This window comes from Pinus tabuliformis, chromosome 6 (assembly GCF_031772625.1).
Source record: "Pinus tabuliformis cultivar Carrire ecotype Pingquan chromosome 6, CPIR1, whole genome shotgun sequence".
Lineage (NCBI taxonomy): Eukaryota > Viridiplantae > Streptophyta > Pinopsida > Pinales > Pinaceae > Pinus > Pinus tabuliformis.
The window spans coordinates 1838012699-1838156877 of record NC_142292.1 but is presented as its reverse complement, the minus strand read 5'-3'; the positions used below and the strand labels follow the sequence as shown (position 1 = coordinate 1838156877).

Genomic DNA, 144179 nt, shown 5'->3' with positions numbered 1-144179 from the left:
AAAAACAATATTAAATAATAATAATTTAATATTAATATTATTTTTCTTTTAAATAAAATATCTATAAATATTAGTATTAATAATTATAAGTTTTAATTAGAGTGAAGTATTATGATAATAGTGTTAAAAATTCATATTATTAATTAGATATGTCGTATTGGTGGTTACAATTTTTTTGTGGAGTTTGATCAATAATATTTTAATGAAAATATGTATTTTATCAAAAATATATATTTTATATTAAAAAAAAATTAGTCTTAATTTAAGTTTTATAGGCCTTGGAAGTGCATTTCCTTTTACACTGAAATAACAACAAAATTATGTAAAAAAACAAATAAATATTAAAAGAAAACTAGAAATGGTGTCCTTGAAGGGCTTTAATTTTCAAGTCGACTTGTCCCGTGTTGCATGCTTGCATTTCCACTTCAAAGTCAATTATATGGATGATTCACCTATATTATCCACCAACTCTCATTTGGGAGAAACCATGATGCCCATATCCTCTTTAATTGCATAAAAAATGTTGTAGAGAGAGGAGTCCTTGAACGTTGTAGAAGTTAGAGGAAGACCAAATGAAATAGCCTCTTGGGGAAGGTTAAAGTGGGTCAATATCCTAGCAACCAAATATTAAAGAGAATTAATTTTTTATTCTAGCTTGAGGTATTTTTAGTGGCAAACTTACATGAGTGTAGTCTCTTCTTTCTCCAATTTTTTAAGCTTTAGAAATTGACTTGGGACCTTGTTCTTTGCCTTGAAGTTTCTATCACATTTCCAATTCTTTGAGCTCTAGAAGTCGAGTTCACCTTGTTCCTTGCCTTGAATTTCCCATCTCATTCTTCTTGGAAGTGATTTGAATAAATGGTGGAATCTATCATAATGCATTGAGCTTCAACAACCTCATGCTTGAAATGTTTAAACCCCTATTGATCCTTCTTTATCGCACACAACATGCAACACTTAATTTTGCAATGATGATGGGCCATTTTTACAATGGACTTAAGCAGAGTGCAAACAACATTTTCCCTAACTAGAGCACCTAAAATTTTCTCTTTGGATTTGTGCAAAGACCTACCAAGTCAAACTCAAACCCAAACCATAGCATCCTAATCCAATTCCAAACTCATGTACTATTAGGGGCCAAGAGTAGAGATGGTGATAATGGAATTGAGAAGAACCATGAAACCACACACAAACATCAATTTATTAATCATATTGCCCATAAATACACATGTTAGAAGGTGCAAAATAAGGTAAAATGAATGGTAGGGGAACCTTTATTCCCCATCCCTTCATGCCTATATTATGAGACGCCTATTGTAATATGACATAATCATCATGATGAGTGGCCATTTGAGGGGATGGGCATGAAATATATAGGTCTTCCATTTGCCTTGTATAATCCTTCATTCATCTTAGTTCCAAGGTTGTCCTAAGTGTGAACCTCCTCATTTTGATTTCTCAAAATTGTTGGAAGATGTAAATTTTGCAATGTTTTGAGCTAATGTAATGATCTTGTGGTTTATTCTAAAGGGTTTATAGTTTTAGAGAAGAGTTTGGTAGAATAAGGACACTAATCATTCTTCTTTTCCACCATTTTCCACCTGTTTGAAATGCCTTGTAACCAGAAATTTTGAAAGCAACAAAAGTTCAATTTTGTGGCTTCACTTCCTCTTCGTTTCACGGTGTCCTGGTCTTTTGATTGAATAACAGTTTCCTTTACCATTTTTATTCACATTTATTCTTGTATATATTTGCAGTTCGTTCTAATAACAATCGTTTCCTCTAGTCTTGAGGGTTACTTTAATTGGTCAAGTACTAAAACTAGCGATGATCCATTCAAGAATCTACCCGGAACCATTTCCGTAAACGTAGCAATCACCAATCTCTGAAATTGGTAGATCACATTTTAAAAAGAACTAACTATACCGATCCATTGGTAGATCTACCCAAATATTTATATAAACATAGCAATAACCAATCTCCAAAATTCGTAAATCACATTATTTAATAATCACTGATCTCAAGAATCAGTAAATCACATTATTAAAAACAGACAAAAACAAAAAATATTTCTTTTCGCACATGTCTCTCTTTTATTATTTTGTACCGTTTTAATCTTCCACTTATGTAAGCTAGCCATGAGGTTTCTCGACCTCCGTCAAAGTCTTTACTCGTTTTCTTTCATGTATTTAAATTACATTAAGAAAAAATAATAACTAGGTTAAAAAAATTGATCAGATAAATTTTATGAGAGTTGATGAAGTTAATTAACATTAATTAATGTTTTGCATATATAATTATAAATAAGTTATATTAATAACGTTTTGACAGTTTTTTATAAATTGGATCAACACTGTATATCATTGTCACTTGTACACACTAGAGGATTGACTAGATGATGTCATTACTCTAAAATCACAATTTAATTTTATTGTATGCTCTCCCATATACATGGAAAGGAATGTGATAGTTGATCATCTTTCCAAAGAAGCCGCACCCTTGAACAAGGGACAAATGATATAGGAAGTCAGAGATAGTGCTTTTATCCGATTTTTCCATTGTCCATTCATCAAATTGGATGGAAATGATCATTCCATGCTTGTTTGCTTTTTGTTTTTACATAGTTTTTGGACTCATTATGGATTTGTGTTAATATGGCTATTTACTTTTTATGTAAATATTATGTTGATATCTGTAAATATTGAACGATGACTGTTTTGACCACAAGTAACTGCATCTTATACATATTGAAGATACAACTTGTAATTTTCTTAATTTATTAATGAAAATTGTGTTTTTTTCCCAAGGAAAAAAAAAATGTTTTGATGTTTATTACTAACGATTTACTTTATATAGCTAATAAAATTTTAATAGCTTATATTGATTAAATTATATATATTATTATAAAATTGATTTATTGTTTATTATTATTTGAATTGGTTTATTATTATTTGATTTATGTCTTTTTGTTTTTTAATTGATATGGCTAAGGAAATTTTAAATAATTTTTATGGGTTAGATTATGTGTGCTATTATAGAATTGACTTATGGTTTGTTATTATTGGGTTTAGGTTTGTTTTCGTTTTTTTTAATTGTATATTTATGAAAAAATAAATATACATTTTCCACATTCAAATTTATAAATTTAAAAATTTAAATGATTTTTTATAATATCTGAATAAAGTTTTAGTATTAGTTTAATACAGAAAATTATTATAATGAGTATAGATTTATTTTAATTTCGAATTTATTAAAGATTTAGAAGGATCAAATATGTTAAAATGTTAAAAAAAAATTAAGGTAAAATTTGAGAAAATGTTTATACCTTTTGAGATTTGATTGGTATATTCGAAGTTAAGATGAATCGATGTTGGTTCTTAAAAATATTATTTATGTTTATGTAAATTTCACCTCTTTGTATACAAAAATACTATCATTTTTAATTTTATTAAAATTCTGTTAATACATATAGTTATATATATGTGCACCATTTTTCTTTGACATGTTTTATAATTTTTATAATTTATTTTTTTAATATGATATGCATAGCATTGATGATATACATAGATAGATGGATATATAATTTAAAAAATAATAAAAGATCAACTTTAATTCTTCTCCCTTATATTCAAATGTTGGTTTCATTTCATAGATAACATCTTTATAATTTGGCCTCATGGTCACCTTTCTAGACTCTTTCCTTACCCATCTTAACAACCAATGCCCTTACATCCAATTTACCATGAAAAACCAAGAGAAAAATTCCCCTCCCTTCCTCGATGACCTTATTTCGTGTCATGACATCCTTACTCATCAAATTTATAGAAAGAAGGTTGATATCCTTACTCATCACATTTATAGAAAGAAGACTCATAAAAATAAATATCTTCATGTTCATTCCCATCATCACCCTACACGGAAAGTTGTTGTCCTCAAAATGTTGGTTATTTGAGCCTCTAGTGCCACAATTCTATGCTCAAGGAAAGCCCACCTTAATAAATCCTTTAAATCTAAATGGTATTCATTAACCCAAATCCAGAAAGTTTTTTGCACCCATAATAACCTTATTTATGTTCCTTCTAGCCCTTGTCCTCCTCTAGTAAAGGTCCTAGTGTATACCATATTTCTTGCTCCTATGGTAAATCTTACATTGGCAAACAAGTCATTCCTTCAAAGCCCATCTCAAAGAACACGTTGTTGACACTCATCGTAACCATAAATCCAAATTAGTTATTGTTGATCGCTCTCATAATTTTAAACACCTGATTTTCCTTGACTGGGGAAAAATTTTGGCCCCTAATGCTTGTTACCATTCTTGTAAATTATGGGAAGCTATTGAAATTGAAAAGCACCCAAAAAACTTTAATAAGGAAAACGGTTACAAGTTAAGCCAATTGTCGAAACTTGTCATTCATATATTCCATTCTTAGGTTTTTCTTCTCGATCCCTCCCCTCTCCTTGTCCTTCTCCTCATCCTTTTCATCCTCCTCTTTTGTTCCCTCCTCATTTCCCCTATTTAACACCTTCCCCCAGTGTCCTCCTCCCTCATGTGATTATTTTCCTCCTTTCAAATCAATCTCTATAATTTCCCTCCTCCTTTCTTGTCTATTCTTTCCCTCTTTAATTTATTTGTCTTCCTTTATCTCTCTTTTTATCTTTCCCTTTGGCTATCTCTATGTCATTCCTTAATTTTTCATTTTACCCCACCCTTCCCTTTTCTAACCTGGTGATACTTCCCCTCTCCTTCATAAATCTTCCCACTCCTTTCTCTCTTCTTTTTTAAATTTCTCTATTTATTCCCCTTTCCAACTCCCCTTCTTTATAAATTTCACTTTCTTTCTTTAGGTTATTTTCTCTCTCTCTTTTTAAATCCTAAGTCTTTTTGTACTTTTAAACTTCCTTTAATCTTTGTTAATATTCATTGTCTAGTATATTCTAATTTATTTATTTTTCCATTTAAATCAATTTAATCATTTAATTTTCTTTTAATTTAAACAAAATTTATTAATTTAATTGTTATTATTTACCATTTCGCTCTTTTCCCTTCTTTATATTGTTTATATTAAGTTGTTATCATCACACACACACATATATATTATTTCTATTTTTTAATACTAATTTCAAATTTTGGTCGTCAATTCCAACTAGCACAATTGGTTGAGGATGGGCCTCCTTAACAAAGCAAACCTCACAAAGGTTGTTGCCTTTGTGCTAGGGAAAGAAACACTCTAAAATCTAGTAGTAGTGCCTTTTTTTCTTTTCATTTAACCCAATTGATTGATTTTATTTTTGTTATTTACTTTTTATCCCTTTATACCTATAAAAAAAAAAATTAAAAATCTTAATACTTAATTAACAACTAATTTTTAACCAAAATGTATTATTATTATTACCTTTACATGCCATTAATTTTCGCGTTAATTCAAGAATTTCTTTTTTCCCCTTAATCTTGTCTCTTCTTTATATACTTGCCTCAACACTTTGACATTATTATTCAAATAACTTCTTTTGTCCTCGAGGTAAAAAAAAATGTAAATGATATGGTGTTTGGTGTTGTTGATATTGTATTGTTATGTGATGTAGAGATTGTTGATATGAGGAAGTTTGTTGTGTGGAAAATAGGTGGTATCAGATGGACAAACTCCCTTTGTAAGTTGATGCACAGCAGTCCAAGGATGGTAGACGCTTTCGCAGAGAATGTAGTCTCGAGAGCTAGTGTCAAGTTAAGGTTTTCCATAACGAGAAAGTAAGAATGGAGATTTTTTGCTGAGATGGAGTAATGTGCGTTCAGTCGCTATATTTTCATCGCCCTCGTCTGAATATCTCACATAACTACAAGCTGCGCATTTGCTTCTCTCTCTATGCATTAACGCAGTTTGTTGAGATGGGCTTTAAATGGCATGTAATATTTAGATCTTAGCTGCTAATAAGTTCTTAACCAGAGCATGTGAAGTGGATTGTAGATTCTTTGGAGACTTGAGTGGGTGTTATTGGTCATGCCATTGGACGGCCAGGAGGAGAGTATTCAGCAAAGGCCACTATTATCTCATGTCAAGGGATCGATCGCGGACGGTTTGAATTTTCAAGGCTGTTCCGGGAGAGAGATGTACCATTAAAAGTGTTGTGAATTTTTGATAATTCCAGAACAAAAACGAACAGAGAATAATGCTCTGTTTGTTTAACACAGAGAAAACTAAAAATGTTTTTGGGATGACAGAGTTTCACACACACAAAAAAAACTTGTATTCATTAACAAAACCAACTGTTACAAAAATCTTCCTCTAACAGAGGGATTACAGCAAGACTGCTTCAGAGGCAGTTCCAAAAAAAAACTTCACTCTGTCTCTCCTGAAAATTAACACTGTTGTGTGTAATTTTTTTCTTCTTACTTTTGCGTTGTTGCGTATTACATTGCATCTACCAAAAAAAACATAACATTACATTTTACTTGTACCATAGAAACCGACTCCCGTGAATTAAAAACAATAAAAATAAAAATCTTCACCTACATTCAACAACCATAATAAATTTTCATTAATTACTTCACTGGTAAAGCTGGTCATCAATGAAAATGCCAATTCACATCAAGTAATAAATAGCTCCATGGTGCAGGCCTTGAAAAGTGAATCCATATTCATTTACTAGTACGGACAGCCCATAGGAGTGTACCAAAACTGTTTTTTTTCAAACACAGCCCTCACGTTTATCAGTCCCGCTGAACTTAAACTTCTCTGTTATTGATGAATACAGTTATTTGGCGGCTGTACATGGAGCCTTGGCATTAATCGAATGGTTGTCGACAAAATTGCACGGCCTCTTTTACGAAACTTTACGTGCCGGGGAAAGGTTGTATTGACAAACCACTTAGGGTACGTGTCGGCTGATGAGTGTGTTCGCTGCCCCCCGGAGAATTGCCACCATTCCGTAAAAGTGGTGCGGGGAATCCCATGACGGTTTTGGCGCTGTAGTTGAAATTAATATTTCAACACTCCCCTTTAATTTCAACTGCTGGGTTATCGGTCATACCCAGACATTTCCTCAAAAACTCAAAACTTTTCTGCCCCAATGGTTTGGTCAGAATATCTGCAACCTGCTCCTGAGTTCTGCAGTGTTCTAAAATAATCTCTGCATTGTTTACCAATTCCCTGATGTAATGAAACTTTGTGTCAATGTGTTTCGTTCTCTTATGAAACACAGAATTCTTGGATAATGTAATAACTGAGCTATTGTCACAAAAAATCACAGTTCCTTTGCTTGCTCTTGGCATAAACTCCTTAACATCCTTCTCATCCAAATTGCTTGACACGCTGCTGTTGTAGCTGCCACATATTCTGCCTCTACTGTAGACAATGCTACAATAGGTTGTTTTTTAGAAGCCCATGAAATGGCTCTTGAACCCATGTGGAAAACATAACCGGATGTGCTTTTCCGATCATCTACACTTCCAACCCAATCACTATCAATGTATCCAATTAAATCTGAACATTCTGAAGCAGTATATAAAATACCAAACCTTTTAGTACCTTTAACATACCTCAAAATCCTTTTTGCTGCCTGCCAATGTGCTTCTTTTGGCCTCTCCATGAATCTGGAAATCAAACTAACAGCATGCATTATATCCGACCTAGTTGCGGTCAAATACATGAGGCTACCAACTATGATCTTGTACAAACTAGGATCAAAATCCTTGCTGTTGTCCTCTTTGCTGAGTTTTAATCCCATAACTGTGGGAGTGATTGTTGCTTTACTCTCCTGCATATTAAATCTTTCCAACACTTCATTAACATATTTCGCTTGTGAGATAAAAATCCCATTTCCATTTTGTTCTACTTCTATTCCTAATAAGTATCTCAGCAAACCCATGTCAGTCATTTCAAATTCTTCTTTCATGACTGTTTTGAAATTTTCAATAAGGTTATCATCATTACCTGTGAAAATAACATCATCAACATATACCACAACAATTAGTGTTTTACCATCCTTTTCTTTGATGTAGAAGGTGGGTTCTCCCTCACACTTTTCAAATCCATTTTCCAGTAGATAGGAATCTATCCTACTGTACCACGCTCTTGGTGCTTGCTTCAGCCCATAAAGAGCTTTCTTCAATCTGCACACTTTGTGCTCTTGGCCTTTCTTTTCATAGCCTAGAGGTTGTTCAATGTAAACCTCTTCCATTAACACTCCATTTAGGAATGTTGACTTCACGTCCATTTGGTAAACTTTCCACTTGTTTTGTGCTGCTATGGACAGCACTGCTCTCACGGTTTCCATTCTAGCAACCGGTGCAAAAGTTTCCTCATAGTCTCTCCCATGTTGCTGCTTATATCCTTTGACAACAAGTCTTGCCTTGTGTCTTTCTATTTTGCCTTCAACATTACTCTTGGTCTTGTAGACCCATTTAACTCCAATGACTTCTTTTCCTTTTGGTAGTTCAACTAAATCCCATGTCTTGTTTCTTTCTATGGAATTGATCTCCTCATCCATGGCTTCTATCCATTTCCTATCCTTAATTGCTTCTTCGAAATAAACAGGGTCATCAACATGACAATATAAAGCAAAAAAAGAGTTCATACCTTCATTTGTTGCCTCTTGTTCATAAATTTCACTTAAATTTCTGAACTTCTTACCTCTTTCATTTGGTGTACAAGTGCTTGAAGAAGCACTTGAATTTCCTCCTTGTGGTGTGCTTGGAGAAGCACTTTCATTTCTCCTCAAGGGTGTCTCTTGCTGCCCTTGTGTTGGTGCTGCTGTTTGGGGATGTATTTCAGCCATCTCCTCATCATCTTCATCATGAGACAAAGAGTTTTTAACATTCACTATTTTCTCTATGCTTCCATCCCAAGCTTCCTCCTCAATGAACTAAACATCTCTACTCACAATAAGCTTCTTGGTGGATGGGTTATACAACCTATAAGCTTTGGATTCCTCACTATATCCAATGAAAATACATTTCTCCCCTTTGCTGTCCAACTTCTTCCTTAGTTGATCTGGAATGTGTGCATAAGCCACACATCCAAAAACTTTCATGTGGGTGACTCCTTGCTTTGTCCCACTCCATGCTTCTTCCAGCACTCTGTTCATGACTGCTTTTGTAGGGCATCTATTCAAAATGTACGCTACACAGTGTACAGCTTCAGCCCAAAAATCATTTGGAAAATGCTTTGCCTTTAACATACTCATTGCCATATCCATGCTTGTCCTATTCTTCCTTTCGGCAACTCCATTTTGCTATGGAGTGTACCTAGTGGTAAACTACTTATGAATTCCATTTTCTCTACAAAAACGTAGAAATTCCCTTGAGATATGCTCACCTCATCTATCAGTTCTTAGAACTTTGATATGCAACCCACTTTGGTTTTCTACAAGTGCCTTGAAATCGCAAAATCTTTCAAACACTTCACTTTTGTTCTTCAGGAAATAAACCCAAGTTTTTCTAGTAAAATCATCAATAAATGTTAGCATATAGTGGCTGCTTGCAAGTGATGGAGTTTGCATCGGTCCACATAAATCTGAGTGGACAATCTCTAAGGGTGCTTTTGCCCTTATGCTTTTCTTAGATGGAAAATTTTCTCTGTTTTGTTTCCCCAAGATACAACCTTCACAAAGGCTGTCTAGTTTCTCTATCAATGGTAATCCTCTTACCATTCCTTTTCTATTCAACAAGTTAAGACCTCCAAAGTTTAGATGTCCAAATCTCAAGTGCCACAACCAATTTTCATCTTTTGGTTCGCTTTGGAAAGCCTCTTGTGTCACTGCTGATATTTCTTCTCCATTTTTTAAATCTGCTTTCATTTTGAGAGGGAACATCCTGTTCCTTGTCATCTTCACTTCAGCAATACATTGTTTGCTGGATGTTTTATCCATGATGGTGCATACATCATCCACAAAGAAAGCATTGTACCCCTTTTGAATAAATTGTCCAATACTTATGAGATTACATTTCATTCCAGGAACATAATAAACATCTGTTATGGTTTTCTTTTCACCTCTCCTTGTTAATACATTTACTTCTCCTTTTCCCATAACAGAAACTTTACTATTAGTCCCTAGTGTGACTTGTGACTTCACACTCTGATCTAACATAGAAAACAGGGCTATGTTTCCTGTCATATGGTTACAGCAACCGGAGTCTAGAAACCATACATCTTCACTCTTTGCTTCAGTCATATTATAGGCTAAAAACAAATTATCTTGGCTGATATTTTCTCTAGTGAAATTTGCACTAGTTCTATTACTCATATCATGCTGCTTCTACCTACATTCATTTGCATAATGCCCATATTTTTTACAATAGTGACATTGGACATTGGATTTATCATACCTTTGTCCTTGAGCATGATGTTGTCCACTTTGTTGGCTGCTGCCTTGGCCTTGGTTCTGGTTTGGATTGCTGCCTCTTCCTTGAGCATTTGCTGGACTGTTTCTTCCACCTCTGTTTTGGCTTCTGCCTCTTCCTCTCTTGTTTCCTCTGCCTTGACCTCTTCCTCTTCCAAAGAACATCTAGGTCTTAAAGGCATGCTCTAGAGATGAGTTTTCATTTCTACTCAATCTTTGCTCATGTGTCATCAGTGATGCATGTAGTTCATCAACTAAGAAGTTTGTGAGATCCTTTGTCTCTTCTATGGTGGTGACAATCACATCGAACCTTGAGGGTAGGATCCTCAATAGTTTCTCCACAATCCTCCTTTCTTCAAGAATCTCTCCATGAGACCTTATCTGTGTGACTAGACCAATCACATGTGTGAAGAATGAGTCAATATTATCTGACTCCTTCATGCAGAGAGTCTCAAAATCTCTCCTCAGCAGCTGTAGTTTTTTTGTCTTCACTTTCTCCATGCCTTGATAGGTTATCTTGAGAGTTTTCCATGCTTCTTTGGATCTCTTGGCTGCTGCTATCCTTGGAAACACACTCTCATGCACTGCTTGATACAAAAAGTAGAGGGCTTTAGAATCCTTCTTCTTATTGCTCTTCAACAGTTCTTTCTCTGCCTGAGTTAAATTATTAAACTCATCTTCATCTGCTGGTTCTTCAAAACCATCCTCAACAAATTCCCATAAGTCTTGGGAAGCAAGCAAAGCTCTCATAGTTATTGCCCAATAGTCATAGTTTTTCCCATTAAATTGTGGGAGCTGAGTATTACAGATACCCATGCTAGTGCTGGCTTCAGCCATTCTTGCACTCTTAACTATGCTTCAAAATACTTGACTGTGTATTTAAAATAACTGACTGTCCTCAACCGTGACACAAAAAACTAACTTGAGAAATACCTTGGATTCTTTCTTGACTGAGTATTCACTATGCTGGAGAAGCTGCTGCAACAAGAAATCCTTCCTTCAGCTTCTTTGACACCTTCAAAGAGCCTGGACACGCTCTGATACCATGTTGGGAATTTCTGATAATTCTATAACAAAAACGAACAGAGAATAATGCTCTATTTGTTTAACACAGAGAAAACTAAAAATGTTTTTGGGATGACAGAGTTTCACATACACACAAAAAAACTTGTATTCATTAACAAAACCAACTGTTACAAAAATCTTCCTCTAACAGAGGGATTACAACAAGACTGCTTCAGAGGCAGTTCCAAAAAAAAACTTCACTCTATCTCTCCTGAAAACTAACACTATTGTGTGTAATTTTTTTCTTCTTACTTTTGCGCTGCTGCATATTACATTGCATCTACCAGAAAAAACATAACATTACATTGTACTTGTACTGTAGAAACCGAATCCAGTGAATTAAAAACAATAAAAATAAAAATCTTCACCTACATTCAACAACCGTAATAAATTTTCATTAATTACTTCACTGATAAAGCTGGTCATCAATGAAAATGCCAATTCACATCAAGTAATAAATAGCTCCATGGTGCAGGCCTTGCAAAGTGAATCCATATTCATTTACTAGTACGGACAGCCCAGAGGAGTGTACCAAAACTGCTTTTTTTCAAACACAGCCCTCACATTTATCGGTCTCGCTGGAACTTCAACTTCTCTGTTATTGATGAATACAGTTATTTGGCAGCTGTACATCGAGCCTTGGCATTAATCGGATGGTTGCCAGCAAAATCGCATGGCCTCTTTTACGGAACTTTACGCGTCGGGGAAAGGTTGTATTGACAAACCGCTCAGGGTACGTGTTGGCCGATGAGTGTGTTCGCTGCCCCCTGGAGAATTGCCACCATTCCGTAAAAGTGGTGCGAGGAATCCCATGACGGTTTTGGCGCTGCATTTGAAAGTAATATTTCAACAAAAATCTATTTAGATCGGATTACTGGGGATCTGACAAATCGGTACGTGATATTCTCCCGCAGCTCTCGCCTTTAACATGCCTGTCCCTTCATTTTTCCTTCCTACTGACTAGCGGTGGGTGGGGATCCTTATCCTCTCTCTCCTATCCTAGCAGCCAACGTGGAAGCATTATTCAGGAGCTGGGACCAATTATAGGCATCTATTCACGGGTGGGGGGGTTGCCTCAATTACATTTGGGGTTGCTCCGGGGTGCCATGAGGCGGGCACTGGGGGACCACATATTATTGTGTTGTCGTTGGATTTTCACATGTCAGATGACAGGCATGCAGGAGGAAGGGTCTCCATCCCCCGAGGAGTTGATAGGTGCCACTATCAATGTTGAATAGGCGACAATGTCTGGCCTTTTCCAATACCATCTGAGCAGGGTCTAGGGAATGTGCATGGTAGACTGAGGAAGGGAAAGGGAAATTTTGGAACAAGAAAAGTCTCGAAGCCGAAAAATCATCCTTTAAAGGCGGTGAAGGGGAAGTTGCCATTAATATTAGGAGTAGGGGAATACTGGGAAAGTATTGAACAATTGAGGCATAATGCATTGGTGGGGAGGTGGCATCACCTTCATATGACAGGGGATCAGATGAAAAAGTGGGTGGAAGTTCGCTGGCTACCGGTCTTAAAATGTAGACCAGAGATGAGAATTATTTTCAATGGTTGGGTTGCGTTTCACTTCTTGAATTCAGAGGATGCCGAGCACATTTTGAAGGAGTCGTGGGTGAAGGGTAGGGTTTTTCTGATAATGCAAAGATGGAAGGAGGGTTTTGACCCATTTGTTAAGGCACTTTGCAAGCATTTCATCTAGGCTAAGTTTTCAATGCTTCCTTTAGAGCTTTGGAATGAGGGAGAAATTAGGGAAATTGCAAACAAAATTGGTAGATATTACTAATGGGATGACGGTTATTTCGGGTAGCTGGATAAGAGGATTGCATGGGTGCTTATTGAGGTGGATATGGGAAGAGGTTTGATTGCGGAGCTTGAGATCCGATGGAGTAGCTTTTCCTTCACCTTGGCCATCGATTATTGGGGTGTGTCTTTCCATTGTCTGCACTACCATCAGATTGGTCACCTCATCACTACTTTCCCGGGGTTGACAAGAAGGGGATAAGGCATGGGTTAGCTCAATCTTGGCATTCAGGTCAAAGGGGTGTGGCATTAGCTGCTCAAGGACCAAAATTGGGCAATGTCCAGGAGTCAAAGGCAGCTCAAGCTTTCAATGATGATGTTGGCCCAGGTAATTCTTCCCTTCGAAATGACTGTGTTGTTAAAATATATGATGTTTCTGCACATCAGGTAGCATCCCAAACTTCTTCGTATCAAGTAGATGTTTCCCCTTCAGCGGGGACTGGGATGGATAATATTCGCGCTAAATTGATGACTTCCTCAGACATTATAGACATGGATGATGCCCCTGGGGTCATACCAAAAACTAAGAACATATCATTTCCCTGCTATCCTATTCTTTCTCCTCGAGGTGGGGAGGAGAGGGGAGCGGTGGACAACCTCTCCTTTCGGACCCAAATGATGGGAAATCCCTGACGAATTCATTGTTGCCTGACCAAGAGCTAGAAGCTCTCATAATTTTTAATGATTCCTGGTTCCCCTCACCACCAAGTGGTCTTTTTTCCAAAACCAAGAGCCTATTAATGAAGGGCCTAGTCATCGAAATGTTACCCTCAGGAAAAAGCGAGCTCCCCGTTTCAAGAAAATTATTGAGTGCAATCATATTGAGTTGTCCCTTTCTTCTGATTTGTAATCGGGAGGGGTCCCTTTTGGAATTGATACATCATATACTGTCGGGCGTATCACAATCTCTTATGCCTATGGTTCTCGGGTCCTTAGAGATGGAATGCCTGACACAGGGTTTCCTCCATGACCATTATTTCCTTAAATATCAGGGGGGTTGGAGCGCCCCATAAAATCTACTCTCTCAAGGGACTAGTTCAATCTCATAACCCTTCCTTGATTCCTGCAAGAAACCATGTCTAAGCGGCTTAAATCGGTGGAAGCCATGCTTGTTGTTTGTCCTCATTGGTATGCATGTGCAACTGATGCCAATGGGCATTCAAGGTGGTTGGGGGTGATGTGGAATCCCAACATATTTGATCTAGTGCCATACAATTCATGTGCAGGTATCGTTATATCCAGGTATAAGAAGGGGACGAACAGGCGACTAAGGATCACAAATTCATAGGCACTTTACTCTAGACATAAATAATATTGGGACCGGGTGACAAAATCAAGCATTTTTGGGTTGAGCTCGATTATTATAGCTGGAGATCTGAACTTCTCAATGGGGCCAACAGATATTTGGGGGAACAAGGTGAGAGAGGATGGACTGTTATCTTATTTTGAGGACTGGATGTGGGTTCATGCTCTGGTAGATGTTGTACCAGATCCATTAGGTCCTACATGGAGGAATGGGCATATTAGAGGAGAGGGTATTGCAAAAAGGATAGACAGATTCTTAGCATGTCATTCATTGTTCCTCCACCTTTCTAAACTGGAATCTTCGATTCTTACAGCCAGCATATCGAATCACAAACCAATTATATTGGCCTGGAGAGGGGATTTTGATATAAGAGCTTACCCTTTCAAATCTAATCCAAGGTGGCTGCATATGAAGGATTTTGAACAACTTGTTTATTCGATGTGGAAGTGGCTATTAAATTCGGGGCCCATGGACTGCTTCGCAGCAATTTCTAACAAGCTCTCACGGTTGAAACGGGAAGCCCAAGCGTGGATTGCAAGGAAGAAATGTGAAGAGGATAAGACTCTTAGGGACATTGATATATCCATCCGGTTGTTGAATGATCCCACTAACCCCATTTACTTCTATAAATCATACATGGACAAGGTTATTGAGATGGATGGTATTAAACACTCGGTGCTGTTGAAATGGGAGGAGGACATTCAAATGAAGAGTAAGGCGACTTGGGTTCAAGCGGGAGATAAGAACTCGAAATTTTTCCATGGACAGTTTTACTATAGGAAGAGTATTAATTTCATCAAAAGCAATTGGAATGAGGAAGGAAATATTATTTCCTCGCAAGCTTCGATGGAGTTGGAGGCAATGCACCATTTCCAGAATCAATATAAGGACCAGGATCTAGACTTCTAGGATCAGACATAATTTATCTCTCATATGTCGGATTTGTTCTCAGGTGAGGATAACGATATATTGAGCAAGCTGGTCTCTAAGGAGGAACTGGTTGAGACTATGAAGGAATCTGCATGGGAGAAAAGCCCTGGATCAAATGGTTGGAGAGTGGAAGTGTTTATCCATCTTGCTGATTTGATGATTCTCGATCTGCTCGTACTGATTGAGGGGTCTCGAATAAATGGATTCATTCTTGGGGCTATCAATGCCACATTTATCTCTCTTATACCTAAGAGGAAAATCCCCTAATCATTTGCGAATTTCAGACCAATATCACTTTGCAATACTATGTACAAACTAATATCTAAAGTCATTGCTAGAAGATTGAAGTTGATTATGTCTAAACTTATTACTAAGGAGTAGTTTAGGTTCATTGAGGGAGGATAGATACATGATGCTATTGGTATTTCTCAGGAGGTTATGCATTCCATCAAATCCAGGAACCTGAAGTCTTGTCTTATTAAGGTAGATTTGACCAAATCGTATGACTCTATAGACTAGGAATTCCTCAAAATGATTATGATCAAAGCAGGTTTGTCCAATCCAATCATTGGGTGGATTATGGCATGCATTAAGACTACTAATTTTTCTATTATTATAAATGGAATGCCATCCAAATTCTTCTCGGCACACAGGGGCTTGAGGCAGGGATGTGCCCTCTCGCCTATGTTGTTCCTCATGGTCATCAACAGTCTTAGCAGAAAGTGTGGGATGAAAAAGCGCTGGGGGAAATCTCAGGTATTAGAGTATCAAAAAGGATTGACATTACTCACTTGATGTTCGTCGACGATGTCCTATTCGGAAGTCGAGCTACCATGACCAAATGGACTATTATCCATTGCATCATTTCTTCCTTTGGAAGGGCTTCGGGAGTGTGCCTGAATGGCCCGAAATCACTTCTCATCCATAATGGTAATGCAGTTTCAGCAATGAAAGACATCAAATTTCTCTTAGAAGTCGGGATGCAGCATTTGGATGAAGGATGCACATATCTAGGGTTTAACCTAAAGCCCAACAATTACCACAACAAGGACTAGGATTGGTTAGTAGATAGGTTCGAAAGAAGCTTGATGGATGGACTTATAGATGGCTGTCTATGGGAGGAAGGATGATATTGTTAAAATTTGTTCTTCAAAACCTTGCAGTATACTAGATGCCTCTTTTTCTATTTCCAAAGAAGATAATTAAAAAGATCCAATCTATTATGGGGCATTTCATTTGGGCTAAGAAATTAACTCAAGGAAAGTATCATATTGTTAAATGGTCGCACATTACAAGACCCATTGAGGAAGGGGGATGGGGTATAATTGATCCATCAGCCTTCAACAATGCACTGATCATAAAGAACATATGGAGGGAAGTTACGGGCTCAAGCATTTGGTCAAAGGTCATCACTAAAAAGTACATATGTGGACAGTCTTTCACTGCTTGGATTTTGGGAGGGGCTAAGATGAAGTCTAATTCATCATATATTTGGAAGAGTATGATGAAAACCATTCAGTGGATGATGGGATTGGTGCGGTGGGAGGTAGGGGATGGGTCAATCATCAAGATTGGATTGGATGCAATTAAAGGTATGTGGGGAAACCACTCATTATCATTTGGAATTCTTCATTTCCTGCATAACAAAGAGATAATCTTTCTAAATCATATTTTCATGCGTGATGATTTATGCATTGATCGCCAATCTTGGAAAAGTGCCAGGGATATTCAACTAATTGGGGGGGATATCTGTGAATGGGAAGCATATGTTACCAATCTGAGAAACGTGTTCATCTCTCTTAATGGTCAGCAATATCATATGTCATGGGGGGGAAGCATTAAAAAGGGGCACCCTTTAGTAAAAGAAATATACAACGGAATCCCTAGGGAGGAGATGGTAAATCACGGTAATTCCTGGATACAGAAAATATGGAAAGGGAATATCCCCAACAAGATCAAGTGTTTTTGTTGGTTGGCTATAATAGACAGATTATTGACATGGAATAATTTACTTAACAGAGGTCACATAGGTCTGGGGATATGTTTCCTTTGCAAGAGAAGTTATGAGGATAATGTTCATTTATTTCTGCATTGCCCATACGCGCAAGCTATTTGGGAGGGGGTTTTAGACACTTTTGGTATCATGCCAATTAAGCTTTTTTCATCATTAAGAAGCTACTTATGGAAATGGTTCAAAAATCAAGATAGATTTACATTTCTCCCACTATATCTCATTTGGACCATATGGAGGAGTAGGAATGCACTCATTTTTTAGAATAGAAATCCAATAGTAAGGGAGGACGTAATAAAAACAGTCACATACTTCTTGGACCTCATTCCAGCGAAAATTGAAATCAAGCACAGAAGTATCATTTGGAAATACATATGGCACAAAGTCCTTGTGGGGTTCTTCGATGGAGTGAGTTGTAGAAGGAAATGTGGATATGGGGCATACATTGTCACTGAGCCGGGAAAATGCTATCACTTTTGATGGGAAGGGGGGCAGGGCGCAAACAGTAAGGTAGAGATAGTTTCACTATGGGGAATGTTGATAGCAGCGAAATGGTTGGGATTTGAGAGCCTACAGGGCTTTGGGGATGCAAAATGAATTATCGATTGGACTAAAGGACAGAATAAATTCAATCCTCCAATTTTAAAAAACTGGATGAACCACATCAAGGCGATGGTATGTACATTCCAACACATCAATATTGATCACATTTACAGGGAACATAACTAGACAGCTAATATACTATCTAAAAGAGGCTTTGGAAAGGCACTTGGTAAGTTTTATTTCTCAGTATTTGAACAAGGGGTCAAGAAAAATGTGGGAAGCATTAACTTCTTGAAGAGTTAGGAGACAGTGTTGGGTAATACTGAAACGCATGGGGCATATTATTTTGTAAGAATATGTATGCATTTCTGTTTTTCTTTCTATATTTTTGTGTGATATATGGTCTATAAAGGACTGAGAGTGACCTACAGAACTCAAGTATCTAGAACTAGAAAATATGGTTATTGGAAAATGAGACAAGCAACTCTTTTTGGATGTGTTTTATGCTGCAGAAACAGACTTAAACCCAAAATCCATGATAGATGTACTATATGTTTTTATATTAATACATAAGCGTTTTTTTCCCAAAAAAAAATTGTAAATATTGAAAATTTGTATTCTTAAAGAAACATTATTATGCCCTTTGCGATCAGCCAAACTGATCTGGTATTTTCATCTATAGACATTTGTAATTTGATACGTTTGTGAATTCTTGATAGTTGAGCGAGCTTCAATGTTGGATAAGGCTAACTTTATGTTTTCTTGCACTATTTGCAACATATCAGTTCCAGCAAAATCTCTCGAGCAGCAGCCCACAGGTCAATTCATTATTTTTTATCAGGGAATGATGAATCTTTACAATGTGCGGATGTTAAGTTTATCCGAACAAAAAATTTAATACACTGACAGCAAATTTCGTTATTTTCATGGCAGGCATAAGCCAATATTAGGCTGGTTGACTCTATAAGCTCGAGCAAGACAAGAACACCTCATATTAATATCAGCAAGATCAAACAGATATTCAAATCGCTACCTTCCAAATTGGGCCTCTGGTGATTGTTGAATTGCTTCCTTTCACTTTCTTTGATGACGCATCTGAAGGGAACCCTCGAAGATGCGGCACAGGGGAATGCATCTTCTTAAAATCATTTCATTTTATTAATCTGGTCGGGTCCTGACTATATAGGAAGAATTATCAAACCTCACGGCCGTCCATCGAATAACAATTGAAAAGGAAGTTGCAAGACTCCACGTTTATGAAAACTCAAATATTACTGGAACCAGCTTAATGGGAAATATTTACTCATATTTTCCATGAGCATAATGTTGGAGTGCCGATTGCCGTTATACTAAAAATTTTAAGCACATGCCAAGCAACACACCAGTAGTGTTGGATCATCTTTCCACACCACCATTAACACGGATGTATTTAGAACTTGAAGACTTTGGTTCTGATACCACTTGTTGGAGAGCCTATGTTACACCAAAACCCACAGGTGTTAGTAAACAGACACATCACTAGTTTTAAGCAAAGCAGCATAGCACGCGGCACTGTAACAACAGCACTGTAGCACAAATCAATAGCCCACTAACATTAAAATCAATGGCCCACTATCACAAAGGTGGCATGGGAGAGGAGTTGAATTGAATATATTTATTATTTTTAATTAAATGGACATTAGGTTTTATTATTATTTTTTTTAGACAAAGGTCGGGTGCTATGCATTAATCTGAAAAAAGGAGGAGGCTAAAGCCTTACATAAGATGCTTCAGGAGCATTTTGAGGCCAAGGAATTACAAAAAGGAATTTTTCCTTGGTCCTTACTTTAGCTGGACTGTTCCTATTGCTACTTATACTACTATAGATTTTAACATACTGTTGTCCCCAAAATTTACATTTACAAAACATGGCTAGTCAATCTCGATGTGGCTCATCTTTCTTGCAGTTGATCCCTCTGGACCCTGGTTAGCTTCGATTGGCTTGGCGCTGGAGGAGGATGTAGCGTCTTTGTTGTCCATCATTTGCTTGAGAATTTCAATCCGCTCTTCAGCGTGGCAGCATCTGTTGTGTAGAGTACTGAATTGTTCATGAAGGGAGTGGACCCTGTGCAGAAAGAGATTCATCTCTGCTCTATAATTATCGTGAAGGATTTTGACTTGCTCTTCCAGCCGATTCTCCAAGCTACGGACTTGGTCCTCCATCCGATTCTCCATGCTGCGGACTAGGTCCTCCAAGGCTCTCTGTTGAGCTCGGACTTCATTAAACTCCATGTTCAGGTCCCGGCAGTGGAAACATTCCTCTGGGCGTTCCATTGACTCCTTTGTCTGAATAGTGGCGCTGTTCCTTTGCTTTTGTCCTTGATGCTGTCGGCTCGCTTTGCTGTTAAAGGGGGTAGTTCTACTCAGGCTCTCGGAAATATTACGAGCACTTAAGAGAATGCTATTAGATTGCCTGAAGCCGTCGCTTATACCGCTTGGGGAGACTCGATTAAGCTTGGCAGCGCTCCCACTTTTTGATAGAGTGAGAACGAATCCTCTAACACACTCTACAGCATTCCTTCTTTCTGGCTTACAGAGATAGGCTGCAAAATAGGCTTCTCTCCCAAGTTTACCGCAGAGAATTTCGACTGTGGGTTGTAGCTTTTGCGCTAAAGGGGTATTTAGAGAGTTTCTGCGAATACGAAGGCGGGAGAGGGATCTGCTCTTCCCGATGCTCCACTGACTGTTTCTGATCATATCTTGACTGAATTCAATTTTTTTGTGGCAAGGACGATTTTCTGGTCTATGGATCGTGATTCCCCTGCCTTGAAGTGAGCTTCTGAGCCGACTGCTGATACAATTTCTTTCAATCTGGTCTGTTCTGACCTCTGATCTAGTGATTTGGTTGCTGTGGCAGATTCTATTGGGTAGGGTGCCCCGTGTGCTGATTAGATGTGCGTCCTTCATGGCAGCGATTGGATAGTTAAGTGATCATTGCAGCTGAGTTGGCCTTTGGGTCTATCACAGGCCTTGTTGGCATGGTGGTCAGCCTTTTTGTTAAGTCCCCTTAGGATGTGAAAGTAATGGGCTTCCTCCAGCGTGCTATGCAGGACTTGGTTTCTGCTATTGATTTGTTGCAGCAGTATGTTTGGCGAAGTCCGCTTTTGCTCCATGAGCCGGATAATAATTGCAGAGTCACCAAAAACGTTCACTTTCTTGATGCCCAGTTTGATCACTTGATTGAGTCCTTGAAATAAGGCCAGACCTTCGGCCCGATTATTGGAAAGATTACCCAATCCCCATTCAAAATGCAAGATAGGCTCACCATTTGCGTTGCATATGAGGCCTCCTGCGCCTGCAAGACCAGGATTAGATTTTGAGGCACCATCGAAGAAGAGGCAGTATTTGTTGCAGTTGCTCAACCAAAGAGCAAAATCTTCTTCCTTAGGCCTCAGCTTCCAAGCTGTAGTTGACTCCTTTAGGCTCAAATTATCCTTTTCTTGATCTTGTGCGCTGATGATGCTACCATAATTAATCAAATTTCTTTCTTCTGCACTGTAGCTGCTGAGATTGACTTTACTGTGGGTACGAATTGTCACAGCCTCTACAGCTAAGCTGATGGTTTTATGACACATAAATCTGGAGTTGTGTCCTTTGTCTTGGAATACTTTCTTGTTTCTAGCTAACCATATGCTCCAAAGAAGAGTTAATGGTAAAGTATTCCATATCCTCTGTGATAATTTACTATTCTTGCTCTTCCATGGGCAAAGTTTCTTCCAATTTTGGACTGTCTCTGCTATGGAGGACTTAGGATTCCATTCTACTCCCCCTACAGATGCGATATCTTTCCAACAATTTGCAGCTACTTGGCATTCCATAAACAAATGCTGTATTGTTTCTTCCTCTTGAAGACAATTTGGGCACCTGGAAGGGCCTAGGATACCCCTTTTTTTGAGGTTCTCAGCTGTTAAAATCTTACCTTTCAGGAGGAGCCAACAGAAGAATTTTACTTTAGGGGGGGCTTCCGCTTTCCAAACCAATCTCCAATGACTCCATGTGTCCTGTGGGAAGGCACTAGCACATAAATGGTGGTACCCTGCTTTGGTTGTGTACACGGTTCCTGTGGGGTCCCAACGAAAACTATCTTTGCCTCCTTTATGAGTCGGAGCCTTACTGTGCAGTTGGTCTTTTAGAGCGTTGAAGCTTGTTTCCAGATCCCTTGGGTAGTCCGGCAAGGTCTAGCCAATCCAAGCTTGGGAGGAGCTTCCCCACTTAGTGATTTGGGCTAAGCTCCATATTCCTCTGTTGTTTAACCAATTTATGGCTGGAATTGCTTCTGCATTGGATCCTATAGGGCTTTGGCCTAGGATTCTGTCTTTAGAAATGCTGATGCTACTTCCCTCTCCTGGAACTTTGGAGATGTGCTGAGCCATGAGTGGGATAATTTTCTTGCATAATTTCCAGATGTTGGAGCTGTCTCTGTTGGGTATATTAGTTTCCAGAAGCTTGTGCCTAGAACCGCTGAGATACTTGGCTTCTAAGATTGATTTCCACCAAGCTGTATTCCCAGTGATTAGTCTCCAAACAATTTTAGCCCCGAGAGCTAAATTCAAAAGATTTGGGGACCTTATTCCAAGGCCTCCTTTTTCTTGGGGCTGGATGACATTTTTCCAACCAACCAAGTTGAACTTTCTCTTCTCCGTATTCCCTCCTTGCCAAAGGAAAAAACGAAGGGCCTTTTCCAATTTATGATGGAAATTCATTGGAGCTTGTAGCAATGAAAAGCGGTAGATAGGGAGAGAAATCAAACCTGATTTGAGAAGAACAAGACGTCCTGCTGGGTTCAGCCACATGGCTCCCCATTGTTGGATTTTCCTTTTGATTTTGTCGAGGATTTCGTTCCAAGTTTCAGTCTTCAGGGGACCCTTACTCACCGGCATCCCTAGATAGGTGAAATGACTCCAATCGAGCTTGTAAGAGACCTCTAAAATATTTGCAATACTTTGAATGGTGTGAGCTGTTGCATTCCATCCATAAATGCAGCTTTTGACTTGGTTGATTCTTCCTCCAGAGCAGTCCATGAATTGGTCCATGATCTTTTTGAAGCGCCTTGCAATGGTGTTCGAAGCTCCACCCATCAGGAGGGTATCATCAGCGAATTGGGAATGATTAATATTCTTTGTGCCCTGCGCAAATTGGATACCTGTGATTAGGCCTATTCTTCGGTTGTAATCCAAGGCTTTGCTAAGGGATTCAGCCATGAGGATGAATAGGTAAGGGGATAGGGGGCAGCCTTGCCTAAGGCCTCGGGAGGATTGAAAGGCTGCACAAGGTCTTCCATTCACCAGAGGAGAAATCCAGGGACTAGAGATGCAAGCTTTGACCATATTTATAAAGGAGGTATTGAATCCCAGTTTGTTCAAAACAGCAAGAAGGAAGGAGTGTCTGACTCTATCGAAGGCGTTGGCAAGATCAAGTTTAAGGATGAATCCTTTTTCCTTTCGACTAAGGCTAGAATGGATGGCTTCTTGAACCAAAAGAATGGAGTCAGAGATGTGCCTGTTGGCTAAAAAACCTCCCTGATTTTCCGAAATTAAGGAAGAAAGAAGAGGCTTGAGTCTTGAGGATAATATTTTTGTGATTATTTTATAAGCAGAGTTGCAAAGGGATATGGGCCGGAATCTAGAGAAGGTGGTCGGTCTATTCTCTTTTGGGATGAGAGCTAAATACGTTGAGTTGGTATAGCCCCCTAGTTTGCCTTTCCTAAGGACCCAACGAATCATCTTGAGAAGGTCCTTTTTAATCATTGGCCAATATTCTCTGAAGAAGCTGATTGGGAACCCGTCAGGACCCGGGGCTTTGTCCGGATGGAGGCTCCAGACAGCCTTTTTGACTTCATCCTCCTCGACTTCTTGGGTGAGGCTGTTATTCATTTCTTGAGTAACTTCTCTGGTCATATGTTGGAGGAAGTTTGAGTAATCCTCCTCATTTTTGTCCTCTGTTAGGAGAGATTTGAAATGGGAGGTTGCAGCAGCTTTTATGGAGTCTTGGGTTTCATGATTGATCCCTTCACTATCTCTGATTGCGTTAACTGTGTTTCTTGCCTTCCTGATTGTGGCTTGTTTATGGAAATAAGAGGTGTTTTTGTCACCTTCACGCAACCAGGTCTGCCTAGATTTTAGCCTCCATTTGATCTCCTCATCTCTAGTTGTTTGGCGCAGCTCTGCATACAATCTGATCTCTTCTTGTCTTGCTTGCTGAGTGAGTCCTTCCGCTTCAATACTTTGCTGAATTTTTTCGAGGTTTTGTTTGATATCCTTTTTTAATACCTCGGGTTCCTTGTAGTAGATCTTTGCCCAAGTCTTGAGTGCCTACCTAGTTTGCTTCAACTTTGTTTCCCAAATGAAAGTTGGGGAGCCCTCCACGTGCTGAGACCAAGCTTGCTTAACTATATCGCGGGCTACTAGAATTTGGTTCCAAAGGGTGGAGTATTTGAAAGGGAGGGGGCCGAGGTGACTTTGGCTTTGCAAGGTAAGAGTAATGGGGTAGTGGTCCGAGGCGGAAGTATTGAGGATGTCTGACTGCCCGTTGGAGAAGGAGGACAGAAAAGCGATGTTAAAAAAGAAGCGGTCAAGTCTTTCCATAATGTTACCTGCTCCCAACCTCCTATTGCTCCAAGTATATTTGCGATTCTTGGGCTTTAAATCGACCAAGTCCTTTTCTTGCATGATGTGTTCCAGCCGGTTTCGGAAATGATCAACGCCGAAGTTCCCTCCTCTTTTTTCATTTGAGTGCATGACCAGATTTAGGTCCCCTGCTAGGATGAGGTTGTTACCATGGTCTTCTTCTAAATCTTCCTCTAAGGTAGTCCAACAAACTTCTTTTTCCCTGTAGTGGTTAGGAGAGTAGATGTTGTAGATTTTTACTTCAGTGCCATTGTCCTTGCTTTCCAATTTAACACTTATCCAATGCTGTTGTGTTTTGACGAGGCTACAGCTCCATTTGCTTATATTCCACATTGTTAAAATACCTCCTGAAGCTCCTCTTGCTTCACTGGTGCAGCCACCATACTGTTTTTGTTGGCCAATGAATCTGCTGATTTCGGACTGTTCTAGTTTTGTCTCTTGGATGAGTAAGATATCAGGCTTTTCACTTTGAATTAACTCCTTGAGGGCAGCTTTTTTGGAGGGGTGCCCTAATCCCCTGCTGTTCCAAGACAGCACTTTCATCATGATTTACCAGTGGTGTGCAGAGGTGCTCGCCTCTCTTTGCCTTTGATATTGGTTTCCTTGTCCGAGATTCCTAGAATGTAGGTTTCAATCGGTGTCTGTGATCCCATTGCTATATCCTTCTGCGCACTTTCTTCTCTTTGATGTTTTGCCGACTTCCTTCCTGGCCCATTTTTTTTGGAATCTCACTAGATGCTCCTAGATCCTTTGATAAGCTTCTTGTGATTCTTGTTGAAGTAGTGTCCGGGGAGGGCGGAGAGGGATGAGGGGATGAGGGGATATGCTGATCTGATAAAGGGTCCTGAGTAGGTTCTTCTTCAGAAAGGGATGCGAAAGGGTTTGAAGAAGGAGGGATGGAGGGATCAGAAGAACGAGGAGGAGAGGTGGGGAAAGGAGGAGGGGCTTGCTGTGAGGATGAGGGTGGGCGCTGATTAGATGAGGGAGGATGGGATGGTCCCGGTTGTTCAGATTCAGATTGTTTGAAGGATGAGGCGGATTTTTTTCTTTTCACTGTTTCCCATTGGTCCTCCTGTTCTGATGATTCAACATTTATAAGTTTTGGGCATCTGTTAGCAAAGTGTCCGTATTCATGACATACCTTGCATTTGAAGGGTATCTGTTCGTAGTCCAGCTGTTGGATATGACACCAGTCGTCCACCTTCAATTTGATTGCTTCCGGTAGGCCGCGCCCCAGATCGACTTCGACACAAATTCGCGCACAGGCTTGCATGTTGTCCTTGGGCTCACTGCGATCTATATATTTTCCTACCGCGTTTCCTATTGCCTTGACCGAATCATCTCCCCAGCAATGAAGGGGGAGGTGAGGAAGCCTGACCCAGACAGGGACAGCGCTTGGAATATCTAGTTCTGGGTCGAAGTCCGGGGTCCATTTGTTGAGATAGAGGCCCCGGGAGTCCATGAAGTAAGGCCCATTTCTAAATATCAAGTCCTTGTCCTCCTTGGTTTCAAAGTGGAAGGTGAAATAACCTCTGCCACAGAACCTTATTGAGATTTTCCCCTGAATCTTGTCTGCCCAGTTTCTCTCCACCCACCGCTGAACAGTTTTGGGTGAGGGCCATAAACCTGTAAACTGGCCGATTAATCCTTTCTCTGCAAGAGATATTGCTGCCATGCGAGGGATGGTCGGGGGCAGAAGAACTTCTTGAAGCACATCGAGTTTTTTAACGAACTTGGTAGCCGTCGGCCTTGGCCTTTGCTGAGGCAGAGATTTGATCAGGTTCGAGAAGGCTTGCTGCAAAGCTGGATCCCCCCCTGGTGGATCCGGGGGATCCATGGGGATCTAGAGCCGGCGGGATCGCTGGTGCGAGGCAGTTCTGATCGATGGAGGCTCAGGCGCTCAGACGCGCGCGCATTTCAAAATTGAGGGAAATAATTCTTGTTCGTTTTATTATTATTATTATTATTATTATTATTTGATTTCATGCTTCATTTTATGGACACTATAACATCTCTCCCATATTGAGCTGACATCTCCCCCATATTGTGTTGTAGAGTGCCCCTCAACACAAAAAGTAATAATAAATATTTTTCCAACTTAATTCTAAATAATAATAATAACTTAATTTTAAGGTTAAATGGATATATCATATTAGGGTATGAGACCATCTCCATACAATGATTTAACTATGGATTTGACTCCTAAAGTTTACAAAGGTGTACACACTCTACACCCCTTTGGATTTAAAATTTTGAGCTATTAGAATAAGATACAAGTTCTTAAATATTAGGTCCACTCCATGGATAAAAAGTGAAGTCATCATTGCGCTTCAAAGCCTTTTAGCTTGTCATAGAAGTGTAGAAAAATATTTTCCATGCAAATGAAAATCAATATTAAAAATTACTTATCACTATTGACATAAAAATTATATTGTATTTTTTCATTTGAAGGGTGAAGAAAATTTCTATAAATGTTGTACTTGTCATTACTTTTATGTGCTTTTTTTTTCAAATTATAATCATTTTCCCTTTATAATAAAAACGAATGTTCAATTTAAATCATCCTTGGATTTACCAACCAGTTGTTAGGTGTGACACCAAATCAAATTCAATGTTGCCATCACCTATTATATTCCTAACCCATGGTATTGTAATGAAATCTATTTTTATAGGGGTGTGAGTGAAAAGTATGTGGGTGAAAAAGAAAGAGGAAGCCATTGAAATGAAATATTTTTTTCATTGTTGTTGTAATAAAATCTATTAAACCCTTTCCCCATGGTTTTTCCCCAAATGGGGTTTTCTACATAAATCTTGTGTGCATTTTATGAGTTAAATTTTTCAGTTAAATCTTGTGTCAAGTGAGTTAAACATTTTTATTTTTCAGTTTAAAATTGAAGCAAAATCAAAAGGTGCAGTATCACAAAGGAAATTACATCATCATCAAACCAAAAGTCTAGATCAGAACATGATTCTAAATCATATAACATAAAAAAAAAAAAAAAAAAAAAAAAAAAAGGAATTTGAAGAGTTAAAAGGTGTTGGTTCTCTTGCATTAGAACCCAGAGGGGTTGAAAAATCCATGCATGAAATGTGTCACTCAATCTTGGAAAGTTGGTTGTCCATATGCTCCATATAAAATCTCATGTTTCACAACTCCCTCTTTACATCTGCCAAGTTGGCAAATATATTGTATTGATCATCTTGCCACTCCATCAGAATTTGCACTAGTAGTGACTTCATTTTCCAATACAAGAAGAGGGTTTGGATATATTGTTTTATTTTTCCCTTGGTGTGGCCAAGGTCAAAAACCAATTGACCAAATTCTTCCACTAGCTCAAAATCTGACAAGGAATGTATGTCACTAGTTGTCATCTCCTTCAAGTGGTGCATCTCATTAGGTACATGAGAAAAAGTTGTGGTGGGTGTTAAGATTGACTATATAAATGACTCAACACTTACTGTCAAACTGAGGCTCGTAAGCTTTGAGACACAACACTAGAAATGCCAAGAGACTCTAAAAACCCTACAAAATATTACTTCTTCCTCCAAACCAACAATATCAATCCTCTAAGTTCTAGAAACAAGATATAAAATCCCTATCTCAGCTCCTTCAGTAATACTATGGCAGCTTTATTAATAGAAATAAACAATGATTAACTTAGACTCTCGCTACTCCACTCATCAAATCATCAATCAAGCCGAGTCTACAAGCTAGACAAATAATCAAGAAAGTGCTTAAAAATCCACACGAGTCTTCAAGATATTCCTGCACTACTCTATTTCTTCACTCTCTTTGTGCTTTTAAAAGTAAAGTTTGGTACTACTATTGTATCAATCAAATATATGAGCTTACATAAAAATAAAGGCATGCTTTGTTTCCTTGCACTAGATAACACCCCAAACCCTAGATTAGAAGTTGTGTTTTAAATAGAAAAAAAGTATTGTAAATAGAAAGAGATAGCACCAATTCTCAAAATGGAAAACTAATTTTAAATAACCAGTGATAAAATAATAAACCTATCTCAAGCAAAACTTTTCTATACTAACCCACTTGAAACACCATGAATACATGTTCCATGCATATACCAGGCAAGCAAATCAAACACATAAATCCAAAAGAGTGTAATCAACCACACATGTTGACCAGTCAGTACTCACTATATAAAGAACTCGTTGTAAATCAACAATCTCTAGGAACTAGGTTATACCAACATGCACATCAATATGACTTTGTCACTTGAATCAAGAAACCAAGGTTGTGACAATGAATAAGCATCGGGAAAACATAAAAGAATCAAGATCAAGCCTCCTATAGACCAACTAGATCATGATTCACTTAAGCATATGTTGTAGCTATTATACAAGACTTCAATCATTGCCATAAGACTTAGGGTTTTAGTGGCTTCAATACTCTTTCAATCATATCCTAAAACAAAGAAACCCTTTGAAAAAGAACAAGATACCCTCAATATTTGAATCTAGGATAATTCAAAGGTTTCAAAGAGGGTTTTATTAACTATGATATTGGATCTTTGTATCATTCAAAGTTTTCAAGTTGAAGCTGCCAATACCCAGAAAACAATTGCAAATATAAATATTATTGTCACCAAGTCATATGAGGAAGAACAACCATTCCAACGGTAACATCTTGTACAACCCAATTCATATAACAATGGAACAAGAGTTTTAGGAAAAAAAAGTCTGATCATATATTAATATCATATCATTTAACCTTCACAACTTTTAAACTTGAGGCTACCAATACCCAAAAATATAACTCTGAGTTAAAATGTTACTATAACAAAATCATGTAAAGGGAAACGATGATTCCAGGGATTAATCTTCACACTACTCTACTCAAATAACAGTGAAACGGGGGGATATCATATGTATGCAACAATAGCTTTCAAGATCTAAGCAATAAATGTTTTTAGTTCATAAAACAAGACATCCTTCTTGAGAAAAAAGAACAGAGTATGAGAAAACATTTTATCGAATCACACAAATGTAAATCTGAAACAATGAATGTTCACTGCATAATAATCCACTCTTTAAATCCCAAAACACAAAATACTATTTGCTAGAGGTGTAACGAGTTGGATTATTTGGGCCCAAAACAACTAGCTCATACCCTCTTTTAAAAAAATATTAGATTATGGATCAGATGAAATTATTATCAAAATGTAACAACAATAAAAAGAGAACCTAGAATTTTCCTTTTTATTGATAAAACTTAGTATTTAGTACATTGTGAGTTCAGTGGTCCAATCTTAATTGACCCTAGACGATACAAATTCTTCAAACTAATAGTACATTGGAACTAGAGTATGGCTAACCTATTTCCTATCATAGCTCAAACTATATAAATGTTACAGTATAGATCTGGTTATAATGAACCTTTCTTTGTAGGCTCAAGTAGCCTTTTTGATGCATAAGATATGGAGGGCTTATGCGCCCCAATCATTCTATTTTCGTTTGTGGGGGGAACCCCCTTTGAAAGCTTCTTTCATTGAATTCAAAGATCGATGGCTTCAGCTGCGGCTAAGCGAACTACCTATTCTATATATTCTATAGAAGTGAATATGAAAGAAAAAGCTCTTCTTTCACATAGTGGGAGGCTGGCCTTCTCTCTTCCCAATTCTCCCAATGAGACCTCTTTCACTCACTTAGTGGACGACCCAGAGGACTTTAATAAAGCCCCCTTTTGCCTCATCCTGATCTCCCTGAAAAGAGGGTGAAGTAGCGGCTCCCTCCTAAACCTATTACTGGGGTGGAGTCGAAGCTATGGCACCAGAAAGTAAAAGAGATTCCTTCCCGAACCACTCGTGTAGTCTTCTTCCTGCCTCCCAGTTAGGCCCTATCTCGCTTTCCAAGTCTCATTTGGATGAGAATAAGTTACAACAGTCTTCCAACAATAGACTCCAAGTAAGACTACCAACTGATCTCAAAATTCTTCTCCTTATAATATTAACTTCTTTAGAAAGTGGTTATTCTTTTGTGAGTTTGTTGTTGAATGTTGGGAATCACGATTTCCATTAGACCAAAACCCGTAAGTGTTAGTCAACGATCGCATTGCCAAAGATAAAGATCCACGAGAGGCAGTTAGTCCATGTCGCGAAACACACGGGGAGCATTGGCTTATCCAATGTCCAACAATCTCCCCCACAACGCGAGCAAGGTGTGTATCAAACTTATGACCTACGCTCTGATACCACTTGTTGGGAATCACGATTTCCATTAGACCAAAACCCATAGGTGTTAGTCAACGATCATATCACCAGAGATAAAGATCCATGAGAGGCGGTTAGTCCATGTCGTGAAACACACGGGGAACGTTGGTTTATCCAATGTTCAACATTGAATACTAGGAGAGGATAGGCACACTTGTCCTTTAATCACGATCCAAAAATATATTTGATGATCATTTGACTTGTCAGTTGGCCATAGCCAACCCTTTTAACCATCAATCTATGCCTTTAACTTTAGTGCAGGAATCCCGAAATATATGTAGATCCCTCTTGTCAAGTACAACACTACACTTCACATTGATTAATGAGTTATAAAAAATAAATATCTTAGAATAAATGGGAGAATTTTGACCATTTAAAGCTTAACCTACTAACCTTTTAATAATAAGTAATTATACAATTATGTTCTCAAGATTATAACAAAAGAAGTATGGGAATGTTTAAATAAAGGCCTATATGCTTGTCGTTATTGTGTTTTCTTCTCGAATGTGTACGAAAAGAAACCACTTTAGGCTGTGGATGACAAACAACCCTAACAATGAAAATGGTTGTTAAACATTGTAGACCTACAACAAATGATAGAAACAAAACCTGCCAAAGCCCTGATCTATGTCACAATCATAGTTAAACAGCAAAATGAAATAGTAAAATAAGCGCAAGTAACTCCAATAATCCAATGGAAACCAGATATATAAAGAATATATTTTATTAAACAACATCTATGAAGGGAACAAATAATGTTACTAATCCCCCTTTATGGGATGGGTTCTTGGCTATCCTCAAATGTCTTCAGCTTTTGTAGAGTCTTCCTCCTCTATAATGTGTAAAACCCAGCGAATAAAATGTTTGAGCTCCGTGAGAACTCAAATGGAAAAGAAAAATGATGTGCGACAGTGATAATAATCAGAGTTACAACAGTAAGTGCAACAATGAAAATAATCGAAAGTGAAGAATGAACGGAAAACCCTTGTATTTATAACAAAATATTAGGTTATTCTCGAATAATGAGAAATAATAAAATATTATTAACCCCATTCTAGAATTAACCATTTGGAATATTTTATTATATTTGATTTGGAGGGAAAAAGTATTTAAACTTTTATTTAGAAATAATAAATAAATAAATGATTTATTTATCATCTCAAGAAATATGGTTAAAGAATAATAAACAAATAATGATTTATTTAATTATTCCTAAGGGATTTAGTCAAACTTGACAAGGAAAAATAACTAATTAGTGATTAATTAATTATTCCTAGAGAAAAATAAGATAATTAATAATTTATCTATTTATTTCTCATAATTGGGTCAAAAGCGACAAGGAATATTAATTAAACAATGGTTTAATTAATTACTCCTAGAAGATAATTAAATAAATAGTGACTTATTTAATTATTCTTCATGGGTTTAATTATAAATTGCTTAACAAATTTGGTTCATTAAGTAATTTCTCACTGTGAAAGAAATTTTACTATGGTAAAATTGGCCTTACATGGTGTACTTTGATTCATCTAGTAAATTAAGGCTAGATAATCATTTTTTTTTATAACACTTGTAAAATAGAGGGTCATAAGAGGGTTATATAGGAAAATATTAATACATTTTCGAAGCTTGACATCCCCCCAACCCGACTTCTTTGTGTGTCCTCACACAACTAGGGATACCATCCTCTGCAAAAAACAAAAACTTGAGATCCCTCTCCATCATTTATGGATTTGGATGTTGATCTCTAAGCCTGTACCCTAAGCCTTTTTCAATTGCCTTTTAAATCTTCTAGCTTTAGTTTTCATATAGGCTGCATGTGTTCTCCATTTTCTAACTTCCTCTTTCAATTTTGTTGCTTCTCTCACCAATTCCTCATTCCTCAATTTCAGTGATGCATTCTAAGATTTTAAGTATTGATCCAAAATATACATCTCTTTGATCTTATGTCTGAGGGATCGGATTTCCTTTTCTTTCTTGGTTCTTCTTATTAGAAATGCAAGTGGGACTGAATCCTCTTACTTCCCCAAGGTTTCATATTCCAAACTATTAACATAATTGTCCAAAGTAGTTGCCACATCCACCAGAATATAATTTTTTTCTTTCTCAACTACAGGTCTTTTACCTAGGACTAATGTCCTATCACTGGTTGTACACTTGTACACACAAACATCTTGTGGAGGATTCTCACCTTTAGAGTTTGTGATTTTGGCGAGACACAAAATTTCTCATATGCGTGTAACCCTTGCTCCACATCATTCTCATCATTAGATAGATAAATCGAAGGGTTTTCACTTGTTAAGAGTAATTTTTCAGAACAAGAAGCATGCATACTTTTTAGCATCCCTCGTGTTAACCTCTAGGTTGGTACTAGAACCATTGGCTTAAATGGCACGTCCTCCTTCACTCCTTTTTTCTTCTTAGAACCCTCCTACCCTCCTTTAGCAACAATTTCCTTATTCTAAGCAGACCCAGAAACAGATTTAGAATTTTTAACCTTCACTTTAAACCCTTCCTTTGATTTTGCTTGAATATTAATGATTTGTCGCGGGTTCGCTAACTAGTGTGTTGCAAGGAAAGCATTCATGTAGAGCATTTATTCTTCAACTCTTCAACAACCCAAATATTGATCAAACTATAGTGACAAAATTTATAGCCCACTTGAGCCTCGGGACTCTTTTGGACTCCTTTAGACATCTTGGTCAAGCTTTTCAACAAAATGTAAGGAAAATTGATATGTTGTCTAAACTCAAAATGTAACAGAAATCGTATATGGTATAGAAAGGTTATTGAATACCGCCCTTCACATGTGAGTAATATCTGGAGCACAAAAAGAAGGTTCTTCCATTTTTAAATTATGTGATTCCAAGGAATTCTTGTTTTCCAATCAACCTTGTAGTTTGACTTCATAAGAAATCATCGTCAAGCCCCGTGTTCGACTTCAGCTTTCTTAAACCATTGTTCCCCAACACAGGGAAACTTTTCAGCTTGGGAGATTGACTATTTCGACACCTCAAACAACAGCATATGAATAGTGGCGATCTTGCCATCAAACCCTTCTACAAAGTCCCTAGTAATGGATGAATCAAAACCATCGAATTTATACAAAAAGGGAAGCCATCCCGCCTCTTATAGAATTGGGAGGCTAGACTCGTACTCAAGATTTCCCTTAATCTCTTCAATTGACCATGGTTCCATTCTCACAGGCTCCATGGTGTTTCTTATGCTACCACCACAACTGGACACACACTACCAACCACAACCCTACAATTAAAATTCTTCCATTCACAACCCTTTCCCTTTGTTGTTTAGAAATTAATGAGTGCAAGAGTGACCCTTCTACTATAAACGCACAGTGCATGCAACTAGAATAGTGCACAACACATTAATTGCCACTAAACAAAATCCATGCCACCCAAAGTTTTGAGATTTCCAATCATCAATGACAATGGATACAAGTCCAAGGCAAGAGTACACTGAACGGTTATGGATAATAAAGTGGGGTGGGAGTTTCAAAAATAATAAGGGAGCAATGAGTATGGTTCATGCAACAATTATTTCGGCAGAGAACAAGGATTATAAACAAATCAAAATACGGTGCCTCAAATTTTGGGACAATACGAGAGATATTTTTATAATTGTGATGGAAAGGTGTATAAGGAACGGTTATTATCATTACATCCCAACCCTAATACGTGAGACAAAGTAATTTCTTTGTTAAAAATAGAAAGTTGCATAGTTTATAATCATGTTATCCATTTATGTACCCTAAAAGTATATATTAAAGATAGTCATAGTTACCAAAGATGAAGGCAAGTAGTCTTTACCTTCTTCTTTTTTACTTTGAGAAATAAAACCACCATATAAATCAATTATCATAAAACTTAGATCACATATGATTATATTCTCAAACCAATCAATCTACAAAAGAGATACACGTGCAAGCAAAAGATCGAAAAATCTTTACAAATTCTTGCACTGATAAGGGATTCTTGTATTGAGAAGAAATTTATGCACTCCTGCTTTGAAAAATAATAATAATAATAATAATAAATAAAAATAAATAAATAAAAAAATCTTTCATACTTAAACTACTTCAGAAAATTATAATGGTTGATCATTTGTCCGAAAAAAAATAAAAAATAAAAATTATACAGGATCATAACTAATATAAGACTGAGTTTTTCTGTGATATAAAAACTTTAATGCGAGTGGTTTCCATCTTGTGATATGAACTCCTAAGTCATAGGGAGTTTTCAAAATAATGACAAATCTTAAGAGTAGGGGGAATGAAGAATAAGGAACGGGGGTGCATTTTTTTTTTAGAGATGGGAGGGAATAGAAAAATAGGGATAACAGAGGGGAGAAAAAAAAATTGAGATAGGTAAGATTTAAAGAATGGGAAGGAATAATATCTAAGGCAAATATAGATGGGAAGATAGAAATAGAAGCAAGGTAGATTTTAAAGAATGGGAAAGAAAGAGAGAAAAAGAGCGGAAAATATCAAATGGGACAATAGAAGAGGGACAGGGATTAAGATTGCAGGGGAGAAAAGGAAAGAAAGAAGTGGTAAGGGCAAGTTTCTTCTAATTTCTTTATGTTTCAACTAGAAACACTTGTAGAGACCTTCTTCTTCTAAGGGACAAATTACACGTATAATTATTCAATCAACGTTCCCTTTTTATTAAAAAGAAGAGGGTTTGTCCACTAGTGACCTGGTTTTCAGGAAGATCCCTACACAACTGCGCCGGTAAGATGGTTTTCACAGTTGTGCATTATTATTATTATTATTATTATTATTCTATTTTTGTTTCTTTTTCCTTATTTTTTTTCTTTAAAATTTTTCTTAAGGAAAAGAGACAACTCAAGGAATACTCACAATAGGCAGGAAATTTGTTTTGCCTACCATTTTCAATTCTGTTTGCTACTCAATCTGCCTAATAAACTCTTCCTTGGTAATGGGTTGTTGATACAATCTAAGTTTGTTCCCATTTACCAGAAAGTAGTCACATTCTCCTTAATAGTTTTAATCTCAATAGCTCCATTCTCAAATGTTCTAACCACTTCATACGGTTTGAGCCAACGTTTGTGGAACTACCCTTTCAAATTTTTAAATTTGGAATCGTAGAGAAGTATCACCTTGTTGAAATTGCTTCTTCTTATTCAGTTTGTCGTTCCATTTGTTGCGTTGTTGCTAGATCAAGATAGTCTGTTGAATGGCATCTCTCCTCATCTCATCTAATTCACTTAGCTACAAGAGACATTGTTGTTGTGCCTCTAAAATATCTAAGCCCAGCTGAATCATTGTCCTATATATCTTGATCTAGAATTTAATTGGTAGGAGGACCTACTTTCCATAAACCAATTCATATGGTGTATGACTGGTGTTGTTTCTCCACGTAGTCCTATATTCCCATAAAGCTTCTGGAAATCTTCTCACCCAGTCCTTTATATGCATGCTTATTTTCTTGGAGAGGATGGTTTCTATTACTTTGTTTGTGGACTCCACCTAGCCTTTGGTCATCGTATAGTTATAGTTGCAGGTGGATAGAGCATGGACTATCATATTACAGTAGATGGATTGGTAAGGTTTTGAGATAGGATATATGTACCAGATAACAGTGAGCTCAAGAAGGTGATCTTGAGGGAATTTCATGTGAAACCATATTCAGGTCACCCAGGTTATCAAAAGACACTAACAACGATGAAGAGGTATTACTATTGGCCGAATTTGAAGGGGGATGTAGCAAATTTCATGGCTAGATGCTTTGATTATCCGCGAATGAAGGCAAAGTGTAAATATTCAGGTGGAATGTTACAGCCGATTGCAATTCCATAGTGGAAATGGGAGGTTACTTCCATGGATTTCATCACAGAGTTGTCGAGGATAGTGAAGCAGCATGATTCCATCATGGTCATTATGGACAGATTAACAAAGGTTGCACACTTCATTCCGGTGAAGTCTACGTTCTCAGCTAGTGATGTGGCACATGCATTCATCAAAGTTGTGGTTAGACTACATGGCATTCCAAATAAGATTGTGTTAGATAGGGATGAGAAGTTCACTTCAAAGTTTTGGAAGGATTTATTTGCAGGTTTGGGCACAGAGTTGGCCTTCAGCACATCTTATCATCCATAGACATATGGACAGACAGAGAGGGTCAACAAGATATTAGAGGACATGTTGAGAATGTATGTCATGCATAAGCAGAGGAAGTGGGAAGAGTATCTCCCTTTGGTAGAGTTCGCATATGACAACGGTTATCAGGAGTCATTGAGGATGAGTCCTTTCGAGGCATTGTATGGGCAGATTTGTAACACTCCTATCAGTTGGAGTGATCCGGTTAGCAGGGTATTGATTGGTCCAGACATGTTGGTAGATATGGAATAGGAGATGCAGGTGATCAAGAAGAATCTAAAAGCAGCACATGATAGGAAAAAGAGTTATGCAGATAGGAACAGGTTGTTCAAGGAGTTCCAGGTTGGGGAACATGTGTACTTGTGCATCAAATCGAAGAAGAGCTCCTTGCGGATTGGATCATGTGCCAAGCTAGAACCACGGTTTTGTGGACCCTTCAACATCATTGAGAGGATTGGGCCAATAACCTATCGACTTGCAATGCCTCTAATAGTGAAAGTCTGTGATGTTTTCCATGTATCTTTGCTTAAAAAGTATGTTAAGGATGTTGATCATGTGATTGACTGGTCTGTATTGCAGGTGGAACCATATGGAGAATTCCAGCGAAGCCTCAGTGTTTATTGCAGAAAAAGGTGCTCATGCTTCGGAACCGAGCAATCGAGCAAGTCAAAGTGAAATGGAAGCATTTTGGGCCTAAGAAGCTACATGGGAGATGGCAGATCAGATGTTGGCCATGTATCCTTCCTTGTTTGTCGGTTGAGGCAAAGCAGCTTGACATGGTGGTTTGGTATTTTCTTATGGTGGCTTAGTATTTGGTTAGGGTGGTTTGGTATTTGCTTAAGTTGGTTTTATATATGCTATATGATGTTTTGATATAGGTTTAGATATGGCGTTTAGTATATATTTTGATATATTCTTTGGTATATGACGTGGCATATGTTTTGGTATATACATTTTGATGATGTTGCTATATGTACACCTATGTATGGATATAAATACTATAACGAGCTATGTTATAAAGCTCCACTATGAGGTATGGCTGTCATGTTATTATGATATAATCTGGTTATGTTATCATGATGTTATGATATGAGATGGCACTGAACAGGATGATAATTGTAAATACCGTAATGAGTTGTGCTATAAAGCTCCACTATGTTGTATGTTGTCATGATGTTTTTCTCTTGAGCGGATCTTTCATTGTAAATACTGCATCGAACTGTGTTATAAATTTCCATAAGTAGTATGTCTTCTTTCAACATGTTTCTAAGGTATATAAGTGATTGAATACCGTGGATGGTGTCCCCCAAGGGGGAGGTCTTTGTAACAAACCTGGTGAAAATTTCATGTAATAAAAGTAAAAAACAATAACCACGGATGAATGGGACACTTATTCAAAGTTGAATGTTGGGCAAGACATCCTAGGGGGTGTTCATTTGGTTGTTTATGGCTAAGGAAATTGGCAAAGGAAATGACTAAGGCTTTGGAAAGGCAAAATGGCATTTTTTTGCACAACTATTTATGAAAATTATGGAAATTAGTAGAAAATGGAGGTGAAAGGTCACAAGTTGCATGTGAGGAGGAAAATAATGGAAAATGAAGAAAATAGAGGCCTTATTCATAAAAAGGCTTCTGAGGTTCAGTTAGTAACCTTTTTCAGTCCAGTTTTGAAGCACTCTCATTATTCTCTTTCTCTCTCATACTCTTGGATAATTAGAGTTTTTTTCTTCGAGCACTTTGGCATTGGAGCAAGAAAGGTAAAGAAGACAAGAGGAAGCAAGGATCAAGAAAGGAAAGGCATGATCAAATAGCTACAGAGGGTTTCATTGCAGGTATCAACTTGCATGTGTATTTTCCTTGCTAGATTTGGCATGCATGGCATTGCATGTAGTTCTTTTCTGTCATGACATGGAGTTTGCCACATGTAACATTGTTTTTCAGCCTAGCCTTGTCATTTCCAGATAGCCATGGTGTGATGGGGTTCTCATCTTTAGTTGAGTTGGATTGCCGTATGGATTCAAAGTTGAGTGAGGTCGATCTCTGAAATGATAGAACACATGGCCTAGTAACCCCTGGACCGAAATGTGGGTTGTGGTAAAGTTGTGTTTTGTGTTGCCTCGAATGGCTTAGGAATCCTTACCGGTGAATGGCAGGATATACGATAAAGCCTAGAGTTGGTTTTCTCTTTGTTGGGATTAGTAATCCCAGGTTTGGGATATGCGGTAAAGCCTGGAGGGTGGGTCTCGGTTTAGGGCCTAGTGATTTGGGTTTGGATTACAGTAAATCCTGGAGGGTGGGTCTCGGTTTAGGGCCTAGTGATTCAAGTTTGGATTGCGATAAAGCCTAGAGGGTGGGTCTCGGTTTAGGGCCTAGTGATCCCGGTTTGGATTGCGGTAAAGCTTGAGAAACTAGGGGATAAGAAAATTTCTCACTTGGTAGGTGGAGAAATCTGGTGGCATCCATGCTTGTTTGGCATAGAGATCAGGTGGAGATCACAGTAAACCCTGTTATGATGTGTTCATTGTGTTGGCCTGGTGATCCGAGATGGATTTCAGTAAAGCGTGATTTCTATTGATAAGGGTGAGGTGGTTTAGCCTCGGTATGCCCTGATTGAATTCTTTTGGCTTGTGTCCCACATTCATGCTTGGAATATGGCACAGGGATGAATGGCTGAAGAGAGATTTAGCTGAGCCATTCTATGGTCGGGTGGAACGTGGTAGTCCCATCTCTGGTTGGTTCATTGTATTAATTAATGAGAAATCCATTCCCTTGGTTTTCATGTGTAAATGTATTGGTGTATACAGGGAATTTAATGGTTGATATGTTTATGGTATCTTTGTTCATATTATGCTTGTTATATGTATATTTTGTGACAACAACTATGTATGGATCCCAACATGTTTTTACTTGTACATGAATGGATAATGTGTCTATGACCTAGTATATGATAATGCGGCCAATGACATGAGGAAATAATGGTTAATAACGATTCTCAAATAAGTATGAGATCCTTACATTTAATTATGTTGTTTACACTTGTAGGTTACATGTTGACAATATGTTTCATGAAATGTCATGGCCAGTAGGGGTCTAGTTAAAGTCTTGTTGAGCTTATTGATTTTGCTACATTGTTTCCATGTACTTTCCTTGATTTCAAGCTATCGTTCCATTATGGGCAGTGGCCTGGGCTCTAGACCTGAAAAAGTGGCTTAAATCTTGGGGTTGCTGGCACAGAACTGGTAATTATGGTCCATAGTCGCTGGTAGGCAAGCCTATGAGAGCGATTTCGGGATCCTGGTCGCTCCCTTGCCCATACCATGGGAGCGACTATGGCCTAAGAGGTCCAAAACAATAGTGGGACCCAGGGATAGGTTGTCTAAGTAGTTGACTTGTCTCATGAGGGTTTTGTTGATGATGTTGGATGATTGTGTGTGGTTTTCCATTGATTCCACTTCCTTAATGTTACCTAGGAGGTCGAATTTGACCATAGTAGCCTCTTGTCTCATGTTTACCCCGGTTGGAATGGTTACTTGGGTGGATGTGGGAGGAGGGTGTTACAGTCAAAATCACTGATCGTGGCCAACCATCTAGCATGTCAAGAATTCAGATTATGTTTGTCAAACAATTACCTCAACCTAATGTGATCGCTCATCAGTACAAACCTCCTGCCAAAAAGATAGTGCCTCCAAATCTTCAATGCATGGATGATCGCTGCTAACTCAAGATCATGTGTCAGGTAGTTCTCCTCATGCTCATTTAGTTTTTGTGACTCATAGCATACCACATGTCCATCCTGCATAAGGACTCCACCAAGTCCTCTCTTGTAGACATCTGTAACTACTACAAACTCCTTATCCAGATCTGCAATCTATAACACTGGTGCATGTGTCAACAACTGCTTAAGCTACTCAAAACTGGACTCGCACTCCTTTGTCCATTCAAACTTCTTATCTTTCCTCTGCAATGATGTAATAAGATAAGCAATTCGTGAGAAGTTTTTGATGAACCTCCTGTAATAACCTGCCAACCCCATGAAAGATCTCATCTTATCCACATTCTTAGGAGCCACCCACTCCATGATCGCCTTTATCTTTTCTGGATCCATTGTTATGCCCTCCTTGGAAAAAGTAGTGTACCTCATTCTGAAAGAAACAACGTTTGATGAGCTTAGCATACAACTGATGCTCTCTCAACAATCTCAACACTGATGCCAAATGTTTGACATGCTCTTCCTCATTTTTAGAATATACCAATATGTCATCAATGAACATAATAACAAACTTATCCAAATACGAATGCAACTCACTATTCATCAAGCACATAAATGTAGTTGGAGCATTAATTAAACCGAATGGAACTACAACAAACTCATAATGCCCATACCTGGTCCGAAAAGATGTTTTGTAAATGTCCTCCTCTTTGATGCGCACCTGGTGGTATCATGATCTTAATTCAATCTTCGAGAACATTGTTTCTCCCTTCAACTGATTGAACAAGTCATCAATCCTCGACAATGGATACCTGTTCTTGATTGTCACTTTTTTCAACTACTTGTAGTCAATGTATAATCTCTGAGTACCATCTTTCTTTTTCGCAAACAATACCGGTGCACCCCATGGTAATACACTTGGCCTAATGTATCCCTTGTCCAACATTTCCTTCAACTGCAGCTTCAACTCTACCAACTCAGGTGTGTTCATCTTATAAGGTGCTTTTGATGTTGGAGCTGCCCCTCACACTAACTCAATAGAAAAGTCTACTTCCCTGTGAGGTGGAAACTCTTAAATCTTCCCAGGAAATACATCCTGAAACTGCTGTAGAACTGGGTACCTGCTCAAAACATATGCATCCTCAACTTTCTTACCTTTGTCACTAGAAATGTCCACTGTGAATAACACACACCCTTTTCTATGACTACGCTTTGCCTGCATAGTTGTCACCATTCTAACTGACGTGGCTTTCTTCTTTCCCTGTAAGACTCTTGGTTCCCCATTTTCATCCAAGCACTCAATGGATTTGTCATAAAAATCCACCTTAGTTCTATGAAGGTACAACCAATCCATGCCCAACAACATATTGTATGATCCCAATGGTAATACATTCAAATGTGTTGTGGTAGGCATACCATTAAAATCAAATGCACAAGCTCTTACCCAATGATGAACTCACTTCTTTGTACCTGTAGCCAGCTACACTAACCAAGATTTTGCATGCAATTCTTTACTCAAACCACACTTGTCCACCAAGTCAGGACTAACATAGTTATAATTAGATCCAGGGTCGATCAAAATATAAATAACTTGATCACTAAGCTTATGTCCATCTCAATTATAGATGATTGATGGTCTACTTGTCTATTATCTAGTGCCGCATAGATACGAGGAACACTCTGACCAACATCCCCAACAGTTTGCACCTCATGTGCACTATATATCTGAGGCCAACCACCCTAATTGTGTGGAAAATCTCTCTTAAAGTGTTCCTTACTACATGTCCAACACTCCAACTGTCCAGTACCATCACCTTTGGGTTGCTGTTGTGACCCATGTGCCTGTCTAGCTGCATTAAACCTCTTTTGTGGTGCCACATTTTCTTTCTCGTTTTCATTTTGGGACCTTTCTCTTTTCGGTTTCCATTTACCTTTACCTTTTTCTTTTCCTTTCCATCCTTACTGAGATTCATTCTTATGCTTTGACTGTTCCTAGCAATGCTTCAATTTCCCAATAACTTCCTCAAGTGATCTAGGCTCATCATACTCAATCCGATCTCTAAATGCTAATGGCAATCCACTGATATATCGTTGAACTTTAGCCTTCTCATCTTTAAGATACTATACATACCTCAATAGCTTCAGGAACTTAGTCATGTACTCTTCATATGTCATTGATCTCATCTTTAGTTCATAGAATTCTTTGGCCTTATCATTGTAGTACCTTTATGACAAGTACTTCTTCTTGAAAAGCCTCTTGAACTCGTGCCAATTCAAATCATCTATGCTGATGTCTCTGACCTGCTTCACATCTTCCCACCAAATGTCTGCTTTACCTCTCAGGCTGAAGATAACTATTATGGCCTTCATTTTATCAGTTTTCTCATGCAACTCAAAGAATTTGTTCATCCTAAGTATCCAAGCCTCTGCATCTCCCAACTCCTTCGCATCTCCATCAAACATAGGTGGCTTTGCTTTCTTAAACTCATCTGACAAGTATCCCTTATCACTCATTCTATAAGGATGATAATGATGACGATCATGGTGCCTATTAGAACCAGAACTAGAATAATACCTATATCCAACACCTCTCCTATTCAGAGTATCTAAATCTCTGCCATCTCTAACCGTATCATCTTTATCCAACCTGTGACCACCATGAGACCTATTGCCATATGCCCCATTAGTTTTGTCCTCCTGTCCATGGTTGATCTGAAGTAGCCCTTGTTGTTGCAATTCTGACAAACCTTGAAGGAGTATAGCATTAACTTCTTCTTGTTTCTCTTGTGCCCACATGATTTTGTCATTGTCTACCTTACAACTCCTTATTTCTTCCTTCAAGCTTCTCAATGTGTCTGCCAAATCATAAGAGTGCCCAACACCACGTTGCTCATCTAATTCATAGGGAGAGTCTTTGTAGTCTACCATCTTGCTAGTCATTTTGATCTCTTTCCTACAAGGCATACTATGTCAGCTAAACCAAATCACAAAAAACTGACGTACCTTAGCGTAATTCAGGGAGGATATCTCATCTGAAAGAACAACGAATCAACGTACTACATGTATAACATAATCATGACAACATATATACATATAATACATACGCACATAACCATGTAACCATCAACTTAGTTAGAGTCCACTCATCAATGCATGACCATATCAACTACACGTACCATGACCTCATGCATGACAACACAACCATTACAATGTATACTGACAATATGCAAGCATAAACAACATGTAACCAATCATACACTCATGACGACATAGTTCATAACAACATCCTCTTTCACATGGCGACATCACTACAACCATGACTGACACCATGCATATGAAACAAGCACATAGACCACAAGGATGATTAACACACATGCAAATGACATGAATGCATGACCAACACATCGCCCATCTAGTTCGAGGGGTGAACCATGCTTTGATACCACTCTATAACACCCTCCTCCCACATCTACCCATGTAACTGGGCAACTGGGGTAGAGATGTGATGAGAGCCTACTATGATTGGATTCAACCTCCTATGTGACCTTAAGGAAGTGGAATCGACAAAAAAACAATATACAAACCTTCTACATCAGCTACAGGACTCCTAGGAACCATCCCAACCACTCAGGTAGCTATCCCCTGGATCCAACTGAGGTTTTAGACCACTTGACCCCTGGGCGGTCCCATTATATGGACCTAACAGCGTCTGGAAGGCTCCCATGACAAGGCATGCCAACATCCAAGGGCTATTTTTCTTAGTGTTGTGCCAGTGTCCCCGAGATTTGAGCCACTTTTCAGGCCCAGAGCCCAGGTCACTCCCATAATTGAATGAAACCTTTAGAACAAAAAGATAACAAGGAAACAATTATGAAAATGCAAATACTTGAACAAGCCCTTAACCGAACCCCCATTAGCCCTGATAGGCATTTCATCAAACATATCACAAATATGTAATCTACAGGTGTATACAATAGATTTAAGCATAGGGGTCTCATACTTATTTGAGAATCGTTGTGAAGCATTGTTCCCTTATATCATTGTTGCATTATCATCTATTAGGTCATAGACACATTGTTCATTCATTTACAAGTAAAAACATGATAAGAGCCATACATAGCTACTTTCATAAAACATATACATAACTGACATAATAACAATAGAAATGCTAAGGAAATCACAGGCATATGATCCACATATAAACCAGTATAATACTCATAGAATTACAAGGAGAAATAACCTCATATTGATGATGCAAAATCCAAACTCGAGATGGGACTACCATGTTCCACCCAACCATAGAATGGCTAAGCCAAATATCTCTTCATCCACCCACCCCCGTGCCATATTCTAAGCATGAATATTGGACTCAAACTAAAAGAACCAACTAGGGCATCTCAAGGCTAAACCACCTCACCCTCATCAACAGAAACCAGGTTTTACTGTAATCCATCCCTAGCCACTAGGCCAACACAATAAACATGTAATAACAATCTTTATCATGATCTCCACCAGATCACTAGGCCAAACAAGCATGGATGCCATCGATTTCTCCACCTACACCGTGAGGAATTTTCTTATCTCCTAGTCTCTCAAGCTTTACCGCAATCCACAACAGATCACTAGGCCCTAAACAGAGACACACTATCCAGGCTTTACTGCATATCCCACCCCAGGATTACTAGGCCCAACAGAGAGAAATCCACCTCTTGGTTTTACCGTATATCTTGCCATTCATCGTCAAGGATTCCTAGGCGCACTAAGGCACACAATCCTGGCTTTACCACCACTGACAGTCTGGCTCAGGGGTTACTAGGCCAGTGGATTTACTGTGATCCACAATCCGGTTTGGGGACCACTAGTTCATGTGTTCTATCATTCGGAGATCCACCTCACTTAGCTTATAATCCACCGACAATCCAGCTCAACCAAAACATGAGAACCCCATCACACCATGGCTCTCCGGAAATGGTAAGGCTAGGCTGAAAACACTGTCACACCTGAAAAAACCCATGCCATTACAACAAAACAACCACATGAAATACCATGCATGCCAAATCTAGCAAGGAAAATACACATGCAAATCGATACCTGCAAAGAATATTGTTGTAGCTGCTTAATCCTACTTTTTCTTGTTTTCTCCTTCCTTCCTCTTTCCTTCTTTGTCTTTCTTGATCCAATGCCAAATTTCTCCAAGAAATATCTAAGTGTCCAAGAGTGAGAGAGATAGAGAGAGAAGAATGAGAGAGCTCCAAAACTGAACTAAAAAAATGTTACAAACTGATCCTCAAGCCTTTTTATCAATTAGGCCTCTATTTTCTTCATTTTCCAATATTTTCCTCCTCACATGCAACCTATGACCTTTCACCTTCCTTTTCTCCTAATTTCCATTATTTTCATAAATAAATGTGCCAAAAATGCCATTTTGCCTTTCCAAAGCCTTAGCCATTGCCTTTGTCAATTTCCTTAGCCATAATAAACTGAATGAACACCCACATTAGGATGTCTTGCACAACATTAAGCTTGGAATAAGTGTCCCATCAACTGTGGTTATTATTTTTGCATTTATTAACTTTTTATTACACAAAATTGTCATGAGGGTTGTTACATGTATATAAAGAATAGGTGTCCATCTCATGCTATAAAAAAAAAGACTCCCTATGAAATGTGGTATGGCCACATTCCTTCGGTGAGGCTTTGATTCCGCATGTTATGCCTCGATACATAAGGAACAAAGAAACAAACTTGGTGCAAGGAGTCGAAAATGTATCTTCTTCGTGTACTCAGATACCTGCAAAGCATACTGTCTCTATGATGAAGTCAATAAGAAGTTTATAATATCTAGATATGTGATCTTTCTTGAATTTTCCTGGACTTACAATGTTGTTGAGCAACAACTTGATTACTTGGATAGATTCAGACATGCAAAGTCTTTTCAAGGGTTTGATAATGAGATTCCACATCTTGACGGGGAGGATCCCTATATTGGATCAATATATGGAATCCCCTTCTAAAGCACTCTCTCCCCCTCATGAAGCTCCGACCACTGATCAAGATGACACTTTGAGTGATGTGATTGACAGAATTGGGAGGCTAAATCTTGATTCAACCCCATCTCAGTCTCCCTCTCCTTGTATATATCCATGTTCTCTCTTAATGCAAAAATATAATTGATTCATGGAGTTACTCCTGTCTTGACAGAGAGGAAGGCGAAAATCCTCAAGTGAACTTGAACAACATTATGAGTCTAAAAGACCACTTGGAATATGAAATCAAGGATCATAAAATTGTACTTATATGTGTATCATTTGAATAACACGTATCGCATGCTTTATCTAATATACTCTCCATTTTTCTTGCGTTCCAACAACAACGATCATTGGTTGCTATTTGTGAATTTATGTTGACTCGTTATTATTATTCAAGGGAAACCATGATACCCAAAATGAACTACTAGTAGTCTGTAAGGGGCCATACTTTCATTTTGCCAAATACCTTTGGATCTTGGATTGTTAACTTATTTCCTTACATTTGAAAATGACAAACTCTTAATTAATTAAACACAATTTTAAATCTCATTACAAAACTAAATATAAAATAAACCCTCATCAACCTAGAATTAATTATTTATTAAATCTCATGATTGGAAAGCAACACACATCCATCACCAAATAAGGGTGAATTAGACCCATTTTAGAAATATCTTTGAACACCTCATCTGATCTTTATGTGAAAGAATTGTTAAGTGCAAAGAAGAGGTTGGAGGTTTTAGAAGCTAAAGAGCGGGAAATAGATCATAAAATTCATGTAATAACAGCTTAAAACCAGATTTTAGTGGAAAATAATAAAGTTTTGAAAGAGCAAGTGGCATTGCTACACGAAGCTCTCCTTATTGGGAAGACATAATGGCAACACATGAAGGCGGATGTGCAAAACTTGAGGAAATTTGTAATGGAAAGTATAGAGGTGGTGAATGCGAAACCATCCCACGATAAAGGGAAAGCGATTTCCCAAATAGACAACCATGAAGAGAAATCAAGAGAAGAAAGGAAAGGAGGTTACACAAAAGTTTCCAAAACTTGGGTTTAAGTTATTAGCAATTTTGCTAATAGGGAAGGAGAAGCATACATTCGGGTTGACAACATGCAAGATAGAGAAAGCAAGGAAAAGCAAGATAGAGCAACAAACATAATTATTAAAGGGTTGAAAGACCATTGGAAAAATAAATGTACTCTTGACCTTGCGATGGACTTCCTGAAAGACAAACTGATATGGCAAGGACAAATATGCCAAACATGGAGGGTGGGCAAGTTTAACGGTGAGAGAGCCAGGCCCATAAAAGTCATCATGCTTGGCTTGTGTGATAAATATATCATTTTAAGCAAGAGCAGCTCTTGAGGGGTTCTCACTTTTTTCTATAAGAAGATTTAACTGTAAGACAACAAGAGGAAAGAAGGGAGGAAATGTCAAAGGTTAGGGCAAGGGACGAGGACAAGAGAGCATGGATTTATAAAGATAAAGTTGTGAGAGTGTGATTTGGACCTCCTTCCAAATCAGATCAATAAGATGGTAATAAAGAAGAGGCAACAAACTCTTTAGCAAGAAACCAAGAAGCAAGGTCAGTATGAACAAGTAGGATCAAAGACTCAACTATGAGTATTGCATGTCAAAACAAATAACAATCAAGTCATACCCCTGTTTCCTTAAGATTCGTTTGTTGGAACTACAAAGGTTACCCATGGAGACAAGGACCTGGGTTAGGGCCTATTGCAGAAGATAGAGACATAATCTGCCTCATAGAAACAAAAGAGCATGAAAGGTGCAAGACACATTTGTTTGAAGGGTACTGAAAGATGGCAGTGTGGAACAAGGCAACAATGAATGGCAAAGGACACGAGGGTATTATGGTATTAGTGAGGGAAAAAGAAGATCGTTTCATTTAATTAGTAAAAGAAGTCTCAAATAAACAATTCATTTGGTTTAACATATCAGAAAATGGAAATCACATTAGAATTGCATCATGTTATTTTGCGCCGCAAGTTTAAAAAATCTACAAAAGTAGAGGGCCTGACCACAAAGATTCCTTTGCAACCTTAAACACAAATATCGCAACATATTCTCAGCTAGGTGAAGTCCTTATAGTGGGTGATTTCAATGCTAGGATTGCAAGTGGACAAGCTAACATTCTTTGCTGTAAAGCATTTCAGAGGACGAGGACAAGAGAGCATGGATTTATAAAGATAAAGTTGTGAGAGTGTGATTTGGACCTCCTTCCAAATCAGATCAATAAGATGGTAATAAAGAAGAGGCAACAAACTCTTTAGCAAGAAACCAAGAAGCAAGGTCAGTATGAACAAGTAGGATCAAAGACTCAACTATGAGTATTGCATGTCAAAACAAATAACAATCAAGTCATACGCCTGTTTCCTTAAGATTCGTTTGTTGGAACTACAAAGGTTACCCATGGAGACAAGGACCTGGGTTAGGGCCTATTGCAGAAGATAGAGACATAATCTGCCTCATAGAAACAAAAGAGCATGAAAGGTGCAAGACACATTTGTTTGAAGGGTACTGAAAGATGGCAGTGTGGAACAAGGCAACAATGAATGGCAAAGGACACGAGGGTATTATGGTATTAGTGAGGGAAAAAGAAGGTCGTTTCATTTAATTAGTAAAAGAAGTCTCAAATAAACAATTCATTTGGTTTAACATATCAGAAAATGGAAATCACATTAGAATTGCATCATGTTATTTTGCGCCGCAAGTTTAAAAAATCTACAAAAGTAGAGGGCCTGACCACAAAGATTCCTTTGCAACCTTAAACACAAATATCGCAACATATTCTCAGCTAGGTGAAGTCCTTATAGTGGGTGATTTCAATGCTAGGATTGCAAGTGGACAAGCTAACATTCTTTGCTGTAAAGCATTTCAGAGGACAAGGGCTGCAATCTCTTTGGTGAACAATTGCTTAATTATGTGGGTCATTCAATTTAGTCATTTGTAATGGTTTGAATAGATGGGCAAAGTACAATAATTTTACTTGCAATACTTACAATGGAGCAAGTGTAGTAGATTATGTAATTTGCTCGCATGGTTTGTGTAAGAAAATGGAGGAAGTTTTGATTGGAGACCAACTTTGGGACTTAAAATTAGATCGCAAGGCAATTTATATAAGCTTCTCTTGGATTGGAAAGAAGCAATTAGGGTAAAAAATTCAGTGTGTTCAACAAAACCTCCTAAAGGGTAGAATTCTTTTGACTCCAAAAAATTATAATACCTTCAAAATAATGTTAGAGAGGCTCTTCGAGAAGGAGAAAATCCCATTTCATGGTCTTCACAGTCATGAATTAACACATTTAATTCAAAGCATACTTGCAGAGTGCAAAAGAGCAAAAATTAAGAAATATGAAACAAATTGCTTTTTGGTTAACGCTTGGTTTGATGAGGAATGCAAAAAAGCAAGGAGATTGTGGAAAGAATCAAACAAGGATAACATAAAGCTCAAAGCTTACAAGCAGATATTAAGAAAGAAAAAGACTGTTTTCATAGTTTCAAGGAGCGAAGAACTAATTTTCCTTGGGAAAAATAACCCCAAATTGTTTTGGAAGGAGCTCCAACCGAGAAAGAGGCAAACTGAAAATAATATTACAACTTCTAAATGGTTCAACTACGCAAGACAACTTTATGAGCAGGATCCCAAGGTTGATCTTCCTCCCTTGGTCAACACTGATATTGAACTCTTCACAGTGCAAGAGGTAGAGATGAGTATCAAGAAGTTGGGTGTTGGAAAAGCAAAAGACTTAGCTGAACTCCAAGTAGAGTATCTAAAGTGGGGCTTAAAATTCTTGCACCTCACATTACAAAAAAATTCAACAACATCATATAATAGGGGTTCCCCACAGATTGAATGACAAGTTTGGCAATACCTCTTTTCAAGAGTGATGGCATCAATAATCCCTCCAATTATAGGACCATAATGATAAACCCCTTGTTTGCAAAGTTATTTGGAAGCATGCTAGAAAACAAAATCAACAAGTGGGTAGAAGAAAGAGATAAATGTGCTAAAGGGCAAAATAGATTTAGACCTAAACATTCCACACTTGATCATGGTATAACTTTAAGGCACAACATTGAAAAAGCTCGGGAGAAAAGGAAGAAGTCGTTTGTTGCTCTTATGATTTCAGAAAAGCCTTTGACATAGTTCCTAGGGATAAGCTTTGGCACAAAATGGAGGAACTTGGGGTTCCTAGGCATTTGAGAGCGGCTGTATAAAGAGGTGAAAGCCAAAATTAGAACTTCAACAGGGATTTCTGAAAGTTTTAGAAGTGATATCAGGGTCAAGCAAGGTTTCCCATTGTCTCCTACCCTTTTTGGTTTATATATCGACAAGCTTGAAGAGTGGCTAAATTCGTAAGGGAGCGATGATATCCATTTGGGCAAGTTTGTTATAAGGCTTCTTTTGTATGCAGATGCCCTTATTCTGATTGCTAAATATGCTCTTGGTTTGTGTTAGCCTCCTGCTGCAGCAGGTATTCATCTTTCATGATCGACATTTTTACATGCCAAATATGTCATACTTTGCATGCTGCAATGTTCCATATTTGCTACAGAAGCCAATGAAGTGTCCATGAGAGTGTGCTAGTCTAAGTGCCACTGTTGTGTTCCATTTTTGATGAGTTTTTTAGTTAAGGGAGGTCCAAATAGCTTAATCTTGGTCTCCCTAGGTTTCAATTTCCTGTTGTAGAATATAGAGAATAATTATCTGTCCAAACAGCTTAATCTTGGCAGATTTATAGATAGGTAGAGAAACAAGGGTGCTCAACAGCGTAATCTGAGCCCCTGGATGAAATAAGTATAGATGTAGATAGGAGGACAGCAAGAAGAAAATAATGAAAAGCTGGATATGCTAGTTTAAGTGCACCCAAACCAAAAAGAAGAAAAAATGTTAGGCAAGTAGGCCGGGTAGGTAGTTTTGGTGGTTGCAGAATCATGGCTTGTGACCCATTTCATCTTTTCAAGTGTCATATCTATTCAGATCACAAGTGCAAGGCAATTTTCCCTTGGAGGACTTCAAGCGAGGCATGACTAACTCCCCCTTCTTCTTATTCCCCAAATCATTCACTAACCTCCCCAAAGAGGTCAAGATCTGCTTGATATCTCTTAAAGTTTCATCATTTGCCATATCATTGCCTAAGTAAAGATCTGCTTTGCTTAAAGATGCTTATATTTCTTATACAAGTCATTTTCCCCCTTAAATAGCCTAAGATTTACATACTTAGCGCTCTCTCATCACACTTTCATGTTAACTACTAACTCTATTATGTAAATCCCCATCTGTGTCCCCTTCCCCCTACTAAAACTATGTTAATAACTCCCCTAAATACATATCCCCTCCCCTTGGTTGAAAAATAACCATAAGTACACTTGGGAATTGCTTAGTTTGCCTAAAACTCAGCAAGAACCCTCATTGCCACCCTCAAACCATCTTCTCATGCTTTTGGACTCCTTCCCAAAGCATAGATTCCCTTCATCTGTATGAAAACCATCCCATTTGACTTGTTTTCACCTTCTCAAGGCATAAACCCCTTGTTTGGCCTTAAAATTCCTTCTCAAAATGCATAAAATTCCTCTTAAGTGTCTTTGGACTCCTTCCAAGGCATGAAATCCATCCTTCCAGTCTTTCGGACCCCTTCCGATGCCTTAAAAACCTTTTAAAACACCCAAAAATCATTCTAAGACCATAAAGACCCTTTGCCGAATCATAAAAGCCCTCCTTTCCATGAAGAAAAACCCCTCCGACTTCACAAGACTTACCATTTTTATGCAAAAACCTTGCTCCGATTCAAAATTTTCCTTTGGGACCCCCTCCGATGTGATATCGCAGTCGGGAGGGGGCAGCGATCAATATTGGCTCTGTTTACATGTGCCCCGATCATATTCCGCCGATGCGATATCGCTATCGCACCCGAAAGCGATATCGCTATCGAATACATTGTTGCCGCAACCCCCACTTATTCATAAAAACTCTGCTTTTTATCGTTATATGGCTTTATCGCGAAAATCAATGTTTTTTGTTAAAGCCGCACTTTATCGCAAAACCCACTTTTTTCATCCATCGCAAGCCTTATCACAAATATTTCTGATGGTAAAGCGCCGATGTAATCATGGCCGTCCATCGTTCCGCCCAGATCAATGGTCCAGATCATTTCGGTGATCGACCATTTCAGCGATCGCACATATGTGTATGCCCATGTCCCCGCAGACCGCCGAAATAGCGCCAGCTGTTGGATCGGCTCGCGCCGGATCTAACGGCCCAGATTTAATCCAATGAACAGTGACCGCTCCCGCTAGGATTTTTACGATTTTTGCGTGTAAATGGGCTTTTTGTCTGTTTTAAAGAAAATGGCCATTTTTTACAGGGTTTCTTCCAGCACCCGCTCCCGATGAGGGAATTCATGCATTTCAAACCATTTTGTCATCACCAAAAGGGCGCAGAGGGCGCAAATTGCAGCAAAGGATGCCCGGAATAAGAAACTGAGGTAGTTTTCGATGCGTGATTAGGGAAATAGGCCAAAATGGAAGCCCCCTCATGGCTCGGCTACCAGCAGGCCCGAAATTCGCAAAATTCACATGAATTTCTTCGCAGAGATTCAGAAAAGGGGCAAAGACAGTTCTAAAGGCAACAGAGGGCCGAACAACAGCCATAAAAGGTCGATGGGACAGTTTAAAGCATTCAGAAGACATTAAAGAGCCCAGGTTCAGTGAAAGTGTATCAGAGGAAGCGACAAAGAGTATCAGTTAAATGTTTTTAATGGAAATCCGTATTTCCAAAGCAGGAGAACATTGAAGGCCTCAAGCAAAGTCAAAGAAAGCGGTGGAGCTATTTCAAAACTCTCAAATCACAGTTAATGCACCTCAGAACCACTCAAGAGCAGGGATCAAAACCCAAAGCACAGTTATGGCTAAGTGATCAGCACAGAGCCATAAAGACAACACATTAACTCTTTTTGATACGGCCGCCCCCGGCGCAGCTCGAAGATATTTTATTGCATTTATTTCAGGCATATGTTAGGTTAAAGACACTTATTTCCTCAGATCTTTTATGATCTGTTTTGTAGATATTTTACTTATAAAACCACCCTAATTTACTGTTTAGAGGGTTGGTTGGTTGATTTACTCCAAGAGAGACTCGCTCTGTATACTTGATGTTTTCATTAATCAAAGACTGCTGAAAAGTTTGGAGGATGGACTGTCTACTGTGCTATTAATGTTTTGAAGAATGAATATGGAATTCTTGTGCTGCAACATGACTCAATAAGTGTTTCTTATCTCTGTTTTAAATTCATATATGTTTTTATCATACATATATCACCATCTAAGTTACAGAAAGAAAGATTAGTTTAGAATTTGCGTGGCTGCACTCTATGCTCAGTTTCTGTGACTTCTATATGTTTTCTTTTGATTCAGGCATAAATATGAATTCCTCATGGCTCGTATTTGCTCTGTTTCATTCATGTTTGACAGTTGTCTAGGGATTCTTTACTGCTCCTAGATAGAGCTCATTCATCTTCCCTCTGTTAAGCTAAAAGAGAGATTCTTAATTGCCTCTCATTCCTTAGCCTCCAATCCATCTCCATTTAGCTTGAAATTTGTTTCATGTGTAACTGTCTTGCTCCATATTCCTCTTGTGACCAAGAAAACGCACCAGCAGTCCTAATCCTTGACTCCATGCCCAATGGTTTGAAACTCTCATACTATACCGACCTCTCTACTTGAAAGCATCATCCTTCCCACCGAAACTCAAACAAAACCCCTTGAATTCAATAACTAGCCTAAAATCATCATCAACAAAGCTAAATCCTAAAGAGAGAGCCCTCTCTGCCTGCTGGTAGGCTAGGACCTGCAGTCCAAAGATTGGTTTGTGGTTACCTCGGCTGTATCCTTTAAGGAGCTTTAAGGACAACCTGAGTGATAACAGTTTGCAAGAGCACTTACTCTCCCTTTAACATTGTTTATAGAAAGGTGGGGATGCAAGTCAATATTAGCAAAACAAAAATAGTGGTTTTCTCTAACAAAAGAAAACATAACCAACATAAGTTCTATTTTGAAGGCAACACTTTCAAAGAAGTTTCAAATTACAAGTACCTTGAAATTGACTTCAACATAAATCTAACCTTGGATGACTGTAGAAAGAAAAGAATTTTGGGGGGTTGGAAAACATTTTATGCTTTTCAAAATGGGTGTAGAGAGGTAGAGTTATGGGACCGGAAAACCACTCAAACTCTTTTTGGGCTTTTAGTGATTCTGGTGATTCATTATGGTTTTGAGCCATGGGCCAACAATACATCCGACATATAGTGAAAACAAATTAAGAAATTTCAGAAGCATTTGATTATAAACAAATTGAAAATTAAAAATGTAGTTCCTTATGATATCTTGTTAAATGAAATAAGGGCTGCTCCTATTGAAGCAATTGCTATGGTGCGAGTCATAAGGTATTTAAAGAAAACTGAGCAAATGGAAGATGACAAATGGCCTAAGGTTGTATTTAATGACATTTTGTGCGAAAGAAAGAAGACTTGGATACGACAAAATAACAAATGGCTTAGTAAATGAGGTATTTGCTTGAACATGTGTCCCATAAATAGTAAAGAGATAAAATCTTTTGTTATGGATAAGTTTCACAAGCGTACTAGGGAGAAAGAAAAAGTACTATATTGAAGAGTTTAATCCCACTCATAATCATCAACAAAAAAACGTACATAGGGGCCAATATTTCTTGGAGAACTAAAATTCTTATTGCACAGTTAAGGACTAATTCTCATCAACTGTGTTGTGAAGGACGACGCTGGAAAAGGCGAAAAGAAGTGTGGGGGAAAAGTGGAAACAAAAAACCATTTCATTTTAGAATGAGAGGCCTTCAAAGACATAGGAGAAAGTTATGCATATATTCTTATAACTAGCTATTGAGATAATTTATTCAGCGAAAATTTTGTTGAGAAATTAGAAGTGTTTATTGTGAGGCTTCAGAAGTAAAACACTAAATACAAGAATTAGATGGAGAAACAATTTGTCCCATAAGCTATTTTAACCTCGTGGAGATTAATACAATGACTTTGTACCACCATCTAAAACATATAACATGCCAACTCTTCTCTCAACATGCTAGTGGGCTTATTAACACTTGATGCGAGGACTCTAAACTCCCTGACCATGTCCCCGACTCACTGGAACCAATTTAAAACCTAAACCCACCTATCATATGCCCATGCTCATATGCACTTAAACATGAATACCTACGTTTCTTTGGAGCGTTTCCTGTCTCTGCTTTAAACTGGTTTGCTTTAACCTGGTTTCAATGTCTGAGAAGAACGGAATGGGGAGCCGAAAGAGGAGGAAAACATGCACAGGGCGCCTAGATATGGGCAATGCAGAAGCTGCGGATGAAATGGATGACCTTGACACGGAAGGGCCAGTGGCCATTCTGTGGGACATAGAAAACTGCCCTATACCGGCGGGAGTCCCTCCAATGGATGTCTCAGGAAACGTTAGAAACTCACTGATGGTTCATGGCGGAGTGAAGGGAGGCATCACTACCTTCTCTGCATACGGAGATTACAGCCGTCTGTCCAAGGAGATCAGACGGGGCTGCCAGAATACCGGCATCAATCTCATTGATGTCCCCAGTGGGTATAAAGATGCGGCCGACAAGGCCATACTGATTGACATGTTTTTGTTTGCTCTGGACAATAGGCCTCCTGCTCTGATTCTTTTGATTTCTGGCGATGTGGACTTTGCTCCCGCTTTGCATAAGTTGCGACAGCGGGGTTACACTATCGCGGTTGCGCTGCCTAGGGTAAAAGTGCATTCTGCGCTCTCAAACGCCGGGAAATTTGTGTGGGATTGGCATAATATGGCCAGCAATAATAGTCTTGGGTCGATTTCGAGATTCAATCTGGATATCATGGCAGAAAATTTCCCCAAGAGCTCCTTGAATGGAGGAGAATGTCAAGGTCATCAGCCAGAACCAACGAATGCCAATGGTGTGTATTTGCTCATTTTGTTTACTCTCTGTATCCAGTAAGCTCTGTTTGATATGCTGTTATTCTTAGTACAAACTCATCTAAACCTGCATCTTATACCCCCTGAACTCTAAACTCTGGAGTTTTGAAGCTTAAGTTTGCAAATCTCGAATTTCAAACTTTTTTATTTGAAATTACTTTCTTTTAAACTCTATTGAAAAAAACATTTAAAAGTGTGCTGACATCCACAAGCAAGGGCAAGTAGAAAAAACTAGTACTTAGAGTAAAAAATGCTGTTATTCTTAGTACAAACTCATCTAAACCTATATCTTATACCCCCTGAACTCTAAACTCTGGAGTTTTGAAGCTTAAGTTTGCAAATCTCGAATTTCAAACTTTTTTATTTGAAACTACTTTCTTTTAAACTCTATTGAAAAAAACATTTAAAAGTGTGCAAACATCCACAAGCAAGGGCAAGTAGAAAAAAACTAGTACTTAGAACAAACATCAACTGGCTTAGCCTGGATGACCTCTCTATAGACTAAATGACATACCAGACAGCGCCCCTCTATAAATCACCGGTATCATACAAGGGAGCAGCATGAGCTGAATTCGAGATTTTGCATTCTCGAGTTTCATGAACTTGAAATCCATATCAGAGAGATGGGTCTGTGCTACAGTCTATACCGTATACACCAAACCCGCGTTCTCTGTTTGTAGATTCATTGCACTGTTACACGAAGTGTGGATCGAGCGCTCATCCCCATTTGAGCTGTAGAACAATTCGTTTGTCTTTGTGTGATTACTTTTTTTATCGATTGCTCACCCCTAAGCTGTAGAGCAATAGAGCAAGTCGCCTCTAGATGTGATTATTTTTAAGTGTGTTATTATGATGCGATTATTTTTAAGTGTGTTATTATTTGTTGAAGTGCTTTAAGGCAGTGCTCACAGAAATGAGAAAGACAAACTAGTATGGTTGGTGATACAAAATTTCTCAGGTTTTCCCACTAGTATCATTATAGGGTTCTTAAGGTTTAATTTTTAATTTGTTATTATTGATTATGCATGGCAAGTCATATAGAAAGTACATATTCTATCTCTCTTTGAATATGTACTCTCTCTCTCTCTCTAGTCTTTCAAAATTCCACAAGTACATATTCAAAGAGAGAAATTTCATATTCATAACAAAATTGGACCATCCTCATTCATACTTATCATGGACAGTTTGCTATGCAAATATCCAAATACATGAATGCTTGTCCTCATTCATATTGGTAACACATAAATGTACATCCTCATTTATATTACAATGGAAACTTTTCAATGTAAATATGAAATCATGATTCATATACATAGATGTTCAGTCTTTGGTTAAAAAATTATAAATTGGTCCACGATATTTTATGTTTTAGATTCCATCTCTTTAGTGGGCTCTTCCGGATTGAAAGAGCTAGAGCCACTAGCTTGATAACAACCAAGATTCAAATTTCACATGTGTAGAAAAACTACAATGTTCCACCAAGTTTTTAGGATAGTAAGGATAGTGGAATGCTGTGAAAATTTCTGAACCTAACAAACCAGAAATCCTATTGCAGTAAACTGATTTGCATTACATACTTGTGTTCTTCATTTAACAAGTTATTTTCATAAATATTCAGAAAATATTACATGCAAATACACTGCAACCTACACCAATATACAAATCAAGTACTGAAAAATAAATGAGACAATCACACAAAGGACACTTATTTTTGCACTCAACATCCCCGAAAAAACCGAAGGCGCGAAAACCGATGCAACAACTCTGAGGGTTTTCTATTATTAAGCAGAAGTTTTGAATACAAACGCTGGTTGCCCTCCCAGCAAACCAGTGGCATAGAAATACAATGGCGGAAAACCTGAGTGAGTTTCACCTCACTTCACCTGGCAGATTCCGGTTGATCCAGTAGCAAATCTCACTGGCCCCGGCTACAACTGCGCTGCCCCTTCGCAGTAACTGCGTGGGCCTGCGTGGAGCTCTATGAGTCTCTGCATTAGCTCTTCTGCCCACTGCATCAACTTTCCCCGGTTGTTCCGACAGTTTCCGATAGTTCTGACACTCTGTGTGCAAGGCAACTCTTCCCCTCTGCGTTGGCCTTTCTGGCTCTGCGTCAAGGCTGTGTGGGCCCAGACTGGCCCAACGTCAACAATCCTGGCTACTGCGCTGCCTCCACAAGCTTCTCCGCCTCTCTGTCTGTATTTCCGAACTATCATTGTCCCTCAGCTACAAGATCTCCCCAATCGATTTCCGTCCTGAGAACTTCTCACCTGAGAAAATCGATTTCCTCAATCTCTCTCTGTGTCTTCTCCATTGAACCCAAGCCTCCATTTATATTTTTCCTGTTGAGAAATCAATGGTCGTGATCTAATCTCTAATCAATGGTTAAGATTAAATTAGACTTGATCCTTGTCTTTTAGAAGCTTCTCACTCATGTTTTCATTAATACCTATTAATATTTTAATTTTCCTAAGTTTAGACTTAGGAACCCCATTAAAAATATTAATTATTTTAATAAAATACAATCCGGGTGGAATTTCTCCAAACAATTTCTGGGTCTTGGAGATCTCATGTGTTCTAGCCCCTCCACAAAATTTCAGAGCTAGAGCACATCCGATGCTACCCAAAAATCAACAAATGCAAGAGCGGGGAGATGCACATGGGGGACATGTAGGAGTGCCCTCAAATTTTAGGGAAATTCAAGGGAGATGTCAAAATTCAAGGGGACTCCTCATCTTTCAAATTATAAAAATAAAAATAATAATGTTAAAATCTTAACAATAACAATTCATTCCATTCAAATTCATCATTGTGCGATCTAGTGGAAATGTTGTAATCCTGCCAATCCTAAAATTTTGAAAATTTGAAAATTTTGAAATGGGATATGAAATTATACTTTCTCCATAGATGAGGTTCGAATTGCTCTCAAACATCTCAAAACAATTATTGATAACGCTCAAAATTTAAGTAAAAGGATAGAGCTGAGTGCGCTCCTTCTTGCGAGATGGGGGGGGGGGGGGCGAGCACCCAGACACACCCCATGGGGAAATGCATCTCCTAGACCAATGAAACATTTGCTTATGTGTTTCCCAGAGTTTTCCCCAAAGGGGAATGTGGGGAAACAATTCCCCAAGTGCCCCTCATCCTTGAAGTGTGGAAATTGTGGGGGACATGCCTCCCCCACCTTGGGGGCGGGGGGTGTCTGAGAGATATAAAAAGGAAATTCACAATGGATAATTTACTTTAATATTTCAACATAAATTCAATAAAATAAAGTAGAGGGTAGTGCAAAACATACCCTTTGAAATTTTTACTTGAAAGGCTTGACTCTCTCCTTACTGTGACAAAGGCGTACGGAACTCACTTCAAAAATTACTAAAGGAACAAAGGAAATGTTGGAAAATCGATTAGGGCAACATGAAGTTTTTTTTATTAATTTGATTTTCCTTAACTTGACAATTTCTTGTGATGTTCTTATTACTTCTTCTTCTTTATTATTGTGTTCTTATCTTCAAGACAATTGCTAAACAATGAAAATCACAACCAAACAAAGATGAACACAAGATATAGGCTCCAAGCTAGGGCAAAACCCCTCCAAGGGGAAAACCTAGAAAGAACTTTTCTTCTTATAGAATTAATTCAAAGGATACTTCCAAGACCAAAACGAAGACCATGGCAACCACCAAGAACCAAGCCATCCAACCAATCTTCCTTTTCCAATGCAAGACAAAGCCTCCAAAGGTAGCGAAGCAATTTTTTTTCAAGATGATGGCTCTTCTAGCCTTACGTTCTCACTAAAATAGTTTGCAACACCTTCCTACAATTTTAGATCTGTGGAGGGCTCAGAAACCCTAGGTTTCTTACACGAGAGAGTAAACTATAGATATAATGTAAACTTTCATATATATTAGGGCTTGATTCTTTCTTTGTTAGGCTCTTCTAGCGTTCTAGGACCTTTGTATGCCTATTCTAATTGCATACCAAATCCAAAATATATGTGCTTGATGTGTCCCAAAATAGGTCAAAGTTCTTCTTTTTTATAGCCTTCCAAGAAGCTCCATTAGCCCTCTCTAGGCCGACTTCACATAAGCTGGCCAACTTGGTCTTAGGAGCCTTCTAGACATTTCGAAAACACAAATAATTTTCTTCTTTTGATACAAATGTCTGAAGGGGACTCTTACAATATATCAAAGACACTTTGACTCATGTAGACCCTAGGAGCATTTAATGGATGCTTGACCTACTGACAAATGACTTGAGCATGAAACCCATGCTTTACATAAATACTTTTCTTTTGTTCTAAACATCATTACATCATGACATGAGTCAAATGACAATTATGAAGATCGAAACTAGTTACATTATCCAACACTCCCTCTTAACTAGGGAGGTATTGACAATTGTCCAACCGGTACAAAGATAGGACTCACTTTGATAAGTTCTTATAAGAAGAGTCGGATTAGTAAGCCATCCTTAAGCATCAACATCATATCATCATAACCAACATTGTCAACATAGCAAGGCCTTGACTAACAAGCTCTATCTCTCCATAAGATCAGAGCACAATGCTGGGAGGCTTTATGTGGGACACCACACTACCTCTTAAGGCATATACGCCATCTAGATGTTCACAAGGTATATCCTTCTAGGACTGTTCTTGTCTTGAATTTCCAATCCTCAAAGAATATCGGTCATCTTCGACCACTCTTGTCTTGGATACCTTGTCCAATCCTCAAAGAGTGTTGGTCCACGAGACCACTTCCCTGACTTGGATTCCAAATTCTCAAGGAGTACCAATCTCAGATGCTTACCCAATCCTTTGAACCCCATTCTCTCTCCATGGCCTTCACTAGACGTACAACTGTTAGTCCTGGCCTAGTGCATGACACATGAAGTTGAGAACTATGTCCAACATCACTCCCTCTCAACCAGGGAGGACAAACTCATTCCCCCCCACACAAAGGGAATATATCCAAGGTCCCTTCCAACTAGGGAGATGTGTCCACCATAAGCTACCAATTCTTCCATGGAGATCATAGTAGTAGCTACCAGGGCTCCTACTTTTTGCACCATCATATCCTTTGTGAATTTCGGCCTTTCTTTCACAACTTTTTTGTAAGACAGGGTGCATACAATCACTTTCCATATCATCAATCGTTATCAACTATATCTTTAAGAACTAATCAATGTAGAGCTTAGACATAGCTCCCTCTAAACATTGGGAAAGTGATCTTTCAAAACATGACCATCGAGCTATCTTGTGTCCTACTGCCTTTTTTGCTAGCGTGATGTATACAATCCTTTGGGCCATATGCCAAAGTTATCCACTCAATCTATGCAAGCATATAATTGAGTTGCAATCAGACAGTTCCCAACTTGTCACATCAATTCCTGCAACATATTCTTTTAGGTAGCAAAGTCATATAAAATCATCAATGTCTAATCAATATCAGAGTTACCAAGTCATGATAGCTTCTCCACAAGATGTCATGTCTTGCTTCATCAGTTATCAACATCCTTCATCATGGTCCACCTTCATGTATCTAGTTATCAGTCAACTAGAGTCTTTGTCACATCGAACAAAATTTCTACGACTTCTCAAGTTAGCGAACTTACAAACTTCAAGAGACCATATTGGATATTGATCACTAAAATCATGTCTTCAACCGAAAGAGTCCAAACTTTAGCAAGGCATAACATGCTCATGCAACCAGGCATATTCTTGCAACCTCTCTCTTCAACCTGTCATCTGGTTCACTTCTTCTCATCTTGAAGATGAGACTTCCTTCATGCTGCAATTGTACCTGCAAACTTCTAGGAAGCTTGCTCTATAATTTGAAATTGTAGAATGTTATCATGGTCCTTCTTCTACTAGATGTAGAAATCTTCCCATGATTCCATTCAAAGAGGATTTATGAGATCCTTCATCATCATGACTTAATGTCGTCAAGTTGCTGCATGAATTCTTCTACCTTTTGCTTCCTAGATGATTGCTTCAATGCAGCGTATTTGTTTACAATGAATTCTTCTAAATTTGCAAGTTGCTATATATGATGCCAACATCAATGCTTCTATCGAAGCATCTACATGTCCTACCCTTTTCTGTAAAGACTTCATTATAATGGAGCTACTCAATAGAAGAGATCCCTAGGATCTTCTTCCTTTGGTTTCTTTTCAGGTTCTTGATTATCTTTGGATATGTGAGCTCCATCCCTTTCCTTTCTTTTATTACCTCTCTTATGTTGAGGATTCCTAGGAAAATCTTTCTTAAGGTGTCCATACTTGTTGCATTCAAAACATTGTATCCAGGACATGTCTACCTTTTTGATGATGCTCAAACTTCCCAAACTTTCCTCTCTTTAACTTATTCGCTCTAGCAGCAAAGGCTTGAGGCTTTCCATTAGAATCGGTATCGTCCTTTACTTTCAACCTGGTCTCTTCCAAAACACATTGAGACTACAAGTCATCGAAGTTTGGAATACAAACGACTTCTATTTAGGAGGCAGAGCATTGTTTCTGTTAAACACACATGGACAACAAAGACAATATGAAAGATAAAACATGCAATACAATTTTATTAACAAGAGATTTACATTTATAGTACATTATGTGACCGTTGGGATTCACCTCCCAAGGTCTCTTGGACTGCTTTGGTCTATTCGGCTTCCACACTAACCCATTGAGGATTAGGTGTCCAACATTCCCCCCCTTAATCCGAAGGGTTATGTATGAGTCCAAGAAAAGAGCTGTAATACAAAATGTGCAAAAAATGCATGGCAACACTAGGCTGAATGTGCTCTATGAAATGTTGGTATAAAGGGCGGTGGTTTAAGGATGACCACCAACACTGGAACGCTTAGTGCAGTTCCCGGAACTCTTCCAAAACTGGCAAGAAACTGAAGTTTTCTGCTAGAGGAAGTGATCCTATTGTTTTAAAGAGGGAAACCTTCAACCATAAAAGGGAGGTCTCACCCCGCATAAAAGGTAAAACTTCAACCTGAAAAGGGAAGTCTCAACCTGTGATGGTTTAAGGATAACCAACAACTCTGGAATGCTTAATGCAATTCCTGGAACTCTTCCAAAACTGGCAAGAAGTTGGAGTCTTCTGCTAGAGGAAGTGTTCTCAATTGTGTTCCTGGAATGCTTCCGAAACTGGCAAGAAGCTGAAGTCTTCTGCTAGAGGAAGTGTCCCAGATTGCCAACTGAAGGCATGTTCAGGGGCATCTTTGTCTCTGGCTACAACTCTGAAACTGTGTGGCAGGTTGTGGCTCAGGCTCGCTTGATGTGACTTTGAAGCTTGTAGATGACCATCATTTCCCCCCCTGTCAGATACAAGGTGAGTTGATGGAGAAAACTCAACTGCAAGACTGTTCAATATTCTGGAACAAGTTCTGACATGTGTTTGGAATATCTTCTTGGCTGTTGATGCCCATTGCCAAGAAGCGATCCATCCAAGATGAATCTTTTTTCTTGCAGGACGTTTGTTTCTGAAGCATCTGTGTGAAGAATGGCTGGTTTTATGACAGTGCTTACATGGATGAAGATCAAAACAGTGATCTTTCAAATGGCCAACTCGGTCACAGTGTTGGCATTTTATGATCTGTTGTTGTTGTTGTTGTTGTTGCTGCTGCTGTGGAAGAGGGGCAGAGTCTGGAACAGCTGAAGCTGAACTGTCATGAGGAGTAGGTGAACTGTCATGAATAAATCCAGCACTCTGAAACTGAATGGGCTTGGCGTAGTCTGGAATATGAAAGGACAAGTCCTTATCATATCCAAGACCAGTTCTGTGCTTGTTGTGGACAAGCTGTTCCCAAGGTCTGATGATGGGCTTGGGAAGTGCAGACTGAGTTTCTGCATCTGCATGTACAACTGCTGCTTTATTGGGTTCTGGATCTGATTCAACCTCAATCTTACTATTTTCACCACTTGCTGGTTTAACCTTGAACAACATATTGTTTTGAGCAGAAAACAATTTGGAATGACAAATCTGTTGAAGCTCATCTTGTTGGAACTGAGATTCTAGTTGCAAAAAATCAATCTTTTCTTGTGCATCATGCAGGCAGGTCTGAATGTCACAAAGAGTGTCTTTGCTAACATTTACCTTCCCACCAATAGTGGAGTGTATTAGTGTATTCAGTAACTCTAATACATCATCAAATCTAGCCATTGTCTCAACAAAGAAATGAACACTCAACAATCCTAGTGGAGACTATAGCAAGTCTAGACAAACCCCAGCTATTGAAGATTTCAAAAAATAAGAATATCAGTTTGAAAAATACATTGTCCAATACCAGACTTTCAGAGATTCTGTTCTTTAAATTCTGTAGAAATTTCACATCTGACTAGACTTCTTAAATTAAGTTACGTAGCTGATTCCTTCAAACTTTATAGAACTTGCCTCTATATCCCTTCTGGAAGTTCAGGAATGCAAAAAGAATAAAAAATCCGCGAATACCAGCAATGGAGACACGGCTCAAACTCCACGAATATACACAAAGGTAGCTCGACCTCTTCCTTCAATAATAAACCCAAGAATCTCAACCCCTTTTTTTATTGGAAATGACCCCAATGATGTAAAAAACTTCACCGAAGGTATTCAAAAGGCACTTAACTAATTCCAGCTAAGAATTTAGCCAATCACTAACAGATTTGTGTCCAACAAGAATGAGAGGCTCAAAGTCCTTCCAACATAGATACAATAGATATGTTTCACCCTTAAAATGCTCAGGTATACCAAGATACGCTTTGTATGGATGCACAACTAAATGACTTCTTCCTTCTTTGAAATTCGAACTTCAACTACAGGAATGGATTACATATACCTCTGATATATCAACTCTAATAATAACAGAGATCTGAAGTAGAATATACCAGCAAATGTTAGGAAGAACAGTGGCTGTAGATAAGTGTTATAACATCAAAGAAGCTCCATCATTACAGAGAAAACACCACAGTGATAATATATGCAACGTATTCAGCTCCAAGACAGAGAAATAAATATGGAGTGTCTTCAATATATTCACAGCCACACATCCAATGAGATGAGGAAGTTTGAGACCCTCTATAGCAGAGGTACATCACCAAACATCACTTCCAATAGTCTATACTCATTAAGATTTCAAGCACAGGTACAGTGATATGCTGCTCAACTGAAACAACCACAGAAAATACAAGTTTGTAGCCTTGGGGCTAGATCATTCTTTATGCCCTTACCCTCTCCCCAACTACAACTTGCACAATCTTCCAGAATGATTTTTTGTTTGCATTTTGTTCACACCAGCAACTTACAGGAAGAGCACAACTCACTGTGATGGAAAACTCAACCTATTTCTTAGACTAAAGTCGGCCACTAGAAGGGAAAAGAACTTGTCCCTTGAAACAGAATGAAACTTGCCCTTTCGTGGGCAGAACTTCAATCTCAATGTATCACAGAGAGTACAGTCCCTTGGTTGTGGAAACTCAACCCATGAACTTCAGCAAACATTGGTGCTTGATCAGAAGAAGTCTTGATTTCAGAGAAAAAGAGTGTATAAATACCCAAATTTTCTACTCATCGATCCTGGGCAATATCAAGTGCACATATATATGGGCGGTATCTCAATGTAAAAAATACACCAGAAATATCATACACAAAGAAATTTCCGAGATCCAAATCTAGAAGAACTAAATTACCATGTGATTTATAAACACTCATCGCACAAAATGGCTTTCAACCTCATATACTTTCATGATTATCCTATGCATGAGAACTGCGCAATATGCTATGAAGATAACCACCAGTGATGATCAAAGAGACAAGGGATACAACACCGGCAGGGAAAACCTTTCCAGATTTCTTGAAACGAGACCCCAGAAGGCTACCTCCTTCACGGCAAGCCCGGTCTCCTCCACGAGTCACGTACAACAGTGGCAACAAGCGCCCTTTTCACGGGAGCAGCAATCACTGATCGGCTTAAGAGCTTGCAGGGCTTCCACCACCACGACTCCACTCCGGTTCTGAGGAAAAGCCACGCCGCCGCTCTTGTAATCTTGTCGTAGTCCGCGATGCCTAGGGTCTACGCTCTCAGATCCAAAGCTTGCAGAGTTGGGTAATGTCGCCGTACTCAGGAAATATACAATTTCACCGTCAGATACAGAAACCAGATTCAACACCTCCTCCGCACCGCTGATGGCATAAAATGAACAAGAGAGCTGAGTCTGACGTTGAATCCACCAACCTCTCGGCTCTATCGACGATCCCCATAATTTACCACCAACGACGACCTCTTGCACGACAGTCCGACAAAAAATACCCCGCTACCAACAGAGAAAACACTATTGATCTCTTCCAACAGGCGTTAAACAACCTTCTCTATGAGTTCACCCTCGTCAACCAACAGAGTCAACAACGCAAATTCAAGGATGATGGCAGGCAAAATAGAGAGCGCTCTCCAAAGCGCTGCTACCATTACTGATCAGAGGCAGAAGATAGAGCAGTACAAGCTTATTCTTGCCTCCATTTTCTCCAGCAATAATGTTCAAAATGCGAAGGCTTTCATTGATCATATGGTGTCCGACGATGTGTCGCTGGTGGCTTCGAGGCAACTGCTGCAGATATTTGCGCAGGAGTTAGGGCAGTTAGAGCCCGAGGCTCACAAGGAGGTTGACCACTATGCTTTGGCTCAAATTCAACCCAGGGTTGTTTCCTTCGAAGAACAGGTATCCATCATGCGGGAGAAGCTTGCTGAATTATTTGAGGCTGAACAACAATGGTTAAAAGTAGCTCAAATGCTCAGTGGGATTCCTATACTTAGTAACGGGCGTATTGAATGGAAAAGATGGTCTAAAACGGAATTTCACACAGTCTTCGATGCGTAGAGAATGAAACGCAGGACAGAGGCAATCAATGCGCAGAGAGACAAACGTTCAGGCATGGCCAGACAACCGTTCAGGCAGGCAATCAATGCGCAGAGAGACAAACGTTCAGGCCAGACAAACGTTCAGCATTTACTTAAAAACGCATATGTCAGAGTGCGCAGTCTAGACAAAACGCACAATCTTGGCAGAAAAACGCATATATGTGCATGAATTTCGATTAGGCACAACAGAGAGATAATCCAAGGAATCGACAGAGTAAAAGCATCAAATTTCTGACTGTCAGTGAATTAATGGAGTGTTATGGACAGTGAACAGAAATGTCATAACTGATATGCACATAGAGGCCACAAAACAAATGGCTCAAATTGGAACAGGACCAGCAATCGCCTGCTCTGATACCATGTTAAACACACATGGACAACAAAGACAATATGAAAGATAAAACATGCAATACAATTTTATTAACAAGAGATTTACATTTATAGTACATTATGTGACCGTTGGGTTTCACATCCCAAGGTCTCTTGGACTGCTTTGGTCTATTCGGCTTCCACACTAACCCATTGAGGATTAGGTGTCCAACAGTTTCACCAAGTGCATGTAGTTGATCCCTCAACTGAGATACCTTCACAAGATATGAAGCAATGTCTTCATCGAAGGATCCCCTTGTCTTGTACAATCGACTTTATAAGGATATTTTTTGTCTTGAGGTGCTTACTGCATACAACTTTGTCAATCTATCATAGATATCATTTGTCCAACGTTGCCACAAATGGAATGAGGTGATCCTTAATTGATTCAATAAGGATCCTGTTAATTTTAGGTAACAATGGTATCAATATCAATATCCATACTTCAGTTTTCTTATTAGCCCAATATCAATATCCAGTTTAGCAATCACATCAACATGATAGTAAAATGCAGATAGAACATAAACAATAACAGTAGAAGACATGCCAAGACAAGAGGACACAAGATATGGCACCAGTCAGGGACAATCCCAAATGTGGGGAACCCTTGATCAATTCTCCATATAATTCTTCAAAAATTCAACAGAGAGAGAGAGAGAGAGTACAATATATAATTTTCACTTGCCCAATCAAAGTGAAATCTGACTAGTCAAACAACAGTAACAGAAAGCCCTAACCAAAAAGTCAACGTTGGTCAATAGGGCAGGTTTTGACCTCCAAAACAGCTCAGTCAAACTCGGTCTACTCGGCCTTTAAGAGCTAGTCAAATCAGCCCAAAAACAGTTTGAAAAAGTCCAAACAAATCTGTCAACGAAAGTCAACACTGCAGCGAACCCTTATGCAGTTAGTGCTGGTCAAACAGTGGTCAAACAACCTCAGTTTTTTGTGCCCAAAAATGCGACCTACCCAAACAGAGATATTCCACCCAAAACCGTAGTCAAAATAGGTCAATGCTGGTCAACGCAAGTCAAAACAACCTCCTGCAATTTCGGTCAACTCTGGTCAATGGCTAGAACAAAAAACCCTTCTCTTCTTCGCACGTGTGGAGAGATGCCTTTGAAATTTCGTACCCAATCAATGAAGGAGAGAGAAGAATGAGTGTGAGATGAGATGACAAAATGAGGAGGCTCCTTGTATTTATATGCAACGTTGAGGGCTTGAGGGTGCAAATTAGATAGTTGGCCGACCTTGACAATTTGTCCATAATCAAAATAAATTCATAATTCCATTTGTACATGTCAGAATGGGATGATCTTTAGATCAATCCTACACCTATCAGAGAGAGGAATCCAATAAAAATATCACCTGCGTCATATGAGCTATCCAAGGTGAAGCTTGGCCCTAGTTGCGAAATTTAACCCTCCCTCTTAGCTAGGGAAAACTTCACTTGCCAAACTGTCTGACAATCTATACCATCCCTGTCCCTGCCCTGCTCTACTTTGTTCTGCTGAACTATGAAGAAAGAAGAAATGATCGAGAATGTATCATACCATTCTCCATTGATCCGAAGTTAGTCTCCAATAATAGAGAGTGTGTCATATCACTCGTAACTGACCCGAAGTCAGTTTTCATTGATCCCAGATCAATATCAACATCCTAGCATAGGGAGTACGGTAGTACATGATGCGTCCATCGGTAGTACTATGGTCCCTATCCTCATTTCCCTCCTCATTGGCCATATGAGAGGTACTTCCCATGAGTCTCGGACTGCATGGGTAGGATGTGCTGACAAGAGAAGGTGAACCACTCATCCTGCTCATATGCCATAGGAGAAGGTGAACCACTCAACCTATGCAGACATCACCATGGGATATCACAGGGGAAGGTGAACCACTCACCCTGTGTATCGCGCACCATTAAGGGAAGGTAAACCACTCACCTTATGGTCGCTCATCGCTCCAAGAAGTACACCAAGCCCCCTGGTGCTCCCAGAGCTCAACATCCATCTCATACGGGACCCTCATAGGAGGGTCTCTTTATGACTCCATGTCGTTCACGGAAGGTGAATAATTTGACCTTCCCCAGGGGCTTCGTAAGAATATCAACGACCTAATCATCAGTCCCGATGTGTTGGAGCCTTATTGCTCCCCGTTGTCCCATATCTCGGATAAAGTGGTACCTGATATCAATGTGCTTGGAGCGGTCATGAAACACAGGATTCTTAGAAAGACGAATCCCAATCTGGTTGTCGTAGAAGATCACGGTGGTATCCAACACATGTCCAAACAACTCACTAAAGAGCTTCCTCAACGAAACATCTTCACATGAGGCCATACCAGCAGCAATGTGTTCAGCCTTAGCGATGCTCAAGGCAACCGATTTCTGCTTCTTGCTCATCCATGATATCGAAGCGGAACCTAGAGAGAAGCAACATCCAGATGTGCTTTTACGATCCTCCACACTGCCAGCCCAGTTTGCATCAGAGTAACCATGGAGCCTCACATTCCCAGCAGTGTATCTCAGTCCATAAGTGATTGTGCCTCGAAGATATCTCAAGAGATTCTTGGCAGCAATCCAATGTATGTGATGAGGCTCGACCATAAATTGACTCAACGTATTCATTGCAAAGCATATGTTCGGACTAGAGTTCACCAAGAACATCAGGCCCCCCACGAGTTGATGATACTTAGAAGGATTTCCCAAATTGGGCCCAACAACACTTCCGCATAACTTCTTGAAGTTAAGCTCCATCGGAGTAGTCACGAATTTCCAGTCTACCATCCCAAATCTTTCAAGTATCTTCACAATATATTTTCTTTGAGAAAGAAAAATCTCACCTGGCTTTTGCCAGACCTCTAACCCTATGAAATAATGCATTAGTCTTAGGTCCTTCATTTCAAATTCGGAAGCCAACTCCCTCTTACATTGATGAATAAGAGGGTTTGCACCTGTCAGAAATAGATCGTCCACATAGAGTACCAAGATGAGAGGTCTATCATTCTCAACCTTAAAGTAAAAGTTCAGATCAACTTCACTTCTTGTAAATCCCAGCTTCATTAGATAGCGATCGATCCTCTCATACCAAGCCCGGGGTGCTTGCTTCAACCCCACATAGGCTTTTCTTCAACTTGCATACATGTGTATGACGATCTTGAACTTCGAACCCCTCAGATTGTTCTACATAGACTTCCTCCTTAAGTGATCCATGCAAGATGGCAGTCTTGACATCCATCTGGTGTAGATTCCATCATTGCGAGGCAACAAGGGCTATAATCGAATGGATGGTGGTGTAGTGGGCAACTGGTGCAAATATCTCATCATAATCTACACCTTCCTTTTGAGAGAAGCCTCGAGCAACAAATCTGGCCGTGAACTTTTCAACACTTCCATTAGCTCCATGCTTGATCTTGTAGAGCCATTTCGAGGTGACAACGGATTTGTCCTCGGGTCTAGGGATCAAATCCCAGACATCATTCTTCATAATCGACTCATATTCTTCGTTCATTGCATCCTTCCAAATTTGGTGCTTTGCAGCTTCTTCTAATGTGCAAGGTTAAGATTGAACGATGTTGCTTATTGCAGTTAAGTATCCTTGGTACCTATTCGGCTTCTTGCTTTCACGAAATGTCCCCCTAGGTGCAACATGTCTCTCGGCATCTTTGAGAGTCTCCTTAAGCCACGAGGTTCTCCTTTTTGAGAAGGAAGGCTCATGAGGGGGTGGATCAATGGGATCCATTGGTCCTTTAACATCGAGCATCGACTCATCCTGCGGTTCTCCCTGCTCTCGAATCTGCTTCTTTGTCCTTCCTTGGAAGAGAAAGGTTACTAATCTTCCCAAGGGCAACATCCTCATCAAAGGTGACATCATGACTTATCTCCACTTCTCTTTGACCTGGCACATAGATTCTATATGCCTTAGAAGTTTCACTGTAGCCCACAAATTTTCCTTTCTTCCCAGAAGCATCCAATTTGCTTCTCTTCTTTTGACACATGAAAATATACGGGACTACCAAAAATTCTAAAGTGAGAAACATCAGGTTTCTTAATGGTGAAAATTTCTTCAGGAGTTTTGGAGTCCAATGCTTGATGAGGGCATTTATTTTTAACATACACGATGGTGATTGTAGCTTCGGCCCATAAGAACTTCAAAAGGCTTTGATCATGAAGCATGGCATGAGTGGCTTCTACGATAGAACAATTCTTTCTTTCAGCAACACCATTTTGCTCAAGAGTATATGCAGTGGTAGTCTCCCTCTTAATGAACTCATTTGATTCATATTCGGTTCCATTATTGGTTCTTAATATTTTGGATCTTCTTCCCAGTTTGATTTTTGACCAAAGCTTTGAAAGAACAAAACCATGAGAATACTTCGTCCTTCTTCTTCAAGAAATATATCCAAGCCTTGCGAGAGAAATCATCCATAAAGATAACATAATATAAATATCCTCCCTATGAGTTCACGGGCATCATACCAGATAGATCAGAATGAATCAATTGCAATATGTCGGTAGTCTTGCTATCACTTGAGGATAATGGCCCCCTTGTATGCTTTCCTTCGGCACACCCTTGACAAACACCTTCATGTTCTACTTTAAATTCGAGCCTAAGTTGCAGGAAATGTTGGAGAAGGGTCCATTTTCAGTCGGAAACGAAACAGAAACGAGGAAACTTGTTTTCGGCCGTATTGGCCCGTTTCTCGAGGAGGAAACGTGTCCAGTATGGTCGGAAACGAGTTTCCAGGCCATACGGTGGAGTTTCTCTTCTAACTTGACTTTTTCTTGTATTTTTTTTAACTAAAATATCTTCTAGATGCTTCTAGATGCCTCTCAAGTTATAAAAAAGAGGATGTTTTTTTAGTGGGGCAGCCTAATGTTCAAGCTTATGGCCCTAGTGTTGATATGCAGTTCATGGTAACGTTAAATTCTTAAAGTAAAAGTGACATTCTCCTTTATTTTTCATTTTCATCATTTTACTTAAATTTCTAACATTACCATGAAATGACTCAGGATGTTTGAGAGTGGTTTCGCCCTCATTGGATTTCATATGGAGAAACTAGAATTTTAGATCTCACTCAAAATCCAACAGACTTATCTGTTTTTCAGGATTTCAGGATTGGGGGGATTGCAATGTTTCCATTGGATTTTGTCATGTACAAGGGTATGGAACTTGTATTTAATCAAGAGAACCAAGCCCTCTATTCAGGGGAGACTCCCAATAATCAAGAGCACGTAGGGTACTAGGGTATGGAACTTGTATTTAATCAAGAGCACTAAGGTCGTTCGACTATGTAGGAGGAGACTCCTAATCAAGCATGAGACAAGAAATTAGAAATTTCTCGTGGCTGATTTTGGATATTGCTATTTTCATTATGTGATAATTCATGAGTAAATGTGATGTAAATTTAGAGACTTATAGTTTATGCATTGACAATTGACAATTTAATCATAATGTAATAAATTAGAATGTATCATATATATGCTTTATGATTGCACATATTTCTTAAATGTCCTATATATATATATATATATATATATATATATATTAAGACATTTAAGAAATATGTTCAATCCCCGTTTCCAAAATTTTTTTGGGGGGGGGGGGGGGGGTCACGTTTCATACCCGTGCCCGTTTCGGAAACTTGTACCTGTTTCCCCGTTTCGTGCAACTTAGATTCGGGCATACCTGTTTTCATCTTCCTCACATCGGGTAGAGCCTTATAATGAAGATGAGCAAATCTTCGGTGCCATAATTCAGATTGAAGTGATGTGTCGCAAGACATAGCTCCTAGTGGACTTCCTCCAACTTGATATAGGCTATCAACCCTGAAGCCAAGTGTAAATGCATCTTTGAAATTTTAATTCCACACGCATACCTTTCCATCGATGAATGCCACCTTGAATCCTTTGTCTTCCATCGCCAAGATAGATACCGGGTTCTTCTTTAGATAGAGTACATATAGTACTTCTTGTAGATGAATGGTGTTACCTTGATTCAATTGAAGAGTAACATTCCCAACTCCCTTCACGGGATAGGTGGCATTGTCTGCAAGGATAATTTCCAAATTTGTATCCCTTTCAATCAAATTTGAAAGAGCTTCCTTATACCCAGTGAAGTGCCTTGAGGCACCACTATCAGTCAACCAATTTCCTAGAGTGTACAGAGGAGATGCAGTGGAGAGGGAAAATATAAGATATAATTCTTTTTGCTTGTTATCAACAACATTTGATTCATCATACCTGCTGTTTCTTGATCTCTTGGGAGTGTGACCATTTCCTTGACGAGGAGCGGGAGCATTCCATTTCCCTTGGTTGTTGAATCTTCCATTCCTTTGATTGTTGTTGCCCCTGAAATTGTTGTTGTTGTGGTTGTAACTTGTCATCATCATGAGGTGTATCCCTTCTATTAGGACACTCCCTAGCATAGTGGCTAAACTTGTTGCAAATGAAGCATCTTCCCTTCCTTCCATTTTTGAAACCCGACCTTCCTTGACATTGTTTCTTTGAACTTGCATTGTTCTTCTTTTTAGCATTAGCGGAGAATGCAGTAGGATCATTCCTATTTGAAGGCATATCTAGTTCCATCATTCTTGTTTCTTCTTGAGAACATCTAGTCAACGATTCTTCAAAACCTGGAATCATGTCATTGTTTATAATAGTGGTGTTGAACACGTGCCATTCACAAGGGAGTCCTCCAAGGGCAATGAGAGTAAGCTCCCTATCAGCGATAACTTCTCCAATTGAAAGAAGATCATTCTCGATCTCAGTAATCCTCATGAAGTAGGATTGAATGTCTTCATTTCTTCCTTTCTTTATATCCTTCAACTTGTTTTTGAGAAAGAGAACTTGGTTTGCATTGCTAGATTTGAACATGCCAACCAACCTGTCATATATCTCCTTTGATGTGTTCAAATCAGAGATGTAAGCAACTAAATGCTTATGAATAGAATCCCTAATGATCTTCTTTGCTTTGACTTCACCCTTCTTGTACTTTGTCTTAGCAGCAGTTGGTGCATTTGAAGAAGGTTCTGAAATCTTTCCCTGCACATAATCCATAATATCTTGCTCTTCTAAAGTTAAATCAAGAGACATCTTCCATGCATGATAATTAGACTTATCATGGAGCTTATCTTCAGACTTGAAGTAGGATGTGGAGGCCATTGAATCTTGTCCTTGATCAATGATTGCTCCTCTTAATGATTGCTCTTCTCACTCTTGCTTGGGCTTTGTCTTCACCTCAGCTCCGATACCATGTTAATTTTAGGTAACAATGGTATGTTCTATGTTTAAGAGCAATTTTACTTCAATTTTCTTATTAGCCCAATATCAATATCCAGTTTAGCAATCACATCAACATGATAGTAAAATGCAGATAGAACATAAACAATAATAGTAGAAGACAAGCCAAGACAAGAGGACACAAGATATGGCACCAACCAGGGACAAACCCTAATGTGGGGAAACCCTTGATCAATTCTTCTTATAATTCTTCAAAAGTTCAACACAGAGAGAGAGAGAGAGAGTACAATATACAATTTTCACTTGCCCAATCAAAGTGAAATCTGACTAGTCAAACAACAATAATAGAAAGCCCTAACCAGAAAGTCAACGCTGGTCAACATGGCATATTTTGACCTCCAAAACAGCTCGGCTAGACTCGGTCAACTCGGCCTCCAACAACTAGTCAAATAAGCCCAAAACAATTCGAAAAAGTAGTCAAATCTGGTCAACGAAAGTCAACATTGCAGCAAACCCTTCTGCAGTCAACGCTGGTCAAACTATGGTCAAACAACCTTTGTTTCTGTGCCCAGAAATGCGACCTACCCAAACAGAGATCCTCCACCCAAAACCGCAGTCAAAACAGGTCAACGCTGGTCAACGCAAGTCAAAACAACCTCCTACAATTTTGGTCAACGCTGGTCAACGACTGGAACATAAAATCCTTTTCTTCGCATGTGTGGAGAGATGCCTTTGAAATTCGTACCCAATCAACGAAGGAGAGAGAAGAATGAGTGTGAGATGAGATGACAAAATGAGGAGGAGGCTCCTTGTATTTATATGCAACGTTGTGGGCTTGAGGGTGCAAATTAGATAGTTGGCCGACCTTGATAATTTGTCCATAATCAAAATAAATTCATAATTCCATTTGTACATGTCAGAGTGGGATGATCTTTAGATCAATCCTACACCTCTCGGAGAGAGGAATCCAATATAAATATCAGCTGCCTCATATGAGCTGTCCAAGGTGAAGTTTGGCCCTAGTTGCCAAATTTAACAGATCCTTTGTGTTCTAATCTCATCCTTGAAGTACTTATTCCAATCCTTTGTATTGCTCTTATCTAGTTCTACAACTTTGCCTTTAACACATTCCATGATATCATTCTTTATTAGAAGAAGGTCTATCTTCTTCTTCCATGTTTGGAACTTAGATGTCCCATCGAGCTTATTGCTCTTTTAGCAGAACAAACTTATTGAATTAGATGATTGAGACATAAAGAGAAACAATACTTGATTTTGGAGGTGCCTTCAAGGATTCTTCCATTCGTTGTTAGATACTTCCTTCAGAATTGCCTTAAGCTTCCAAAGATGCCAGGACAAAATACTTAATTTTTGCCTTTACTTGACTTTGAACTAGTTACTGCTACAGTCCTTCAAGCTCTACTTCTATACTTCTACTAGCTTCAAAATTCCTTGAATGAGACACAACAACTTTTTTCTTAAATCATTGTCTTAAACAATAGGTCTAGCATTTATTACACACTTTCAGATCAGAACTCTTGAAGTTCTCACTGTAGTCTCGACCCTCAAACTAGGGCTTCCAGTAAGCACAAAAATGATCTTTTAAAATAGGTCTAACACTTCTCCAAAAGATGCAGACTTGTGTCCTCTTCCAGATGCCATACTTTGCTAGACTGTAAGGCTACTTCTAGTCTTGGATTCCTCTCAAAATCGAGCTTTATAGGTCTCGTTATTTTTGAAGTTTATATGATGACTTCGACCCTTTGGTTAGGGCTTTGATAACCCTTGAAAAGGCGTCACAAACAGGGCTAAAATACCTTCAAAAATTGTGGTTCTTTCTGTTTTTTAAGGAGACTTCTTCACTGGCTTTAAGGCTGCTTCTCGGATCTCCTAAAATGACGAGGATGCTGCCTGAGGTGAACTTTTTCGGCCTCTTCAAAACCCTTGGTCTCATGTACACTATTGTACAGGACTTTGATCTACTTTTTAGAGTCTTGTCCTATAAGAGAGATACTAAAAAAATGACCTTCTCTTGATTGGATTTACTTCTAGATGGCTCAATCTTCAAGAATAATGTAGAAAATCCCTTTTTGTTGGACTTGAAACCCTTTCCTTCAAACAACAATGATCTTCTAGCTACCTATGCCTTTGATCTTAGCTTTGATACCATGTTGGAAAAACGATTAGGACAACATCAAGGCTTTTTTTAATTAATTTGATTTTCCTTGACGATTTTTTGTGATGTTCTTATTACTTCTTCTTCTTTAGTATTGTTTTCTTATCATCAAGACAATTGCCAAACAATGAAAATCACAATCATACAAAGATGAACACATGATATAGGCTCCAAGTCAGGGCAAAATCCCTTCAAGGGGGAACCCCAAAAATAACTTCTCTTCTTATTGAATTAATTCAAAGGAGACTTCCAAGACCAAAAACAAGACCATGGCAACCATCGAGAACCAAGCCAACCAACCAATCTTCCTTCTTCAATGCAAGACAAAGCCTCTAGGGGAAGCAAAGCAAAATTTCTTCAAGATGATGGCTCTTCTAGCCTTTCGTTCTCACTAAAATAGTTTGCAATATCTTCCTGCAATTTCAGATCTGTGGAGAGCTCAGAAACCCTAGGTTTCTTGCACGAGAGAGCAACTATAGAGATAATATAGACTTTCGAACAAATTAAGGCTCGATTCCTTCTTTGTTAGGCTCTTCTAGTCTTTTAGGACCTTCACATACCTATTCTAATTGCAGATTGAATCCAAAAGGTGTGTGCTTGACGTGTCCCAAAAGAGGTCAAAGTTCTTCCTTTTTATCGCCTTCCAAGAGGCTCCATTAGCCCTATCTAGCCCGACTTCACATAGGCTGGCCGAATTTGTCTTGGGAGCCTTCTAGACATTTCAAAAACACAAAATAATTTTCTTCTTTTGATACAAATGTCCGATTGGGACTTTTACATATGACAAAGACACTTTGACTCATGTAAACCCTAGGAGCATTCAATGGATGCTTTAACTACTGACAAATGACTTGAACATGAAACCCATGCTTTACATAAATAATTTTCATTTGTTTTTTACATCATTACATCCTGACATGAGTCAAATGACAATTATTAAGACCGAAACTAGTTACGTTCTCCAACAGGAAATAATACTCTAACCAACACCTTGTTGCAAATAAATTCTTTTATTAATCTCAATCCCAACAAAATGAGGTGGAGTGTTTTTTATAGGAGAAGGAAGCCTCTAAACCATTAACTACAATCCATGTTCTCAAAGAATACAATATGCTCATAAGTGGTTTTTAACCAACCTTTATCCATATATGTGAGGTAGACAGTGAAGCACTACCTCAATAGCTGTCCACATGCTTGGACATCAAAAGATCAAAACATGTGATAATTTGCATGCGACAATTCCTATTTGTTTTTTATTATGATCCAATTTTGAGATTCTTGTGGTCAATTTGCATTCGATGACATTGATTTGGTAGAATTTGTGTAAATTTTTTTTACAAATGTGTAGCCCACCCAGTATCAAGTTTTTAGCATAATATTTAATGCCCACAACCCTAAAGTGTTAGCTGATATAAAAATGATAATGCTAATTAACTTGAAACATACATGACTATTCTACTCCATTTAGTTTTCAGCTGATAAAGAAGAAATAACACAAGCTCACACATAATTTACACTGTGGTTTTGGTCAACTAGACCTTAGGAAAACCCCACAATGGGGAAAACTAGTCTTCAAGGAGTATTTCTTAGCTTCTTAGGAAATTTATTACAACCTATGTTGCTAGGAAACGTGGGTTCAGGGACGGGTGCGGGGACAGGTGTGTCACTTTTTGAAACAGGGTACTTGGGTTTGTCGGGTGTATATTATAATTTATATATATATTATAATATATATATATATAAATTTTGAAATCTTCCAACTTACAAGTTAACAATTGTTTAAGTTGAAACCTAACAATATGCATGTTAACAATTGTTTAAGTTGAAACTTGAAACCTAACAATCTGATACTCATATATGGCACTGGTTAGCAGAATAAAACCCTTTTAAAATACACATACACTTCGTTATTAAGTTGAAACACAATGCTGTTAAGGTCTATAATAAAGTTAATGACATGGACGACAAATTCATGATATAAAAGACGATTTGATTCCTATTAGTGAAACAATACCTATATATGAAGCTTGACCTCTCAGAAATTCATTGTTATCAGTCCCTCAAAGAATGTTTCCAGATAACATAATGCCATCCTTCTACCAATCGTTTGATGAACAACACTTTAGCTACAATCTTCAGTGACCTACTAACTGCATCTGTTAATTTTAGGTATGTTCTATGCTTAGAGCAATTTATTTCAATTTTCGCAGTTAGCTCAATATCTTTTCCAGATTAGCAATCACATCAGCATTAAAGTAAACTGCAGATAGAACATAAATATAAATCGCAGAAGACAAGCCAAGACAAGAGGACACAAGATGTGGTGCTAGCTAGGGACAAACCCCAATGGGGGGAAACCTTTGATAAATTCTTCTTCTATGTTCTTCAATAGTTTAGTAGAGAGAGAGATAGTACATTTACAACAGAAGTCAACATTTTGACTTTCTATATCTACATGAGATCAGTTGAAGACATGTTACTTCAACTGATTCTCCAAGTTGACTCCTTCACCCATCACAGTGCTGCATCTTGTCCACTTGCTGCACCTCACCATGCTGTACTTATCATCACAGTGCTACGCCTTGTCCACTTGCTGCACCTCACCATGCTGTACTTATCATCACAGTGCTGGACCTTAATGACCATGCTATGCACTTCATGTTGTTGCTCTTGTTACTGTACTGCTTCAATCATTGAGCTGCTCTTATCACGGATCTGCACCCAATGTTATTCTCATTGCTGATCTGCACTCAATGACTGCTATGCTGCATTTCATCATGCTTCATTAATCATAACTATAACTATCACTGTACTGCATTATGTGCCATTACTGCACCATTTTGCCATCCTGACCTATGTGTTGGCTGCACCTTACTTGCTTATTGTCCCTAGTTTGCTTGTTGTCCTTAGCATGCTTGTTGTTGCATGCTAGTTGTCCCTTGCATGCTAGCTGTAACATTGCATGCTTGGTGTATTTGCTGCTAAGTACCATACAACTGTCCCAATGTTAGTTAGCTGTCCCTTGCATGCTACCCTCCTTTGGAGAAAGATGCTCCAGTTGTTCCGGCAGTTCTCGGTAGTTCCGACAGTTTCGACTTTTTCAGTAGTTCTAGCTTTTCCGGCAGTTCCGGTTTTTTCGACTTTTCAGGCAGTTCCAGCTTTTTCGGCAGTTCCGTCTTTTCCGACAGTTCCGGCTTTTTGGCAGTTCCAACAGTTCCGTCTTCTGGCTTTTCCGACAGTTCCGGCAGTTTCGGCTTTTTCGGCAGTTTCGACTTTTCCGACAGTTTTGGCTTTTCCGGCTTTTTGAGCAACGTAGAGCTTATTCTCCGATGACTGCATTTAGATCTAGGGCATGCTATCTAGGGCAGCGTATACCTTAGGGCACTCCCTCTAGCTCTCATCTTCATCAAACCCAAAACAGGATGAAGTGAGATCACAAGAGTGAGTGTGTGTGTGACAAATGACTTCAAGTCCTCTTCTATTTATACTAAAACGTAAAGGTTGAATAGACATGACTGTTGGGCCTTTGAGCCTACATAAGTTGCTGGCCAACTTGACAATTTGTTCATAATCAAAATAAATTCATATCTTCATAAATACTTATCGGAATCGGATGATCTTTAGATCAATCCTACACCTCTGGATGAGAGGGATCCAAGAAAAATATCAGCTGCCATAAATAAGATGACCCACATGGAGTTTGGCCTTAGTTGCCAATTTTAACACTCCCTCTCAACTAGGGAGAACTCCATCCGCTGATCCATACATCCGACTGTACTATCTCTGCCATCAGTGCCTTGCACTGCTCTGCTCTGATCTGCTGAGCTCTGCTCTGTTCTGCTCTGCTGAACCATGAAGAAGAAGAATTGATCGAGAATGTTTCATACCATTCTCTACTGACCTGAAGTCAATTTCATCTAAAGAGAGTGTGTCACATCACTCTTACTGACCCGAAGTCAGTTTTATTGATCCCAGATCAATATCACAAGAGAGTGTCTCAAACCACTCATACTGATCCCAGATCAATGGAGGTCATCCTAGCATAGGGAGTACGGTAGATACAATGATGCGTCCATCGATAGAACTACTATGGTCCCTATCCTCATTTCCCTGCTCATTGATTAGATGAGAGGTACTTCCCATGAGTCCCAGACTGCATGGGTGGGATGCCTTGACAGGAGAACGAATCATCCTGTCCATAGGAGAACGAATCATCCTGTCAGTGGATGCCATGGAGAACGAATCATCCTGGCCCACAAGAGAACGAATCATCCTGTTCCACAGTCGCCACGGAGAACGAATCATCCTGGCCCACAGGAGAACGAATCATCCTGTTCCACAGTCGCCACGGAGAACGAATCATCCTGGCCCACAGGAGAACGAATCATCCTGTTCCACAGTTGCCACGAAGAACGAATCATCCTGGCCCACAGGAGAATGAATCATCTGTTCATAGCGCACCACCAGGGGAGGGTGAGTCGCCCTGTGGTCGTATGTTGCTCCAGTAAGTACCTCAAGCCTCCCAGAGCTCAATGCATGCAACATGCAGGACCCTTATAAGAAGGTCTCTCAACGACTCCAAGTCGTTCGGGAAAGTCACAAATTTGACCTTTCCCTGAGGCTTTTACAAAATGTCTGCGACCTGTACATCAGTCTTAATGTGATGGAGCCTCCTCGCTCATCAACTTATCATGTCCCAGATAAGGCAGTATCTGATGTCTATCTGTTGGAGCAATCATCGAATACGAGATTCCTCAATAATCGAATCCCACCTCTGGTTGTCATAGAGAATCACAGTGGTATTCATCATGTGTACAAACAACTCACTTAAGGGCTTCTGCAACCATGCAGCGTCACACGAGATCATACTCGTAGCTGTGTATTCGATCTTGGCGGTGCTTAGAGCAACTGATTTCTGCTTCTTGCTCATCCATGATATCGAAGCAGAATCCAAAGAGAACCAGCACTGAGAAGTGCTCTAGTGATCCTCCACACTACCTGCCCACTTAGCATTCGAATAATCGTGTAGTTTCATATTTCCGACAGTGTATTTGAATCCATGAGAGATTGTGCCCCGAAGATATCTTAGAAGATTCTTGGCACCAATCCAATGAGGCTCAATCAAATATGAGCTCACCATGCTAATTGCTAAACATATGTCCGGATGGAAGTTCACCAAGAACATCAACGCGAATGAGTTTATGAAACTTAGAGGCATTTCCTAAATCTGGTCTGACATCACTACCATATAACTTTTGAAAGTTAAGATCCTCGAGGTAGTCATAGGCTTGCAATTTATCATTCCACATTCGGAATCCAACTCCCTCTTACTTTTGCAAATGAGAGGGTCTGCACCTGTCAGAAATAGGTCGTCCTCATAAGGTGTCGGTATGAGAGGTCTATCATCCACAACCTTCAGGTAATGGTTTGGATCGGTTTCACTCCTAGTGAATCTTAGCTTCATCAGACAGCTATCAATCCTCTCATACTACGCCCGGGGTGTTTTGCTTCAAGCCATAGAGGGCTTTCTTCCACCTGTATACATGAGATTCCCGATCATGAATCTCAAACTCCTCGGGTTGTTCCAAACCTGTGGAACTGCTACATGTGGGGAATGGTCCCTTTGTAAGATTTCCTTTGGTACATCTTAGACATGTACTTTCATGCTCTTTTTGAATTCAGGCATCCCTGTCACCATCGGACTCACAGACCTTCGGTGCTATGTGTCAATGGACATGATCCCCAGTGGACTTCCTGTAACTTGATAAAACCTTGAACTCAAAAACTATTAGAATATTTCTAATTAGTATTTAATGCTCAGTCTTTTAGCTGTTGCTATTTTTATTCTTTTAGCAGTTTCTTAGATGAAACTGTTTGTTTCCATATTCTACATAGAAACCTGATGTTTCTATTATTGTAAATATCTTTGTATTATCATTGAGCTGTTTGCTCATTTCTAATTAATTCATTCGATATTCTTTTACATGCGTGTTTCGCACTGTTTTATGGTATCAGAGCACATGGATTTTTTTCGAAATAATTTTTCATAGTTTGAAAAATTCAGTTGTTCATTTCGAAACTGCTCTCAGGGTCTGTAGATTTCTTGATCAGCTATCCTCTTCGTATCCTAATCTCTTAAGTTTCTTCATTCCTTTCTAAGGTCGAGCCCTCTGTAAGCCAGGTAGCCTTCACTGAGTCTTAGCCTCGACTTTGCTCACTGTGATAAAAGCTTACAGTCGTCAATCTCGATACAGAAAGGGATTCTTCTCCTGCATTGTCATTTTATGAGGAATTAATTTTGTGGCGGAATCGTGAAATTGTCTTGAAATTAAAATACGGCATTTCGAATCCGGGGGCAGCAGTCTATTTGTCGGTTGAGTCTACACGTCCGACGCACACACAGTCTTTGCTACATAGGAATAGCACGCCCGAATCATATCAAGTTACAATAATATCATTCAGACACCGTCGCTGCAACTCGTACCTATAGATCAGGTTTTCGGCTCTCAATCGCATCACGCGTGCTTTCCAAGCAGAGTTGGATGGACTCGGACGGGTTTCTCTGCTGATTTTAAAAGACATTTAATATCTTGCAACGGCAGCTTCGATCTCAGAACCCCGCGGTTTCGATCCAGGGTTATAAAACATATATTGAAGCGGTTTCGATCATTCCCGTGGTATCAATCTATTGAAGCGGTAGCAGAAATCGAAGTCGAAGCGTTTGCGTCCAAGACCGAAGCTAAAGTTCGACAAAGACAGTTAGGAGCTCAAATCCTCCATTCCAGGTGGTCGCTGGTTCCATTCCAGGTATTTCGAAGGTTGCATTACAGTTAGAACTCGCATTTCGAATTCCGTTCTTCCTGTTCGAATCCCGTCCGGCCCCGCTTGCACCACGTGACGTAATTCTTCAGATTATCGTGACGGCTTTTTTATGTGACGGTGATACATTGAAGAACGACAGAACCCTGTTGAAGAGCATTGATACAGTTAAAATTTTTTTTCACTCGCGTATTTTGGCTCACGATTTCAACAAATCGATATCCTCCAGAGATCCTCCAGATCACGTGACGGCAGTTTCCAGATCATAGTGACGGCATTAAAAATATCACGCATTTTCCAGGGATTTTCCAGTGACGGTATTTTCAAGTGACGCCATTTTCCAGATTCACGTGTTTGCGTAGCGGTTTGATTAAAAGTTTATTGTGATTTTCTTTCGAAGCGGTGGGACCAGAACATCGTATACAACACAGCGTGGACAACTTCAGTCTACGTATTTTTTTTCTCTCTTCACATCAGCTTTAATTTTATAAAGATACATGTGACCTCTTGATCTGGTGTTTTGGTCTGGTGTTTTGATCTGGCTGCCTGTGGAGAATTTGTTCTGCAGCCTGTGTTAAACCGGCAGCTGTATAGTCAATAAAATCACTTCAAACAGCAGTGTAAGACTTGTGAAAGAAGGGTACAGCTACAGCAGTGGAATCTGCTCTATTGCTATTTTTTTTAGACTGTGGAGATATATTTTGTATTGTCTTTGGGAAAATGGCCACGCTCACCAATCTGATGTTAGAAGGAAATCAAGCCTTTTACGCCTTTATGGCTAAAAGGTCTTCAGATCATGTTCCTTCTTCCACATGGTACATTGATTCTGGTGCATCACGCCATTTCTCTCACAGGCGTGACTGGTTTATTGACTTCTCACCTTTCAGTGATTCCGTGGTATTTGGCGGAGGTGAAAAGTACACAGTAGCTGGCAGAGGTACAGTTCAAATTCAGTCTGGTGGGCGCACACTCATATTTCTGAATGTATACTATGTTCCTGGTATGGAAATTAATCTGCTGTCTGTCAGCCAGATTATGAGGAATTCTCCTCAGCTTGATGTTGTGTTCAGTGCACACAAGTGCTCTATTATTGACAGGGAAACTAGTCTAACAGTTGCTGTTGGCCTAGAGGACCATGGTCTGTATAGGCTACTTGACACCGGTGACTCTCCAGAAGTGGCTCTAGCAGCACGTGTCTCTCCCATCAGTACTCTTTGGCATCAGCGATATGGGCATCTAAATATGCAGTATCTCTCTCAGCTCTTCCGGGAGGGACTTGTGTCAGGATTACCTGATATTCAGACTCAGCAGTTGGGGGTATGCGGCGCCTGTCAAGCGGGAAAGCAACATCGGTCTTCATTCAAGAATGGAGAATCTTGGCGCGCATCTAAGGTACTTCAGTTACTTCATGCTGATATTTGTGGTCCTATGAATACACCTTCTATCACTGCTTGCAAATATTTTTTACTTATTGTAGATGATTTCAGTAGAAAGATGTGGGTGTATTTTCTAAAAAAATAAATCTGATGCACTTAGTACCTTTCAGAAGTTTAAAACCTTAGTTGAAAAAGAGTCTGGCTGTAACATCATGACTCTTAGGACCGACAATGGGGGGGAATTTTGTTCTTCAGCTTTTGCCAATTTCTGTGATATTCATGGCATCAAACATCAGTTAACCGCACCCTACACTCCTCAGCAGAACAGTGTTGTCGAGCGTCGCAACCGCACGGTTGTTGAAATGGCTCGTTCCATGTTACAACACAGGAGTGTTCCAAACAGATTCTGGGCTGAAGCAGTATTTACTGCTGTTTACCTTCTTAACCGATCACCCACTCAGGCTGTTACAGGGAAGACTCCTGAAGAGGTTTGGTCTGGCCGTAAGCCTAAGATCAGTCATCTCAAAGTATTTGGCTCAGTTGCATATGTTTGGATTCCAGCTGCTAAGCGCTCTAAGTTGGATTCCAAAAGCCAGAAACTCATGATGACAGGGTACAGTGATCATCACAAGGCCTATAGGCTGATAGATATAGCCACTGGTCGTCTTAGCTTCAGTCGGGATGTAGTCTTTGATGAGGACAGAGGATTCTTTCAGCAGTGTTCTGAGGATCAGCCTCACAGTGTTCTTCTTCCAGTCGGTCCACCTGATGGGAGGGATGATGTAGCATCAGTATTTGATAATACTCTATCTGAGCTTCCTCCAGAAGCTAACCCTCCTCTTGCTGTCCCTATTGCTCTTGAGCCTTCTCCACCTCCTTTTGATATTGGTTCCTCTGCTCCTGATATTGGTTCTTCTTCTCTTCGGCCTAAATGGTGGGCTAAAACCATAGGTGATCTCCGGGATGATGAGCTCCTTGAAGGTAGAACTTCTAGACATAAGAACAGACAACAGTCTACAGTCAATTTTGCTCTTATGGCTAACCTACACAGTATTTTTGAGCCTCAAACCTATTCAGAGGCTAAGGGTACATTTGAGTGGGAACAGGCTATGGAAGCCGAATTCCAGAGTCTTCAGAAGAATCACACCTGGACACTTTCTGATCTTCCTGCCGAAAAAAAGCCCATAGGCTGCAAATGGGTGTATAAAGTGAAATACAAAGCTGATGGAACCATAGACAAGTATAAAGCTCGTCTTGTGGCTCGAGGGTTCTCACAGAAGGAAGGCATCGATTATGAGGAGACTTTTGCTCCTACAGCCAAGATGAGTACCATAAGGCTTGTTCTTGCCCTAGCAGCTCAGTTCAATTGGAAAGTTCATCAGATGGATGTAAAGAGTGCTTTCCTAAATGGTGATCTTCAAGAAGAAGTATACATGACGCAGCCTCCAGGATTCAAGGTTGCTGGTCAAGAACAGAAAGTGTGTCGGTTAGCTAAAGCAATCTATGGATTGAAACAAGCTCCTCGGGCTTGGTACATGAAAATTGATCAATCCCTGACAGATCAGGGTTTTCAGCGGAGCCCATCTGATGCAAACCTGTATATCAAGCATACTGGTGATGATATCTTGTTTGTGGTTGTCTATGTGGATGACCTTATCATTACTGGCAGCTCTGCACATTTGATCCATGGGATCAAACAAGATTTATGCAGAACTTTTGAGATGACAGACTTGGGACTTCTTCATTATTGTCTGGGGGTTGAAGTTTGGCAGACTGAAAATCAGATCTTTCTCTCTCAGTCCAAGTATGCCAAAAATCTTGTGGAAAGGTTCAGAATGCAGGATTGCAAACCAGCCACGACTCCTATGGAACCAGGGCTCAAACTTTCAGCACAGTCACCCTCTCCCCTTGTGGATGAAACTTTATTCAGGCAATTAGTGGGCAGTCTCATCTATCTTACTGCTACCAGACCTGACATCAGTTTTGCAGTAGGCTACATTTCTCGCTTTATGTCAGCTCCTAAAGCTGATCATTGGATAGCAGCAAAGCGGGTGCTACGATATGTGCGTGGTACTTCTGATTATGGCCTCTTATATACTCGCAGCTCCAATCCTATTCTCCATGGCTACACTGACTCTGACTGGGCCGGTTCGGTTGATGACCGTAAATCTACAGCTGGGTATGTGTTTAGTCTAGGATCTGGTGCTGTTACTTGGACTAGTAAGAAGCAACAGGCAGTGCCTCTCTCCTCAACAGAAGCAGAGTATCGGGGAGCAGTTAAGGCATCCTGTGAGGCAGTTTGGCTTCGTCGTATGCTTGCAGATATGCATGTTTTCCAGACAGGGCCTACTTCTTTGTTTTGTGATAATCAGGGAGTGCTCAAACTTGCCAAGAATCCAGTCTTTCATGAACGAACAAAGCATGTGGAAACTCATTGCCACTACATTCGCCAGCTGGTTGAAGACGGCTCAGTTCAGTTGCAATATGTTCCCACAACAGAGCAGCCCGCCGACATTTTCACCAAGCCTCTTGGTCCTGATAAATTTGTAAAATTCCGAGGGTCTATTGGTGTTGATTTTCAAACACGTACCTTTCCATCGATGAATGCCACCCTGAAACCTTTGACTTCCATTGCTGAAATGGACACCAGGTTCTTATTGCGATCAAGTACATAAAAGAGATTCTGTAAATGAATTGAGTTACCCTCATTCAATTGAGGGATAACATTCCCTACACCCTTTCCGGGATAGGCGGCATCGACTCCAAGTATAATCTCATGATTGTTTCCATCTCTACCAAATTAGAGAGTGCACCCATCTATCCGATGAAGTGCCTTGAAGCACTACAATCAATAAGCCAGATTCCCAAAGAATATGAAGGAGAGGGCCAATACAAGATAACGCTTCTTTATCTTATCAGAAACAACATTTGATTCTTCATACCTGGGGTTCCTTGCTTTCTTTGAAGAGTCGACCATTTCCTTGATGACCTGCATTACCTGTCATTCCTTTGATCATTGAAGATGTCCCTGGAATGATTGTTATCTTCATCAAGAGATGTGTCTCTGCCATTCAGACACTTCTTCGCATAATGGCCGAACTTATTGCAACCAAGGTATCCGCCTTTCCTTCCACCCTTAGATCCGAACTTCCCAATGAAGTGATTTTTAGGTAGGCCATCAGAAACTTTCGCTGTGCCATTCTGATAATATTCTCTGCTTCGACTTCACCCTCGGTGAATTTGAAGAGGGATGAGGAATCCATTGATCCTTTTGTCCTTTCCCAACTGTCTTCAGTGATTGCTCTTTCACTCTTGCTTGGGCATTGTCTTAACCTCAGCTCCGATACCATGTTAATTTTAGGTATGTTCTATGCTTAGAGCAATTTATTTCAATTTTCAAAGTTAGCTCAATATCTTTTCCAGATTAGCAATCACATCAGCATTAAAGTAAACTGCAGATAGAACATAAATATAAATCGCAGAAGACAAGCCAAGACAAGAGGACACAAGATGTGGCGCTAGCCAAGGACAAACCCCAATGTGGGGAAACCCTTGATAAATTCTTCTTCTATGTTCTTCAATAGTTTAGCAGAGAGAGAGAGATAGTACATTTACAACAGAAGTCAACATTTTGACTTTCTATATCTACATGAGATCAGTTGAAGACATGTTGCTTCAACTGATTATCCAAGGTGACTCCCTCATCTCGTCCACTTGCTGCATTTCACCGTGCTGCACCATGCTGTACTTATCATCATAGTGCTGGACCTCAATGACCATGCTATGCACTTCATGTTGCTGCTCTTGTTACTGTGCTGCTTCAATCATTGAGCTGCTCTTATCACGGATCTGCACCCAATGTTGTACTCATCGCTGATCTGCACTCAATGACTGCTATGCTGCATTTCATCATGCTTCATTAATCATGACTATACCTATCACTGTATTGCATTATGTGCCATCGTTGTACCATGTTGCCATCCTGACCTATGTGTTGGCTGCACCTTACTTGCTTATTGTCCCTAGCTTGCTTGTTGTCCTTAGCATGCTTGTTGTCCCTTGCATGCTAGCTGTAACATTGCATGCTTGGTGTATTTGTTGCTAATTACCATACAATTGTCCTAATGTTAGTTAGTTTTCCCTTGCATGTTGCCCTCCTTTGGAGAAAGATGCTTCGGCAGTTCTCGGCAGTTCTGGTAGTTTTGGCTTTTCTGGCAGTTCCAGCTTTTCTAGCTTTTAAGCCAGTTCTGCTTTTTCGACAGTTCTTGCTTTTTGGTAGTTTCGGCTTTTTCGGTAGTTCCGGCTTTTTGGTAGTTCCAGCTTTTCTGGCAGTTCCGTCTTCCGGTAGTTCCGGCTTTTCCGACAGTTCCGGGCTTTCCGACAGTTCCGGCTTTTCCGGCAGTGCCGACTTTCCGGCTTTCTGGAAGTTCCGTCTTTTCTAGCAGTTCCGGCTTTTCTGGCAGTGTCGGCAGTTCCGGCTTTTCTGACAGTTCCGACTTTTCCGGCTTTTTGAGCAACGTAGAGCTTATTCTCCCATGACTGCATTTAGATTTAGGGCAGTGTATACCCTAGGGCACTCCCTCTAGCTCTCATCTTCATCAAACCCAAAATAGGATGAAGTGAGATCACAAGAGTGAGTGTTTGTGTGACAAATGACTTCAAGTCCTCTTCTATTTATACTAAAACGTAGAGGTTGAATAGACATGACTGTTGGGCTTCTGAGCCTACATAGGTTGCTGGCCGACTTGACAATTTGTCCATAATCAAAATAAATTCATATCTTCATAAATACTTATCAGAATTGGATGATCTTTAGATCAATCCTACACCTCTGGATGAGAGGGATCCAAGAAAAATATCAGCTGCCATAAATAAGATGACTCACATGGAGTTTGGCCTTAGTTGCCAATTTTAACAACATCCCAATAAACTATGAAGGCTGAGAATAGGTTTTGCACTGAAAATAACATAACAACCCTTCTAGTATAATTCTACCATATTCAAATAAAAGTACAGTACAACGATATGGCTGCATGAACCTGACAATCTTTAAAACCCAACTTCAACTGTAAAAATGTCATTATAGTGAATTGGTTAATTAAGGATGCATTAAACTTATCAAGTTATTTGTAAGCTACTCTTGGGCAGGAGGAGATTATCTTCCATCTGATATATCGTATGGATATCTAATACCCAAATAATTTCTCTATCATTTGTTTGATATTGGAGTTTTGAACTTCCATGAACTTATTCAACCTAGCAACAAGCCATTATGTGGAATGTGAGAAGAAAAGGGTTTCTGGACAAAGGAAAAACACAGTAAAAAACCCCTCACGCACTGCTTTTGGGGTTCACACACCCATTTTGGGGTTTCAGCGAACTCGTTTACACAAAATAACCCAACTTGAAGATATTGAGTACTGGGTTCTTATGGGAATTCACTGGTTCTTTTGAGAGGTACCCTTTCCAACACTCGTTTCTTGGAGATGGGGACCCGGGACGGGTTCGAGAACCCCACCCCCGGGTTCGCGAACCCATGCAACACAAATTACAACCATTAATACAACAAGAAATTTATACTTGTCTCTCCCTTGGGAAAATTGCCACTGTAAGTCCACTTTTAGCTTGATTTCTGAACCTTTGCCAATTCTCCTTGTTCAACCCTCTAAGCCTAGAAACTCAGACTTTTGGAAGCTTCTCTCTTAGTGAACTTTGGCTGCCTAAAACTTGGGTTAGTCAACCTGTTCTCTCCTAGCACATAGATCATTTAGGCCTTAAGACAGACTTTGGTTGCCTAAAACTTGGGTTAGTCAACCTGTTGTCTTTTCCTTGATCTATGTGCAGTCTGTCCCTTGCCACTGTCTCGGATGAATTTCTGAGGCTTATGCGAGATTTCTTGAGGCAGTATTCGAGTTTTTCACGGAGGCATTTGTTTGCATTTATCCTGTGTGCGTCTGTTACATAAAAATCTCCGTGTGGCCCTGAGGAATGGATGAGGAGACCTTTTATGTATACGTTCTGAACAATGAACAAATTTCATTAGATCTCTGTGGTCATCCATGAGACCTGCGCTGACTTGAGACAAAACACGCAGTGATGAGTTAAGCCTTATGCTTGAACAATATCAACTTAAAGTTGCAGCCTAATCAGTTACACCTTTGTAATAGAAAATGGGTGAAAGGGAGAATTGTTTTGAGGCTTTATGAGCAACGTTTACCTTTGCAACATTGATCCATCACAAATGCATATGGCATGGAAGGTTCATTCTCTCTGTTGCGGCATAAATATTCCAGCCGCTAGGGCACACACTTCAAGAACTTCAATGCTTATATTATGAGCTAGCCCTTTCTTTAGGACATCATTCAAGGAACTAACATCTGTTTCTAGGCATCAAATTTTGGTGAAGGTAGGAAGGTGTATGTATGGGCACTTCTTCTCTGCTATGGCAAAGTTCCAATTAGTAACACTTCTGAGATTTGACCTCTAGACATCAGTGAAAGAGAACAAAGACTTAGAGTTTTCTAAGGATTATTCAAGGAAAACTTGACTTGACATGTTAAGTTGAACAACTTCAAGTATCAATATGCCCTAATCCAATGATTGACTTTGTCCACCATTTTCTGCGGCCTTATCTCTATTTGTACAAACCTGTGGTTAGAAACATTGTCAAATTCAATTATCTATTGCTTAGAAGTAGTGAAGAAATATATGTTGGAATCACGATTACTGTTACACCAAAACTCACAGGTGTTAGTAAACAAACACATCGTCAGAGTTAACGAATCCTCGAGAGGTGGTTAAGCACATGTCCCGAAACACACAGGGAGCATTGGATTATCCAATGCCCAACAATCTCCTCCCCTCCCCCAAATGCAAGCCGGGGGTGTTGCGAACTCGAGACCTTTAGCTCTGTTACCACTTGTTGGAATCACAATTACCATTACACTAAAATCCGCAGTTGTTAGTAAACAAACACATCACCAGAGTTGACGGATCCTCGAGAGGCGGTTAAGCACACGTTGTGAAACACATGGGGGCATTGAATTATTCATTGCCCAACAATATATATATATATATATACTTGTTAGTGTGAAGCTGACAACTGACATAAACAACAACTTAGCTTGAAGACTGTATTGTGTGGAAGCTTGACAGAGCTACATCATCGAATTCATCAAGAACCTCAGTTTGAAGTGGCAAGGATATTAATGTGTATGGCAATGCTCTTGACGATTGAATCAACTCTATGGCATGTAATTCTGATCTATATTGTGCAAGATTGTTTTGATCCATGACAACAACAGTGACTCCCATATAATCCTGACAGATGTAGTATTGTTGATACAATATGACAGTGACTTGGCAGCAAGTGAGTGGACATGATAGTGATCTTGTGTGACTGCAACAAGTAATGGAGTAATAGGCTTTGAGTGATGATGATAGTAACAAAGTAGAGAGATTATGACTGTCCCTTCTTAACAGTGCGTAGGAGCAGCGACTGACAATTGCAGAAGTAGTAATGGTTGTGGCAGCAGCAACACTAAGGGGTAGAAGACAACAATAAACAGAGGATTAGTGGTAAAGTGAACAACGAAAGTGTAAGAAGAGATGTAATAGAGTGACCAATGGAAGTAGTGAGTGGCAATGTGTTGATAGAGGGTGTCACAGGAGCAACAACTTGGAAAGGGGCTACAATGAAAGTGATTGAGCAGTGGTAGCAGCGGTGAGTAGATGATGATAGGATTGGCAGTAGAAGTAGCATTGGTTGATTGTTATATTGGAGGATGAAGAGTCCAACAAATTTTATTTGCAAACATCTTCCTACATTGGGGAGTGTTGACCAGTACACCCATTTTTTTCGCAAAAGGGATAGCGCCTGATTGATGTGTCTGTGTCGTCTAGCTATCATCATTAGCTTGATCGTCATGTTATAATGTAAACCCATTCTGCATGTATATGATGTAAATAATCTCAGCAAACCCGTGTCATGTATGTAATTATGTAGGTAAACCTATTTTTCTGGTGATGATCTACATTTTGGGAGGTTTTTTGTCTCACCGATCCATTTTCGGATTGTCGGCAGAGTTTTCCTTCAGTCCCACCCCAAAGCTAGGATGTCTTTTGTCACTGGGATCTTAGGCGAGTCCTAGCGTTATAGATTGAGTCTATGTAAAAGTGATTTGGGAATAATTCTAACTATTTGGTTAGGTTATTTTATTACAAATTGCTTGGTTTGCTAGATTATATTTGTGTTGCAGAAATGGGTAGTCTGTTAGGGTCTATTACAGATGGGTTTTTCTCTTTATGTTGTAAAAAAATATGGAAATTATGATGTAAAGTGCCTTGAAGGTTGGAAAAATAATTTATTCCCACATAGGTTAATTAATTAAATTTTCTGGGCAAAAATTAATTAAAATCCTAAGCCAAAAATTTAATTAATTTTAGGTCTTAGGTAAATTTAAATTCTCCAAAGGCAAAATTCATTGGTGCTTAAAAATCAAAATTTAAAAGGTTCCGGGATTAAGGTAAATTAATTATTTTGCTAAATTTTGAGCATTTAGTCCTTGGGGGTTAAGTCAAAGTCAAAATTTTGAGGAAATAAACTCAATTTTTTATTTTATTTTATTTTTGAGTTAATTAAAATGCATTTAATTGAAAAATTCGAATTTCCCCAAGAATTTAATATTTCGACGGATGAGATTAAAAGAAATTTTAATCTTCATCAACGGTCGAGATTGCTTTGATGAGGATCACTCGAACTAACTATTGGAAGATTTATTTTTAAATAGGAGGTCATTGGTCAGTTGATCCATCCGATCTTTGTGTCCTGTGCTAAGCGAAAAGCTCTCGTGTAATATTTTTTTTTGAATAATAAAGAAAGACTTTGGGGTTAATCTTTGCCCGTGTTACTCTTCATGGACATACTGTAAGATGTGTCATTTTTCATGCGTAATTTTTTTTTAGCCATTGACCACCTCCTTTTATTTGTTTGGAGCCTTACCTTACCCTTTGTTAAAATTGGAAGCTAGGGCCAAATTCCACCTTGGGACAACTCATTGGATGGAGGTGATGATTGCATTAAATTCTTGTTTTTGAGAGGACCAAAATTGTTATAAAGACCACATCTAATTTGGACAAGCAAAAGTGTGATTTTGAATTTATGCCCACACATGCGCAAATTGTTCAAGTCGGCCACATCATCATGTAGGCTCATGGAGCCCAATGGACATGACTCTTCACCCTCAATGACTTGTATAATATAAGTGACCCCTTACCTCATTTGGCATCATCATCACTCACACATTTTCTCTCCTCCTCTCATTGATTCGTACAATATTGGGCGTTCTCTCTCTCCCACGTGTGGCACAAGGAGGTCGAATTACAGGATATAATTGCAGGGCTGAAAATCTTAGAAATTTTTGTAGTTTGACCAGCGTTGACTTCGACTTTCTGGGCATCCTTTAACTTCGATTTTCAGGGTGGATTTCTGTCTTAGCACGCCGCATTTTTGGGCACAGGAATCGAGGCAAAAGGAGGACTTTGACCTGCATTGATCGCATGCCTGTTTGACCTCAGGTTGACCAAGTTTGATTGCAAATTTTAGGACTGTTTTGGGCTAACTTTGACCACTGTTGGAGGCTGAGTTTGGCTGCCTTTGATTGAGCTTCAAAGGAGAAGTTTGACTATTGCGTTGACGATCTATGACTTTTTGGTTAGGGTTGTTTTGACTGCTGTTGATTGGGACAATATAGCAGAACTTTGACAAGGTTGTTTTGATCATCTATTGGCAAGTGAATTTTGACTTCTTGTACTCTCTCTCTCTCTATGCTGAACATTTGATATAATAATAAGAAGAATTGATCAAAGGGTTTTCCCCACATTGGGGTTTTTCCCTGGCATCCGCCAAATCTGGTGTCCTCTTGTCTTGGCTTGTCTTCTGCATTTTTGTTTCATATTCTATCAACTTTCACTGTCAATGTGATTAATGGTTAATGTGATTGCTATTGAAAAACTAAATTAATTGTGCTAAGCATAAAACATACCACTGTTATCTAAATCTAACATGGTACCAGAGCTCAGGTGAAGATAAAGCCCAAACAAGAGAGAGAAAAGCAATCACTAAGAGAGTTCTGTTGGTCAAGATTATTGGTCTAGCTTCAATGGCTACTACATCTTACTTCAATTCTGAGGATAAGCTCAAGGACAAATCTGACTATCATGCATGGAAAATGACTTTGGACTTAATTTGGAAGAGCATGATGCCATGGACTATGTGAAGGGAAGAGTGGTGGAGCTTCCTTCAAATGCACCTGCTGCTGCAAAGACAAAATACAAGAAAGGTGAAGTCAAAGCTAAAAAAGTTATTATAGACTCCATTCAAAAGCATTTGGTTGCTTATATTTCTGATTTGGGAACATCTAAGGAGATGTACGATACGCTGGTTGGGATGTTGAAAGTGAACAATGCAAATCAAATCCTCTTTCTCAAGAACGAGTTGAAGGAAATCAAGATGGATAAAGGGGAGTCTATCCAATCCTACTTCATAAGGATCACACAAATCAAGAATAACCTTCTATCTATTGGATAAGTTATTGTTGACAAGGAGCTCATTCTCATTGCACTTGGAGGTCTTCCAGGATCATGGGATGTGTTTAACACAACCATTCTTAACAATGACAGGATTCCTAGTTTCGATGAACTATTGGCTTGATGCACTCAAGAAGAGACAGGGATGATAGAGAGAGACAAGCCCTCAAATGGAAATGATCCCATTGCCTTCTCTCCTCATGCTAAGAGGAAGAATAATGCTGGCCCAAGAAAACAGGGTCAATGATTCAAGCAAAGATTCAAAGAAGGAAGAAAAGGAAGGTGCTACAATTGCAACAGGTTTGGCCATTATGCTAGAGAGTGTCCTTGCAAGAAGGATACTCCAAGAGATGATGACAACAACAATCACAACAACTACAAAGGCAATGTCAATCAAAGGAACAACAGGTTCAACAATAAAGAAAAAGAGGAATGCTCTTGCTGGAGATGGAAATGGTCGACCTCCCAAAAGGATGAGAAATTATAGGTATGAGGAAAGTAATGTTGTAGGAAAACAATTTTTTTTTAATCTTATTTCCACTCTATCTACTGCCTCTCCTTCGGATACCTTGGATCATTGGTTGATTGATAGTGGAGCCTCAAGGCACTTCACTGGGTACAAGGAGGCCCTCTCAAATTTGGTTGAAAAGAAGACTAATTTGGAAATCATACTTGGAGATAATGCCACCTATCCCGTGAAAGGAATAAGTATTGTCACTCTTCACTTGAATCAAGGTCAAACCATTCATCTACAAGAAGTGTTGTATGTGTCTGATTTGAAGAAGAACCTGGTGTTTATTTTTGCAATGGAAGATAAGGGCTTCAAGGTAGCATTCATTGATGGAAAGGTACATATTTGGCAAAGAAACCCTAAAGATGCTTTTATATTTGGATTTAGGGTTGAAGGTCTCTATCAAATTGGAGGATGTCCTTTGGGAGCCTTGACTTGCGATACTTCTCTTCAATTTGAATTATGGCAAAGCCTTACCTGGGGTAAGGAAGATGGTCACAGGTATGCTTGAGTTGAACATTAATCATGAAGGAGTTTGTCAGGGTTGTGCAACTGTGAAATTTACAACGGGACCATTCCCTTCAAGTGAAAGTCAAACTTCCGATATTCTTCAATTGGTCCATTTTGACCTATCTGGTATGTTGCCTGTAACATCATTGGGAGGATACTTATACTATGCATTTTTTTGTGTGGATGACTTCTCCCACAAAGACTCGTGATAGGATCTGTACTCAGAGGGAGCAAACAAGATCAACCTGATTGAAGCCATTGTTTTAAAAAACGGCCGAGTCGACTCCGACTCGGTCGAGTCAGACTGAGCCAATGCCTGGTCGGGTCGGCTTGGTGGCCGAAACGGAATGGTTGGCCGGGTCGGCTCGATGGCTAAAACGGAACGGCTGGCCGGGTTGTTACTGAGCCAGTCATTGACTCGGTCGACTCGGTAACAACTCGACCGACTCAGTAATGATGCGGCTCGGCTCGGTAACAACTTGGTCGGCTGGGCTCTTTGACAAAAATCCTGAAGCACATTTGTCAAAAGTTGTTCCACCTCCTACATATCAATGGTTGGGTGGTTGTTTATTGCGTATTTATAGCCCTAAAGTAATCTATCAATGTGAGAAAGTTTTGAAAATTACAAGGCCGAAGTATGGTTATCCTAGTGGCATGAATTAGAAAACTGAAACAATGCATTGAGCCATACAATGTTTTTAAAAAAGGCAAACGTTCTTGCAATGGACTAATAAATACATATTTACATTGATTGTTCTGGAGTTTGACCAGAATTAAATCAAGGGTTTTGAGACTTCATTAGGGGCAGAGAATTGGTATTATTGTTGTTGTAGTCTAGTGATTGTCCTTAGGTTGAGGCAGAAAAGAATCCTGGCATTGGTGGCTAAGTATGAACTTTGTATTGGACAGTGCACTGGGTGCCATTTTGATATAATGGATATATTCATGAGCCTACTTTGATCATATTTTGTCTTCTCTCTATATTCTAAAGCTTTGTGTTTCGAAATATGAATGAAAATCTTTCAAATTATGTTTTTTTATAAAAAAAATATTTAATGTATTTTACACAACGACCAAGTCATTGAAATCAAACCGGCCGAGTCGATATCGAGTCGGAGTTGGAGTTGGAGTCGACCCTCGGCCGTTTCCGAGTCGGAGTCGGAGTCGACCCTCGACCGTTTCCGAGTCAGAGTCGGAGTTTTAAAACATTGATTGAAGCATGAAGGTGGCCAAAAGTTTTTTGAAGACCAATGCTGATCTAGTTATGCTAATGATGAGCCCATGATTTTTTTGCTATGTAGAGGACTTCTGTGTAAGAGGGAGTTGCTTTTGTAAAGGCATGAGCTTGGTGATATCTTTGGCACAGTCGATTGCAGGTCCATCGACATCTCCCTGATGAATGATTGAGGAAGCTGCAAAACTTTGATATTAACTTGGTTGATTCTCTAATTGGTTCGTTGATCTATCTGATGATGTTTATTTCCATTGAAGCCATTTATTGTCTGCTGAATTTGATTATGGTCTGCTTGATTCTACTATGGTTGCTGATCCCTGCTTCTGTAAGAAGCCATTTATTACCTGCTAGATTCGATTATGGTCTGCTGGATTTTACTATGGTTGTTGACGCCTGCTTCTGTGAGAAGCCATTTATTATGTGTTGAATTCGACTATGATATTGAGAAGCCACTTATTATCTGCTAGATTTGACAATGAATACTAATGTTCGCTTTTGTGAGAAGCCACTTATTGTTTGCTGGACTCTACTATGGTTGTTGCTGTAAGAAGTTGCTGCTGAAGTCTATTATTGTTTGTTGATAGTTGTTGATGTTTGCTTCTGAGAGAAGCCTTGGCTGAAGTTGAATGAACAAATGAATATTGTGTTTGATAAAGTACTGAGATCCACCATGGCTACATTTTTGATGTTGAGCTGGTTGTTGATGTTTATATGAAGAACATGATGTTGTTGTGTTTGATAAAGTATTGAGATCCACCATCTCTACATTTTGGATGTTGAGCTGGTTGTTGATGTTTATATGAAGAAATGAGAATGACTAAGAATCCCTTTGGAGGGGGAACATTGATTACATAGCATCCTAAATATTCCTTAGGTTGCGACTGTGAGACCAATGGATTGGTCCGGAGGATTGTCACTCCCGTAGGCTATGTGCTGTGAGACCTTGTGGTCCGGGAGATGCATTGATTTGATGATTACTCCCGTAGGCTGTGCTGTGAGAACTAGTGGTCTGGGAGATGCATTGATTTGATGATTACTCCGGTAGGTTGTGCTGTGAGAACTTGTGGTCCATGAGATGCATTGATTTGATGATTACTCCCGTAGGCTGTGCTATGAGACCAATGTATTGGTCCGGAAGATTGTCTCTCTCGTAGGCTATGTGTTGTGAGACTTTGTGGTCCGGGAGATGCATTGATTTGATGATTACTCTCGTAGGCTGTGCTGTAAGAACTTGTGGTGAGGGAGATGCATTGATTTGATGATTACTCCCGTAGGTTGTGTTGTGAGAACTTGTGGTCTAGGATGTTAGAAAATGTAACTAGGTTCGGTCTTCATAATGATCTTTGTACTTATATCATTGTATATTTTATGTAAAAGAAAAAGAAGAAAAATATGTTATTGTTATTATTTTTATTAGATAAGCACGTTCTTCATGCTTCTAGGATCTATTGATTCAAAAAGTCAAAGTCCTATTTGGACCTATTGTAAAGAAAAAGGAAAAGGAATTTTAAAATATGTAATTTGGGTCAAAACCCCCTCTAGATGCCAAGTTGTCCCTGCCCCAAAGGACATGTCTATTCACACCCCTCTGGACAGTATAAATAGAAGATGATTTGAGCTCATTTGGATACACACAATTCTTTCAATTGGTTATGAAATTTCACAGAGGAAGGAGGGTTGAAGTCTGAAATTGAAGAAGGGTTTGTGGAAGTTTTGCCTCATCATATCTCTTGTTGAAGATTTGTTGCTAGTCTCTTGCTATTGATGGATTTGCTGTGCAAAAGGAGGGTTTGACTAGGCATCTAGAAGGTTGGTCATGGGTCTTGGATATCTCACTTTGGTATGATTTTATAAGAAGATGATTTTTTTGGATTTTCCCCTTGGAGGGGTTTTGCCCTGGCTTGGAGCCTATATTTGTGTTTTTTGTGTACTATGATCTTCATGTTTTTACATTTGATAATTGTTTGATGAATAAGAACATAATTAAATTAATAAGAAGCCTTTCACAAGCAGTTATCAAAGAAAGAGAAATTCAATTTAAACTACAAGCCTTCCAATTTCTCAACACAGGAGATGTATTGATTTGGTGATCCTCCTATAGGTTGTGTGCTGTGAGACCTTGTGCTTTGAGAGATGCATTGATTTGGTAATTCCTCCCTTAGGCTGTGTGCTATGGGACTTTGTGGTTAGGGAGATGCATTGAGATGAGTTGGATGCTATGTATTTTTACTTATGATGAGTTTGGTGATCTCTCCCTTAGGCTATGGGCTATGAGACTTATGATTGGTCAGGGAGATTGATCCTGATAGAGAGAGAGGTTTGTATTTGTGATCTCTTCCGTAGGCTGTGGATTGTGAGACCTATGATTGGTCGAGAAGATTGATCTTGTGAGAGAGAATGAAAAGTATCTCCTTGGCTAAGAGGGAATGTTGGAAAATATGGTAGCCATGGTGTATTTTCATCTTGGAAAAGAAATGGGAAATTTGCCTCCAAATTTATTTCAAGTCAGCCTCATGATGTTTTAGGTCGACTAGGCCCCTAAGAGGCACCCAGTCGACCCCCACTTGAAGGATATATAAAGGAGATAATTTCTCCTTATTTGGAAACATCAATTTTGTCTCATACATATAATGATCTAGCGAAATTACAGCAGGGCCGAAATTTTAGGGGGATGCCGAAATTCTAGGGAGGGCTGAAATTTCAGGAACTTGGTTTTTGACACGATACTTGATCATGATCTTGGTTACTGGTTTGGCTATTATCTTGTTATGGTTATTTCTGTTGTATTGATGAATCTGGAACTCTGTCTCTCTCTCTCTCTCTCTCACAAGGAAAGCATTTTTGGGTTTTCCCCTTGTGTGTTTTGCCTTGGCCTCAGGCCTAATTTTTGTCTCTTGTCTCATTGTTTCATGGTTACTTTACTGCTCTTTCATGTTTATTAAGTTGATGTTTTTCTTTTGTATATCTGTCTAAATAATATTGAATTTAGTACCACATGAAACTAATGTTTAATTGATCATTGAAGTAATTATCTGTTGAAGAAAAACTTAATTCTACCACGTGCCCTAGAAAAATCAACACTTTCTCCCTCCGTCACTTCTCCCACCGTGATTTCCACAAGCAATGCCTCTATGATTTGATGAATGTGAGACAATGAGAATTAAATAGGAAAATAAGAGGGAAATAAAAGAATAAATGAGGCTATTTTGAATGTTATTCAGATTACTTCTCACAAAAAACAGTTTTTCTCAATTTTGTTTGCAACTGCTTTCCAAAATTGATGAATGATAATGTTGTTTTTCCAAGTATGCCGACTTCAATTTTTTCTTAGCAGTTCCATTGGGATCAAATATAGGAGGGGGAAGATTGTCTCCCACATCACATCTTGATCACCTTGTAGTTATTTGTTGACAATGTAATCCTCTGAACCTCCTCCCATAAGATGATTCAACGACATATTGATGTGTTTTCAAATTTTTGTGATCTTAGATACTTGGTGGTTAATACTAATAAAACTAAGGTCACCAGTTTCAATTTGTCCAAGATCTGTTTGTTTGACTACTACCTTTACTTCAAAGGAATTGATATTGAGATCACTACAACCTAGACATCTACAGGTATAGTTTTTAGTTCCTTGGTTTAGTTTGAGGCATGCTGTTCATCCCTAACTTAGCAAAGGTTTAAGGATATAATTCATGCTCTTTTCCAAAGCAATAATGTTTTCATCTACACTTCTAGGACATCTTATATAGGATGAATATCTTGGGCACAATCATTAAATTTATTATTCTTCATGGTTTAGAGACCTGCGAACCTAACTCGCTAACATGTAATTGGGATAGGATTGAGAGAGTTTTGACTCCCCTATGACAAGATATGGTTCATTGCAAATGGACATTTCTGTAGGCCATCATCCATGTAGAGTTTGGGGCCCATCCTCCATGTCTTGGGCATTTTTAGTTTGGTCTTCTTCTTCCATAGGATTCATACTTAGGATGCCTCATTGTTAGGGAGAGAGGGATGTCCATATTTGGCCCTTTGCTCATTGGTAGAGATTGCTACTGCTAATACTGGGTGAATTCGATGTTGGTTTTTAGAGGCTTCTTCATTGCCTCATACCTTTGATAGCTATATTGAGCACCTCCTTTTCAATATTCTCTATATGCTCCCAATCACCTTTAACCTCTAAATACAAAGCTTAGATTTAAGTTTCCTACAACTTTTTAATCCCCATAAATTACTTTAACCCAACAAATATTTTTTTTGTTGTAAAATAAAATTTGAAAAATGTAAAACATAAATACTCTGGTACTTTTAACTCAATAAATTTGCGGTGGAAATATTCAAAAAATTAATCACAAACCAACCACTAAAACACATAGTAAATTTGCTCCAAGCAAATTTTACTTAATTAAATTTTCTCTAGAATATTTAGGGCCCTCAAAAATACACAAAAAGTTAAAAACAATAAAAATAGAACCTAGACAAAACTCACTGGATTTTTGACCCGAGAGAAATTTGGCCCCTCTTGGAGTCAAATTTGGCCCTGTCAAAACGAAACCTCTACTTGTGAATTTCAGTCTCCTCACCTACACAACCTGCGCATTGGAAAAAATTCAGCCTCCCTTGCTCCATGCGACCCCTGGCTAGAAACTCAACCTCACTCTACAAATTTGGCTTAGTCAGAAATCTCACCCTCTCCAAATCTCGACCTAATTTTCCTTTTGGAAAACCCCCTTATTGGCCCCTATTGCTTATTTTCTGATTTCTTCAGCTTGTCACAAACCTGCAATAAGCTCATACAAATTTGCTGGAATCTCTCCAGAACAATTGCCTTCATCCTCTTCTTTAGGCTCTTTTTATAATTTCAAATTGAGCATAATCCCTAACCCTCAATCTTTGAAGTGATAGACTGCTAGGATTAAATCCTAACCCACTTAGATAAATGGTTGAGATTAGATTTAAGTCACTTAAATAATTAAATATTTATCCTTCGCAATTTGTGCAATTAGCCAACATTAATCAATTAAAGTAATTAATGTGACTTTCCTAAGTTAGACTTAGGAAAGAAATCATATTAGTTGTTCCTCTTGAACAATCACCTAAAGAGGAATTCTTCTCTTGCATGCTGGACTCAAGCCTATGCAAAAGACCTTCCTCCCTACAAGATCAACACCCCCTCCTAGCAAGGAAGGGATTCTCTGCCACTCGAAGCTTGTTGGTATAGAACACAAGCTGCCCCTTCACTGGGGTCTTGGTGAGAATATCTGCCACTTGCTCATCTGCGGATATCTACTGCAATCTCATAGCACCTCTCTAGGCCTTGTCTATGATGAAGTGGTACCTGATCTCTATGTGGTTGGCCCTATTACGAAACATTGGATTCTTTGAAAGCTTGATACAACCAAGACCAAATAACCCTAGAACATTTTGCGAAGCCATATGGCCTCACAACTCGCCAAACTTGCAACCATGTACTATGCTTATATTGAGCTAAGTGCCATTGAGCGTTGTTTCTTGCTAAACCATGAGATCATAGTTGATCCCAAGTTGAAGCAACAACTTGAAGTACTCTACTTGTCCATTGTAGTCCCAACACAATTTGAATCTGTGTAGCCCTACAATTGCAGTCTACCAACTATGACGTAGCTCAGTCCATACTGCATTATACCTTGAAGATACTTGAGCACATGTTTTGTTGCCACCCAATGAATGCTCCTTGGCTCCATCGTGAATTGGCTTAGTGTGCTCACAACAAAACAATATTTGGTTTGGTATTGACTAGATACATGAAGGACCCTATCAACTGCCTGTACAAGGTGGGATTTGCCAACTCACCCTCATAAGTGTTAAGCTTCCTGGAGTTGGTAATCATAGGTGTCGACATCGACCTGCAATCCTCCATCCCGAATCTCTTCAGGATATCAACTGCATAGTTTTCCCTGTCTAAGGAATATCTCTTTTGACTGTTGCCACACCTCCAATCCCAAAAAGTAGTGCATCATCCCTTTGTCCTTCATCTCGAACTTCAAAGAAAGGTCCTCCTTTCACATCTCTATGAGCTTCTCAGATCTCGTTAGAAAGAGATCATCCACATAGAGCACCAAGATGAGAAATTCACCATTAAGTACATAGTACAAGTTGGAATTTGCCTCTCTTGGTGAAGCTCAAGCCAAGAAAGTACCCATCAATCCTCGAGTACCATGCTCGAGGTGCCCACTTAAGTCCATACAATGCCCTCTTCAACCTGCATATGTGGGACTCTCTCCCATGCACCTCAAATCCCTAAGGTTGCTCAATATACACCTCTTCCTCAATTAACCTATTGAGGAAGGCAGTCTTCACATCCATCTAATGTATCCTCGACTCCATCACTGAAGCAATGGAAATGACTACCCTGATCAATGCATATCTAGGGACAAGAGCAAAAGTCTCCTCATAGTCTACTCCTTCCCAATGTTATTAGAATTAGATCGGTCATCAAATCATTAGACCCTGAACTGGAATCGGTGAAGAAACCGTACCAAAACCCTGTCAACCAAAGACACAAAATATTCAAATTTTAAAGAAACACACACACACACACATATATATATATATATATGTGCATCCATATTAATCCAAACCATTTATACAAAAATAAGCAAAAGTTCTCATTTATATAGCATGATGTAAGGGGTGCACATAACCAAAATAACACTGAGTGCAATCCATCTTTGAGTTGAAAATACATCAACAAACATACCCTACATGGCCTCTACCATCCAAAAAAATAATGCTACAACAAATATATACATATCATCAAATTTTTTGCCTATATTAGGATCTTCGTCATCAATATTGCCCTCTTAAGCATTAAAATATGATAGAAAAAACTTAGCATGGAAACTCAAGACTTTGTTTGAGTGATGGGTACATTTTTAGTATGATCATGATAAAGGAGTTCAACAATCAATGCCACTAACATCAAGGTACATAGAGGGGTTGGTGCTCTTGATTAAATGGTAGTTCCATACCCTCGTACATGACAAAATCCAATGGAAAGATTGCAGTGCCCCTAATCCAGATATCCTAAAAAACTGTTAAGTCTACTGGATTTTGAGTGGGATCCAAAATTCTACTTTCTCCATATGAAATCTAATGAGTTCACAGCCCTAAGGGTTAGCTCAACTGGTCAAATAAGTGCCTTGCCATTCGGGAGGTCACAGGGTCAATTCTCCCCGAAGTCCTTGGGGTTAGGCCTAGCTATTCGCTGTGGGGCTTGATACCCTTGATCAAGCTCAGATATTTCCGTGGACGTAGCGGCCACCCAGTGACCGCGGGTGTCTATGAACCACATGTGAAAAAAAGAAAGAAAAGAAATCCAATGAGTTCAGAACCACTCTCAAACATCCCGAGTCAATTAATGGTAATGTTAAGAATTTAAGTAAAAGGATGAAAATGAAGGATAAAAGAGAATGCCATTTTTACTTTAAGAATATAACATTACCATTAATTGCATAACATTAGTAGGCTGATATGGTCAAATGCTAGGCTTCCCTAGTCATAAATCATTGCTTTTTTGAAAAACAATTGCATTCAAAGGGCCCTTGATAACATTGTACAAAATCGGTTGGTTCAATGAAAAAACATCGGTTCGGTATTGAACTGGCCAAAAACTATTTGGTTTGTTGGTTCGAATTGGTTTTGCTGTCCAACGAGTCAAGCCAGTTGGTTTTGATAACATTGCTTCTTCCTCTTCGGAGTACCCTCTCACCATGAACTTCGCCTTACACTTCTCAACATTGCCATTTGTTGCATGTTTGATCTTATAGATCCATCAATAAGTGACCATCGACTTCCACTCAGGCCTTGGCACAATTTTCTAGACATCATTCTTCATGATGTAGTTGTACTGTTAATTTTAGGTATGTTCTATGCTTAGAGCACTTTATTTCAATTTTCACAATTAGCTCAATATCTTTTCCAGATTAGCAATCACATCAACATTAAAGTAAATTGTAGATAGAACATAAACATAAATCGCAGAAGACAAGCCAAGACAAGAGGAAACAAGATGTGGCGCTAGCTAGGGACAAACCCCAATATGGGGAAACCCTTGATCAATTCTTCTTATATGTTCTTCAATAGTTCAACAGAGAGAGAGAGAGATAGTACATATACAACATAAGTCAACACTTTGACTTATCTAAATAAGAGCATAGATCATCTCTAGGAAGATGATACATGAGATCAGTTGAAGACATGCTGCTTCAATTGATTCTCCAGGGTGACTCCTTCACCTATCATTGTGCTGCATCTCATCATCATGTTGCACCTCACCGTGATACACCATGCTGCACCCATCATCACAATGCTGGACCTTATGCTACAATGATGTCCCAGTTTTTAGCACTGTTGTACCTTGCTGCACCATGTTGTCACCCATGAGCTTGCTGCACCATTGTTGCTTTGTGTACTTGTTGCACCAAGTACCATACTGATGTCCCAATGTACTTGCTACTGTGCATGCTTCACCATGCTTGCTGTTGTCCATGCTTCACTTCATTATCACTATGAAGTTGATCTAATGAGGGCACTAATCTCAATGGATCAGTTCTTAATAAACCCTTGCTATGATGCTATGGCCTATGGCCTAGCACATAGCAATTCTGAATCGAACAATCCTTAGGACATGATTATACCAGCTCCCTTCATCCCATAGTCACCTACAACAAACATGTATTAATGCTGTGATAGGATGTTTCCATACAACCACCTTTGCTGTGAACATATCTATTAATGAGTGCTTCTTTAGGACTAATTCAGGCTGAACATAATGACCTCTATTTATAGCATTTTAGGGCTTCATCTAAACCATATATAACAACAGATTAGTTTCATTAATAGATGCGGATTAGGGCTTCCTTCCAGGTCTCAGTAGAGCCTACAACATACAGCTTTAGGAAACTTCCTGCAGATAGGGCTTCCTTGACAGCGGATAGAAGGTGATTTATAGACCTGCGTTTAGGGCTCCTTTAGAGCTTGACTTGACAACGGATGAAGTGTCCCATAGACTGCGGATTCGGGGACCCTTCTAGGCTGTGCATTGTAGCTCCCTTAGACAACATTTAGGGCAAGGGTTGTTCTCTAGGATAGCGACCTGATCTCTGTGGCTAAGGCTCATCCTTACTGCGGCTAGGATCTCCCTTTAGGACTGCAGCGAGCTATGGATAAAACCCTTCTTCCTCTACGGCTAGGAACCTCCTTTAGGGTAGCGTAGGTGCTTCTCTTCGATGAGATAATTCTCCTCTAGGACAACATCCATAGGGCTGGCTTCATTGACTGTAATAGGGCAGCGTAGGTGCTTCTAGAAGACCTTTTTCTTCTCCACGTCTAGGGCTCTTTATGGCAGCGTTAGGGCATCATTAGGCCAACATATATCCTAGGGCACTCCCTCTAGATCTCTTCTTCATCAAACCCAAAACAGAATGAAGAGAGATCACAAGAGTGTGTGATGGAAATGACTCTCAAGTCATCTCTTTTTATACTAAAACGTTGAGCGCATGTGGGGTTGATTTGGTTGCTGGCCCACCTTGACGAATTGTCCCATAACACAAATAAATTCATATCTCCATGAATACTTATCAGAATCGTATGATATTTAGATCAATCCTACACCTCTCGATGAGAGGGATCCAAGAAAAATATCAGCTGCTATTAATAAGATGACTCACATGGAGTTTGGTCCTAGTTTCCAATTTTATCACTCCCTCTCAACTGGGGAGAACTACATCCGTTGATCCATATGTCCGACTGTACTATCTCTGCCATTAGTGCCCTGCACTGCTTTGCTCTGTTCTGCTCTGCTGAGCTCTGCTCTGTTGAACCATGAAGAAGAAGAATTGATCGAGAACGTCTCATACCATTCTCTACTGACCCGAAGTCAGTGTTATTGATCCCAGATCAATATCACAATAGAGTGTGTCAAATCACTCATATTGATCCCATATCAGTTTCATTGATCCCACATCAGTGGAGGTCATCGTAGCATAGGGAGTACGGTAGATACAACGATGCGTCCATCGATAGTACTACTATGGTCCCTAACCCAATTTCCTTGCTCATTGATCAGATGAGAGGTGCTTCCCATGAGTCCCGGATTGCATGGGTAGGATGCCTCGACGGGAGAACCAATCATCCTGTCCCTAAGTCGCCTCATAGTATCACAGGGGAAGGTTGAGCTATTCACCCTGTACACAGCGCACCATTAGGGGAGGGTGAGTTGCCCTATGGTCGTGTGTTGCTCTAGTAAGTACCCCAAGCCCCCCAGAGCTCCCAAAGCTCAATGAATTGCAACATGCATGACCCTTATAAGAAGGTCTCTCAACGACTCCAAGTCGTTTTGGAAAGTCACAGATTTGACCTTTCCCTAGGGCTTTGACAAAATGTCTGCGACTTGTACATTAGTGTCAATGCGATGGAGCCTCCTCGCTCATCAACGTACCATATCCCAGATAAGGTAGTATCTGATGTTTATCTACTGGAGCAATCATTGAATACAGAATTCCTCAACAATCGAATCCCCCCTGGTTGTCACAGAGGATCACAATGGTATTCATCATGTGTCCAAACAGCTCATTGAAGAGCTTCCACAACTGGGCAGCTTCATACGAGATCATACTTGTAGCTATGTATTCGGTCTCGACGGTGCTTATAGAAATCGACTTCTGCTTCCTGCTCACCCATGATATCGAAGCAGAACCCAAAGAGAACTAGCACTGAGAAGTGCTCTTGTGATCCTCCACATTGCTTGCCCAGTCAGCAGTCGAATAATCATGCAACTTCACATTTCCGGCAGTGTATCTCAATTCATGAGAGATTGTGCCCTGAAGATATCTAAGAAGATTCTTGGCACCAATCCAGTGAGGCTCAACCAAATATGAGCCCAACATACTAACTGCAAATCATATGTCCGGAATGAAGTTCACCAAGAACATCAACGTGAATGAGTTTATGAAACTTAGAGGCATTTCCCAAATCTGGTCCGACATCACTACTATTTAACTTCTGAAAGTTAAGATCCTCGAGGTAGTCACGGGCTTGCAGTTTACCATTCCACACCCGGAATCCAACTCCCTCTAACTTCTGCAAATGAGAGGGTCTGCACCTGTCAGAAATAGGTCATCCTCAGAATGTGCTGGTATGAGAGGTCTATCATCCACAACCTTCAAGCAATGGTTTGGATCGGCTTCACTCCTAGTGAATCTCAGCTTCATCATACAGCTATCAATCCTCTCATACTACGCCCTTGGTGTTTTGCTTCAAGCCATAGAGGGCTTTCTTCCACCTGCATACATGAGATTTCCGATCATGAATCTCAAACCCCCCGGGTTGTTCTGAACTTGTGGACCTGCTACAAGAGGGGAATGGTCCCTTTGGAAAATTGGCCTTTGGTACATCTCAGACATGTACCTTCATGCTCTTTTTGAATTCAGACATCCCTGTCACCATCTGACTCACATTGGGTAGGGCCCCATAATAAGTAGACCTCCGGTGCTATAGATGTGATGTGTCAACTGACATGGTCCCCAATGGACCATCCTGCAACTAGATACACATTTCCAACCCTGAACCCATGAGTAAAAGCATCTATGAAAAATTCATTTTCAAATACGTACCTTTCCATCAATGAATGCCACCTTGAAACCTTTGACTTCCATTGCCAAAATGGACACCAGGTTCTTCTAGCGTTCAGGTACACAAAAGAGATTCTTGTAAATGAATCGAGTTACCCTCTTTCAATTGAGGGGTAACATTCCCTACACCCTTTCCGGGATAGGTGGCATCGACTCCAAGTATAATCCCACGATTGTTTCCATCTCTATTAAATTAGAGAGAGCACCCTTCTATCCGATGAAGTGCCTTGAAGCACTACAATCAATAAGCCAAATTCCCAAAGAATCTAAAGGGGAGGGCCAATACAAGATAACGCTTCTTTATCTTATCAGAAACAATATTTGATTCTTCATACCTGGGGTTCCTTGCTTTCTTTGAAGAGTCGATCGTTTCCTTGATGACCTGCATTACTTGTCATTCCTTTGATCATTGAAGATGTCCCTGGAATGATTGTTATCATCATCAAGTGATGTGTCCCTGCCCTTCATACACTCCTTCGCATAATGGCCAAACTTATTTACAAACAAGGCATCTGCCTTTCCTTCCTCCCTTAGATCTGGACTTCCCAATGAAGTGATCTTTAGGTAGGCCATAAGAAGCTTCCGTTGTGCCATTCTGATAATATTCTCGGCTTCGATTTCACCCTTGGTGAATTTGAAGAGGGATGAGGAATCCATTGATCCTTTTGTCCTTTCCCAACTGTCTTCGGTGATTGCTCTTTCACTCTTGCTTGGGCATTCTCTTCACCTCAACTCTAATACCATGTTAATTTTAGGTATGTTCTATGCTTAGAGCACTTTATTTCAACTTTCACAATTAGCTCAATATCTTTTCCAGATTAGCAATCACATCAACATTAAAGTAAATTGTAGGTAGAACATAAACATAAATCGCAGAAGACAAGACAAGCCAAGACAAGAGGACACAAGATGTGGCGCTAGCCAGGGACAAACCCCAATGTGGGGAAACCCTTGATCAATTCTTCTGATATGTTCTTCAATAGTTCAGCGAGGAGAGAGAGAGATAGTACATATACAACAGAAGTCAGCAATTTGACTTATCTAAATAAGAGCATAGATCATCTCTAAGAAGATGATACATGAGATCAATTGAAGACATGCTGCTTCAACTGATTCTCCAAGGTGACTCCTTCACCTATCATTGTGCTACATCTCGTCATCACACTGCACCTCACCGTGTTGTACCATGCTGCACCCATCATCACAATGCTGGACCTTATGTTGCACTGCTGTCCCAGTGTTTAGCACTGTTGTACCTTGCTGCACCATGCTGTCACCCATGAGTTTGCTGCACCATTGCCGCTTTGTGTACTTGCTGCACCAAGTACCATACTGCTGTCCCAATGTACTTTTGGTTGTCCATGCTTCACCATGCTTGCTGTTGTCCATGCTTCACTTCATTATCACTATGAAGCTGATCTGATGAGGGCACTAATCTCAATGGATCGGTTCTTAATAAACCCTTGTTATGATGCTATGGCCTATGGCGTAGCACATAGCGATTCTGAATCTAACAGTCATCAGGACATGATTATACCAGCTCCCTTCATCCCATAGTCACCTACAACAAACATGTATCAATGCTGTGATACGATGTTTCCTTATAGCCACCTTTGCTGTGAACATATCTATTAATGAGTGCTTCTTTAGGACTAATTCAGGCTTAACATAATGACCTCTATTTACAGCGTTTTAGGGCTTCATCTGAACCATATATAACAACAGATTAGTATGATTAATAGATGCGGATTAGGGCTTCCTTCTAGGTCTTAGTAGAGCCTCCAACATACAGCTTTAGGAAACCTCCTGCAGATAGGGCTTCCTTGACAGCGGATAGAAGGTGATTTATAGACCTGTGTTTAGGGCTCCTTTAGAGCTTGACTTGACAGTAGATGTAGTGTCCCATAGACTGCGGATTCGGGGACCCTTCTAGGCTGTGCATTGTAGCTCCCTTAGACAATGTTTAGGGCAAGGGTTCTTCTCTAGGATAGCGGCTTGATCTTTGCGGCTAAGGCTCATCCTTATTGCGGCTAGGATCTCCCTTTAGGTCCTGCGGCTAGTTGTGGATAAAACCCTTCTTCCTCTGCAGCTAGGAACCTCCTTTAGGGCAGCGTAGGTGCTTCTCTTCGATGAGATAATTCTCCTCTAGGGCAATGTCCATAGGGTTGGCTTCATTGACTGTAATAGGGCAGCGTAGGTGCTTCTAGAAGACCTTTTTCTTCTCCACGTCTAGGGCTCTTTATGGCAGCATTAGGGCATCATTAGGCCAATGTATATCCTAGGGCACTCCCTCTAGATCTCTTCTTCGTCAAACCCAAAACAGAATGAAGAGAGATCACAAGAGTGTGTGATGGAAATGACTCTCAAGTCATCTCTTTTTATACTAAAACGTTGAGCGCATGTGGGGTTGATTTGGTTGCTGGCCCACCTTGACGAATTGTCCATAACACAAATAAAATCATATCTCCATGAATACTTATTGGAATCGGATGATCTTTAGATCAATCCTACACCTCTCGATGAGTGTGATCCAAGAAAAATATCAGCTGCCATTAATAAGATGATCCACATTGAGTTTGGCCCTAGTTGCCAATTTCAACATGTACTCTTCCTACTCTTCCACCATAGCATCCCTCCAAACCTGTTGGTCTGCTTCCTCCTCAAAAATAGAAGGATTAGACTCACTGATGCTGCTCATTAAGGCCGTGTAATTGGAAAATCTCCTCGATGATCTACTCTCCTCGAAAGTGCTACTAGGAGCCTCCACATGCTCCTTAGCGTCCCTCAAAATTTGCTCGGCCCATCTCAGCCTCCTTTTGATAGAGCTCCAAGGAATAAATCTGTCCTCTTCCTAATCAGAACACTGCCTCTCTACTGCTGGTGTTGTTGGTCCCTCCTCAATCTTCAGAGCCTCTCGCTCCCAATCCTTTGCCATTGCTAGATTCGACCCATGTGACTTCTTAAATGCCCTACCCTCTTCGAATTTAACATACCTTTTGACCATTGTCTTCCTTTGCACTAGAATGTAGAACCCGTGGGCTTTTGAAGTCTCGTTGTATCCAACAAAGATGCCATTTTTCGTTGAGGGTTCCAGCTTAGTCCTTTTCTCTGATGGTATGTGGATATAAACTGAACTACCAAAGATGCGAAGGTGGCTCACCTCTAGTTTCACTCCTGTGGAAGCCACCTCAGGAGTATTGTCTCCCAATACCTTTTGAGGACTCCTATTCTGCAAATATGCAACTGTATCAAACACCTCTGCCCACAAGCACATAAACAAATCCCGATCATGTATCATGGCCTTGGCCACTTTGATGATAGCCTTGTTCTTTCTCTTTGCTAGTCCATTCTGCTACAGATTATATCGCATTGCCAGCTCCTTTTTGATCCCCGCCTCCTTGTAAAAATTCTTAAACTTGTTGGAGGTATACTCCCGCCCCATTGTTTGATTTGAGAACTTTGATCTTCTTCCTCATCTGGTTCTCCACAAGAGCTTTGAACTCTTGGAACCGACCAGAGACCTCATACTTGGCCTTTAGGAAGTATATCCATGTCCTTCTAGAGAAATCATTTATAAATGTCACATAATAGCAATATCTAGTCATAGATTCCATTGACATAGAACCACACATAGAAATGAATCAAGTCCAACACACCCTTGGACCTGCTTTTGCTACTTGGAAAAGTGGCCTTGGCATACTTGCCAAGTGCACATCCCTTGCACTCTCCAACTCTACATTGAACTTTGGAAGACCAATGACCATCTCCCATAACAATGGTAAAGCTCTATAGTGCAAGTGACCCATTCTTTGGTGCTATAGTGCACAAAGGTTGTCACTGTCATGCACTTGGGCTTCTACTGATTGTCCTCTCAATAAATACAAATTACCCTCTTTGCCTCCAATTACTCGTCTCATGCTAGGATCAGATCCCTTCAGCCTGACAAGTACTTGTCCTCTCGTAAAGCTGAGCTCATGCCCCTTGTCTTCCCTGCTAACTGAGTGTAAGTACTTTTCAAGCCTTGGTACATACAACACTTCACTCACCTCCAACTTAAATTATATGTTTCCCACACCCTCTACTGCATACTTGGCATTGTCACCAAGCTCCACATGTAGGTCCTTGTGCTTCTTGGCCATACTGGTGAATAGGTCATGAGATCCTATTATGTGACAAGATGCTGCAGTATCCACAAACCACATCCCACATGTAATGGTGCTAGAAAGACAAGACACCAAGGAAAATTCCTTCTCAAACTTATTGGCTAACTCATCCATCTATGCAGATGAAGCGATAGGTGTCTTCCCCTTGCCCTTCTTCTTATTTACACATTGACCTGCATGGTATCCATATTTATGAAATGCAAAGCACTTGACTTTTGCCTATGTCCTTCCTCTTGTTTAAAGATGCTCCTCCACTTGAGTTCTGCTTGGCCTTCGCCTTGCCTTTTTTGCTTGCTAAATCTCCTCCTAAATCTCCTTTTGGGTGAAATTGTCCCATAGTTTAGTCCAATCAGGAAGTTTATCATGTGCAAGGATTCTTGACACACAGGTAGCCCATTGTCTAGAGAAACCACTCAAGGCTATCTTAACAAGTTCATCCTCTTGCACAGCTTCACCAACAGCTGCAAGCTCATCTCAAACTCATTGAATCTTGGTGAGGTATGAAGCCACTATGTTTGATCTGTGCATTTTTGTGTTTTTCAACTTATCTCTCAACACCGTCTTCCAGTTCTGGTTATTGCTTTGGTACAATGTTGTCAAGACTGTCCACATGCTATGGGTTGTCTTCTTGCTTGATATGTGAGGGATCGCGCGATCCTTCACGGCATCTAAAGTGATGCATCTAACTTTCACATCCTTCAATTTATGAGCGGCTTGTGCTGCAGCATTAGAAAGAGGTTGGGTATCGGTCTTAGCAAACTCCCACAAGCTGTTCTCCATGAGAAATATCGTGATCCTTTCCTTCCATGAACTGAAATTAGAATGCCCTTTCGAGCTGGTCTTCAAATCTCAACCTACTCGAGATCATTTTGTCCAAATCAAACTTTTAGCCACAAAACCCTTGCTGAAAATGGAATTTGCTAAATAGACTTTGTTGTCACAATGCTTGTGCTACTGATCTTTTCTTTAGAGTTTCTAATGCTCTGATACCATGTTAATTTCTAAGTACTAGGTTCAGATTTAAGTTTCCTACAACTACTCTATCCCTAGAAATTAGTTTAACTCAGCGATTAAATTTTCTGTTGTAAAATAAAATTTGCAAATTCTAAAACATCAATACTTTGGTACTTTTAACTCACTAATTTTGCAATGGAAATATTCAAAAAATTAGTCAAAAAACAGCCACTAAAAATACAGTAAATTTGCCCCAAGCAAATTTTGCTTCATTAAACTTTCTTTGGAAAATTCAGGGCTTCGCTCATGAGAAAGTGGCCCTTAGAAATATACAGGAAAACATCAATAATAGAATTTGGAAAAATCCCACTGGATTTTTGGCCCAAGAGAAATTCGGCCTCCTTAGAGTCAACTCGGCCCTAGCAGATCTCGGCCTCCACTTGTGAATTTCAGCTCCCCTCGCCTACATGGCCTGTGCATTGGGAGAATTCGACATCCCTTCTCCACGCGGCTGCTGGTTTGAAACTCTGCCTCACTCCACGAATTCGGCCTGCTTTGAGAACTTGGCCTCTCTCTAAATATCGGCCTCAATTAATTTCCCTTTCAAAAAACACTTGCTCTCCCTTGTCGCTCATCTTTGATTTCTTCAGCCTGTCACAAACATGCAATAAGTTCTTGCAAATCTGTTGGATTCTCTCCTAAACAATTGTGTCATCATCCTCTCCCTTAGGCTCTTTTATAATTTCAAATTGAGCAAAATCCCTAACTCTCAATCTCCAAATTGATAGACGACTATGATTAATTCCTAACCCACTTAGATCAATGGCTGAAATTAGATCTATGTCACTTAAATAATTAAATATTTATCCTTGGAAATTTCCCCAATCAGCCAACACTAATCAATTAGGCAGCGTTAATCAATTCAATTAATTTATGTGCTTTTTCTAAGTTAGACCTAGGAAAGAAATCATATAAGTTGTTCCTCTTGAACAACCACCTAAAGAGGACTTCTTCTCCTGCATGCTAGACACAAGCCTATGAAAACGACCTTTCGAAGCTACCAAATCAATAGTACTGGGTGAAGTCAATATTGATTTTTAGACCTTTGTTACTTCAAATGCTCCTGATCATCTTTAACCTCCGAAGCATGTGTTGAATTGGGTGGGTCAAAGAACATATCACTATTGATACTTTTTAGTTATTTGGATTGCCCCTAGTTCTAGGATATATTTCTACCTAGAGCATTTCATGTAATTGAGGGATGGTCTTATTGTCTAACCTGTGAATACTTGAGAGCATTGAGCACATGGCTTTTATATTCTTCTTTCGTCAACTCTAGGTTTGTCCATCACATCTTGTTCCTTGATAGGATTTATTAGTTATGCCATTTGTATGAGGTTAATCAAAGGAGCACTTTATTAAGGGGTTTGTCTACACTATGAGATTTGAGCATGTTGTCATTCCTTATACTAAGTATCATAGGATTCCCTCACTTCTGTCTTATAATGTCTTGATTGGAGATGCATGGCTCCTTTGTATGGAAGGTGAATTTACGCGGGATATAATTCTTACACTACCCTCGTAGGCCTAATCGTATCAAGCATATTATTTCATTGTATTTTATTATCACAACTATTGTTTGTGGCAAAGAGGCATGTTGAGGCCCTAAACACATTTGGCATTGGATCAATGAAACTATGCATTTCCTCTTAGTTGCCAAACAATGCCATGAGGTCGACGAGTCTGGTTGGTTGACCTATTATTGGCACTCAATGCTTTATCACCAAATGTCTCCTAGTAGCCTCAAGTAATAGGAGAGTTTCATCTAGTTGTTTGAAGGTTTACCTTTGGATTTTTTCTCGAGGATATTCTCTGGTAGTGCACAGGCCTCATCTTTGTGGTAGACATAGAGTTTGGAGTTTACTTCTTTGATACAATGGTATCTTCACCTGATGAGGGTCTTGAGGCGGCTTCTTCTTCTTCCTTTATCTTTGCTACTATTGCGACTATGGAGTAGGCCACTCCTGCATTGTATTGATGGATATAGTCATTTTCTTGTGCTTCTGCTATTATGTAGCTTCTTTCTGTACTTGCCAGCTTTGAGCTTCAAGCTTTCAAGAGTTGCTTTAGTAATCTCACTGCTCATCGTTGTTGATATACCTTTCAATCTCATTGACCTAATTGTTGGGTCATTTTTTGACGCATTATTTATATCTTAACAATGGAGCATTCCAAATATTCTCTCTGAAGTGTTGCTCTGCTATTCAAAGTTTTGCTCTCCAAAGTATGGAACTGCAAAATGAGAGGAATTAGGGTTTTCATGTGGTTTTGTAGAGAGCTAGATTTAAAAAGAGAAAACAGTAGGGATACCAAGCATCCATTGATTGTGGTCAGGCCATGTGACTCCCCCTTTCTCTCCCCTTGAAAATGCAAGATTTTTTCTTGCATTTTTTCTTTTGCATGAGTTGTTCTTTGTTAAAGGAAACATTGCTTGAGATGCCCAAAGTGGATAGGGCAACAAATGCTGTCAGATCATGAGTATTCCAAGTAGATTGACATTTTTGCAATTTTAATCTGAACTGGAAGTCGATTTGCCACTCTAGGGTGTCGAATTTGGTAACTCAAGATTTTGAGATTCCAATGTAGATTGACAAATATACATTCTAATTTACACCTGAAATTGGTTTACCACCCCAGGGTGTCAAATCCAGTGACTTGGGATTTTCTGATTTTTATTATTATTTGTCATTTTTTGGAATCATTCTTTGACCTTGATCGAGTTGTTCCCAAGTATGAGTTTTGCAACAATGGTTTCAAATAAGTCTAAATCTTATGAAAATAATTTATTTGAATTACTCAGATTAAAAGTTTGCTTCAGTTGATTATAGGGAATATTGTCCTTGGCTTTAGGAGAGAAGATACCAAGGTGAAAGGGTGAAAGCCATAGAGGTTTGCACCAAGAATGGCAGGGGACCACCACAAGGAATGCCCATTCACATAAATACCAAAGGAAAATGCGATGTATAGAATATGTTTTCAGAAGTTTTGACGACACTATTCAGGGAACAGTGTCAGCCATTGTTTTCAGAAGTTTTGACAACCCTATCCAGGGAACAATTTCAGCCGCTGAGTTTCAACACAGCAATTTTTAATGTCCATTTGAAGTATTGTTTTGTCAGATAAGCATTATAAATCTTAAGAGTTTTGAACATGTTTTCAGACGACTACAAAATGTTCAGGCTTCACAACAAGAACTGTGTATTAGGGAACCAAAATTTATAGGTTAATTGAGCTAGTTATGAAACAGTCTTCTACAACAAATTGCACTGTTCTTTCAAGGAAACATTTTGTAAATATGCCCAAAAAATATAGCGTGGTTTTAATTTGAATGACAAAGTAATCAAAGGCTACAGCCGTTTTACAATAGGTAAATTACCAGGTAGAGTGGAAGTTTTCAAATATGCTCCCAGGATCTTGTCTATAAAATGGGGGTTTCAATGAAGTTTCAACTTCTGCGGTTTCAATGAATGTTCTATATTACTAGGTAAATATGTTTAGTATTGTAATAGACCTAAAATAGAAAATAATTACTGTCATGTTTAATCTTTGTTTATGTGATCAGTTCAGAAATTGTTGCTTGCAGATGCGGATAAACAAGGTTTGTGCTCTGAAGAAAAAATAATAGATTCAGAGTCCCCAAGGCAGACCGAGGACATCAATGCTTTTAAGGATGAGATAGTGAGGGTTGTTTCTATGAACGGAGGAAAGTTATGCCTTGAACGTATCGCATCCAGTTATGAGAAGGCCTTCAGAAAAAAATTTCTCTGGTAAAATATGGTAATCGTAAGTTACTTTCTATAATTCAAGAGATAGGGGATCTATGTATAGAAGGGGATGGTCGGAAAAGGTCCGTGCATATTAAAGTTTAAAAGTTGCGGATAATTTAGATAGTTCCATTGACGCAAATGCAAATAAGAGAAGAACAAATAGTTAGAGAGACTATTTGGGTTGAGATGCGGTTATCTGTGTGCAAACCAAACTGAAGATCATATATGATGGATGGCAAACTGGTCAGTTGGATTGATAGGCCGGATGCCAAGAGTGAAGAAAAACAAACACTAGAGTTGGAGCAGAAATTCAGCTGCGATGAACTTTAGTAAGCTATTATTTCAAAGCTCTAATGATCAGTTTTTTGATTTGACAGTAGATGTTTTGGCCTAATATCCAAGAGATCTATGCTTGATGTTTTGGTTCAAGTGAGCTTGATTTGTTTACAGAAAAATTGACCATAGAGGAAATGTAAGGCACTAAAAGAAAATTTCTATTTGTAATCACCAGAGTAAGCGATAACCGATGATTGTTTTACTTTGTATATCCATTTGACTTGGTATTAGAATAGCGTGAAGCTTGAGAATTAGAGAGATTAATGTGCCCATGCGAATAATACTTTTGTTTAACAGGAAAAATGATCGTTTGCGTTGTATGTTGTAGATTTTGCTATGACAATACATTTTTAATTTTTCCTTCTTTTGCATATTTTCCTTCCAGTACCTCATGTTAATCTCATTCATTACCAAACTTTAACTATTGAACCAATTGTAGCATTACACACATTGTAAAGGAAAATTTCCCAGTGTGACTTTCCACTCTACAGTGTTAAGAGCAGAAATCGAGATGGCACAGTTTCTTGCCGCGACCTAGATTCTAGCATAACCAGAACATTCCAGGAAGGTATAGCTATGTAATATGTATAGCTTTCTCCGAGTTAATATCATAAAAAACTTGTCTTGTATTTGGTAAAAAAAGAATTTGTTGTAGAGGATGAATTGTGTTTGCTTAAGATCCAACGTGGATTGTGTGTGTTTCTATATATAGCTATATAGATCAAGTAATAAGTCCATCCTCGAACCCTATTTCATCTGACGAAGTTTAAAGGAACTTGGGGAATATCTCAAAGACCATTGTTGTTGATATCTCAGTTAAACCATGTATCATGGAAAATGTCGATATGGGTGACAATACTACTAAGATTTTTAGTTATAAGCATCTATTTTGGGAATTCTGTGATATGTTTGCCTGGTCCTACAAAGAAATCACTGGCATTGATCCTAAAATCGTCAAACATGAGATTAAGACTTAACGTGGAGCCAAGTCATTTCGATAGAAACTCTGGCCAGTCCACCCTCGAAAAGCAACAGCCACCAAGGTTGAAGTCTAAAAACGGCTCAAAGTTGGTTCTATATATTCAGTTCTTCTGACTGATTGTGTCTCCAATTTAGTCCCAGTTGTCAAAAAGTAAGGGACCTTACATGTTTATGTTGATCATAGGGATTAAATGCAACTTGTCCAAAAGACAACTATCCAACCCCCTTATCGATCAAATTATCGATGATTGCATTGTATAAGGGGCATTCTCTTTTATGGATGATTTCTCTAGCTATAATCAAATAACGATCAAAACAAGTGACCAAAATAAGAGACTTTCATTTGTCCTGGGGGTACTTTTGCCTATTGTAAGTTGCCTTTTGGTCTAAAAAATGCTGGGGCGATTTTCCAGTAGGCTAGCCTATGCTTTCCATGACATAAAACATATTGTTCATGCCTACATGGATGATCTCTTTGCTCATTCGTGGCATCGAGGTGACCATCTTGTTCATCTTTGTGATATATTCTTTCGGTGTCGTTACTACAACATTTGGTTGAATCCACACAAAGGTGTATTTTTGGTGGAAGCGGGGAGATTACTAGGTTTCGTTGTATCCAAGCACGAGATTGGGATTGATCTTGATAAGGCACTTGCCCTAGTAAGCCTTAGGAACTTTTTGAGCCTTGTTCATTTGGTTTACATTGTTTAATATAACTGAAGCCATTACTTGCTCATTTGTTTATATGCTTTCTTTCCTTGATGTCAATGTTATATGGATGCCTATGTACTAAAAAATATTATGCTTATTTGTGTCTAAATCTATCACAAGGATTCTGGGAATTTTTTGTCCATATACAACCCTAATTCCCCAAAATAGCTTGGATTGATCAACTATGGTCTCCTATCTTAAGAGTGTCCTATCTTAAGAGTGTCACAAGAATGGCTAACATGAAAATTAGAATTAGAATGATTAAAATAACAGAATAAGAAATAAAATTATAACAATCTTATAGATGACTTCAATAAAAATTGCTATCATTGTTGTGTATTGTAGGAGCTAGAGCTAGGGGAGGCCACAGAAACAAATGAAGTAAAATTATAACAATCTTATAGATGACTTCAATAAAAATTGCTATCATTGTTGTGTATTGTAGGACCTAGAGCTAGGGGATGCCACAGAAACAAATGAAGTTATTTCCAATGAAGACAAACAATATGATTTGGGAGGTCAGGTATTTAAATATCACATTAATTTATGAAATATCAATCAAATGAAATTTAGTGTCCCATTTGTTTTTTCGTAAACCTAGTAATTTATATATAGTTTATTATTCAAACTTGAGAGAAAATATTATAGGTTGAGTATTTTAGGTGGAAAATGGTTTGCAACAAATCCAAAGTTGAACTTTTTTACAAGAAAACAACCAAAATATGTACACAAGGGTGGACCTCATACTATTAAAGCACGTCGCATGACAAAGTGGGTGGAAGAAGATATGATAGTAGAGAATGCAAATTCAATAGAAACGGGTGGTAATGAACAAGAGATTAGTCATGATGATAAAACATAGGACGAATACTTTGATACAATTGTTATAACTTGTGGGTGTTATAAATCAGCTCAACCATAAATATATAGTCTATTTTCTAACCTTGAAAAAATAATGCATTTATCAATTATTTTAGGTTGACAATGCAATCAGAACAAATGAGGAGTTTAGTCATTCTGATAGACCAATGCAAATATCTGCATATGGACGTGGCCTACCTTATGTAATTAAATCATGCAAAAAGCAATGGGTGGAAAAGGATATGGCAATGGAGCTTGTAGATATAATAAAAAATCAACACAATGAATAAGAAGTTGGTCATGATTATACTACATGAATCATACTACATGCTTGGATGAATACTTTGAGAGAATTGTTGTTTGCGGATGTTCCTAAGGTAGAAAATCCAAGAATATGAAATTGTTGTGGCATGTTTTTATAACAATTTATTTAAAAATAACATTTTTTAGTTATTATATAAATGTATATTTAATGTTATTTAAAAATAACATTTTTTAGTTATTATATAAATGTATATTTAATGTTGTTTTGTTGAGTAATTTATTGCATATATCTTTGAAAACGATGTGTTTTATCCAATAATTGCTATTTAACATTAAATAATGGCTATATTTAATTATAGGTCAATAATGTTGATGATACACCTACTTATGATCAAGATCCAACTGGATTGTTAAGAATACAACGGGATGATCCAATTCATCCTTTAAACCATACTAGGAGAAGAAGAGAAGCATTGAGGAAAGCACTACGAAATGAAATATTTGAAGAATTGATGAAATTAACATACATTGATGACATGCCATACATGGTTCATAGTGGAGATGCTGATGGAAATGTAATGCATGAAGAAGGATTGAACGAAATGCTCACAAGTTTATTTGGGGAAGGAAACAATGATGAGGGTGATGATCCTATGCATAATAATGATGATGTAGATAGAGGGAAAGTACCATCAACATAATTATGATGATATCAACATTAATGAATCAATTAAGCAAGCAACAAGACAATCGTGCTCAAATTGGGGGCAAGTAAAACATCCAAGCTTTCATGCACATTGGAAATCAAGTCATTATTTGGTTGGTCAATCGTGCTCAAATTGGGGGCGAGTAAAACGTCCAAGCTTTCATGCACATTGGAAATCAAGTCATTATTTGGTTGGTCAGACAAGAGATTCACTACCTTGCTAAAGCAATTTGAATTATTTTTCTAGTTTTGCATTGTCAATTTTTGTCCTCAATTAGAATTTAAGTATTAACTTCAATTAAATTTATTTTTGGTGGATTTTAAATTATGGTCTATAAACAGTGCCTATAAATGACATTTCTAACACATGGGGTTGAAAAATGTGTTGTGGTCAAGTTGTAGAGAAGCACATCAATTGTTGGTTGAGTTGGAGATTGAATATAAGCAAATTCATGCATGTAAAAATGATTGTATCTTATATAGAGATCAAAATAAAAACAATGAAGAATGCTCTCTTTGCAGAGAGAAAAGATATCGTACATATGTATAAGGTCCTACCATTCCAAATAAGGTTTTATGGCACATGCCAATTATTCTGAGACTACATTAAATGTTTCGTTGTAAATCTATTGTACAATTAATGCACTGACACACAAAGAACAAGAATAAAGACGGATTCATGCAAATTCCTATGGACTCCAAAGCAATGAAACATATAGAAGAAAAATGGCCAAGAAATTCAAGATGAACCTCACAGTATTAGGTTAGGACTTGCAATGAATGGAGTGTGCCCTTTCTCTTTCCTAGGTTCATATTATAGTGTTTGGTTAGTTGCACTGGTAGTATACAATATTTCCCCATGGATGTGTTAAAAATGAACACCTTATAATAACTCTTATCGTTTCAGGAAAACATCAAGTGAAAAAACTTGATGTTTACATTGCGCCTTTTATTAATGAGATGTAACTGTTATGGAAAGACATAAAAATGTATGACATATCACACACTCCATCAAATAGTTCCTTCATGTTTTGTGGCATACTACGTTGGACAATTCATGATTTCCCAGGACTTGGTGTTTGTTTTGGTAAGAGATCAGATAATCTACATATTTGCAATACATCATAATTTATTTTTAATTCAACTTGTATATAAATATTACATTATTATTTTCTTATGTAAACTAGTTATTTAATTACATGGCTACAAGCAAAAGGAATTTTTGCGTGTCCAAGATGCACAAAACAATTTCAAGGGTGATATTCTAAAGACTTACACAATTATTTATGTAAACAACAAGATTTTTCTACTACCGGAACATAAGTTCAGAAATTGCCTAAACAATCAATTTGATGGAAAAATTGAAAATAAAGCTCCTCCCAAGGTGATGGGTCCAATTGAATGGCTTAAAATGTATGAAGATGTTGAATCAAAAGCTTGGAACCATTTTTTCGTCATAATCATTCAATTGAGGAACTAGAACAAGTTATGGTTGAAATGCCAAAAAGAATGAAAAGTAAATCCATATTTATGATCTCCCTTATTGGAAGGATCTATTAATATCTCATTTATTAGATCCTATGCATAACTTCAAAAATGTTTTTGATTTTATTATCAAGCAAAGTTAAAGAAACCTTGTCATCAAGCGGAGATATTGCTATTTCACGTACCAAATCTGATAGAAGACAATTGTGGCCAAATAAGGAAAAGGAATAATATCTAGAAGTTCCATGGATATTAAAAAGAAAGAGTTAGATCAACTAAAAAATGTGACTCATTCAGTAAGAACACCCACTAGCGATGAATCGTCACTGAATAAAGCTTTTACAGTGGAGGGACATATCATAGGATTCAAAAACATGATTATCATAATTTTATGAAGGTATTAACATCAATTAATTGTTATTCTTACCATTTACTTGCTAAAAAATATTTCAATATATTATAAATCAATACTAATGAATTATAATAAATTGGTTTGATAACATATCACGCCATTGGAAATTAGAGGGAATTCATGTAAAATGAACTATAATAAATTGGTTTGATAGCATATCACGCCATTGGAAATTAGAGGGAATTCATGCCTTACAACTGAATTGAGGAATGCCTTATGTTGATTGTCAACATTTATGAGGTATGTGGTTCGTTGATATTTACAAGGTTTGACGTGGTATGAAATGTTCCTCTATGTTATACAATGATATATTATATCTCATTCTAAATGCCACTAAAAATTCATACTAACTTAGTGACAATATCAAATTAGGTGAGTGACCTCTAAAGAGATCCATGGGTATGAAGTGCCAAGATGGAAGAAAGAAATCATGGGAATTTTGTATTTGAAAAGGAGCTCCCTACAAGTTTCATGGACCTATAGGTCCATTTACTTATACATCTAGTCAATGACATTGAAATGGCAATTATCGTTTCAATGAGATGGATGTTTTTATTTGAGAGATACATGAAAACCCTAAAAATATGTCTGACAGAATAGAAATCTAGATGGTTGCATGACTGAAGGGTATGTACTAAATGAAACATTTTTCTTCCTATGTGAATTCCTTGATAAAGATTTTGAAGATGGTCCACAATTTTGGGATGAAGAATGTGCATCCGATATCATAGATGTAGAAAAGCCTCAAACTAATGGTGTTCAAGAAGTAATTGGTACGCAAAATAATTATTATTGTAGTCATTTTAGAATCATTTACTATATAATTTTGGGCTTCCCAAATTGAAAAATAATATTTAAAGTTTGAATTATACATCACCACCATTATCATCGTCATTATCGTTGTATGTAATTTCTATCATCATTGTTGTCATCATTGTCATGGACACCATCATCATTGGCATCGTCATCATCATGTTAGACTTTCCGAACCCAACACTCAATATTCAGTTCCCAATAATTATTAGCAGAACGAATACACAACTAGATTCCTAACACAAAAATATAGCGGAAGCAAAAATTACATGATTTGAATCACACACATACATCGATTTCTGCCCAATCAACAATTCTTCATTAATAAATTAATCATGAAACTTACTTGGACTTCCGTACCCGGGATAATGGACCAACTGAGAAAATACAATACTTATCACCAACCTCACTGCACTCTTTCAGACCCAACATACACTCACTGAGAAGCCTCTCTCAATCTTCTGCTGCTATTGTGTCTTAGCTCCTCACTTTAGGCTCAATTTATAACTTTCCTAAGCTAAGATTGACGACCAAAAATAGCTCGTCAAGTGAACTAAAGATAAGTGATTTTAGTTAGCTATCATATCTTTAGCGTTCTCCACTTTAACTCAAGTACAAGTCATAAATTTAGCTTGCTTTGCATGCACATCTCATGCATGTCACATGTAACAAATTTGCATGCGTGCAACTCACTTGCACACTTTGCATGTCGCATGAAAACTCTTGAAGAGGCAAATCAAGGTCCTTTTAGTCAACGCACAAGACTAGAAGTACCTTCCAAGCTACAAAACTCAACACTCCCTCTTAGCGAGGGAGGTACTTCTGGAAGAACCTCCTCCACCTCGATCTATCTCCAACATCAGCATGTCATCTGCTGCGGTAGTCACTCCCTTTGAATTAGAAGACTTCCCTGCTACCTGCTTCAGAATTCGTTTTGAAGCCCTGTTCCTTCCAATTATGCTCCTGGGATCCTGCTCCCGAGCATCTAAAAATGTCATATCATACCAATTGAGGCTCTTGGCAGTATCTGAAGAGTCACTCTTCCTTGCCACATGCTCCATCTTAGTAACTGACACTGTTCTCGTATCCAAGATCCCCTTGGATATACCTATAGGTTGTTCCAACAACCTGTATGACTGCCCCTGTCCGATGCCAAGCACTACATTTGCATCCAAGGTAGTTCCCTAAATCTATATCCAACATCCTCCAAGGTTGATACTAAGAGGAAATGTACCATCAACCCTGGAAAATACAACATCCCTGTCACCTCCAAAAATCCTTCTGACTCTTGCTGGACCCTGACACATACAACCCCCTTCAATGTACACATGGTACTAGTCCCACAAAACACACTGCATTCTGAGCCTGTCTGTTAAATGTTGCGAAACATTGACCTCATCTTTGCCATGTGACTGGAGGCTCTACTATCCACTAGCCGTCCTCATACACAACAATGCTACTGTTAGAAACACAACAAATTAGACAAAATTCCTTCTCGAATTTATTTGTAAAGTCATCAATCTTAGTTGATGCTTATGCAACCACTTGATTCTCCTCCCCCTCCTCCTTGTGTGGACATTGGCTCACATAGTGACTAGTCTTGTGACATGAAAAACACTCCACTTTGTTGATGTCCTTCATAGAAACAAATCCCCCACTTCCCTTTACTTAAACTTTTCCCTTTCCAGCAAGAGCCAAATTCTCCTCATCATCCTTTCCATCATGTTGGCCTACAATTTTGGAACGTTTCCTTGTCTCCTCATGTACGAAGTCATCCCACAATCTATCCTAATTGGTCAGAGTCTCCCATGTGACGATCCTATCAACAAAGGCATCCCACTTAAGAGGAAATCCACTTAAGGATGATTTGACCAACTCTTGATTGTCAATAGTTTTCCCACTGCTGCTAAGTAATATATGACCTGAGTAATCTTGGTTAGGTATGATGCAACTGTGTCAGTTTTAGACATGGAATTTCTCAGTTTCTCCTTTAACGACATCTTCCTATTTTGGTTTGTACTCTGGTACAACTTGGTCAAGGATGCCCACATCTCATAGGCACACTTCTTCCTTGTCACATGAGGTATAAGGTGGTCTCTAATGGAGTCGAGGATTATTCTCTTGGCCTTCATGTTTATCTTATTAAACACAACCATCTGTGTAGGGTTTGCAGGAATTGGGATGGCCTTCTCCATGATGTCCCACAACTCCTCAAATAAGAAAACATTCCGCTCTTTCCATGAGTTAATTCTTTTTCCCCGTCCAACCTGTCCTCGTAATGTAGCCCAGTGGCCATCTTTGTCAAACTGACCAACAGCTAAATTTTCACCTTCTGTACGCTGCCTAGGTTTGATGCCCTCTGCATCCAACGCTGACCCAATCACTGCACTCTCGTCGATCCGGACGACAGCTTATGAGCCACTCCCAGTTCAGTGTCACTTCATAGGCTTCAAACACTTTACACAACTATAGGCTCTATGCTCTACCAGTCGGCTCTAGCGCTTGGCATAGCCACAAAAGCATGAACTATGCCCTCGACTTACTGCAATCGCCTCATAGTAGGCTATATAAACTGCGATTCTAGAGTTTAAAAAAAAATTCCTTCACCCTAACCAACAATCTGCCTCTGCCCTCTCATGATCATTTGCTTGCGTTACTGTCCACTATTGGGGTGCCTCTCGGCTCGACTGTCTCTGGCAACTCTATTTTTTTGGTCTCCATTGAGTGCTATTGGCTCTCGGCCCCAACTTCAAACTCCACCTATCCCTGCTCTTTGTTTCCTGGCTTGACTGTTCCTATCGACCTCTATGTTAGGCCCGTTCGTTGTCCATGCCCTCGATTCGCTGCGTCTCGATTGTCTGCAAAAAAATGATCTTGTCACCTTGTCGCCTTGAACTATATGTGTCCCAATCCACAACCCTCGATCTGGTTTGGTCATGTTTCTCTGTGCGAGGTTTGTTTGTTGTTTGACTGCCACGACTGACACTGTGCCGGTTAGTTGACTGACAACCAACTACCTAGCGACGACTGCTCCTCGCGGCTACTGTTGATATCTAGTGGCTCGACTAGCGGTTGGCTTGCCCGATTGCCCCTCGTGGCTACCACTGATAGCTAGTGGGTCTGCTGGCGGTTGGCTGGCCCTGCTAGTCGAAAACCAAATTATATATATATATATATATATATATATATATATATATATATATATATATATATATATATACTGCATCGAGCCCCCTTCTTTTATTTTTGCCTTTTTTAATCTTTTTTTTTCCTTCTTTTTCACGACTCGAAAAAAAATTTGCCCATAAAAAAAACTTCTCTCGGCCCCAATAAACGAAAATTGTCACAACTTTTTTATTTTTTATTTTATTTTATTTTATTTTTTTATCCGCTCATATGATTCCAACCAACCTAGCTTTGGTGATCTGATAGGAATCTTGACCTATAATTCTGAGATCGATTCAAAGTTTTGACTCTGATACCATGCTAGAATTTTCGAACCCAACACTCTATATTTGATTCCCAACAATTATTAGCGGAATGAATACACAACTAGATTTCTAACACAAAAAATATAGTGGAAGCAAAAATTACTCGATCTGAATCACACACACAAACAAAATTATGCTCAATCAACAATTATTCATTAATAAATTAATCATAGAACTTACTTGGGCTCCCGTAACAAGAATAATGTCCTAGCTAAGAAAATACAAAACTGAACACCAGCCTCACAACACTCTATCAGATGCAACACACACTCACTAAGAAGCCTCTCTCAATCTTGTGTTGTTGTTGTGTCTTAGCTCCTCACCTTAGACTCAATTTATAACTTTCCTAAGCCAAGATTGACGACCAAAATTAGCTTGTTAAGTTAACTGAAGATAAGTGACTTTAGTTTAGTTAACTATCCTATCTTTAGCTTTCTTTACTTTAACTTAAGTACAAGTCATAAATTTATCTTATTTTACATGCACATCTCATGCATGTCACTTGTAACACATTCACATGCACGCAACTCACTTGCATACTCTGCATGTCGCATGCAAGTTCCTAAAGAGGTAAATCAAGGTCCATCTAGTCAAGGCAGAAGGCTATAAGTAGTTTCCAAGCTACAAACTTAACACATTATTCATGCCATTATTGTTGTTGATAATAACCTAGATGAGAATGATGATAATGACGACTAGATGATGATGAATTGAATGACGAAGCCAAATATAATGATTATGATTATGACAATGGCAACATTTAAAAATTGGGAAGATTGGCCAAAGTCATTAGCGTCGTCATCATCATCAATGTCATTCTAACCACCTTCGTCTTTATAATCCTTGTCATTATCATGATAATCAAACAAAGTAAACTATCAAACGAGAATTGAGTCTAGAAAAAAATCCTAAAAAAACATGAAAAACATCTTGAGAAATATGTATGCCAGAACGATGTTTTTTTTAGGGTAAATTTTCCACATTTTTTAAAAATGACAGTAAAAAACCAAATTTTTAATGCAAAAAAGATGAAAAAAACACAATGAAAACGAAATGTGTTGATGCTATATATATATATATATATATATATTGTTTTTTTTACTTCGGGGTAGAATTTCAACATTTTTTTAGCGATGACGTTAAAGACAAAATATCGGGAATCCTAAAAACCTTAAAATTCCAACAATTTTCATCCATGTTGTTAAAGATAAAATATCATGGCTCTAAAAAGCCCTAAAATTCTAACTGTTTTCAGCCATAACATTAAAGATACAATATCATAACTCAGAAAAACCTTAAATTTTTGACAATTTTTCAACCATGGAATTAAAAACCTTAAGTTTTCAACACATTTCAACCATGACATTATGAACAAATTATATGACTAAAAAAAACTTAAAAAATGAACACCTGAATGAAAGAGTCATTATTCCAAAAGTAATTTTTATTTTAAAAGCTAAAAGTATAGCCTTTTCAAATCTTAGCCTATGACAACTTATCCCATTGCAACAAAAACCTACAAATCAACCATCTAAATGAAGTATCCCCTTTTAATGAGGCATTAAAATTGCAACATTTTTTTTAGCTATGGTATATCAAATGATAACAATAAATAATATCATGATGATATCATTGTATAATTTAAAAATTCAACATTAATTTCTAATATTTTTTTACTTTTAATCAAAATATCAATACTTGTAGATTGAATGAAACATAAATTATTTCTCTAAGTTATTGTTGCATTGTGGATATTCTAAACAAATGAATTCTTCATAATTAAAACATATAATCCAACAAACATAGAAATGACTCATAACTTCATGTAAGATTGATCTGAAAATGAGATCTAAGACAATTAATAAGGTATTACAGACTCATGTGCTTGGATGTGCCTATGTTATTTTATGCAATAGATCGATAAGATTGCGAAATACATAGACAATGAAGCAGTAAAAGATCATAATAGACAAACACATATAAACACAACAAGTTTAATGAGGAGTTCACCCAATACTCCTGGGCTACATCCCCTGGTCCAGCTTTCAGTGGTGACCTCTCTATTATGTCTTTAGAACAGAGTATTAAAACAGTGTGAGCTCAACTTGAGTCTCAACACACAACAGATACACAAAAAGAGTTTGCTTGAACCTCTCAAGCTTTTTTGAGTACACAGACTCTCTCAATCACTCTCTGTGTCTGTCCTTGTTCTCTGTCTTGGCACCGCTTGCAATACTGCCTCCCTCTGTTTGCTCTCTGTCTGTGGCTTTAAAGCCAATCTGCGCTGCTTGTTCGTTTCTCCATCTCGACTTTTTGTCTCCCGACCTCTGTCCGCTCGAGTCCCTCTTCCAATGTTACACAATCATTGCATAATGCATAAAGGGGAGGTGGCCACCTATTCTGCAACGTAAGAGTGCCTCGGGCCTTTGGAACCCCTGAACCAACCACTCTCTATTAACACAGAGAAATGTATTCGAAACTGAGAAAATCCGCCAAAACACTATGTATCGGACTTCAAAAGTCCTCAAATCCAGTCTATACTCCTATCGGGTCCACCCACAAGTCGCTGTCGCATATCATAATGGTCTGTTCCTTTGTATTTAAAAAAATACGTTAAAATTATGAAAATAATGTAAAAAATGGCTTCCTCTGGACTTGAAACAATATAAATTTTCATTCACGAACCCTTTCGGGTCCGGTTTATCGCATCAGCGCTTTATCCTTCGCATTTCGTTTAATAAACGAAACATGCGAAAATACATTAAAATGCCCTTTCTATAGATTTGAAACTTTATCGCATCCCGTTTGTAATTCTATCGGGTTCGGCTGTCGCGTATATATATATATGTGTGTGTGTGTGTGTGTGTGTGTGTTCGCCCTTTTGCATGGCTCCTATGCGACTTTGTGATGTGATTAGTAGCAGTCGCATGTCGCATGGGCCCCGGGTCGTGGTAAGTGCTTCTATTGGAACCTGCCGCTGCGATATGGCGGTGCAACGTGGGCCATCGATCTGCGCGCTTGATCGACTGTCCTCGTTAACCCCGCCGATCGCTATCGCAACACACATATGATCTTCGCCGATATCCGCCGATTGCGATTCTCCGATCAGATTTGGACCGTTGATCGGCTAGATCTGACGGCTACTGTGCAAAGTTGCTGATAACCCATTTTCCACTGTTTCTTCATAATTTTGGCTGCCGATAGTGTTTTCCGCCTTTTTGAAAGGTTTTCTCATGCGATTTTTTTGGTCTTTTAAACAATTTTAAGTAGGTTTCGAAGACTTTAGAGAGTGTTTTATGATCCATTTGGATCAAAGATCATTAGGAAGTTCAAATATTTATTTGAAGATACCATGCAAACATCATTTACATAAAATGTCTTAGACAATTATTCAAAATCACTCAGATGTTCTCACACACCATCAAAGTCTACGACATCTTCAGATGAAGGATTGGATGTAGACGAAGATGACCCATATTATTCTCTTTCATCAACTAGTGCCCCATCTGAGTAAACATGCATGCCCACCATTTTAGGTTTCAAAACTCTTTTAGATCTACGACTAGGTTCAACGGACTCCCATCTTAACACTGCTTCTTCTGGTAGTAACCTCTTCAAAATCTCTATGGTCCTGAAGTGAATAGTTTATCTTTTTGTTAAATTGAATTCATAAACAAGTATGTCAACGTCCTCCAATTTTAAGAAGTCTGTGCGGTGACGATTTATATTTGTACCCTTTCTTTTTCTCTTTCTGCTAATTTGTTTATCAACTACCAACTATGACTTATACACACCATTGAATGAGTGTGTATTTGTGGCATACTAATGTACTTCAATAGCTGTAACATTTTCATTCTATTTAATGACCTTTATAACCTTGGAAACCCAGAATGGATAGCCATGTGGATCTCCATATGCTAACACTGTGATCATGCAACTCTCCTTAACGTCCTGTACAAAACCCCTGTAAAGGTCTTCCATGGCTTCACATTGTTCACATGATATTTTAGAACCAATATACATTTCTCTTTCATCTACCTATGAAGAATTAATAATACTTTGAGATTGTTGCTTTTCAACAATGTTTATTTCCTCATGTTCATTTGACACATTTTGTAGCCAAATAAATGGAGTCTTCAAAAATATATCTTCATTTCTTGATCTTGAAATGATATCACTTTGATTATTGAAAAAAGACTCCCACCAAACAGAATCAACAACATCAAAGTACTCATATGTATCTCTAATAGATTTTTTAATTTCTTTCAAACATTCATAATAATTTATCTCTCTCATGCCTTCGTGCATTATGGATTTTAGCTATTGATTGTAATAACAATATATTTGATGCAAATATTGGATGATATGGAATGAATTTCAAAACTTCCAAACCTGATGACAACCCCCATTCTGCAGTAGTTGAATACTTCTTGCCCATATAAGTGTTTTCCCATCAATTTTTTGATACAAAATTGATGTTGGAAGCTAATGCCATTAAGTTGTTCAATGCATTTCTCCTCACCACGCGATCCCAAAAAAAAACTTCGCATGTCAATAGTTTCTTTTAACATATGAAAAATAGGCTATGGAATGTATGATTTATTAATACATTCAATTAATGATGGCAAGCTCCAAACATCCTTCCTCCTCAATGTTACCGAAAAACGATCGAACATTTGATCAGTATGGCCATGAGTGTGCCCAACAAGAAGGAAACCAACTTTTACCTTTTGAAAAATTCCCAATTCAACAAGCATGTTTAGATATCCAAAAACAATTTGCTTTTTGTTTTCACGACAAATGTTGTCTAATTGTAGATACAAAACTTCAGGAAGATTACCAAACCAATGAGAAAACACATCATGATTATGGTTATGGTTAGATTTGTATCATTATGAATATTTGGAGTTGTGAAGTAAACCCTTGACGACATTTTCCCATTAAAGACCATACAACTGACCAAGTGAAATTGAATAATTTTATTTTATTTATTTATTTTTTATTTTATTTATTTATTATTTTATATATTTATATATATATATATTTTTTTTTTTAATTTTTAATTTTTAATTTTTATGTGCAGACAAAATATTGTAGAAGTGTTTTCCTCTGGTCCATACCATCATTTATCAAACCCAAATATTTATTTGGATTATCATAATACTTATTTCAATGCTTATACAACTTTTTCCTTTCAATTGTTTGCTAACTGCGATGCTCTTGAAGTGCTTTGACAATGGAATATGCACATAACATAAAAGAAATCTATTAATAAAAACATTTTCACAGTTGATAACTATACAATTTTTAAAAATAATGTTAAGAATGCATATCCATTTTTGCCCCTTGACATTTTTCCCTTTTTGATTTAAAAAAAGCACATGTACTGCAAACCCCCATCTTTGTCTTCTTAAAAACACAGTCATTGTTGAATTCTTTCCTCCATATCTTCACAAACTATTGATATGTAATAAAGTTATCATCTCCTTCAACACCTTCTGCATATTCTTTGTATAAGTTGTAGATTGCTCGTCTTGAGAAATTATCTGGAATATGTATTGTGTCTTTATTTGGCATACACTCTTCATGCTTTGAAAGCAAGCATTGCATTCATGACATTGCAGTATTTGTTAATGGCCCAAACTCTCGTCTATGACATACTTCTGAATAAAATGTGAGATATTTTTCCAATTTTCTTGGACTTTTGATAGACGAAAATTTCCAATTGAATGAAACATTTTGAAAGCCTTTCTACAGAGCAATAAATTCCCAATATGATAATCATAACCTGCCAATGTAAATTGTATGCACCCCACTAAATACGAATTTTGCATGCTTTTATTCATTGACAAATATTTCTTCCTTTTCTCAAATGCAAACTTGAAATCCATATGTTTCAAGCAATCATTTTGACAACATTCACTTGAAATCAGATCACTGATAAAACTTCTTCTCGTGAGATATTCTGCCCTACCCCTTGTATAATTGGAATATCTTGGATTGATATGAAAATGTATACTCCTACTCCTAGATACAATATTTGCTGGCAATGTCTCCATCATTTTAGCATCCTCTCTATAAATATTTTCATCATCATTAGGAGGAATATTATCCTCACTATGATAATTTTGAATATAGTTAGGAAATTCATCACCATCATTGCTTGGAAAATATTCATTACCATCCTCACCTGCAGGAAATTATTCACTACCATCATCTGTGCTTTTGAGATACTGACTTGAAGGATATTCTTCACCATCTTCATCAGTTCTTTTGAAATCCTCGCTCGGAGGAACTTTATCATCATTGTTTTTGCCTTTCAAATCATTGCTTATAGGAAATTCTTCACCATCCTCATCGTTGCTTTTGAAATCCTCGCTTGGAGGAAATTCATCATCACCATGAGCACCTTTGAAATCCTGACTCAAAGAAAATGCATTATTCACATATGTGCCTCTAAAATTATCATTTGGAAGAAATTCTTCATCCTCCCCTTCGTGAGTGGTGCTCTCATAATCCTTAGGATTAGGACTAAGTGGAAGATTTGACTCTCTGTTCATAATAAAATTATCATTTGCAAAAAATTCTTCATCTTCCCATTCGTCAATGGTGCTTTCATAATCCTTAAGATTAGGACTAAGTGAAAAATGTGACTCTCTATTTACTGGAAATTCTCCATCATCCCCTTCATTAGTGGTGCTATCATTACCCTTAGGATTAGGAATAAGTGGAAAATTTGACTCTCTATTTATTGGAAATTCACCATCCCACCCTTCGTCAGTGTTGTTGTCATAGTCCTTAGGATTAGGACTATGTGAAAAATTTGACTATCTATTTACTAGAAATTCTTCATCCTGCCCTTCGTCAATGCTGCTCTCATAGTCCTTAGGATTAAGACTAAGTGGAAAATTTGTCTCTCTATTTATTGGAAATTCTTCATTTTTCCCTTCGTCAGTGCTGCTGTCATAGCCCTTAGAATTAGGACTAAGTGGAAAATTTGACTCTCTATTTACATTTGTCAGTGATGCTCTCATAGTCCTTCAGATTAGGACTAAGTGGAAAATTTGACTCTCTATTTACAAGAAATTCTTCATCCTACCCTTCATCATTGCTACTGTCATAGTCCTTAGGATTAGGACCCAAGTGGAAAATTTGAATCTTTATTTACAAGAAATTCTCCATCTCGCCCTTCGTCAATGCTGATCTAATAGTCCTTATGATCCGGGTGGATATTGGTGGCCACCCGCTAATTCCACTTGGATCCCCCCCAGTGCTTCTTTCAGTTTTTTCAGTTTCCTTAATTATAGCATAGTTTACTATTTTTAGCAGTTTTTCGAGTCCTAAACTTCCGAAGCCATTTTGAGGCCCTAAACGACGTTTTTTGGGAAATCCACTGCCCAATGATTTTTCTATCAAAAAATCGTCTTTTCTGTCGTAGTCCTCGGAGAGATATTTCCACTGGGCTATCATGCGCGTCAAACGGAGATAATATGACCAATTCGCGACCCCGGGAAGTTAACTGTCCAACTCACCCCAACGGGGCCCACAAACTCTTGGTGTTACATCTCCTCGGGTTAGGGTTTTGGTTGTTTAGGGTTTTCTCTTATTGTTCAATAATAAAAAGGCCCTTGAGCCTCATTGTAAGACAGTTCAGAGGCATGTAGCCACCAAATCTCTTCTCAGAGATAAGCTACCATTTCCCTAGATGGTTTATTTCCATCACTGTTTGTAAGTATATTTCAGTATTTTACATTAATGAAATGAAGTATTATTTCCGCTGCATCTCTATGTTTATGATTATCTCTGTAATTTTTTGCGTTCCTGTTTAAGTTTGGATCAGTGGTATCAGAGCGGTCTGCTTTTTCTTTGTTTTTCTTTGCATGTCCCCAACGAGGTCGGGATATAAGGAGTTAGGGCTTGAATTGGTTGAACCTTTGCAAGACTAGCCTCGCAAATCTCGACGGCCTCCCATGGCGGATGAGAAGAAAGACGAGGGGGCAGGAGATCCTATCAAAATATTGCTCGAAGAAGCTCTCGAGCGACAACGGAACGCGATGATGGACAACTTTGCCCAGATCCTTCAGCGGCTACCCAGAAGCGAAGCATCGGCTTCCAGTAGCTGCTTTGGAAACGCCACGCCCTTTAAGGTACAAGTTAATTTTGAAATCCCCATATTCGAGGGTCAGATAGACGCAGATGCCATAGATAAATGGTTAAATATGCTAGAGGGTTATTTTTCTGTTCATGAATTTTCGAGTCGGGAAAATATTGTTTTTTCTCTTCTCAAAGCAGCCCCCCACGTCAAGGATTGGTGGGAAACCTACTGCGAGCAGAAGGATGAAAATACCGGGTCACTATTTTCAGCCGTGCCCACCTGGAATTCATTCCGGGATGCCATTAAGGAGCAGTACTACCCTGTTGAAAGCTATGAGGATGAATACATAAAGTGGACCATGTTGTGGCAGGGAAGGGACCAAGATGTGCCGGAGTTCACCAATCTTTTCCATACCCTTCGCACTAAGTTGGGTATCAAGGATTCAGAGCAGCATTTGATACTCAAATACCGCGGCTGCCTACACAAGTACATCAAGGAAGAAATAGAATTCCTGAACATCTCCTCGCTCGGCACAACATACCGATATGCCATCAAGATCAAGCAGAAGTTTAAACAAAAGAAGCAAGACTTTGGATCTGCAAATCCGAAGCAAGGGAAAGGTGCCCCTAAACCATAGAACAAAAGACAAAGCCAAGGCGGGGCAGCCCAAGACAAACCGCCAAAGCTGCAAGTAAAGAATAGTGCCACAAAGCCGAAAAAGGACACGAGAAAATGGTGTGAGTTCGATAAGAGCTCCACTCACAACACAAGTGAGTGTCGGGCCAAGCAGTCACTGGTGGCTGAGCTAAAGGTTTCAGAATCAGATGCATGTTCCAACTTTGAGTCCGAACCGGGAAAAGGGGAATGACAAAGGGAAGCAGATCATTGATGCGGATCCCAACGCCACTATTGCTACTTCCAAGATCCAGAAAAATGAACCAGAAGATCCAGAGGAGGAGGAGCGTCTCTTTTACTCCCAGATGTGGGTAAAGGGTTCCCCGCTACAGTTCATTGTCGATAGCAGAAGCCAAAAGAACCTCATTTCGGCAGAGGTCGTGAAGCGGTTGGGCTTACCGACCACAACACATCCACAACCATACACCATCAGGTGGCTTCACCAAGGACGGGATCTTCGCGTGAGCCAGCAGTGTCGCCTTCCATACAACATCAAGCCCTTCACAGATGAGGTATTGTGTGACATTGCTCCCCTTGAAGTTTGTGATGTATTATTATGACAACCATACTTGTGGAAGCGACATGCTGTGTATGAATCAAGGCCCCGTGCTGTTATTATTACATTGGGAAATAAGTTGTACAGGATACCAGAGGTAGCACCGCCTACCGCCATCTCTTTGATTACTGCAAAACAATGCAGTAAGCTCACTTCCAAAACTGGGAAATTTGTTTTTCTGATGATACACCCTTAAGGAAAGAAGAAGACGGTGGCCACAGCCTCCAGATAGGGCCCCTTCGCATGAAAAGTACAGATGGACAAGGTCGTGGAGGAGTACGAGGACATCTTCACCTCCCCTGCAGGGGTTCCTCTGCACTGTCAGGTCAAGCACTCCATCGATCTGACCCCAGGTGCGCTGCTACCCAATGGACCAATTTATCGGCGCTCCATTCTGGAGAATGATGAAATCAAGAGGCAGATTCAGGAGCTGCTGTAGAAAGGTCACATCCATCCGAGTTCATCACCTTGTGGGAGCCCAATTGTGTTGGTACAGAAGAAGGATGGGACTTGGAGACTCTGTATTGACTATCGGGCGCTGAACAAGATCACTGTCCATAATAGGTACCCGATCCCACGGATTGATGACCTCCTGGACCAACTAAAGGAGGCAAAATATTTTAGCAAGATCGATCTGAAGTCACAATATCACTAGGTACCAATCGAACCTTCTGATGTGTGGAAGACTGCCTTCAAAGCCAAGGAGGGCCTTTTCGAATGGTTGGTTATGCCTTTAGGGTTGACGAATGCTCCTGCAACCTTCATGAGGCTAATGGATGACATCTTGCGGCCATTCACCAACTCATTTGTAGTGGTATACTTGGATGACATTTTGATCTTCAGCCAAAGTTGGGAAGAGCACCTCCACCACATCCGACAGGTTCTCCAAACACTGCGGAAACACAAGCTATGTGCCAATTTGGAGAAATGCACTTTTGGCATGACCTAGGTTCAGTATCTGGGATACATTATTGATGAACAGGGAGTGCATGTGGATCCAGCCAAGATCCAAGTCATTCGGGATTGGCCATCTCCAACCACTCTAACAGAGCTCCGCAGCTTTCTAGGTCTTGCCAACTTCTACCGCAGGTTCGTGTTGGGGTTTTCTCATATCACTTGGCCTTTGAGTCAAGTCACCAAGGGAGGAGCGAAAGCAAAATTCTTTTGGTCTAAATCTCAATAGAAGGCATTCATAGAATTGAAAGATCGCCTCTGCACGACACCAGTGCTTGAGTTACCAGATTTACAACAACCATTTGAGGTCGAGACAAATGCCTCTGACTATGCTATTGGGGCAGTCCTTACTCAACATGGGCATCCAGTGGCATATCACAGTGAAACACTTTCATACACAGTCCGGAAGTATCCCACTTATGATAAAGAGATGTATTCCATTGTGCAGGCCTGCCGACAATGGAAGCATTGCATTTTGGGGAAGGAAACGGTCATCCACACAGACCACCGACCCCTGCAGTTCATACAGACCCAAGGGAAATTGCAGAATGATCGCCATCAAAAGTGGTCCACATACCTGCAACAGTTCCATTTGAATATCAAGTATAAGAAGGACAACACTAATAATGTTGCAGATTGCCTCAGTCGACCACCGATCATGGCGTTAACCACCGTGCTCAACTCTTGTGGGCACGAGACTTTTGATTGGCCACTGCTCTACAAAAGCGACCCGGAATTCGGCCACACATACTAGACCCTCTTGGAGGGTCAGCATGTTCCAGATTTTCACCTCTAGGATGACCTGTTATGCCACCTGGGTCACCTTTGTGTTCCTTCAAGCGAGCGTGCCAAGATGATTTGGGAAGCACACTACAGTCGGGCTGTTGGGCATTTTGGGGTCGAAAAATTGGTGGCAGTATTGCAGAAGTATTTCTATTGGCCGAATCTTCGACAGGATGTCGGGAAGTAAATCAGATCATGCACTGCTTGCGCCATTGCCAAACCGACCATCAAGAAGCAAGGCCTCTATACCCCGCTGCCTACCCCTAGTCGACCTTGGGAATCCATCTACATGGATTACATGTCAGGCCTTCCTTCCACTAAGCATGGAAATGACTGTGTTTTTGTGGTCGTCGACAGGTTCTCAAAGATGGCCATTATGGCAGCCTGCAAGAAGAATATCACAACAGAAGCCACTGCTAAACTCTTCTTTGAACAAGTGTGGGTACACTTTGGGATCCCACAGTCTATCATCTCAGATCGGGACAGCAGGTTCCTTAGTACATTTTGGTCCAGTCTCTGGTCGATGCTGGACACCAAACTCACTAAGTCCACAGCCTTCCATCCTCAAACTGATGGCCAGACAGAGGTTGTCAACAGGATGATCGTACACATTCTGCGCATGTACAACTCAAAGCATCCACGCACATGGGACGAGAGCCTCCCCTATGTTCAGCACAGCTACAATCGGGCTCTCCACAGCTCGACTGGCCACAACCCTTTTCAGGTGGGCTTGGGATTCCAGCCACTGTGTCACATCGATATGGCCATGCCATTTGCAGCTACTCACGTAGATTCTGCTCATGTCCAGTCCGAAACAGATAAGGCAAATAACTTCATTGAGCACATCCAACATATTCGCCAGTAGGTCTATGACATTTTGGAGAAATCAAATGCTAAGTACAAGCAATGACATGATCAACATCGGGTGCCACACAAGTTTCAGGTGGGTGACAAAGTCTGGTTGCATTTGCAAAAGGAACGCCTTACCGGAGCCTATCGGAAACTCAGACCACTCCGATATGGTCCTTACACCATTACCAAGGCTGTGGAAGACAATGCATTTGAGCTCAGCATTCCCCCATTCCTTGGCCTGCACTCGGTGTTCAATGTGGACCGCCTTCGGCCATACTTTCCACCATTACTAGACACGTCCAACATTATAGAACAACTCACACCCATAGAGTTAAATCTACATTGCATGGAACAAGCTACAAATGATCGGATCATGGACACACAGATCAAGCACACTCGCCAGTAGAATAACCAACTGTATCGAGTTGTCAAAGCAGGACAACTCCTTCACCAGGACAAGTGGCTCACCAGGGACCAAGTTTAGCAGAAGTTCCCTCATCTCATGGAGGAACTCAACGCAATGGGGACCATTGCTTCCTAAGGGGGGAGGAATGATCTAGGTGGATATTGGTGGCCACCCACTAATTCCACTTGGATCCCCTCCAGTGCTTCTTTTTTTTTTTTTTTTTTTTTTTTTTTTTTTTTCAGTTTCCTTAATTATAGCATAGTTTACTATTTTTAGCAGTTTTTTGGGTCCTAAACTTCCGGAGCCATTTTGAAGCCCTAAACGACGTTTTTTGGGAAATCTACCGCCCAACGATTTTTCTATCAAAAAATCATCTTTTCCGTCGTAATCCTCAGAGAGATCTTTCCAATGGGCTATCATGCGCGTCAAACGGAGATAATATGACCAATTCGTGACCCCGGGAAGTTGACTGTCCAACTCACCCCAACGGGGCCCACAAACTCTTGGTGTTACATCTCCTCGGGTTAGGGTTTTGGTCGTTTAGGGTTTTCTCTTATTGTTCAATAATAAAAAGGCCCTTGGCCTCATTGTAAGACAATTCAGAGGCATGTAGCCACCACATCTCTTCTAAGAGATAAGCTACCATCGCCTTAGCTGGTTTATTTCCATCACTGTTTGTAAGCATATTTCAGTATTTTACATTAATGAAATGAAGTATTATTTCCGTTGCATCTCTATGTTTATGGTTATCTCTATAATTTGTTGCGTTCCTGTTTAAGTTCGGATCACCTTAGGATTAGGAATAAGTGGAAGATTTAGCTCTCTATTCATAGCGAAAGAATTCATGTTACATCAACATGAATAGAGTTGTTACGTGAGGAAGATGTTGATGCTCCAAAAAGAGAAATTTGACTATCAAAAGAATCCATGACTTTCAAATAGAAGATGTTGAATGATACAAATGCACACTTTCTCAATAACAATTTTTAGCTTAGAGTGAAAATTCCCTTCCAAAATGCCCCCCCCCCCAAAAAAATTTTCCTCCAAAAATTTCGTTTGAAATATTTCCCTCCAAAATTTCTCTGTAAAATTTTTTTGACAATATTTTACTAAAATTTTGTCTTGAAAATTTTGACCGTACTTTCTATTCAAATTTTCCTTTAATATGTCATTCCTTTGAAATTAAAATAAATCTTTTACTTAAATTATTTAACATTAACTAGGTAATCAATTAATTTTTATAATGTATAATGTATTTTTATTCCACTTTTTAAAAAGTTAGTGTAAACTTATAATATTAAATATATATTGTTTTATCTTAATTTTAATTTTAATCTCACATTTAAGAAATGATAAAGTAATCTCATAATCTTCGCTATATAATAACTTTCATTGTTATTATTTGTTACATAACATCAAGCCTTGAGGTTTCATTAAAAAGTTTGGAGCAATTTTGTGGAGGAGTTACATTGTTAACGACAAGACATTCAATAGGAGATTTTTCGCACTTCAAAGGTTAGTTTTCCTTCTATTTTGACCATTTAAAGATGAATTTCGGGAAAATAGGTTGTTTTTATGTTGAATTTTTTTACTGTTTTTCTTTTTTCTTTTGAAGTTTTTTTTTTTGCTTAAATATATTTTAGGGGAAAAACCACACTAAAAATCGAATTATTTAGATTTTTATAGGGAAAAATACGAAAAAAAAAAAACTCATATTTGTTGGATTTTTAGGACAAAAATAAGAAAAATCATATTTTTAGGGTTTTGAAATGGAAAAACCAGTGCTCAACATTTTTATTTTTATTTTTTTATTTGTCATGGGGGGCAGCTCAATTCATTAATTCAAAATTTCGGAAATTATTGAAACAAGACAAACCCAATTTCAAATTCTCCTTAGGTGACCGATTTACGACAAGGAAGACATGTCGTAAACTCACAAAGGTTTATTAGTAGATATGTATGAGGCGGGCTGCTGGGCTCCTCCAGGATACCAAAAAACAATTATTCCTTTAACACACACACACACACACATATTAAAAAAATAGTTTTTTTTTTCAAAATTAAAAAAGTAATTTTTTTTTTGCACCCAAAGGGCCTGCAAACCACAAGTGCGCTTGCCCGACACAATTTTTTTATTCTATCTTTTAAAATTTTTAATTTCAAAATTTCAAGATTAAATTTTAATTATTTTTTATAATATTATTTTAATTGTTATATTTGTTTTTGTTGTTGCTTTTTTTACATTTGGAGTTTAAAAAAAATTTAAATTATAATGGATATATTTAATTTTTATTTATTTTTTGTTATGTTTGCTTAATTAAGATATGGATTTTTATCAAATAAAGTCTTTGTGAATGTTTTTGGAATAAGGGAAACAATTATATTATCTAAAGTTGTAGTTGGACTCTCTATGAATACTGATGAACGAAACTGAACTGAGAAAACGACGAAAATGTGCACATATATTTATATGCTAATATGATTTACAATGGTGGAAATTATGAGATGACAGACAAGCTACAAGACATATGTTTGCTGAATACAGATATTGTTTATGTTCTTACAAAACTACCCAAGTCATGTGAGAATGTTAGATATCGTTTCTTAATGATCAAGTATGACACATACGAATATTCTACAAAGATGTGTGAAGAAATCA

General features: G+C 38.9%; 1 protein-coding gene across 3 annotated transcripts; it reads left to right on the top strand.

Annotated features, from left to right (window-relative positions):
- Positions 1-55916: 55916 nt before the first annotated feature.
- On the top strand, positions 55917-119795 carry LOC149266350 (uncharacterized). Of its 3 annotated transcripts, none has more exons than XM_089430348.1 (2): positions 55917-56785; positions 118935-119795. In XM_089430348.1, the coding sequence occupies exons 1-2, from the start codon at positions 56101-56103 to the stop codon at positions 119141-119143; spliced, it is 894 nt and encodes a 297-aa protein (XP_089286474.1). In that variant the 5' UTR covers positions 55917-56100; the 3' UTR covers positions 119144-119795. The 3 variants fall into 3 exon arrangements, with proteins under 3 accessions (XP_089286474.1, XP_089286479.1, XP_089286476.1); XM_089430353.1 differs by having other exon boundaries at positions 55918-56785; positions 118940-119027; XM_089430350.1 differs by having other exon boundaries at positions 55922-56785; positions 118956-119795.
- Positions 119796-144179: the final 24384 nt, after the last annotated feature.

Coding starts and splice junctions, on each gene's coding strand:
- LOC149266350 (XM_089430348.1), top strand. CDS start 56,101: ATGTCTGAGAAGAACGGAATGGGGAGCCGAAAGAGGAGGAAAACATGC. Junction 56,786..118,934: donor AGAACCAACGAATGCCAATG/GTGTGTATTTGC, acceptor TTATGTGATCAG/TTCAGAAATTGTTGCTTGCA.